This window comes from Acomys russatus, chromosome 5 (genome assembly GCF_903995435.1).
Source record: "Acomys russatus chromosome 5, mAcoRus1.1, whole genome shotgun sequence".
Taxonomy (NCBI): Eukaryota; Metazoa; Chordata; class Mammalia; order Rodentia; family Muridae; genus Acomys; species Acomys russatus.
In genome coordinates, this window is record NC_067141.1 from 41,219,383 (window position 1) to 41,362,043 (window position 142,661).

At 42.1% G+C, this 142,661-nt stretch overlaps 1 protein-coding gene and 2 pseudogenes across 1 annotated transcript; 2 read left to right on the forward strand and 1 right to left on the reverse strand.

The window, feature by feature from the left end:
- The first annotated feature begins 6,926 nt into the window (after nucleotides 1–6,926).
- Nucleotides 6,927–7,816, forward strand: LOC127189851 (cell division cycle-associated protein 4-like; annotated as a pseudogene).
- A 30,805-nt stretch (nucleotides 7,817–38,621) lies between these two features.
- Gda (guanine deaminase) lies at nucleotides 38,622–119,200 on the reverse strand. Its single transcript, XM_051146242.1, has 14 exons — nucleotides 119,007–119,200; nucleotides 83,078–83,166; nucleotides 77,135–77,306; nucleotides 74,174–74,261; nucleotides 72,117–72,222; nucleotides 66,769–66,796; nucleotides 64,368–64,475; nucleotides 60,463–60,570; nucleotides 57,462–57,559; nucleotides 54,502–54,569; nucleotides 44,599–44,745; nucleotides 41,198–41,328; nucleotides 39,835–39,862; nucleotides 38,622–39,038 (listed from the first exon to the last, which is right to left on the reverse strand). Exons 1-14 carry the CDS (start codon nucleotides 119,127–119,129, stop codon nucleotides 38,968–38,970), a joined length of 1,365 nt encoding a protein of 454 aa, XP_051002199.1. The 5' UTR covers nucleotides 119,130–119,200; the 3' UTR covers nucleotides 38,622–38,967.
- On the forward strand, nucleotides 49,634–49,754 carry LOC127190220 (uncharacterized; annotated as a pseudogene).
- Nucleotides 119,201–142,661: the final 23,461 nt, after the last annotated feature.

Here is a 142,661-nt window from a genome sequence, read left to right on the forward strand (position 1 = left end):
AGTCAGCAGATTTTATATAGATATTAAATGTATTTCTGTAGGCGGAGTGAGAACAAAGATGTATAGGAAGTGATATTTTCCTTCAAGACTTAGAAATGGGCTTCCAGTATATTGCTCAAGCCAGTCTTAGACTCTTGGATTAAAGTGGTCCCGCATCAGCCTCCTGAACAGCCAGGATTCCTCATCTAGCTTTTTCAAAAGATCTTGTAACTTCACTGAGAGAACTAGATGTACATATTTGAGAAAGGAAGCATAATAACAAGTCACCAAACACAAATAAACAATGGGAATGAAATTCACTGTGAGTTCCAGAGACGAAGAGGTACTGCTCATGGTGGGCTAGAGTCGTCAACGAAGGAAGGCGTCCCAGAGATGAGCATCATGCCTGAGGAGTAGGAGCTGTTCGTGTTTGAGTAGCAAATGTGTCCAGAGACTCACGTGCTACGGCATATATAGTGGCGCTGTCTGGGAAGTAAAACTATCATGAAGGGAAGTAGGTCACTGGTGGGAAGTCCTTGGAATTATCTTGTCCTGGCTCCTTCCAGTTTTCCTCTCTTTTTCTGTCCACAAGTTAGCAGTTGCTCCCTACACCGCCCCCCCCCCTTTGTTTCTACCAGTGCAATGTGACTCAAGCACATGAGATCAAATGACCTTAAACTGAAATTTTGAAATCATGAGTCAGTATAAATACCCTTCCTTGAAGATGTTCTCTCCAGCATTTGGGACAGCCACACAAAAGAAACAAACATAGGAGATTTATACATTTTGCATGGTTGAAAAGTTAGGCGTATATTAACATAGGAAGAAGTAGCAGGATGGTTCATATTAGTAATTTAAAATCACCCAAACACGTGTATTGGCAGATAGATTTAGAGCAAAGCCGTTTTGCAAAGCCCCACAATGCCTTTAACTTCAGGGCACGTTTGAATGCAGTAAGATGTTAATGGCAGCCCTGACTGAGCCAGGCCACATCAGCTGCCTGAGGGCTGACAGGAATCTTGACACACAGGCCAAAATTCTGTCCTAAACAGCTTAAAGAATAAGTCCCTGAGGAGGATAAAAATGCACTACTGTTTCTCAATGTGTTTTGCATAATTATAACCTGAAAGTGTCTAAAAATGACAAGCTGCATATTACTAAAACAACCAAAGGCGTGGTTGCAATTAATTTTACATTAACCCTATGACTAAGCAAGCCCAAAGGTTTCAAAGCGAGCCAAGGGAAGGAAAGCCAGTCATCATGGTTGAAAACAAGGCAAGACCTTAAAAACTCCACCAGAAATTTAAAGACAATAAAACGCAGCTTTATTGGGTGGCTTGCAGAATGCTAGGAATTGGGTTTCACTGAACGGATTCTTTTTCTGGACAGCCTGCCTATAACAATCAAGTTGGATGCCGGCACATCTCTTACCTTCCAAGGCTATTTAAAAACATGGCTTTCTGCATGATTAGGAACACTGAGTGGGTACCAGGGCACAGAAGGAAGGAAGAACCCTCCCCTGAGACTAATAATTTTATAGCTTCTGATTTGGGTCCCAAGACACATACCTCCCTATGGAGTTGATTGCCCCATCTGGAATTCAGGGATCCCCATACCTGTCTAGCACTGAGATTTTTGTTTAATAACCATGTCTTCTGGGAACAGCACTGTGCATCCATGCAAAATATCTTCATCAAAACATTATTATTAATTATTTATTATTATTATTATTATTATTATTATTATTATTATTATTATATTAAAAATGAAGTTATAAATAGTGGGTTTCTATGTAAATACATAACACTTTATAATACATTCTTACTTTGGTTAACCCACTTTCACCTGTCTGTCCTCTCTCCCACCCTCCCTCCCCTATCCTCACTTAAAGCTGTGTGGTTTGGAGTAGATGACTTCCTACTTCTAAACCTTTGTTGTTGTTGTTGTTGTTTTCTAGTTTCAGAATGAAAATAGTATAGATGAGGAGGGTTGCTGGACATTTTAAATAAGACTGCATTTAAGAAATTATTTTATGAGCCGAAAGCACCTTGTGAATTTCCTAGTTGATGCTTTTTGAAAGTCATTTGTTCTCAAGTCTCAATTAGATGGAGACAAAGAATTTTTAGGTAAAAAGAAAAAAGAAGACTTTGGGAAACTGTTGAGGATACAGTCTAGCAAAAATTAGGTGGACAAAATTCAGGATTATTTCCTACGGCATTTCTATATCCTATTAAATAAGAACTCAAAGTTCTCAGTAGCCATTGCTGTACACACAAAGGGAGACTCCAGCAGAGAGGAGACTTTCGCCTCTTTTATTCACAGCCGGCATCGAGGCAGATGCTCACTGTGGGTCCTGCTGAAGGAAATGAGTTAGTATGTTTACAGAGATTACCGCCATGACTTGCGAGCTAGTTCCCACAGTAAGTTTACTCACAAGTTCACTAAAACTTTCAATTCCAATGAAAAAGGTCTTTTGTTACTTTACAGTCTGGGCCTCAATGATTAATAGTATTTATTTACTTAGTTTTGCTTTGTAAACTAGAGTCTTGCTTCATAATCCAAACTGGCCTCAAATTTGTGATCCTCCTGGCTAGTTCCCTAATGCTTGGATTACCATGTCCAGTTGATAAGTCATTTTAATTTTTTAGATTTTTATTTAAGTCTGTCTCTATCTCTGTCTCTGTCTCTGTCTCTGTCTCTGTCTCTGTCTCTCTCTCTCTCTCTCTCTCTCTCTCTCTCTCTCTCTCTCTCTCTCTCTCTCTCTCTCTCTCTCTCTCTCTGTGTGTGTGTGTGTGTGTGTGTGTGCAGAAGAAAAAGGACAACTTTCCGAAATCAATTTTCTCCTTCCACCATAGTTTCTTACAACCCAATTCAAGTCAACAGATTTCACACTCTGGCGCAATAAGTGATTTTAAGATGGAAGACAAAAGTGAAACTCGAGGTACTGCGGCTCACACTGTGGCTTCTGAGCAGATTGTCTTTATATTAGATACTTTCCACTGTGAGCAAGACCCCAACAGAAACAACTCAAGCAAGAGATTTATTTTAGCATACAGTTTCAGATGTATCAGTCCAAGATGGTGGACAAACATGACAGAGCCAAACACTGCATATCATGGTGGCTGGGAAGCAAAAGAAAAACAATAGAGAAGCCCAGGCTAGATATAGTCCCCAAGGACAAACCCACAAGTAGCTACTTCCTTCATGTAGGCCTCACCTCCTTTCATCACTTCCTAGTAATGACATCATGTTCTGATTTCACCAAGGATCAGAGTCCTCATAATCTAATTGTCATTGAAACTGCATCACAGACTCTCTCAGATGTGTTTCACTAATCCCTTAGACATGCACTAATTCAATGATCTTGACAACCAAAGTAACCATCATAGGCCCTTACCTACAGGCAAGAGCACAGTTGCAAGATCAACTGCTTCTATTTTTTTTAAAGTAACTTACGTATACTTACAGCTTTATTATGATTTAAAGATTTATTTATTTTTATTTTATGTATATGATTATCTTGCCTGCATGTATGTCTATGCATAATGATGTAGTGGCCTTGGAGCTCAGAAGTGGGCATCAGATCCGCAGACAGTTGTTAGCCCTAATGTGGGTACTGGGGACCAAACCCAGGTCCCGTACAAGGACACTTGTAACTAAGTGCTCTCAGTTACTGAGTCATCTTTCCAACCTCACCTTAACTCTTTTAAAAAGTTAATTTGTATGCACCATCTTCTTTGATTAGACAACGGGTCCCGAGAAATAGGCAGATAACACTATTTGGATGCTTTGAGGAAACTAAGACCTGTTGAAAGAAAGTAACTGAAGATCAGTAAGAAGGGGGAAAGATTAAAAACTCAAAGGTGGGTCTCCTGAATCCTTACCTGATCTATGAACTCCACTGAGGTGAGCATCTGTCACCAAGACACGGCTTACTGGTTGCTTCTCTACCAAAAGACCTTTAAGTGTTAGAGCAAAAGCAAAGCCAAACACGAGAAACCCCAATGATTTGAATTAAGCCAAAGGCATTTTTAGTTAGTGTAATATTTCAAAAAAGAAAGATACTGTTTTTTGCTTGGGTTTTCTGTGTAACTGCCTTACCTTCATCCTATTGTTCATGCTTGAACAAAACCCCTGTTAGTGGCTCCTGATAGTTAACTGACTGTGGCTGCTCATTCTCACTCTGTTGGGAAGTGTTTCTTGAATTACTAATGACTTATGGATAAATCATTTATTTTCTTTCCTTCCGAACATTCCCTACATCCCAAACACATTATGGTAAGTACACTAAAAACTAAAGTCTATGAAAGAGAATGTTAACTCTCCTGAAGAAAAATAATCTAAAATTGTGTCCTCTACTGGAATGGCAGCATCATGACAATAGTGAGGAAGAGATTCAAAAGGAATGTGTGGTCTCTAATTAAGGGCCACTGGAAATCCACTTGCAAGACCTTATTGCTTTCAGTTCCTGGAAACTCACTACCATCCGCGTACGGCGATCACACACTGACTTTCACAGGTTATTCATGAGGTCACTAGAAAAGCATGTAAAAACTTTGCCTCTTAAAAAATTGAAATCAAAACTTATAAAAAGAAAACATACATCATATATATGTGTGTGTGTGTGTGTGTGTGTGTGTTATACATACATAATATATAAATTCTGCCCTTCCCTGCTATCTATAACTGAGAAACTCGGATTCAGCTCAAGTTTGTCTTTAAGCTTAGCCATACTCTCTTAAAGAGGATTGTTCACTTTCCTGTGCTTCAGAAAGTAGACTTTTTTGTGATCACGCGGTGTTTAACTAACCCGTGTATCTTTTGTCCCTAAATCATCTCAGAGACACTGAGTTGTGAAACAACATGTAAAATATTCTCTTAAAATCTGAGCTCCATATGATATTGTAGAGACTTGTAGTTTACGATGGCTGGAATGTGTCTCAGAGAGCAGGTGACACACCTCCTCACTGCACTTCATCACACAGATGGGGAAACAGAACCTGTCAAACACCACAGCGATGCAAGTTCCCACATGTAGGAGTGAGAAGAGTAAGAATCCGAGCTTTCTCTTTTGATTTTAATCAGTGGTTCTTCCCATTTCAGTTTACCCTTTACCTTTCCACAGGGAAGAGATAAGAGTGTAATCCTGTAATATGTACAACCACAATTTTCAGTGAGTCTGGTATCCTTAAGCCCCCTAAAACTTTGTGCAAAATTTTTATCTTCATATTTTAGAGCCTTTCTCTATGGAGAAGTCCTTTACTTCTAAAAACTCATTCATTTATATGCATATGTATTTGTTCAAAAATACATACCTATATATATATGTTCCTCAGCAAAAAATAAAAATAATTATATGTGGTGATTATGTGATTTCCATGAATGCTGGTTGGTTTAACATCTGAAAATCAATCATATAACACACTAAGTTGATAACATTAGCAAAAAAAGGATATGATCATCTCAATAGATACAGAAAGACAGCTGCGTGTAGTGGCACATGCTTATAATTTCAACACTTGGGAAGTGGAGGCAAGAGAAACAGGAGTTTCAAGGACAGCTTCAACTGCAAAGAAACAGGAGTTTCAAGGACACCCTCAACTGCATAGTAAATCTGAGGCCAGCTTGGGTTACATGAGACCAAATCTCAAAATAAACAAGCAGAACAAGGCAACGGTTTTGTTCTGCTTAAAGAAGAAAAGGAAAAAGCATGGAGAAAAATTAATTCTACTTCATGATAAAAATACTCAACCAACTAGAAATAGAGGACAGCCTTCAAAGCCTGACTTGAAACACCTACAGTCAATTTACAAGCCAATTCTGCTCAGTGTCGAGAGACTAGATCCTTCCTCCTCAGATCGTAAGACATGTACATTTAACACTCCTCTGTATCTTTGTACTTTAACATATTTTGGGTCACTATGCATTATTTTTCTGGAGTTATGTAAGAAGTAGAAACAAAGACCCACCCAGATTGGAAAGGTAGAAGTGAAAAGACTTCATCTACAGATATCATGATTCTGTATATAAGGGTTTCTAAGAAATATTATCATCTCAAACTGCTCACTTCAGTACATCACAAACCGCTAAAATCTAACCAGCTCAGCATGTTCCAGAATACAAAACTAATATCCAAAACACGGTTGCATTTCTATACATTAATATGGAAAATATGAAAGTAAAATTTAAAGAAACATTCTATTTGTCATAGCATCAAGTAGAATAAAATAGACAGAAATAAATTCAGCAGAGCAAGTGCAAGAATTATTGACAGAGGTGGAAGAAGAGATAAATAAATATAAGTGTATCCCATGTTCGCCCACCAGAAGGCTTAGTGTTAAAGTGGCAATGCCTTCCAGTGGATGTGGACTACAGGAAAGCTCGTCACACATTCATATGACTTTTGGTCAGAAAGCCTAAAATTGACATGGATGCTCAAGGAGTCAAAAATACTCAAAACAATCTGGAAAAGGAATAAATTCAGAGAACTCAGACATCATAGTATCTAAATTCACTGTAATTCAAAATCAAGACTGTGTGCTCCTAATATAAAAGCAGACCAAAAAAATATCAATGGAATAGCATGGAAACTGGCATTTAGGGCGAATTGATTCCTAGCAGGGGTGCCATACCATTCAATAGGTACAAGAAAATCTCTTAAGCAAATGGCAGACACGAGTGCAAAAGAATGAAGCTGAACTTCTACCTTATGCTCTTAAAGCAAAATTACTCAAAATGGATTGTATCCTAAAATGGTAGTGCTAACAGTATGACTCTCTCTCCAAAAGAAAACACAGAAGTAAATACTAGTGACCTTAAAACAGCAAAGTACAAATGATAAAAGAAAATAAAAAGACTGTATCTCAGTAAAATTAAGACTTTGGGGTTGAGGAGACGGTTCATCAGTAAAATTCGAATCGTCGCTTGCGCCACCATGCCAAGGGGCCATGGTGACTCTGTGGGTGCTGACTGGTCCCGGCGCCCGATGGAGTGGTGGGCCTGCCTTGCAGTGCAGGACAGGATGTTTGCTAGAGGACAGAAGAGGAAATATGGTGACCAGGAGGAAGGAGTCTGAGGGTTTTCCACTGTCCCTTCCTATAGCCTGCAGCGGCAGTCACGCCTGGATATGTCCCTGGTCAAGGTCCAACTCTACCACATGCTAGCGGAGCCCAACTTCTGCCGCCCAGTCCTCATCGCCAACACAGTCCTGCACATCCAGGAAGAAATGTGCCGGGATGGCGTGTGGCATGAGATGGCACCCAGAACGTAGAACCAGCACCAATTGACCTCCTAGTGTCCGCAGAGACCTGTGTCAGGAAGAGGAGCTGAGGGGAAGCACCCCACTTCTGAACTGGAAGACGGTCCCTTATAAAGCTCAGTTTCCAAGCTTCCCAGAATCAGCTCAGCACAGAGGCAAAGGAACCCTCAGAGCAGCCTACGGGAGATAGACGACCCACAACAAAACCCGGGAACCTTCCAGAAGTCACTGGACCAGATATTTGAGACCCTGAAGAGCAAACAACCCAGCTCAATGGAGGAGCTCTTCTCATATGTCGACAGTTCCTACTATGCCCCGACATGGACACGGTGCTAAGGGGAGTAAAGAGTAACAGCAAGCTCAGCCTCAGTCACGGACTTGGGGAGCTTTGCTGCAGCTGCTCCGCCTCCCAGCTCCACTTACAAGTCTGACCTGGCTGAGCTGGACCATGTGGGAGAGATTTTGGTGGAAACCCGAGAGGAGGCCCTAGTGGGCCAAGGACAAGGCCACACTCCCTATGGAGCTCACTTGTACTGTGACCCAGGGACAGACAAGCACTTGTCCCAAGAGGGGCCCTGACTCTTCAGCCAGGGCCCCATCTCTGTCTGACTGAAAATATTCTGGACAGGATCACTGTGGAGGGTGGTGTGCCACAACTGTGCCTAGTCCATTTTAAATTAGATAGGCGAACTTTCTAAAACTAAGTTTTAAATGTTTTGGGTAATATTTTGTCTTATGGTATATATATATATATATATTTAAACGTTTTATACTTTAGATTTTTTTCAGCTATTTTCATAAAAGAAAATTTAATTCTACTTCATGATAAAAATACTCAACCAACTAGAAATAGAGGGCAGCCTTCAAAGCCTGAGTTGAAACACCTACAGGCAACTTACAAGCCAGTTCTGCTCAGTGGCGAGAGACTAGATGGCTTCCTCCTCAGATCGTAAGACATGCACATTTACCACTCCTCTGTAACTTGGTACTTTAACATATTTCGGGTCACTATGCATTATTTTTTTTTCTACAAACATCCTCTGCTGCAACATCAGAAACATTTATAACCTAAATAATTACAAATGGTGTGTGTCATTTTTAAGATTTAAATAGAAAACTTTGGCGCGGGGGGGTAGGGTGGGGTGGGGTGGGGTGGTGGTGCTAATGAGTCTGTACACTCCTGAGGCGGCAGTAAATGTAGCCAGCCAGATGTTTACATGAGAGGCGTCTCCATTATGAACTACATTCTGTTAGAATATTTCAGGTAAGAACCGCTGTTCCTCACTGGGTCTGCTCTGCCTGCACTGTCTTCCTAGGCTTCAGGGTGCAGGATGGTTTTATTTATGCCTATTTATATGTAAATGCCACTGAAGGCTAAGGTCACATGTCTGGAAATAATACCAGCTCTTCAGAGATAGCTCTGTCAGTCAGTGCCTTAAGTAGAACTTGTCCTTGGCTATTACTGTCTGGTTCCTAGCACAGCACTGTGTGTGACAGGAGGACATGACATCTTGACAGCACCCAATACTGGAGTGTGTAAATGGAGGCTGCTAGGTACCAGCCATGTTTGTACTTGGAAAGGGTGTGTGTCCCCACCCGTGACCTCAGTAGGAAATATTTGTGCTTGCTTACTTTTAAAATGGCGCTCAAATACTTTAAGGTTAAAAACAATCTGACTCGGTATAATTTTAGGACCCCTCCATCCTGGGGTGGCCCCTATGCCGTCCGCTTGGATCTCAAGGCCCTGTTACCTGATCACATGTCAGACTCCTTGCCCCGGCCCCCCACCCCCCACCCCATGCATGACTTCTGTTTCTCATGTGCTCTCTTTGGACTTCCCCACCTGAGCCCAAGAGGTTTTATTTTATGTGTGTGTATATGACTATTCTTTAATACCAACAATGTAAACCTTACTTTATTAAAAGTATCCAGAAAAAAAAAAACCCCACAAAAACAAAAAACAAAACAAAACCAAATAAAAAATGAGAACATTCATTTGATCCCCTGCACTCGTGAAAAAAAATTGAGTGCCTTAATCCCAGCTCTTGGTAGGCAGAGACAAGAGGACTCCCCAGGCTTGCTGGTCATCCAGTCCAGCCTGAGCAGGGACCTTGGGGTCCATTGACAAAAGTCTGTCTCAAAACAAAAGGTGGACAGAGAAAGGTACCTGATCCCAGTCTCTGGCCTCCTCACACATAAGGACACATGTGAACATGTACACACACATACATACATACATACATACAAAACCTTTTATGCTTCAGAGAATACTATCAGAAGTAGGAGGACAACCCTATATTTGCAAATTACATATCTACTGCAGATCTGTATCCAACATATATTAAACCACTTAAAATTCACCCAGGAAAGAAATCATCAAGTATTTGTTATTGTTTGGAGACAGAATCCACTGTGCAGCCCAGGGTAACCTCAAACTCATGACTATCCTCCTGCCTTACTGTCTTCAGTATTGGGATTACAGGTGTAAGCCTGTAACAGACTTAGAAAACATTAATCTTTTAATTAGACAAAGGATTTGATTAGAAGTTTGTCCAAAAAGAAGATATGCAAATTCTCAATGAACATATGAAAGATGATCACTACTATTACCATTAAGGAAATAAGAGTCAAACACAAAATGATGCCAAATTCTAGCTGTAGGATGACTGGAGTTAGGAAGACCCCCCACGGTAAGTGTTAGTGAGGGTACTGAGAAATCAGGGTTCCCATGCAGGGTTCCCTTGTGAGCACTTTGGAGACAGTCTTGAGGTTTAGGGTTGAAGGATTTTGTTCACGGCTCTTTCTGAAAACAGCTTAAACTGGCCCAAGAGCTGAACTAACAGAGCTAACGTGAGCTTTTGGAGCTGGGGTGTAGGATTTGTTATCCCTAGTTTTAGACACAACACCTGACAGCAGTTTCTGGCTGGATGCTGAGACAGTAATAGAAAGGTGACGGAGCAGAATCCAGCGCAATAGCACACAGCAGCAGGGCAACGCAGTACAATATCCTCTCTTACCCCAGGTTTCCTAGGGCATATGTGGGCTTTGAGTTGCCCATTTCCATAGTAACCAATGTAAAGCGTTCTTCTGAAGGTTTGCAAGCCATGTGAATTTCTTGTTCTGAGAACATCTACTCAGACAATTGAACCATTTTTAATTTAATTACTTGATTTTTTTTTTTGTCATTTTTGAGTTCTTTGTATATTCTAGGTATCAGTCTGGTTAGCTTTGATCAGTCTGTACTTTATTCTTGTCTTGAACTATGATACACAGTTTCTATTTATACACAAATTAGCATATTTATGCATATATACATTAATTATATATTAATACACAATTTAAAAACATTCAGAGAACTTTAACTCTCTTCTTAGAACCCTGTCTGATATTACCTCACTCAGGTGCCTGAACTTGACCACAGCACCAGAATACCTCTTGGTATTGGAGTAAAGGACCTTGGGCTCTTATTGGAGCCCGATAGGAACAAGGGCATGGAGAGCAGAATGGAAGATGAGGAGAAACTTGAGGGTAAATGCTGTTAGAAAGGTGAAAATATGGAAGACTTATTACCTCATCCACGTGGGAGTCATCTGCTGCACAGCCTTCTACAGTAGCTGTTCTCAGAGTGTGAAGCAGGACTCAAGGGCAGTAGGGGTGGGGTCAGGGAGTCTAGAAAGTCAAAACTCTAAGAAATGTTTCATTTTTGACTCGCATCATCAGTGTACCAAGATTGCCAGAGACTACATGGCAAGTCAGATTCTGAATACGGGGACAGATACTGGGTACTATTTCTTTTTTTTTTTTCCTATAAATGTATTTTATTTACAGAATGTGGTATGTACAAGTTGGTCCTACTCATTTTCACTTCTTTTTTGTTGTTGTTGTTTTGTTTTGTTTGTTTTTTTTATTATTAATTTATTCTTGTTACATCTCAATGGTTATCCCATCCCTTGTGTCCTTCCATTCTTCCCTCCCTCCCCTTTTCCCCTTATTCCCCTCCCCTATGACTGTTCTTGAGGGGGATTACCTCCCCCTGTATATGCTCATAGGGTATCTATTTCTAACTCACACATCAAAGCAGCTAGTGAAATGTTGGTAGCTTTTCTTTTGAAAATATAGTGGGTTCTTTTGTTGTTGTTGTTCATTTGCTTTGTTTGTTTGTATCTATGTTTGGTCTTGAGACTTTAGAGGCTTCCTTGTTTAGTCCTGGATGTCCTGGAACTCGCTCTGTAAGCCAGGTTGGTCTCAAAGTCACAGAAATTCCCCCTACTTCTGCCTCCCAAGTGCTGGGATTAAAGATGTGTACCACTACAACCCATCTAAATATTTTTTAAGAAGATTTTGTTTTAAGGGTCTGAAAAATAGCTCATTAGTTAAGAGAAACTGTTGCTCTTGGAGAGGACCTACGTTAAATTCCCAGTACACACAAGGTAGCTCACAACTGCCTGTTACTCCAGACCCAGGCAATCTGGTGCCTTCTTCCAGCCTCCATAGATGTTGCATACATGTACATACAGGCTGGCAAAACATTCACAGATTTTTTTCTAAGATGTCCTTTAACATCCAATGGATTTATTTATGGTCTCAAATAATTAATAATTGAATGTTTTGTTTTCATCTCTAGTATAGTAACTATCTAGATATCATCTACCTAACTACAACTCTGGGTCCTAAATAATAGTTAAGCATGATAAGAAACCAAGATTTAAAAATTTGAAAACTCATCGCATTTAAACTTTGCTGTTCACTGGAGCCAACGTAGAAAGAATTTAAAAACCACTGTTCCAGTATTCCATGCCCATAGACCTTACATAAGTGGCCTGTTGTATAACTGGGAATATGCAGATTTATTCTTAAATCTTTCAGGTAATTCTAGTAGGCATCCAAAGCTGAGGATCACTGCTTTATTGGCTTACCTAAGGCTTTTATTGGTTATCTACTTAAACATGGCTTAAACTCTTCTGTTGATGTGATCAAACACCATGACCAAAACCAACTTACAGATGGAAGAGTTTATTTTGGCTGACAGTCATGGAGAGAGAAGCCATAAGGGAAGAGGATGCGTGGTAGCAGGTGGCCAGAGTGAGAGGCTGAGAGACCACATCTCAGTCATACACAGGGAGTGGAGAAAGCCAGCAGGAAGCGTATTGAAGCTATACACTCTTAAAACTTGACTTCAGTGACATATTTTCTCTAGCAAGCCATTACCTCATAAAGGTTCCACAAGCTCCCAAAATAGTAACCAACTGGGGCCGGGGGTCAAATGTTCAAATACATAAGCATACAGGGGACACTTCTCATTTAAACTACTACAGCAAGAAACAAGAATGTGAGTATAATCCTTCTGCAGCAAGTGGGAAGAGAAGTGGGATGAACAAAGAGCAGAGTCATCAACTTATTCCTAAGGTGCAACTGCATGCAAGGGATATGTTACAGCTCTTAAAGCTATACAAAGAAATTCTCTTTCGCCCATACTGTTGGGTTTATTAAGATACCACTGCATACATTAAAATGCTATGGCAAGGAGGATTGGAGTAGTTCTGTGGGCATCAAGTGATAGGAATCTATACACTTAGCTCCAAAGAACAGGAACTAACCCAAAGAATCAGCAGGATACTGGTGTGGCTCCAAAGGAACCAGGTAAGGGCCAGAGAAATGTGAGTGGCCAGTTCCTTTTGTCATTGATTCAACAAAACACCTGACGAACAACTGAATGAGAGGAAAGATATTTTGACTCACAGTTCAGAAGGACGGAGCAGCATACAGCAGTGGAGAAGCTCACAGGGAGGGTTGCTGAAGACCAAGAACCAGCATTTACCTTCCAGCCACATAAGTGAAAAAGGATGCTACTGCCCCAGCTAAGCCTATCTGGTCCACCCAGTGTTTTGGCAGCCACAACCATCTTTAACTCCAGTTACAGATGATTTGATGGTCTTTGATGATGACTAATAGGCACTGCACTCCATATATGTACAAACCCATACAGGCATGCATTCATATACACATAATTTAAAATAAAATAAAAACTCCATAGTGTTCACTAGGTTCACAATTTTATGTGCGGTCATATTCAAAGCCATTTTAGAGTGTTAATGGCTAATGGGAAGCAAAATGCCATAACCCTACCAAGATGACTACAACCTTAGCCCAGATTCAAACCCCTTCAAAGACTTTGAGCTAAAATGCCCGGCAAATCCTATCCCAGGTCCCGGGCCCACATAAGCCTCTTGCTGTATCTCCATCCTAACAGAATAGAGACTCTATTACCTATCTCAACAACATGGACAGTCATGGATTTCCCCCCCCTCCTTTGTCTCATAAGTCCCTCACTTTTGTTTCCTGGGATTACCTCCCAAATAAAGTTTCTACAGTCACATTCTTCTCTTAGGCTGCCACTTTAGGTACAATCCTAACAAACACAACATCGTGATAATTTTGGTTTGGTTTCACACATTCATAGCGCATTTTATTAAAAATAATTAAGCTGAGTTGGCCAGGCATGGTGAAACACAACTATAATCCCAGCACTTGGGAGACAGAGGCAGACGAAGCTCTGTGAGTTTGAGGCCAGCCTGGTCTACATAGTGAGATCCAGGACAGTCGGGCCCACATAGTGAGACTCTGTCTCAAACAGACAACCAAAGCAAAACCACACATGCAAAGAAAAACAAGCAATAGTGATGATGATGATGATGGTGGTGGTGGTGGTGGTGGTGGTAATAATTCAATAAGTCAAGTAAATTAGGTTGCACTTTATTGTTGGAGGAAGGTCCAACTGTGTTTTCAAATGCTGATTTCAGTGCCTTGAGACCTGGTTGCTCCCCTGCCATGGGCATTGTTGTGAATGTTGTACTATCCCTGTAACCATGTGATGATGGGGAATGTTCCCCAATTATCCCTGATTGGCTAAATAAAGATGTTGAAGCCTATGACAGGGTAGAAGAGAGGGAGGTAGAGTTTTAGGTGCCTGGGTTTGGGTTCAAGAAAGGGAAGGAGAGAAAAAAAAGCAGAAGAGGTAACAGGGGAGAGGAAGCCAGAGAGAGAGGAGTCAATATAAGGCAAGATGACAGTGAACAAGTGGCATTAAGGACAGACTGATGGAGCAGAGATGCCCAGGTGTCATCAGATTGGCAAGCCATTGGCTTTTATGTGGGTTTTTAAGGGAACTAGGATTGGAATAGCTCAGAATCTGCCCAGCACAGTGCTTACAGCTTAATAATAAATCATACCTCTCTGTGTCAGTCATTGAGGAACCAGCTGGTTAAAGAAAACTGCAGCTGTAATAATTTCCTGTATTGATTAATACAGGAAGAATAATTCTTTCTACACTTTACCTGAGTAAATTTAGTCCAGCCTTATAGGGTTTTACTGTTGCTATTGTTTTTATGTCTCTGAAATTCCAACAGAATAGAGTTAGGAATTCTTCAAGGCTTCACCAAAATCATAGACATTACTAAAAGGATTTTATGTTTGACCTCATGGGTGTTGGTCAGCTACTTTCAAGCCTGAACCTTTCCCACTCTCACAGCTGCCATTACAAGCCTATTTGAGATAACAGTTGCTCAGGACTTCAAGAGCAGATTCCCTGACAAGCTGACACTTGGCCAGCATGACTACCCTAGTCAGACTGTAGGACAGCCAGGACGAACCAATATTTGTTTTGTTTTGTTTGTTTAAAACTTAAAAAAAAAAAAAAAACCCAACAGGTTTTGTAGACATACTCTAGAGATTTCTTAGTTCTTTGATGGAGCCATAGTCACCTCCTCCTTTAGCCTTTGGTTAAGTCATGAACGGTACCCTGAGTTCGATCTTTGGAAAACCTGAAGAATGTAAAGGTTTTGGTGGGAGTTCTCAGTAAAGCACATTAATGTGTTCTATTAACTCTACTCTGAGCCAGGCTGTGCTGAATGAGGGCATGCATGTGTTTTCCAACAGGTTTTTCCCACATGTTCACCAATGGCATAGAATCAGGTGTTTGGCATGAAAAATGTATATTTCCCAGGGAAGCAGCTATTACTTTTCCTTTTTCCTTTCTTTCTTTCTTTCTCTCTTGACTTTTTGAGACAGAGTTTCTCTGTGTATCCTTGGCTATCCTAGACTCACTTTGTAGACCAGGCTGGCCTCGAACTCACAGCAGTCCTGCCTCTGCCTCCCGAGTACTGGGATTAAAGATGTGTGCCACCATGGCCAGCTCAGAAGCAGCTATTTCTAGGGGGTGATCAACTCCTAACATTAATAACCCATGCTCCAAACATCCCAGGCTTCAGAAAGTAAGACAGTTTGTCACACTAGATCAGTGGTTCTCAACCTGTGGCTTGGGACCCCTTTGACAATCCCCCATCTCCAAAACTATTTAAATTATGAGTCATAACAGTAGCAAAATTAAAGTTATGAAGTGGCAATGAAATAATTTTATAGTTGGGGGGTGGTCACCACAACATGAGGAACTATTTTAAACAGTCACAGCATTAGGAAGGTTGAGAACTACTGACCTAGATATTTCTCTTTCTAAGTTGATTCACAGGAGCCTAATAATCTTTGACATAGCTAGAAATTTACCCAGATCTCAGATAAATCCTAAATCATGGATAAGACAAGATTAGATACTACAGTGAGTTTGAGAATTTCTAAGCTGGCCAAGGAAAAGGCGAGATGGTAATATTTCACAGAGAACTCACTGAGGTAAGGATAACTAAGGAAAGAAATGTTTCATACCAGGATGCCGTCCAAGGACAGTACAGAAAACAGGACCATCACAGGAAAGGGAAAGAGATCAGGGGACCTTCAGGAGAGAGGAGAATTGGAGGGGTGGCCCTCATGTCTAGGCAGTGTCGCTCAAAAAGAAAAGTGTCTGCCTCAGAAAGTACCAATGGGCTGTGCTATATTGGACTGTGTGAGTGGAGGGAGTGTACTTACTGTGCTTTGCCCCTGCCAGCAAGCATGCCATCCCAGAGCTACACTCTCAGACCGTCTGCTAGGGGTTTAGAGTATCTTCCATAGGACTAGCAGATGTCAGGTGCAGTTCCGCAGGATATACAATGCAGGCAGGCTCTGGGTGGCCACACGTGTGCTTATTCTGGGGCATAATAAAGCAGCAGCTGGAAAGCATTTGTGTCTGGCACGGACAGGCTTCTCCCACCAATCGCAGCCTGCAGTGAAGAAGTCAACCGCACAGAAGGCAATACGCAGGGCCCACCTCTGGCCTGCTTATGTTACTGGCACATTCAGATTTCTGGCCATGGGGATCAGCGCATAGATTACTCCCTTTGCAAGCCTGAAAATGAGAGCACTCCTCTACAGATGGCCTCTTCTGCCTCACATCTTCCCTCTTCAAACGGCAGTGTGGTGAGCCTCTCAAGTGACCTGAGGAGAAATTTTAACTGAAAGGAGATGGCAGGAGTAGGTTGGGGAGCAGAGTTAGTGATGGACAGTGAATATTTAGATGAACTATTGGCATAAGCTAAGGCAGGAAGATAAACTGAGATAGGACCTTTTTTTTTTTTTTTTTTTTTAACAAAATTGTTGTTTTGAACTCAAGAGGAGCTATAGAAGAAAGCAGAAGCCAGAGCCTTCCCAAGACAGAGATGGCTATTGTAAAGTTTTTATTTTAACTCAGGCCCTATATCTAGTCCATCTGTCTTGTTTCTAGGAATTCTCCAATCTACATGGTGTCGGTAGGATGTGTTACCCAAGTCTTACTAAGGAAACTCAGGATAAAGTCCTCGTTCTTCACTTCCATTTCAGGCATGAAACCATGTGTTACTTCATTTAGCATCATAATAATAAAATGTATGAGGCTGGGGCTCTCTCCCTCATGAAAAGCAGTTTATTTAGCTTTTAGATCTGTAGGTTTCAGGCCCACATCTGCCAATGGTCTTGCTGGCAGAGTCCCAAGGTGTCTTAGAGCCATCTTGTATGGTATGTTGTATGCTTATGTTTCCATGTATGCTTGTATGTGTGTTCTGGGCCCTCTTCTTCTTCTTATAAAACTGCCAGTATTCAATCCTAGAGGCACCATAATCCATTTCCAATTCTAATCACCTCCTAAGTGCCTCAACTTGAAACACCACAGTGAGATTAATTCTATTTTCCTGATGCCTCACAGTGGATGGGAGTTAATTTTCTATTCCTAAAGCCTTGGGGATGCAACAAACCATACCCAGTCTATAATATGACCTATGACCTACACTGGCTAATGAGATGGGAGGCTAGGACAAGCTCCATGGAAGCACTGCATTCAGTGGCTCTGGTGCCCGTCACCGCCTGTGTTAAGCAGAGCTGTCGCCAGCAGGCCCAGCACTGACTGTTCTCAGTCTTGTTTTGACTGTGGTTGCCAACTGTCAGAGCACACTGGACCATGCCAGTATCTGGTTGCCACATTATTCAACATCTTAAGTGAGCCTAAACTGTTTGCAGTGAATACTCCTGATTAGGTTAAGCCCCTCCCCACATCGTGTCCAAAATTGTAAATGTCTACGTGTTTTCAGCAAATGCAGATCTGTCTTCAAAATCTTAAAACACAGGCAGATCTAGTGTTTGTTCCCCAAAGACAAATTCTTTCCAAGGACTATTAATACTCGAAATGTAATGGCAGTTCTTATTAGGATAATAGTGTGTTTGTCAAACTTTTCTTTCGGTGGACAGAAAGTAATCCATGAATTAGAAATGTAAAAACACTTTTATTGACATACTGATATACAGTAATGTAAGGAAAGCAAAGCACTTGACATTGTTTCCAATTATCGTCACAGCAAGATGCCTCTGAAATTCGTGAAATTGGGTTGAATGACACTGGTGATGAGTCTTCAGATACGGGCAGATCTGTCCCTGCACACTAAACTTTGCAGAAGCAAACCAATGTAACATGCTTTGTTTTCTTTCTGAGATTAGCGCTGGGTTCCAGCCCAATTAACCACTATGTTCAGCTGTGCTCTCATTTACATTTTTTTGCCTATGAAATACTTTCCAGTTCTGCCTGACTGTTAGCATCATTTAGAACTGTGGCTGTGTCAGTCACTTCTTAGGTGGGAGGATGCTCGTTGCCTTTGTACTAGATGAAAGATTTGACTCAAAAGGTGATAATAAATCACACTTGACCTAGAAAAGAGAACATCACATTTTTCAAAGGCAGTCTGCTTAGGATGGGCAAAAGGTGTCTCTCCTCAGCCTGTTATAGCTTTCCCCGAGAACATGATCTCAGGGGCACTACGGGACACGGTTTTTCATCCTCGCCACTGATGAGTGAGTGTGTATTGGTGATTGTGTATGCATCTGCCTTACCAATACTAATAGGATAGCAATTATTTGTTTATTGTCAATAACGAACAGTTTACAGTTTATATGTGATTATACAGAGCAAAACTGTGGGACTAGAGAGCTTGCTCGGCGGTGGAAAGCACTTGGAGCCACATCACACGGCTTACAACTGTCTCCAACTCCAGTTCCAAGGGATCTGATGCTTTGTCTGACCTCTGTGGGCACCTGCACTCGCATGCACATACTCAACATACAGATGTAATTAAAACTAAATATTGTTTTAATGTGTGCCTGTGTCAAAGTACAGAGAAGCCCTGCCATTTTGGATCAGTTTGAGCCTGCAACATAGTTACTCAGTGCAAGCAACTAGCCATTCAAACAGCAAGGAAAAGCAGAAATTTAAAACGCTCTGGACAACCTTGAGGGACATACTAAGTAAGATCTTGCAGAGGGTGGTGTGGTTTGGGTTCACACCCGGAGAAGTTCACTTGGTTGCCTGGGTCACAGCTGGTCCCCAGTCACCAGACAAACAATGCAAATTTCCAGGATATGGGTCCATTAAGAATAGTAGCAGCTACAGAGGGAAATGGTCACAAGGCTTAGACAGAGCTCATAGCATCACGTCATGAGTAAGGTGAGGCTGCTGTCTGCCCACCCAGAGGGAGTATGGTCCTAGTGAAGATGCTGTTGGGACCAGGAGCTAGACAGTCCTTTCCTGAGCACATCTTGGGCTGGGCCAGCCATAGGTTGATGGGTAGAACGAGGGTTGGAAGGTAGGCTCACTAGATTGGCAGGCCCCTAGAACTATTGATCTCATGAGAAGGCATGGGAGACAAAAATCCAGGCAGGTGTGTGGCTTCGCACCGGCGGAGGCCCTTGGTCATGCGACCACTGCTTTAATGAAGAAGCAGAGAACATACATAGCACACAACTGTGGAGAAATCGATGTCATGTCTACGTAGTGACAGACTAAGTCTAGAGCAGTTGTTCTCAGCCTTTCACGGGGCTGCATAGCAGATATCCGGCAAATCAGATATTTACATTATGATTTATAGCAGCAGACAGAATTACAGTTATGAAGTAGCAAAGATATAATTTTATGGTCAGGGCTCACCACAGCATGCAGAACTGTATTAAAGGGTCACAGCATTAGGGAGGTTGAGAAGCCCTGCTTTAGATGCAAATCGCTCTTCAGGAGCCTAGCTAAAGCACCAACCTCCCTCCCTGCCACACCCCTCCCTGAAGTTTTCCATCTTGGGGAGCAGCGTCTATCTGGAGTCCTGTACTGATAAACTTAGCTTTACTAGCTGTCAGTGGAAGGCTCGGTCAAGGGCTCCATCACATCTTCTCAGATCACACCAAACAAGGGCACATTTGAAGCCGAGGAGGCAGGATGCTCCCACCACTCTGTACTTAATGGATCCTCTGATGTCAGCTATCAGGCAGGGGAGAACTGCTCGGAAGGGAGTATCTTTCTTGTAAGCAGCAACCTTCCCGTGAGTCTTCAGGCCGATCGAGTTTAGCTGTGAGTACAGAGGCTCAACTGGGATAGTTGGGAGACTGTTTCGTACACGGCTTCTTGCAGAGATAATTGGAAGGCTGGGCAGGGTAGTGAAGTGCTCCCCTCTCCCTCTCCCCTCCCTCTCTGCCCTGTCTCCCTTCCCTCACTAACAATACTAAGAGTTACTCATCTCTACGTACCTTCTCATAGGTTCTGTCTACACAGCCTCATCAACAATAGGCCTCTCCATCTAGACTTCTTAAATCATGGCTTACGGCTTCCAAAAGCACTAAAGCACACATTTCCAGGCTTTCTCAAAGGCTTAGGCCCAGAGTCAGCACACCACTCCTGCTGAACTCTATTGGCTGAAGCGAACCCCAGGTGTGGCCCAGCTTCAGTGCCTTAGAGGAGCAGGCACGCACACTGCCTGCGCGTTGTCTTTGGCCATCTGTTTTCTATAAAATGAAATTACTATTGGTTGACTCGCAGTCATCACCATTTTCAAATAATAACCACTCCAAGTAGCAAATAAAAAAAATTTTTTTTTTGTATAAAGATTAAAAAAGACATGAGGAATGCCCCTCCCTCCCTTCCCTTCCCTCCCTAGCAACCCTTAGGGCGCTTGGGAGTTATGGGTGATTTTATTTCATGTGCTTCTATTCATGCTTTAGCCACTAGGTGGCACACTGGTTAAACATTATCTTCACCTCCATGGACTGAGCTGAAAAAATGCCAATTTTACACCTGGTAGCAAACATCAGTCATTCAATTTTAAATACTATTTTCCCCCAGCTCCTGGCCCACGTGTAATACTTTCTTTCAATTTAGTAAATTCTCTTCTGATAATGTATGTTGTTCTATAGTGAAATGAGTTAGATAAAATGAATTTCCCATGAGCGGAGGTGTGCAAGTGAAGTTTGCCATGGGAAAGTTGCTAAGAGAAAGCTATTTTAACCATTTTTATGTCTATTTTCTGAAAATGAAGGAATTATTTTTTGAATGTCTGAAGCACAACAGTTAATACTGTTATCTTACCCAGAGGTCAACAAACTGTGACCAGAGAGTGACGTCGTGACAGCCATCTCTTTCTGTAGAGCTCTTTAGCTAAGAATGAGTTTAGACAGTTAAGAACCATTTGGCATATGAAATTCAAATTTCAGTGGACTGCACTTGCCCATCATCTCCGTCTGCTTTTGTGCTGACATCGAGGAGCTGAGTGGCTGGCCAGGGGACCCTCTAAGGTTCTCACACGGATCAGAACCTACATCCACAGAACACAAAACATGACGTCTCTGGCTCTTTCCAGAGACACTTTTGAAGGTCTCTGAGCAAACCTCAACCAAACCTTGCTAACTGCCCTACCAATGCCCCTCCTTTGGTCTAGGACCCGACCCAGTTGCTTAGCTTCTATTGTCTGAGAAGTTGATATTCTTTTCCCTTATCTGTTTGTGAAGATGAAGTGAGTCGGGTCCAGAAATGTCTGTAATGATGCTCTGCACGGAGAATCAGCGTGCACTGTGCTAGCTACTGCTATTGCTCCAGTCCTGGTTTTATTTCCGTTTTAAAATACACCTATCTTATAATAAGCAATATGTACGATCACTACAGATTTTGGATACCGAAAAAGATGCAAAAGGAAAGGCTGTGAAACATAAATTGATTTCCCAATTCCTGCAGAGGTAACTGCTTCAGAAAACTGCCAGCAGCTCCAGGGGCTCATGCCCCGTGCACAGGCTTGCAGACTGTTGGCAATTACCACGGCAATTACAAAAACAGTTTTGTGTCTGTGTGTTTTAAAAACTGTTATTAATTTCTCCCTCTGAGTTTATTCCCATTGCTGTCTCAGTAGTAACAAACAAGCATACCTGTTTCATGGCAACATAAAATGGTGTGTGTGTGTGCGCGCGCGCGCACGTGTGTGTATGTGTGTGTGTGTATGTGTGTGTGTGTGTGTGTGTGTGTGTGTGTGTGTTGCTGGGGATTGAACCTGTAGCTTCACACATACTAGACAAGTGACTGATTACTGTGGTTATATTGCAAGGCCGCATGTGAAATTATTTCACGGGTTTGAGGACCTATAATTTAATTTCAACAGTTCTTATTATTAGCAAAGATGAACACCATTTCTTACGAAGATTCAACTGAGTTTCTTCTGTGAATGTACTGCTCCTATCCTTTGACTGATTTTAAAGAATAATTGAGCATTTTCTGATACTTATAGATTTGATGAATTGAGAAAATTACTCCTTTACAGGAGCTGTACTATTCTACTTCCCCAGATGATCAGATATTTGTTCATAATATTTGTGGTTTTGTTCTTTCAGATAGGATCACATTTTGTAGTTTAGGCCAGCCTGGAACTCACTATGTAGCCCAGGATGGCCTCAAACTTTTCATGATTCTCCTTCTGCCTCAGCCTTCTGAACACTGGGAGTATACTTGTGAATCATCATGCCTGGCCACTTACAATTTTTAAAAATCAGTTGAAATTTGACATAATGTTAATATTTTATGGATGTTTTCAAATTAGCATAAAACTCTTGGATTATTCTCTTGACTTTGTTTCCATTTTGGGAGGCAGGGTCCTCACAATTTGGTGTGTAATTTGCCTATCCAATTACACTGCACAGTGCCAGGTGTGGTAGTGCACGCCTTTAATCCTAGCACTAGGGAGGCAGAGGCAGAGGCAGAAGCAGAAGCAGAGGCAGAAGCAGAAGCAGAGGCAGAGGCAGAGGCAGAGGCAGAGGCAGAGGCAGAGGCAGGTGGATCGCTGTGAATTTGAGGCCAGTGTGGTCTACAAAGCAAGTTCAGGACAGCCAACGCTAACACAGAGAAACCCTGTCTTGAAAAAACAAAAACAAAACAAAGCAAAAAAACAATTACACTGCACATAACCCTGAGTGGTAAATCTCAACCCCCCCCCCTCTCTCTGTGTGTGTGTGTGTGTGTGTGTGTGTGTGTGTGTGTGTGTGTGTTTCTCTGTGTGTGTTGTTTCTGGAACTGAACATAGAACTTTGTGCATAGTAGGCAACCATTTTACTACGGTAATATTATATATATTATATTATATTATATTATATTATATTTTGTTTTGCCAGGAATGGTGGTGCATGTTAATCCTAATCCTAGCACTTGGGGAGAGGGAGACAGAGGCAGGCAGATCTCTATGAGATCAAGGCCAGCCTGGTCTATAAATTGAGTCCAGGACAGCCAAGGTTACATTGAGAATCCCTGTCTCAGAAAAACAAAATATTTTGTTTTATTTTTGTCAATACAGGGTCTTATTAAGACTAGCTGGGATCTTGTGGCCTCCTTGCTCTTGCCTCCCTAAGTTCTGGGACTACAGGAGTGTGCTCCCATGTCCACTATCAGAAAACATTTTGGCTAATATTTTCCTCCTTAAATATGTTGGCTCTTTGCTATAATGTTCAATGCCAGAATCTCCCAGAGAGACTCACAGGGACTAAGCATGCTTGAAGCAGACATATACCACATGAGCACCACATGAGCAGGACCTGCTGGCTGGGAAGACATTTGTATTTGTATTTGTATTTGTATTTGTATTTGTATTTGTATTTGTATTTTGGTGGTAGTTAGAAGGCCCTCCCTAGCTTCAAAGGAAGCTGCTGCTCTGTTCCCAGTTGTCAGGATCCCATGGACTACAGCCAACCATAATGAAGCCGTGGCTGTGCAGCCTTCCTGAAGGCTGCCTGGCCTCCACACCAAGGCAGCAGCAGGGTGTGAACCAGGTTCTACAGCACAGTGGCATCTAACTTTCCTTTAATCATTGTACAAGTAGAAAGTGCTTTGATTCATGTAGTGCATTTGGTACCTGGAAACATGGCTGGGTACAACAGGAGATGAGCCACACAGGAGCGCCGTTCCACCTTTGTCCCACATTGGCACTGTAGGGAAGGACAAAGCTATGCCACGAATAACAGGACCACTAGCTCCCAAATAATGGCATGGAGACCTTTTATTAATAATGAAAGCTTGGCCTTAGCGTAGGCCAACTAGCTCTTCTAACTTAAGTTTATCCCTGTACGCTAATCTACAGTCTGTCATGTGGCTTATTACCTCTCAGTCTTCTGGTCCTGGCTCCTGTTTCTTCCTCCAAGTCTGGCTGGTGAATCTCCTGTGCCTCACTCTTCCCCAGAGTTTTTATCTCTGCCCAGAAGTCCCATCTATCGTTTCTCTTCTTTGCTATTGGCTGTCCAGCTCTTTGTTGAACCAATCAGAAGGTATTGGAGGGGGTGTTTACAAAATACGATGCAGCCATAAGAATACCAATACCAAAGTTCTGTCTATACAGAAATCAACATTTGAATAATGTTGCACAAGAGATTATCCCGACAGCCGTGGCATCGTTCTCCTATAAGTATGTCAAGGCATGACTGTGAGGCACATTGCTGTGGAGGATCCCAGTAGCCACACCCTTGGGAGAGGCCCACTTTTCTGAGTCCATGTGTCCTTCTGAAACAGAGATGCTTTATTCTAGAGAGGTCCCCGGATACCCCTGCACTGGAAGATCCTCCACTTGTTGGTAATTTGTTAGCCTGGATGGAACATACCACTGAAGGGTCCCTAGAGGCATGCGCGCGCGCGCGCACACACACACACACACACACACACACACACACACACACACACACACACACACAGCCTTGGGTTTTAATACTATACTAGCAGTGTCTTAAGGGTCTGAATATTTCATGGATTGTCTTTGGGGCCAAATGTCCTCTTATCACTCATGTCTTTCTGGCTTGGGGAGAGTTCTCCAGTTGTAACTGAGGAACACAGACATTTAGTTGTCAGGGCTCTCTGTGTTTTCTTACAACTAGTCTTAAGTCTATGGAGTCATCTTCAAAAGGGTGCTTGCTTCTACAGAGGGAACTGGTCATTTCAGCTGCTGAATTTATCCTTACTATTTCTATAAGTGGCATCTGCTGATCTTTGTATCTCCCCACCCCCTCAGTTTTCTATCCTGAGTGACTAGTTCCTAGGATATTTACTATATGGAAGGAAGCTGGAGACCCCATCAATCAAAGCTTCTACGATACCCTGAAACACTAGGTTTGGGTGGCAGTTACCTTACACATATGGAGGACATTGGAAACAGCTAAGTTCCTGAAAGACCGCTCTTGTGTTGTGTAGTCTTCATTCATTTATTTTAAAAGGACATGGTTGCTTAAGAGATAATGTAGGGAGGAGAAAGAGGGAGACCTGAAGTGAAGAGAGGAAGACGGCCATGGGTTAGCTGGAGGAGAAGCACCTGGCCCGCAGCGTGGATGGAGAATCGGCCCAGATGAAGAGCATGAGCGCTGAGAGGAGGATGATCTTTGCCAGCTGCAGATAGTTTAATTCAGGAGACGCTAAGAAGAAATAACTGCCAGTGCCAGGAGAGAGACAGGGGCCTCTGAGGAGGAGGAAGGCTGCTGCGGCTCGCCCCTGCTGCTCCTGTGGTTTGATGGGAAGAAGAATTTGCAGCTATCCTGGAACGCGTGGGGATGAGGAATGGGGGGGGGGGGGTGAGCAGAGACAGAGCCCACGCAGACTCCTAGGAATCAGACTCCGGAGACCAGACTCAAGGCGCAGCTCTAACTTTATTGTGCAGTGTAAAAGCCAACCAGACCATCCCGTGCTGGCCTCAAGCACCGATAGCAACCAATCAGGTTGGTGTAGCTATAAGGAAATGTGGGGGTAGCGGGGCAAGGTTACCTCAGGGGGAAGCAGTCACCATCCTAGCATCGGATCCATTTTGAGACTTCGCTATTGCGCTAGGAACCCTTAGTAGATCAACACTGTGTGCAGTGGATCAGGATGGTTCGAGAAGTCTTAGGAGCCGCTGACGCTTTATTCTCCGTTCTCTGACGCTCCCCACAGGTTCCCCCTCTGTTCCAATTTTAAGGTTGAAAATCTCCAGTAGGAGAGCTTTGGTGCGCTGATTTTGGAGGCGTATATGATTTTTAACCCGTATCAGGAAAAATATCAATAAGTAAAATTATAATTGCCATGGCATAAACAAATTAACTACTGGGTAAAAATAAAATGGTGAGTTTGGAAGAAAAAAAAACCGAAGAGATAATGTAGGGACGATGAAGATTTTTATGGCTTTCTATGGGATGCTTTTCGCCCTATAGGCCAGAAGTTCTCCATCTATCTACTGCTGTGACCCTTTAATACAGTTCTTCATGTTGTAGTGATACCCCATTACCACCCTAAAATTAATTAATTGCTACTTCATAACTGTAATTTTCTACTGTTATTAATCATAATGTAATAATATCTGTGCTTTCTAATGGTCTTAAGTAACCCCTGTGAAAGGGTCATTTGATCCCCTCCCCAAAGAAGTTGTCACTTACAGGTTGAGAACCACTGATTTAGGCCAGAAAGAGGGGGGGAGGGGGAAGGGGAGAGGGGGGAGAAATCCATCCACAGGTAATTGTAGTATTGTCCTGGAGGGCATAAAACATAAACATCTATCACCATTAAACCAACTAGCGAAGCCCAGATATTATTGTATTCCATGCTCTGACTCACTGTCACAAGACTTTGCTTGGAGCCTATCCTGACACTGAATTCTGCTCATGACTCCAGTGGGGGAGTTTATGAATACATAAACCAGTCCAGAATACTCAAGTTGCCAAGTGCAATTCATCTTGCATAGCTCACGAGTCAGAAGACATGTTTACACTGAATTTTCTGAACCTCTCCCTTTATCCTCTAGAATGGCAAACTTTCCTCATCCCTTTAACCAGCCCATGTGCTTCAGTCAAGGTTTCAGAGCTTCTCACGCACAAACCCTGCACTTGCTCTCCAGCTCGTGTGGCTACACGAATGTGGCTGCTGAGTGTAAAAAAAACAAAGGCAGAAACAGAAAAGACCAAGGCTGTTTTAAGTCTCTCAGGCCCAAGAGTGGAAACTCAGAAATTAAGAAAGAAGTGAAGAATAAAACTCTTCCTTGGGTTGTTCATAAAAGGCTATGGTTTAATTTGACGGAGGAGGTCAATTTGAAGTCTGTCCAAGACTATTGTATCAGGGTGGGGCTCAGTTTTGCAGGGAGCACAAGCGCCAGGGTTCACCCGAGAGCACAGAACCTTCTTCAGCTCCAAGCCGCGGTGATTCCCGGGCCTGGCTTTCTCCTGCATCTGGCTTCAGAACCCACGACTTTGGCTCTCTTCTTAGAGACATGTTGTGCTGGCTTTGTCTCGGGACAGCCTGGCAGAATTGGGGCAAAAGGATATGAGCTGGATATCCTGCACATTTCCGTTTTTGAAAATTTTTTTTTTTTTTTTTTTTTTTGCTCTGGGGGGTAAAAGCATTTCTTTTCTGAGTTATCACTGGATGTATTTCCTAGCAAAGCTGTCATTTAACTGCCTGTCCTTATTCCCACTCTAACCAGATCCAACAATTACGGAAGCACAAAGCTATCAAAATGTATACAACAATGGTGTACATTAGGGACATGGTTAGAGAAAGAAATGGTGCCTGACTCCGTGGGAAAAATGAATTACTATTAAAAATGCCATTTTGTTCTTTTAAAGAATAGAGAATCCTTCCCCTTAATCCATATTTAAAATTTTGATACAACAGATTTTGATCACATTCTTTCCTCTTTCCTAACTTCTCTGAACCTCCCCACCTCCCTACCCACCCAACTTCATGTTCTTTCTCTCAAAAAGAAAAAAAAAACCAACAATAAGTACCAAAACACGTGGACTTAGACCTTCTGCTCAGATGTTGTAGACAGGCAGCACAGTCTCCTTGTAGGCCCCATAATATGGGAAGTAGCAGCTACTTCTATATGGACTCTGGTGTCCACACAGTGATCACTTCCCCCTGGCAGTACAGCCTTGCCAGGTCACAGAGGAAGAGGATACAGGAAGTTCAGATGAGACTTGATAGGCTGAGGTCAGATGTTAGGGGAGAAGGGCTCTCTTTTCTGAGGACTAGGGAAGGGAGGGAGAGGGAATGAGGGAGGAAGAGTGGGATAGGGAGACTGTGAGGGAGGGGACTATAATCGGGGTATAAAGTGAACAAATTAAAATAAAAATAAATTGAAAAAAAAGAAAAACAAAGTACAAAAACAAAATAAAAAGCCAACAACAAAAAAGTGGAGTTTGTTTGTTGTTAGCCAACTATTCCTGGCCTGGGGGCCTGACCTGGAGTCTATGTGATATACTCAGTGACACTCCATCCTAGAAAATGGATTTTCCATTGCCAGCAGATATCACTTAAAAATCACTTGTTGGATAGGGTGGGATCTGTGTCCACCTGCTCTTGTCTGTGCAAAGGTTTTGTCTGGTTTGAGCACGTGCAGGTCTTATGTGTGCCGTCACTGTCTCTGTAAGTTCGCGTGCCTCAGTCCTGTTATGTCTGGGTGATGCTGTTTCCTAGGTGCCGCCCACCACCACCGGCTTTTACTCTCTTTCTACCCTGTCTTCTGCATAGACCTCTGAGCATTGAGGGGAGAGGTTTGATAATGGCATCCAACTTAGGGCTGAGTGATCCAAAGTTTTCTACTTTCCATACATTGTCCATTTGTCTTAATTAGCATCTACTGCAAGACGCTTCTCTGATGAGGGTGGGTTAAGGTGCTGGTCTATGAGTACAGCCTTAGATCATTGCAAGTCATTTCATCGCTATGCTCCAACGGCTGAATGGTGGTGGTAGGCTTTCCTCGAGGGCCACTGAGCTGTCTAGTCTCAAGTTCTTGGCCACTTTAGCAGTGTCTGCTACGGATCTTATGAAGTGGACTCCTACAATTTGTACCACACCATACCAGTATATTTTGCAGGCAGCTTTCTGTTGTAGGCCCAGGCTTTGTAGAGACTAAATAGGGAGAACTAACACCAAAGGCCTTTTGAAAAGCCACATGGAAACTTACTACAATAAATATATTCACACACACATACATTTATTCCATAATATATTCATACATATATAAATTCTAAATATATGTGTATATTTATCCTAAAGTATATATATATATATATATACGCTTCCTAAAGTATGTATTTAAATAATATAAATATATACTTATTATATTATTATTGATAATTCATGTTCATGAAATTTTTATTCTGTATATTTTTGCCTCAGCTGCTCTATAAAAGAAAAAAGCCAGAGTTGGGTGTAGTTGTGCATACATGTAGCCTCAGCACTTAGGAGGTGGAGGTAAGGGCATGGCCAAGCTTAGATTCAGACACTGGAATGGTCCTGATGCTGACACAGGGGCCTTGGACCTGACACCCCATCAGGTGCTCTAGAAAACACCAAGTTTCTAGAAACCAAAAACTTACAGTGAAACACAAATATGGAATAAAATTTAGAAAACAAAATATAATAGTAAAAATATTCCAGGGCATCACAGATGAAGTATTATTTTATAAAATTATGCTTTAAATTTTCATGTCCATTTATGTGTATGAACGTATTTTTTAATTTCATACAAATAATAGTTTTATCTGACATTTTCTTACATGCATACAATGTATTTTGGCCATCCTCACCACTCCAAATTGTCCTCTCTCCTTTTGTTTCCCTCCCTCCCCCCTCCCTCCCTCTCTCCTTCTCTCCCCCTCTTTGTCTCTGTCTCTCTCTGTCTCTCTCTGTCTCTCTCTCTCTGAGACAGGGTTTCTCTGTGTTAGGCTTGGCTCTCCTGTACTCACTTTGTAGACCAGGCTGGTCTCGAACTCAGAGATCTGCCTGCCTCTGCCTCCTGTGTGCTGGAGTTAAAGGTGTGCACCACAACACCCGGCCCTCCCCTTCTCTTGATCCCTTCTTGAGTCCAATAGTCTTCCTTCCCCCTTTATGTCATTTTTGTCTTGTCTTAATTCCACAAATGAAAGAAGACATGAAACTGTCGTCTTCCTGGGTCTGGCTAATTTTCCATGCCATGATGATCTTAAATTCCATTCATTTTCCTACAAGTAACATTATTTTAATCTTTCCGTTTTTCTTCCTTAGTTTCTTTCGTTGTTTTATGACAGGATCTCACAATATGTCCCTGGCCAATCTAGAACTTGCTGTCTAGACAAGGTTAGCCTCGAACTCACAGAGATCTACCTACCTCTGCCTCCTGAGTGCTAGAACTGAAGATGAACAAAGCCACACTAGCATGACTTTCTCCTTTTTATGAATGAAGTTTTCCTGGCACTGCCTTATAAAGAGTTCAAATCCTTTCTTTCTTCATTCTGAAGATTTATTTGCCTTGTGTTTGAGTGCACACATATGTGGGTGTCTTCAGAAGTCTTCAGAGGAGTGTCAGATCCCTGGAGCTTAGGTTATAGGAGGTTGTGGGCTGCTCAGTGTGGGTGCTGGGAACCAAATTTCAGTCCTTGTTACAAAAGAGTGTCCCTGATCCATTTATCGAGCCCAGTGGCCATCTTGTTTCTAATGCATATTTCTGCCACCTCTGTCAAAATTCAGATGTGTGGGTTTGTCTTTGAGTACTCTCTTCTACCTCATTGGTCTACATATCTGTGGTGATTTGGTTAAGAATGGCCCCTCTGAGCATCATTTGAATGATGCGTAGTCATCAGGGAGTTGCACTACTTGAGAAAGATTAGGCGGTGTGACCTTGTTGGAGGAAGTGTGTCACTGGGAGTGGGCTCTGAGGTTTCAAAAGCTCAAGACAGACCCAGTGGCTCTGTGTTCCTGCTGCCTGTAGACTCTGATATAGAACTCTCGGCTACTTCGCCAGCACCATATCGGCCTGCATGCCACCATGCTTCCTGCCATGATGATAATGAACTAAAGCTCTGAAAAGGTAAGCAAGGCCCAATTTAAAAAATTTTTTTTCATAAGAGCTGCCATGGTCATGGTGTGCTGTAGGCATACTTTTTAATCTACTTATTGGGGTTTCTAATGCCTCTATCTCCCTTCTCCACCCCAATCCCTTCCAATACCCCAATTGTGGGAAGAAGCCATGCCAAATTCTGCCATGTCGGAAATCCTGTGCTTAGGCTGCATGCTGTGACCTTCGAGTTGCTGACCTTTGCCTCACGAGGTCTTGTGTTCTAGGCTATCTTTGGACTATTTACCTTTGAAAGAAGTAGAGAAGTCTCAACTTGGAACCACCCAGAGGATCTAGGACGTTCTTCAAGGAACTACTCAGAGAACTAGCAAGTTCTACAGGGAGTGATTTGGGCTATTGTATTCTTGCCCAGGGGGCTAGGGTGAGTGACATTAGAATAAATCCTATTGTCCTTGCTCTATATATGTCCCTGCTAGTTGGCAATAAAGTGAATCTTGATCAGAAATTCCTGACTTGTTATTTCTCATGTCTCTGTATCCTACTTTCAGTCCCCACTCCCTCTTTCAGGTGAACCCTGATTTGATTTTTCCCATGGGCTGGGACCCGACACCCAGTACCAGATAGGAGAGAAAGGTTAGTGGAGAGAGGAGTGTTGTTCTCCTTAGCTACTTCCGGCTGGTTAGAGTCGTCGCATTCAGTCTTCATAGTCAGAATATCCCCAGCTTCTTTCTCATCAAGGTACAACAATAGCAACCAGGAGCAGCAGGGGGAGCAGCAGCAGCCTCCTACTTCCTTGAAGCCCTGATCCCTCTCTGGGCTCTGTCAGTTACTCCCTCTCAAGAGTTTCCCAAATTAAACTATCTGCAGCTGGCAAAGATCATGTCCCTCTCCGCATGGGGCAAAGAGTTTGCTGTTGTGGACAATCGAAAATAGCCTCATATCCCACACCTTTTAATCCCAGCACTTGGGAGGCAGAGGCAGGTGGATGGCTGTGAGTTTGAGGCCAGGCTCATCTACAAAACAAGTCCAGGACAGCCAAGGCTACACAGGGAAACCCTGCCTCAAAAAAACAAAAACAAGCAAACAAACAAACCCAAAACATCTGGGCGTGGTGGCACACACCTTTAATCCCAGCACTCGGGAAGCAGAAGCAGGTGGATGGCTGCGAGTTCGACGCCAGCCTGGTCTACAAAGTGAGTCCAGGACAGCCAAGGCTAACACAGAGAGACCCTGTCTCGAACAAAACAAAAGAAAAAACAAACAAACAGACAAAAACAAAAACAAAAAAACCCAAAACCATGTTTACATAACTGAGTTAAAAAAAAAACTACCACTATTGTGACATCTGTCACGTTGCTTGTTCTTGCTCAAAACTGGGGTGTTTCATGTTCTGTATGGTGATATAGTCATTTTTATACTCTTTTAAAGAGAGATTTATTTTTATTTATGTGCATGATTGTTTTGCCTGCATATATGCAGTACTCTTTGTGTGTATACATGTGTGTCTGGAGTCTGAAGAGGCCAAAGAAGGTACCAGATGGAGCTATGGATGGTTGTGAGGCATCATGTAGGTGCTGGGAACCCAATCTTCTGCAAGAACCTCAAGTGCCCTTGAGTGCTCAGTTATCCCTCCAGCCCCTTAGGTTTAGAATTTAAAAAAATTTGCTAATCTGTGAACATAGGAAGTCTTTTCTTCTTTAGAGTCTTTTTTTACTTTCTTTGGTGTATTTGAGTTTTCATCATAAATGTTTTTAACCTTGATTAAGTTTATTGCCAGTGGGGTTTTTGTTGTTGTTTTGTTTGTTGGCTGTTGTGAATGGGATTGTTTTCCTGATTTCTTGGTCAATGACTTTGCTATTGTTTCTTTTTTAACTTATGATTTGGTATCCTGCTACTCTGCTAGAAGCATTTATTAGATCTAAGCGTCTTCTTTAAGGTCGACTCTGTAAGATATTTTAAGTATACGATCATATCATTTACAAATGGGGGAAATGGACTTCTCTTTTTCCTGTTTGTATATTTTATTTATTTTTCCTTATTTACTCTATGATTTCCAGTTACATATTTAGTAAAAGGGGTGAAATTAGCCATCCTATCTTGCTCCTGATTTTAGAGGCAATGCATTCTCGTGTCCACTTCAGTTAAATGTTGGTTATAGGTTAGTGATTGTGGCCTTTATTATGTTGGTGTATTATTTTTCTATTCATAATTTCTTCAATTATTAACATGGGGCAATGTTGAGCCTCATCTAGGGCTTTTTCTCTATTTATTGAGATGATCACATGGTTTTTGTTCTTGCTTCTGTCTGCCGGCTCTAGCATGTTTATGGATCAGCAGATGGGATGCTAAACCACTCTTGCTTCCCCAGGGTGAGACCAACTTAGTCATGGAGTTAGTGTGTTGTTGAGTTAAATTTGCAGTATTTTATTGAGCATTTTTGCATCTTTGTACATCAAATAAATTGGTATTTCTGTTGTTGTTATTGTTGTTGTTGTTATCTGGTCTTTGTATCAGTGAATCTTCCTTCATAAAATGAGGTTTTGTTTCTTCCATTTCTATTTTATAGGATAGTTTGCAGAGCACTATTGATAGTTCTTTAAATGTGTGGTCAAATTCACCTGTGAATGTTTCTGGCCCTGGGCTTTTATCTGATGAGATACTTCTTGCTCAATCTTGTTTTTAGCAACTGTTTGTTTACATTGAGTATGTATTCTTGGTTCAACTGGTAAGTATATGTGTTTAGAAATTTGTGTATTTCACCAGGTGCAGTGGCACATGGCTTTAATCTTAGCACTTGGGAGGCAGAGATAGCCAAATCTCTGTGAGTCCAGGGCAAGCATGGTCTACAAAGTGAGTCCAAGAAAGCGAAGTGCTATTATACAGAGAAATTTTGTCTTGAAAAACAAACAAACAAATAAACAAAGAACGGCTGGAGAGATGGCTCGGAGGTTAAGAGAACAGTCTGTTCAATTCCCAGCAACAACATGGTGGCTCATAACCATCTATGAGATTTGGTACCCTCTTTTCATGAGCAGGCACACATGCTGGAAGAACATTATATACATAATAAATAAATCCTTTGGGTGGAGGAAGAAATTTGTGTTTTTCTTCTAGATTCTTTTTCAGTTTGTGAGAATATATGTTTTCAGATAATCTTTAATGACCCTCTTGTTTTCCAGTGGTGTCTGCTGCAATATCTCAATTCCACCTCTAACTTTTATTTATTTAGCTTGTCTTCTTTTAGTTGGCTCGGCTAAGGGTTTGGCCTTTTCCTTTTCTCTCTCTTTTCTTTTTCAAAGAATCAAGTCTTTAACGGTTCCTCTTTATTGATCTGTTATTGTTGTTGCTAGCTCATTAACGTCAACTCCAATTTTTTTCCTTCTATGGTTTTAGATTTCCTTTTGTGCTTGCTTTTTCTAAGTAAGGCTTTACAATGTATTTGAGAGCTCCTGGATTTTTTTAAAGTGCAGGTACTGGTAGCTACAAGCTTCATCTTAGATGTGTCTTTCCTACATCCCAATGAACTGATTAATGGATGTGACATATATTTCTTGCTCTGGGTTATAACTTTAAAAACATGGGGGGGTGGGGGAAGGCTGGAGAGATGGCTCAGTAGCTGAGAACATTTACAGAGGACCTGGGTCTAGTTCCTAGAGCCCACATCAGGAAGCTCACAACCACCTGTATCTCCAACTCAAGTAGACATGGCATTTTCTTCTGGCCTTCACAAGCACCTACACACATATGATACACATAGCAGGCACTTGCACATACACATAAATGAAAAACAAATATGTTTTAAATAAAAAGAAAAGTCAACTACACTAAAACCAAAAGCATAGTGATCTGACTCTGAAGGGGTGAGAATGATGGTAGCTATGTTAGTGAAATAAACAATTTAATACAGGACTGGCTTATTTTCCTCATAGTCCCAGAGGTTTCAATCCATTTTACATCACGGCAGACAAGAAGCTGAGTGGAACAGTGACAGAAAGACACCAAGGCAAGAACTGATCCCCAATAACATGTCTCTAGTAATCTACATCCACCCACCAAGCCACTCCTGCAATAGTTCCACCTGATACTCTAGCTGCATTTTGAATCCATTAGTACATTAGACTGTTCACTAGGTTGAAGCCTGCATGATCTAATCATCTCTCGCACTTCCTCACAGACACAACTAGAACATGTTTGTACCAATCCCCTAATCAACCCAAACAAGCTGACAGTCTAGAAGAACCATCACACTGGTGTCATTTCCAAAGCCATGTACAGTAAGTATAATATGATGGAAGGTGTATGTTGACCTACAGCTAAATATTATAGTCAGTTTTTTAATCCATTATGAAAAAAGAAAAATGTGTTATTGGATTCATTCTTCCTTGTCATACTGATAGACTTTGGAAGAAAAGCAAACAGCAAAAACAACGGACACCAAGGTAAGCACAGAGTCTCATTTAGTTTTATTCCTGATGCACAAGGAACTCACTCAGTACATTAACAATAAGCAAATCATACAGTTATCCAAGGGAAGGATGTCCCTTGACTACATACACATATATGTATCTATTCTTAAAAACAGCAATCAAGAGGTTAACGATAACATAAGGAATGAATGCTCTCTGCTGGGCTCTTTGGGTAAGAAATAGACAGATAAGTCACTGCCAAATAACAGAAGTTAATGATGATCCATTACTCAAGTAACCTCATAAATGCCTGCTTGGAACTTACATTTAATGTCATCATTGACTCATTTGGCTTTTGCATTTCACTAAATTTGGACTTTTCACCTGTCCGCTTCTTCCCAGGTCTTTAGAAATGTTTTCATGCCTTCCCTGGAGACATTATAAAGTGTGATGTGCAAAGTCGTACCTGCAGCAGCTGGTAGGTTAGAAATTACAAACATCTCCTTTTGGTCTTTAAAAAAAAAAATCATAAAAAATCATAGAGTCCCTGTAATTTAAAACTTATTTCAAATCATTGCCCGTGATATTCTTCTCATTCTACCTGCTAACAGTTAAGATCTTTACAGACATCTGAATATCCTAGCAACAGCAAGTTTAAAAGATGTCCACCAGGCTACACACACACACACACACACACACAGTGAAACTGATACAATGTGCTTTCCAGCATGCCTTGAAGACTTTCTGTATGTCTGCTTCTGAAGCGAAAAAGCTTAAAAATAGGAACAATCTGCTAGAGAGTGAAGATTCCAGACACATTGCTATATCTTACAACCATTATGTTTTCCCTGTAAGATGTCAGAGCGTTTGCCAACAGGGATATTCAAGGGCATGCTTCAAAGTCAGCTAAGCAAAGAAGGGGTTTCCTTCCATTTCCTTCCATTTCCTTTTCTTCACCCTGAAAATTTCTCACTGAGGAAGAGATTCAACGTTCACAGAACTAACTTGGAAAGGCCTCTTCCTGGCATGAAGGTGGATACCTTGTTGGATTCTAAAGTCATTGACAGTGCAACTAAAGAACTAGCTAAGATAATACAAGAGGAGTCCAGCCTCTTTGGTCCAGTAGATTAGGACTACCTGTCAGGGCCTAACCTCTTATTTTCAATGCCTACCCCCTAAATTTTGAAAATAAAATTCACCTTGATTAGTCTACGATTGTGTTTTGGTTGCAAGAATATTTTGTAAATATAATGTGCACAATAATTTTTTTAAATGCTTTTTAACCTTTTACAATGAAGTCCATCAAAAATTCTAGAGAAATGAGACAAATGGTATAGAGTAGAAGAAGAAAGGGATAATGTTTTAATCCCGCTCCCCCTCCCCCGCACTGTTTCTCTCCTCCTTTCTTCTAAAGAGAGCAAACCATAAACATAAAGTGACAACTGGACATGCTTGGAGTAGTGCCTGTCTGTAATTAGGAAAGTCAACCTACATTAGGCAAAGGTAACATTTCAAAGTGCAAGACATCTGGCCCTATGTGTGGGGCACTCTAACAAGCATTAGTAATACTCACGAACACTTCACTTGGGGAACTAAAACATGTAAGTTATAAGGAATGCAGGGAGATCAAAGTACATGTCAACCCTCCAACACATTGTTTTTATCAGATGTTATTCTGCTCACGGCACACTATGAGGACTGCTCTGGATGCTTGACAGGATGGTGTTATATGACCCTCATTCTTGCTTCCAGGATTTACATTACTGTGTGTGAAGGTTAAGTTTAAATAAAAGCCAATGCTCAACATCAAAATGCACACCCATAAGGAAGACTAGTGTAGCATCTGCAAAGGCTAACAGCAGCTGCTGGCTGGCAGAGCGCTCTCTACCACTCACAGAAGATCCTCAGCTGCCTCCCTCAGGTTGGATGCCTTCTAACTAAATTCCTCTGACAAGAGTCAGGAGATAACAGCAGAAAACACTTGCCCACCTCAGAGGGGACTGGGGGATCATTTTGACGTGGCTGGTGTGCTAGAAACACTAAATATCCAGACTGTGGTTGGAAGTTGAATTTATTCACTCCGATCCCACAAAACAAACTCTGTCTTTAAAAAAAAAAAAAATAAAGCTAAGTAAGAACAAAAATGTGTGCCATCTTTAGATGTAATGTATACACAAGCAGACCTAAAAGTGCTTCTAGCAGGAGAATGGATCCGGACACATACTGCAGAGTTAGCATGGTATGTGAAACGGATGTTCCCAGGACAGTAGGGGACCTGTGTATTCTTGATTTGAAAACATGAAATTCACTATTGCCTAAGGTTTTTCTGTTGTAAGATAATATGGAAACATCTAAACTCTGGAAATGAAATGATATGCTTGCTCCCTGTTTTTGTTTATAGGGACATGGAACAAAGTAAGAAAAATATAGTATTTAAGTAGAATTCACACCAATGTTTCCTAAGGATTTGTCATGTAGTTATAATCTGTTTTTAATTCTAAGAAGGGGCACTATATTAGGAAAGCTAAAATACCTTCTTTTGTTTAATATCCCTCCATGTCCAGCACAGGTAGGTAAGCCTTACTAATATAAACATTAAATGGAATTTCTATATCATTTTCATTATCCTAAGATTTTAATGCCAGAAAAATCTTAAGGAATTAAAGTGACAACGTGATAAATTAGAAAAACAGAGTGCTTTCAATACACAGGCCTTACAGAGCCTTATCCATAGCTCTTTAAGGGACTTAAACTTGGCTTTGAAATTCTAGCACATTGATGGGAGAATGAACTTTACTGTAATAATGACACATTGTACTGGGTCGATCCGGCACCAAAAAGAGCCCTCTCCTGTTGGTATTAACAGTTTTGGGGAGTAGATTACTTCCTGGACTTGTGAAGACTCCAGGGTACACAGCAGTGTACATGGGGCTTGTTTCTCATCTAATACAATAGAAGCAATTGTAACACCACAGAGCAAGGAATCAAGGTGACTTTGAAGAGTACAAAAAAAAAAAACCCCAAAAAACAAAAAACAAAAAACAAAAACCACCACTACTTATGCCATGTAGCTATATGAATATTATCCCTAAGAGACTTTATATCTTTAATACTCAACTTCCGTCAAGCATTTTGAAGCGCAGAGCTATATTTGAAAAGCATGTGGCACTCGGGTTCCAACATTCATCCCTAAAGAACGCAAAGCATAACAACAGGACTCTGAAATGCAAATCCATGAAGTGCAAATTTCCATAGACAAAGTCAACCTAGAAGCACATTTTCAAATCCAGTATATTCTTGTTTTACAAGGGCGTTCTCAGCATTTCATCTCCAAGCACAGTCAATGATTTCCCAACATCTTTTCACAGTCTAGCTTGTGCCCTCTCCTAAAAATCTGTTCATTGGTCCATACTGAGTTTCCTAATTTTCACGGTTGTTAGCTCAGAACCTCTAACCACACAGGGTTCTCTCTTCCCTCTGTATTTCCCTATGGAAAGGTTTCACTTCAGTATTAGAAGCACAGCGCCAGCTGCTAACAAGGCCTTCTGTGTGAGCTTAACACAAATCTAAACAGCCCACAAGGAGGCACTGTCATGAAATTATAAATGCTCCGGACCAGAGTCGAGCAGCAGTGCACTTCCTTTGCACAATTTACCAAGTGAGCACTGGAAGTAGACACGGGAACAGAAGTCATCCAAGGAACACGGTACTTTTTTTTTTTTAAACATACTTTCTAACCAGCACCTGGGCACAAGGAAGATTGCAGAACCATGTCATCCCAGGAGAACATCATGGATGTCCAAGGGTCTTACACTGAACTGGAGAACGGAACCACCTGCTTTCCACCCACATAAACCTCCTCAATATTTCGATCATCTCCTGAAAGGAAAAAAAAAAAAAAAAACCACAATGAATCATTTGTACCGTGCTTTTGGGTCAATAACTGCCTTGGTTTCTTTTGAAAAAGATTTTAAGCAACGCACTTTTAAAAGAAGAAAGTCAAGCAAAAAAGTGTTTTTCTTCCAGATTATTTGTAATCTTTTGGGGATGACTTGATCAGAGAAAACAACATAGCTCATCGAGGATGGGGGGGGGGGTGTCTCCATTCTGTTTCTGAGGAGGAAATCACATGAAGATCAATAAACCCCCATCTCCATCCACCCTTTCTGCTGAAGGGGCTGGCTGACATTTCCAGTCCTAGGTGGAAAAGCATAGCTATCTTTACTCCCAGAACCATGCTCAGCACATTGCGGTGAGCTGTCTGCAGAATGTGCCCTCTTGAAGCTCAACTTCATCCAGCCCTGAGCTCACACAATGGGAAGCGAGGCGGAGTAGACTCTCCTTATCCAATTACCATAGGTCTCCAGGAATTGAACTCCTAATGCGAGTTTATTCCTGTTCCAGGATAAGGAGGTTGTGAGGCACAGAAGGAGCATCAGAGGACTTAACATGAAGCTCCCTTCCGCTCTACTCCCTAGCTCGAGATTTAAATGTGCTTGGAATCATTAGGCATTGTGCCATAGTATGCAAGCTCAGTGCTGAGAACTGTTCTTTTTTTTTTTTTTTAATGAATTAACAAATTAACATGCATAAGAGTTTAATGTAGTGTACCACGGACAGAGAGTCTTGACCAAGAAAATGACTGTATTGATCCGGGAAACACAAATCTACCTACCTAGATAGAGGAACTTCTGGATAACAGCCTAAAATGAAAAACAAAGGTGGTAAGAAATAGTACTTTGTATGTTTAGAAATGAAATTTATGGGGGAAATGCTGTTAGCAAAGTCCAGAAATTGAAATTTATTTCTTCATGACAAAATTTGCATTTTAATAAAGACGAGTCTTTTCAAAAACAAATGAAATAATGAATAATGAAAACCTAAGTCCAAAGCAAACAAACAGAAATCACAGTCTAATAGCTACTAAGAAGTGATTACCCATTACTGGAACTTCCTTCCTTTCTTCCTTTCTTCCCTCCCTCCCTCCTTCTTTCCTTCCTTACTTCCTTCCTTCTTTTCTTCCTTGGTTTTGGGACAAGGTCTCTCTACACAGTCCTGAAACTTGCTATGTGGAGCATGCTGGTCTCGAACTTAAGGAAATCTGCCTGCCTTTGCATCCTCACTTCTAGGATTAAAGACATGCACTACCACACCCTGGAATATTCTTGACAGACAGCCTTGAAACTGTTAGAAGCAAACTAGTACATAAATCAAAGAATCAATACAAAAACTATGCAAATAAGTCAAAAGGTATACTGCAGAGGAAAAATGACTAAATGAAAGAGACAAAGCCTATTTCTCAGAATGTCACTCTAATAACAAAGAGCAAAAGAATGAACAAATAGGAAAGCAATGACAATATAGGACACACTCCCCTAAAACCAAGAGCAGGAAGGACATTCTGACACTTTCCTTCTCTCCCAAGGCAGGTCATAAAACTTAGGGAGACCTTCTGGCCTTTCCTCAGATCAAAGCCTATGGTGCTCCTCTGGCTCATGGGACCACGTGGATGAGAAACCTCCCTGTCCAGGATTATTCTTTGTCTTACACTTGAGCAAACAGGTCTTGCCAAGGCCTCCGATTTAATATCCTTTTATCAGGCCCAGTTCCCCACAGCTCTCCTTTCTCCATCACACCCAGCAGAGGAGCACTCAGGTTTATTGGAATCTTGCTTCCTTTATGACTTCTTGTATCATAGAAAACTTAGATCTGTATGCTTTGTTCTGGTTAATAAAACTTATAGGGATTCTCAGTTTTGAACCTGACAGGAATACGTTGCTTCCCCCTGAAATAACAAATGGGACAAACTTCAAATAATCTGGTCACATAGTCAGACCTTGTCTAAAAACCAAAACCAAGAACAAAAAATCCTAAGCCAAAAAGATTTAAAAACAACAGCAACAACAAGACAAACAATAACAACAAAGGCCCCCCAAAGGATTCATATCTCACAAAACAAATAAATACATCTTACTAACTGGTTCAAAATCTGCTCCCCCACTTTACAAAGGCATTGTATTTAACTATTTTTTACTTACCTCAGAAATATCACCAATAAATTCCCCATAAAACAGATCTATGGGGGAGTCCGAAGCTTTGGGATTGATCAAGAGGGCATCAAACTCCTTGCCAACTTCAAAGTTTCCAATCTCACCATCCAGCCCCAAGGCTACAAATGGAAGCGAGTGAAAAGCAGTCAGAAAGGCTTCACATCATTCTGATAGCCTTGTTTGCAAGGACAGACTCTGCCAACATATAACTAAAGCCTCCAAAATTAGTGTTTTAACAGTGGAGCAGAAACGTCCTCCCATTCCAACAGATCACGAGACCTATATCTAGAAAGTGGAGAATAAAAATGCAGACAGCTCTACCCATCACTTCTGTCATAATTCTGGTGATGCCCTGACTTCAGCTGTTAGTGCACACCACCAAACCCTCCCTCAAAGCAGCACACTTGACACAACCTACCTCATCCTTCCCCTTCACCCTCAACACTCCTAGCTTTGCCTTTTTTGTTCCATGAAAGAGTTGGTGATATTTATTTTCATTGCAGTGAATGGAACCTCAAATTAAAAAAAAAAAAAAAAACCTGCAAAGTTTTCATTGCAGGCATATCTATCATTAATTATTTAGTTTAAATCCTTTGAATAGATAAAGGAAAGTCCCTTTTGAAAGTCCAGAGATTCTGTAACTCAAAAGAGTCCCAGTGATTTTGACAAGAAGTCACTCTGTAACTTCAAAGGTTTTCTGGTTGCCCAAGAAAAATGGATCCCTGAAATAGGGCACAGGCCAATAATGTCTACTTACTTCTCCCATCTTACACCTGTAACTCATGTCTCTGGTCACGGGGTGCTACAGAAGAACGTGTCTCATTTGTATAATTTATTAAAGAATTGCAGGTACAGGGTTTTGTTGCCAATGATACTGTTTGATTGGCAGCCCCTTAAAGCCTGTATTCAGAGTAAACATGCACTGAGGTCATAGTTCACGTCTGTATTGTCTATTCCAGCATTTACTCATATTGTGCATCCTGTCACTGCCAGGGTATTTTATGCTGTGGAAATATTGGATATTTTTCTTTTCTGGTGTAGAACAGTATCTGACATGTGATATTTCTGTGCACAGACATCCTGATAACTTGGGAATTTTCATAACATGAAAGTAGAAATCATACTCGTTCTTGAGACATTACTTAAATGGCAACTCTTTTTCACTCTCAGAAAAGAAAAGGCTTTTTAACCTAAAGACATCTTATTGCCAGAGAGAAGTGGGAAAATAATAACTGTTAAAAGCAGCCAGCTGACTTCTGGGAGATCCTGGTGTGAGCCAAAACACTGGTACTTTGCTCCTTTACCACTTACATGCTCCTTTTTGTCCTTGACAAAGGAGCACCACGCCGTGAGCTTTCTTGTTTTGTTTTTTTGAGATAGGGTTTCTCTGTGTAGCCTTGGCTGTCCTGGAACTCAATTTTTAGACCAGACTGGCCTCAAACTCCAAGATCCACCTGCCTTTGCCTCCTGAGGGCTGGGATAAAAGGTGTGCACCAGCACTGCCCAGCTTATACTGTGAGTTTTTAATGATGCATTCAACATGAAAGCGTGCGCTTAGTAGGCCAGAGCAGCTGACACAGGTAGGAGGTCCTGGAGAGTCTGTTGGAATAGCTAAACTATTCATCAATATATGTAAGCTTCAGAAATGAGCTAACGAAGATTCAGTGAACTTGCAAATAGATTTAGACCACCATCTTTCCATAGATCCAACCATGCTGGTCAGCAATTCAAATGGTTTCAAGAAACGCACTCGTTACTTTTGGAATGGAATGCTGGCTGTGTGTAGATGGCTAACAGGAAGTGGATGTAGAGGTTGTGGCAGAACTGGGAAGTGTGACACTTTCGTGTGTGTGTGTGTGTGTGTGTGTGTGTGTGTGTGTGTGTTTTATTAATTCATTCATTTTACATCTCAATAGTTATCCCATCCCTTGTATCCTCCCATTCCTCTCTCCCTCCCGCTTTCCCCTACTCCCCTCCCCTATGACTGTGACTGAGGGGTGTCTCCTCCCCTTGTATATGCTCATAGGGTATCAAGTCTCTTCTTGGTAGCCTGCTATCTTTCCTCTGAGTGTCACCAGGCCTCCCCATCCAGGGGACGTGGTCAAATATGGGGCACCAGGGTTCGTGATGTCACACTTCCAACAGGGATGTCTTCGGCCTGTTTCACTCAGGCTATACCACAGACATAACCAAGGAGAGGAAACTTCCTTAAAGTAGCCAGTGGCCCAACAACATTGATTTAGAAGCTAACTCCCAGGTGGGATAACTTGGCAAGTTCCCACAGCAGCTTGATCAGAAACAGCAACTTGATCAGAAACAGGAGGAAAACCCAGAGTCCAGGATGGAAAACACCATTTCTGCTCAACCTGTTTTCATTGATGAGTGGGTATCAGATTACTAAGCTGAAGTATATAAGATATATAATGGCACTGTGTGGGAGGGGCCGTACTTAAGAAATTCAGAAATGAAATAGAAGGCTTAGGAACGTACGAAGGATGTAACTATGATTTCTTTCCCTTGAAATGTTCTTTTGCTGTACATCATATTCTAGAACATGCAAAGATGATATTGCTGGCTTTCCATGTCTGACTTGTGGCATCATCATACACCCACATAGATCAGTATGTGTATATTTTAATTGCCCTGGAGCTGTGAGTGATTCAAAGCTATTTTCATTACACCATACTTCTAGAACAAACCCAAAGTGATGATTTCTGTCATGGTCACACATGAGAACTAGGGAGAGATGATGAACAACATTCATCTGTCAATCAACTACACTGTTCCATCTTTCTCCATTTAAAGAAGTTTGCATAACCAGTGCCTGGTTTAGGCAGGGATTTATGTGGAGGACAGCCTAATGAGGTTAGAGTCTTCACTCTGCATTAGTGCTCTCTGGATTCACAACATGGCACACTGCATCCTGGCAGCCGTGTGTTACCCAGGTTCCTTTTCTGTAAAGTAAAATTAGCAACAACGGTTGGGAGGAGTGAATGGTAGCGCACACCCAGGGGCATTCACCATGCTGCCCCCTGGAAAGAATTCAACTACCTTGGCAATCACTTCTGATAACATTATCATTTAAGAAAAGAAAGCACTTGACAGCATGGAAGAATGAATTATCTTAACTCATGCATATGGCTAGGGTAAATATTTATTAAAATAATTAAGATGACAGTAGTGTATTCAACATTATCCACCAAAGAGTGAATTCATTGAAAGAATGGCTGCTTCACCACATAGCTGTGCTTTGGGTGTATTATATGACACATATCAGTCATGACTATGGGATTTGCCTCAGCTCACTACGGTGCGCCTTTGTGTTGTAGTCAAAGACACAGACTGGCATGGCGGTACATGGTATGAGAGAGGAAGAAACCAGTCATTACCTTGGCTTCCTCCAAGAGTGGCTAGTCTGAAGACTTCTTTGAGGGTGAGGCTTTTTTCATTCACCTTATTAATTAAGAGGACATTGGAAACCATCACTGCTCTTCTGATGGCATCAAGCATGGAATAGGAGTAGCCACCAGCCACATCTATGGTAGGAAAGACAAAGCAAAAACAGTGACTTTTATGAAGATGGATGGTTTAACAGGTATATAAGCCACCACTACCCCCTCGGGTTTTAATGACAAACGTTCTATCTTTCAGTTTCTAAAAAGTTCTCATCTGTAATAACCAACATTTAAATGAATCAAAAATTTATCATTGGCATAAAAGCAGAAGGGGAAAGGAATGGGATAAATAAAAAAGGGTCACGAGAAAGGGGCACAAATGAGAACAAGTAAACGGCAAAATACATATTAAAATGCTCTAACAAAACTCATTACATTGCATGATCATTTGTAAAGAACACATGTCATTCACATCATATGTATTCCAGAATTAGCTCTGTGACTGCTCAAATCATCACAGGTCTTGTAACTTTTAACACAGCAGAAATGTCTTCTCTCACAGTTAATTTTGGAGGTCAGAAGTCTAAAATCTAAAAGTTGGCAGGCCTGGCAGGGAGTGTCACACTGTGGCAGAATGTGTGTGGATGGTACAAGGCCAGGGCTTGTACAAGCCTGCCACACCCCAGCACCACTAAGGATGTTGGCAAGGATCCAGGCCTTCAGAAGGTCCAGGAAGAATCTTGGTTTATTTCTTATAGCTTCTCACACCTCGTGGAGATCTTGGGTCAGGGCAGTAACTCCCATCTCTGTTCCATGGTCTCATAGCCTGCTTCCCTTGGGTCTTTGTGGCTTTTCTTTTCTGTCCCGTGTAGGCATTGATCCTTAGGAGCCACTTGCTTCATAATGAGTTCATCTTGCAGCCTTACCTTAATTCTACAAAAACCTTCAGTCCTGATAAGGCCATAGTTATAGGTTTTAGCAAACATCTTTTGGAGTTCACAACTCAACCCATTATAATGTCCACATGGCTAATAGAGAAATATATATATTTCTTGAACATTTACAGAACTTGTTCATATATGTCTGAATAACTGTGAAATGCTTATAATATGATTTAACATAAACTCACACTTGCATCCACTAAAAAATGTCTTAGAGTTATTACAATTCAGAAGACGTTTTTAGAAAAATTAAAAAGCCATTTTTAAACAATAGTTCTTTGGGAAGCTTTAGAATGAATATATATTTTGGAAGCTTTGTATGACAAATAACCAAAACTGTATAGGCAGCTTTCCATTCTTGTTGGCATAACGTTCTTGTTGACTGTGTACAGTTTACACTTCTTCACTCAAATGCTGGTTTCTTCACCCCACTCTCTGGATCAGTCCATCTCCAGTCTCAAGTTTGGTGTAAACATGTCACCATTTGTTCTCTGTGTTGTCAATAAAAACAAACTAGCCAATGCTGAGCAATAACAAAGAATAGGGTGGGACATCCTGATCCAGTGAGGGGAGGAGCAAGAGGAGAAAGGAGAGGATGGAACCACCAGGAAAGGACTGGAAAACATGAAGAGAAATGAACCGGGCCTAGGGGATGATTTAAAAGGAATTATAAAGTAGGAAATCAGAATGAGAAGAAACTATACTAGCATGGAGGTTTAGGATGGAGTAATTATTGTATAGCATTGTGCTATAGGCTAATTAAATAGATCCTGGTCTCTCTGTGTCATTATTTGGGTACAAAGCTGGGTAAGGAGTAACTGTTGATTTTACTAAAATAATAATTTGATATTAAATATTAAATAATCTTTCAACACATTCTAGTTGGCATCAATGAATGAGAAATGAGAGTTTTAGTGACTCTGATTAATCCTCTATAATTATCTGAAACACTGCCTTTGGCAGAAACAAATGCATGTTATTAAATAAGTTGATGCAATGTCAAGTAAGATAGCATATTTTATCAGAGAATACATTTTATAGCTAAGCAAATAATCACCATAGCTTTAAATATTCCTATCATTTCTGGTACACATGTATGGTTATTAGTGCCTATAAATATTACAAAGATCAAAAGTAATTGGTTACTTAGTAGCAATTCTGGATTGCAGCTCAATTTCTTTGTTCATCTGTCCTGTATGTCCTTAGGTAAACTTGTATGGAGTTTTTATTTTTTTTAATAAAGCAATTTTCTTTATCTAGAACAGGCTAGTTAGAGGATCATTTGGTTCCCTGAAAAGTTTTATTACAGCTACTTAAGTTATTAGTCTGTATTAGTAAGAAATAATCAGGACTGTGGAGACAGCTCAGCTCAGCCGGGAAAGTGCTTGCCACGCAAGCATGAGGTCATGAGTTTGATTCCCAAGACCTATGTAAAAAGCTGGGTGTGTTGGCACACTGGGAAGGCAGGGACACACAGATCCCCACTCTGCACACTCAGGTAGCCTAAGTGGCAAGCACCAGGTCCTATTCAAAGGCTCCGTCACAGTGCCTAAGGAATGATACCTCAGGTTGACTTCTGGTCTCTGTATGCACATGTGAACACATGCATGTAGACTGACTCACACATATATACACACGAGCATACATATACAAACACACACTCATACACACACACACCTCACATATACACCAACATGTAGACACACACAAATAAATAATAAGCACTCAGTCAGCCTTTTTGTGTGCAATTATTTCCTGTTAATTAAAATGAAGCAAATAAATTAACATACCAAGAATCATTACAATAACAACACAACATTGGCTCAATTGATCCTCAATACACACATGTAAGGAATCTGCTATTATCAACTCCATTTTAGAGGCAAAACCATCAAGGTCATGGACAAAAAAACTTGCTTTTTTACCCAAGGTGCCATGCCACAGCAGCTAGTGGTAATGTGGTAATTCATAGAACCTCTAACAGCAGAGGCTCTCAAACATGAGTTTTTGTTAAAATTTATTTTGGAGACTTTTGTTAAAACAGACTTTGTGAAGTTGCTTTGTGAGAATCAGGGAAGGGGTAAGTTCAAGAATCTGTCTTTTAAAATTATCTTTCAAGTTCATGGTTAAAAATGAATACATGGAGCTGGGAAGACAATTCAGTGTTTAATGACACTGGGCGTTCTTCTAGAGGACCTAGGTTCCGATCCCAGCACCCACAGAATGGCTCCCAATATCTGTAATTCCAGTTCCAGGAAATCAATACCATCTTCTGGCCTAAATAGGCACCAGGCACACACATGATGTACAGACATACATGCAATCAAAACACCCACACACATAAAAAAAATTGTATGCACCTTATGAATACAGTGCATACACAGTATGACATTGGTGTTTTGTTTTGTTTCAGGGCTATGGTTGGAACTCAGGGCCTCAGCTATGCTACGCCAACATTCTGCCATCTTAGCCCTTCCTAGGCCATTTTGATGTTTGGATGCATCACGGTGTAGCTCAATCAGGCTGCTTAACATATACATACACATTATGTCCCCCACTACCCAGTGAGACCACTTAAAATGTCCTCTTAGCACTTTTTGAATACACAGTATGTTATTGGTTGTATTTTCCAGAATATACAATAGAACTCCTGGACTTCTCTTGTCTAACTGAAATTTTGAAGTCTTTTACCAGTTGATTAAACTGTATCAAAAGAACACAAGCTAATTTTAACACAGTCCATTTTGTAAAGTACTTCCTTTAAAGATCAATTGTAAAGCTCAAAGTACCATTCACAATTTATGTTAAAGCACCATTTACTCAGATAGCTTCTCTTGAAGATAGCTGAGCTGCCTACCCACAGCATGTGTTACATTGTTTGAGGACACTGAAGCATTGTTGTTTGTTGTTGTTGTTTACTCCTTTAGTTTTAGTTCTTCATTTTCTAATCCCTGTATGAGCGTCCCTCACTTGGCATGATCAGTGCTCCAGACAACACAGACCTGAGTTTGAACACTCGTGGTGCTACACTCTTAGCTACAGACTGACTGGCAAGCCAGCAGCCTCACTGAGTCTTAGATGACTCATCAGTAAAACAGAGGAAATTCTTTAAATTGGGAGATTAAATAAAATGATAGCTGTCAAGTAAAAAAAAAAATAATAATAATAATAATAATAACATCAGCTATGTTTACTAAAGTAGTGAACTAAGAATACAATAATTTGGGAAGAATGCACATTAAGTGTTCAACTATTTTGTCCTGTACGTCCATCTTTATAGTTACAGTAAAGATGCTAAATGTAAGGGTAGAATGAAACTCTATTACTGTTTGGTCTGAAAGCATGCAAAGACTAAATATCTTCCATTCTATGGAGATAGGGACTTAAGGTGAACGTAGGATAAGAAAGCATGGAGTGGTGTGGACATAGATCTAAGTAATAACAGTTAGCTAAAATACTTATAAATATTTTATAAACTATTATAGAAATGGGCCAGCTGTTGTGGAGTACACCTTTAACACCAGCAGTGGCAAAAGCAGCCAGATCTCTCTGAGTTTGGGGCTAGCCTGGTCTACATGTGAGATGATACTGGGAATCACACAGTGAAACATGCTGTTGGCCTTTTAAATTCTGAATCCTCAGGAAGAGTAACAGATACAGAGAGCAAAATGACTATATTTTTGTCATCCTTTCAGGAAGTGAAAAATTATTAGAAGGGCCCAGGATGGACTAGATACCTATTAAGTCTAGTATTTCAGCCAGAAACAATGGCAGCATATGGCTTGTGGTAGAGACCAGTGTGGAAAACAAAGTGGATTCAGATAGTAGGAAGGTGACACAAGGCTAGACACTGTTCTGGCTTGGACATGAGGGAGGAGGATGAAGATGCTCAGGAAATAATATCTTGGTGTCTATGTGAAGAGCTGCATTCCCTGACAAGGAGACTTCTTACCAGAGTTAAGCCTAAATATGATTTGGGGGTGATAGTGGAATTTGAAGTTCCCAAGAGGAGGGAGAGTGCCCGCAACTGAAAATTCAGGCTTGGATTTCAAAGGAGGAGTTGGAATGCACATAAAAACTGAGAGGCTCCTGCCCCTGGAGGTGTTGCAGGTGTGGCAGTTGCATCAGTAGGTGACAGAGAGGGGAGAAGCTATGTCTACACTCAGTGTTCAATCCTGTGGACACTTGAATGATTAGTAGCCTAACATTCCCTGAAAAGAGTGAGCCTGAGATGACCACCAGTCCAGGGCTAGGGTGTCTGTCTGCACAGGGAGCTAGCCTGAGATGACCACCAGTCCAGGGCCAGGGTGTCTGCACAGGGAGTTAGCCTGAGATGACCACCAGTCCAGGTCCGGGGTGTCTGCACAGGGAGCAAAGCCTGAGATGGCCACCAGTTTAGCACTGTGCAGGCCTGAGGGAGCAGACCACACTTGAGATGACCCTTGCTGATTGCCATAATGCAAAAGCAGGGGCATAGCATTCCGGAGATGACCCCAGACATTTGGAGACGTCAGGCACCATTAAGAGGAGCAAGTAAGTGGTGAAAAAAAGGAAAGAGAAAGAGAAACAGAAGGATGTGGTCACAAGAAAGAGAAGCAGAACTGGAGACCTAGAGGCAATGAGGAATAGCCTGATTAAGTAGCTGGTGATGCCACCTGGGACCGTGGATCCTGGCCAGTGTTGCCACCAAGGGCCACATCTGGGTCTGTGGCCCTACAGCAGCAGAGGTCTGTTACCACCAAAGGTCAGGCAGATTTTCCCTGGTCTGGGCTCTTGCCTAGGGACATGTTATGTCTGAAGGCTGTACAGAACTGGCCCCACCCATCACCTGGGCATCCTGGGGGAATGAGAGCAGGAGAGCTGACCCTTCCACTCGCCAGATGAAGAATGTGGGAGAGCTACCCTATACATTGCGGGAGTTGTGGGTGAGCCAGCTCTGAAGATACAAACATGGAAGATCTGGCTCTACCACTTGTCTCCCTTGTAATAGTGTGGATGGAGAGACATCCTCCATCCCTCCTGCCCCTTACCACCTGTGGCAGCTAGGAGTCATGAGAGCAGGGGAGCTGTCCCTGCTCCCTCACCAGCTACAGCACTTCAGAGAGCAGGCCCTGCACCTCACCTGGGCAACATAGTAGAGATGACCCTGGTGGCAGGGGTGCTGTTGAGCCAGCTCTGAGAGCATGAATGTAAGAGATCTGGCCCTGCCACTTGTCTACCTTGTGGTGAGGTGGGTGAGGAAGAGATGACAACCCCCCTCTCACCCCTTCCCACTTACAGGAGTCAGGAGAGCTGGCCCTGAGGTCATCAGAGCAAAAGAGCTGTCCCTGTCCCTCTCCTGCTACAACACTTAGGAGACCAGGCCCTGTGCCTTGCCTGGGCAGCACAGTAGAGCTAGCCCAGAATGTGCAGGCTGTGGGTGAGACAACCTGAGGGCAAGAGTGTGGGAGCCCTTCCCTCCTTTTTGCTCTCTCCACTGGCAACAGGTGAGAGAACTGGCCACTATGGGGTCAGAAGAGCAGGAGAGTTGGCCCTCTCCTTCACCAACTATAGCACTAGAGTGAGTGGGCCCTGCACCTCACCTGGGTAACAGAGTAGAGCTAGCCCTGGTTTCAGAGCTTGCTGTTGAGCCTGCCCTTAGGGCATGAGTAGCAGAGCTGATGGGCTGACCAGCTCAGATACCTCACAGGCCCAGCTCCAGGGCTTTGAATTGGCCTACCCAAATATCTACCCCATCAATGAACTGCTGGAGTGCAGATCCAAAACTACAGGATCTCCACGACACAGGGCAGCAACAGGATATCTGAAAGGAGTCTCAGTGAGATTCCAGTATTTACAGTGTAGCAGAAGCCAGAGGTCTCATATAAGACCAACAAGTCATTGCAATGAACATTTGCAAACAAAGAAGTGTGGACAAAAAGGTATACTGTGGGATACACTGTGACACACTACAGATTCCATGATGAGATTTTTTTTTTGGGGGCGGGCTACCGCAGGGAAAGTTGCAAGGATGGAGGGTTGCTATGAGGGGAGGGAGGGATGAGTGGGATTGGGGTGCATGATGTAAAACTCACAAAGAACCAGTAACTTTCTTTTGTTTTTGTTTTGTTTTGTTTTGAATGAGAGGCATGTCTGGAGTGGAAGACAAAAACTCCTCAGGGGGGAAAATGTGAAGTTCCAAAAAAAGATTGACTTGCTGAGCTTTGAAAGCAGCTTGTCTGAGTATCAAGGAAAAGGAGAACAAGACTTCAGAGAAGAAAAAAATGGCCAGCCACAGGGGAAGATTTTTTAAAAAAAGACTCAGCTTTTCTGACTCCCGTATAAGCTATTGAGACCAGGAGAAGTGTCAACTACAGCAGACCACAGAGGCATCCAGAGCCATGACAAAATGTCATCTTTTCAGAGGCAGCAAAGAGATCATAGCTGTAGACAGTCACAGAAAAAAAAAAAAAAAAAAATCAAGATGGCTTCCTTGATGGCTGGGCAAGAAGGGTGGAGGGGGAAGAGCTTGCTTAGTTTTCTTTCCTATATAATCCTAGACCACCTGCCCAGGGTGGCACCACCCACATTGGCCTGGGCCCTCCCACATCAATCATTAATTTAAAAGAAATGTCCCACAGACTTCTCTATAAGCCAATCTCATGAATCCAATTTCTCAGTTGCAGCTCCCTTGTCCCTAATTACTTTAGCTTGTGCCAAATCATAGGGAATGGTGGCACTGCCAGATTAGGGTAGAGAACAGTCCCAGGGAAGTGGGACAGTGGCTCCATGTACACTGTTTTAATGAGTTTGTACATCTTGCTATATGTATTTGTTTTATACATTTAAGCTTTCCCATCTGGTCACTGTTTGGGCCTTACCCACTGTTGATTGTGCCCTTTTCTTTATATTTTAGAGCCTACAGACCCTATTTTAATAATTCCTTAAGTAGTTTTCTTCATCCAGAGTAAGCATTCTAGATCCAAAATTCTGAACTCTCAAATTCAAGTTACAACACACTAGAAAATTCCACATTTGATGTCATGTGTCATACTCATGTGAATAAAAAATAAAATTACCCCAGTCTATGTGTATGAACTATATATGAAACATAACAAATGTCAAATGAAGACCTGTGTCCATTCTTCCAAATATTTCTTCCTTACACAGCATCCATCACTTAAAATTTGTATAATAACATGTTAAAAATATACAAATAATATAAGGACTATAAAACCAAAACTCAAGGAAGGATCTGATGCTCAGTTTCAAAATAAATTATCATGTGTTTCCACCAAAGGAAAGTCTTCTTGACTTACCATGACTTAAAAAAACAAAAAAACAAAAACAACAACAACAAAAAAAACAGATATACTTTTAACACCATTAACATGGTCTCTTTATAATTTCTAACATAATTTATCCAAGAAACTTTAATCATTTCTACAGTAGTCTTCAAACAAATTCACTTCTCTGAATTCCCTGATGCTGTCACTGTTCTCAATTTGAACCTTAGAAGAAGTGTGTCACCTGCTCTGGTTACCCCTTCTTTTGTTATTATTAACACACATTAATTGTACAAATGAATAGATTTTGCTGTGGCAATTCAATACATGGATGTATCTTATCAATCTTTGGTCATGTCTATTTTCTCTTCTTTTACCATCTTCCCCATCCTCATGACCCCTTTCCCAGATACAGTCCATTTTCTACACTTAGGAAACCTTTGTGGGTTTTGTTTTGTTTTGTTTGTTTGTTTGTTTTTTAGTTTTTTGAGACAGGGTTTCTCTGTGTAGCCTTGGCTGTCCTGGACTCACTTTGTAGACCAGACTGGCCTCGAACTCACAGCAATCTGCCTGCCTCTGCCTCCTAAGTGCTGGGATTAAAAGCATGCACCACCACACTCGGCCTCACCTTTGTGTTTTTGTTGGTTGGTTGGTTTGTTAGTTTCTACTTGTGGGAAGGCATTATGAACTTGTGTCCCTGTAACTTGGTGCTTGGCTGGTGACAGTTTCCCGTGACTTCCCTGTGTGTACTCACATTCCTATATAAAGACCCTTCCTTTTGACTCATCACTAATGATAGAGACTTTCAAGTAATTACTTTCAAAGGGATCATAAGGGGAATATTTTACAAGACTTTATATACCTGAGAAGTTTGCTGCTTTTACACAAGAAGGAGAGATGACCAGATATATGAATAGTATTTTTGATTAATAATCCATTTGCCTTCAAACTCTTTGCTATTATTTGTACCACAACAAAAACAACAGTCTAAAAGGAGGCTGGCTTTTAACATTTTATTCCCTGATTCAATGATTTGGGAAATAAAATATTTTGCCACAAGATGTTCAGTTATGACTTGGCACATGGGGTATAAGTTCTCTCAACACTTTTCTTTCTCAAGCTCTGACTGCGACTTAGTATGTCTATCCCAGTTCCTTATCAACAAGAAACACCTGTCTGCATACTATGCCTTAACCTCCTGACCCATGATCATTGATCAGTTCTGGCCGCCCCCCCCCACCCCCACCCACCCACACACTATCCTGTGACACTAAGGTGCTCTTGCTCAGTTTTAGTCTCTACATCACTGTCTAAATTTTCAGCAAGAGTAATTTAATTCCTTTTTTAGGAACTTATTTTATTTTTTAAATTTTGTTTCCACGTGTGAGTTTGTACATGTGAGTGCAAGTGCTCACTTAGCCAGAAGAAGGTGTTATATCCTCTGGAGCTGGAACAGACCATTGTGAACTCTTGGGCATGGATGTCCAGTTTGTAAATAACAAGCAGGGGTAATGGCTTTGGGTGGGAAAAGGTTTCAAAAATTCTCCATATTTGATTGATGCTTATTATTGGCACCCATCCATCCCTAGCAGCTAACAAAGCTCACATGCTTTAAGCACAGACCCAAGACCTGCAAATCCGTTATATCAGAACAGAATTCACCAATTCAGCTCCAGATGGAGGCTGCTTACCTGTCCCCAGCCCTATCTTCACTTTATGCTTTAGGACGTCAAGCACGTTCAGTAAACCGCTGCTCAGCCTGGGGAGAAAGAAGATGCAAGAACAAGACGGTTCACGTGATTTGAGAGCATAAGGACACTGCCAACGGAGAGGGCAATGTCACTGAAACCTGTGATTCTTATTCTTATTAGCCCTAAGGTTAACAGTCAGCCAGACCAGGTCAGGAAAGTGTAGAGAAGACCACAAAAAAGCTGCTTCCTGGCCTGAGGTCACTCCAGGGAGGTACAAAGGAGCAAGGACCAGGGGGAAAGAAGAAGAAGAAGAAGAAGAAGAAGAAGAAGAAGAAGAAGAAGAAGAAGAAGAAGAAGAAGAAGAAGAAGAAGAAGAAGAAGAAGAGGAAAATCTACATGGAAAATGGTGAAGAATTAAGTCTTTTAGTTAGTCTGCAAGTCTAATAGAGTTAAAGGCTTTCTAGCCAACTTCTTCTACAATAGGAAATAGAAGTTACAAAACATCGCCTTCCCTAGGCGTCTAGAACAACATATTATCCTAATGAGAAGCAGTTTGTGTTAGGGCAGAAAAATAATACCCTGGTGTATGATGCTTTTGCCTCAGAAGCAGCCTCAGCCTCAAAAGTGAGAGTATCTGTCTGACCTCCTTTTCTCCTGTGTCCATACCGTGGAAGTCGGAATTTCTCAGGCTGTGGTATAGCTCGGAGAAGCGCTTGTTTAGGATGCATGTGGCCCTAGGTTGATCCCCAATAATAACAACAAACCAACTAAAATTTCTATTGTTTTCCCCTAAGTATTGCCATAATCTTCCATCCTTATGTCTTATGCTGGGCAGTGGCTCTTGGACATACTTAGTCTTAAAGACAGTCATAGCCTCCATTTTGGAAGAGGTCCTGCCCCCTTCACAGAGGGCAAACAATATGACACCAGGACCTAGAAGAGGTGAAAATGCCTTCTCCAGTATCCCAACTTGATAACTTGGCACTAGATCGAAATTTCTTTGTCCAGTTACACTTCTGTGTGGTTTTCATAGAGAGTTCTTTATATCTGCTGGTCTTCATTTAATGGTTCTATGCACATAAAACTTGGAGTAAGCATATTTCCTACGAGTTTCTCTCATTAACCAGCGCTATTTTAGAAGATTGGTGATGGCCTTGTGATAGATGTGAAAAGGTAATCTTATCCCATGTTTTTCTTCCCCTGTGATTACAGGGTCAAAGATGGTACAACCAAAGAGGCGGAAGCCAGTGGATTGTGATCTGGAAGTGCAAATATGCTGCTTCATATAGTAGCAATTAGGAAAGAGAGTTCCTGGCCTGAACTTTGAACCTCATCACCTTCATCCGGTTACATCAATAAAAAGATAAAGGAAGCTAAATCATGTCATATGTAGGAGTTAAGACGTTTTTAGGCCTGATAAATGTTTTAAGTTGATAGAGATTAGCTGTGATAGATATTGATTTACATTAAAAACTGTAGGCTCACCAAGATAGAGAAGATGTTTTCTTCTAGGTTGCCAAATACAAATAGTCAAAACACTATGAATACAACATTTATGTAATTCCTGATTGTTTTGTGTTCTTCTTATTGTATGCAGTTTATTGTATATATGTGTAATAACATAAATATATATGTAAAAATTAATTAATTAAAAATAAAAGAAGTCTAAGAACATAGGTGGTAAAATGGCTCGGCTCAAGAATACACTGCACTATAATTTCCAAAGCACCAGTGTACACAAGGAAAACCCAAAACTCTCCAAGATCAGCATTTATTTGAAAAGCTGCATCATGCTTTAGGAGAGTATTTTACAGTTCACCCAAGGGTTGTTAAATTCTTGTTTCTAGGTTGTATTTAAAGTGACTGGGTCATGAGCATTTACTTTGTTTGAAAACTCAGGGTCTTCTCAGGCCTTCAAATTAACTAGAAAAAAATGCCTCATGCCCTTACTACATTACACATACACACACACACACACACACACACACACACACACACACACACACACACTTTATTCACAAAGTCCCTAAGCTTGCTAAGACCTCCAGTTGTTTGATGAGGCACTCTCCTCCCCATGCACAAGGCTCTTCTGTTCTTGTTGGGGAAAGCTCAGAAGTTCCAGGGAAATGGTGGCCCTCCACAGTCACCCAGTCCTCTGCCACTGCTGAGTGTTTGCTGCTGCCCCCCAGTCCTCCCTTCCTGAGATGGACAACTGACAGCTATCTCAGCTCCCTAGAAGACTTAGACTCCAGGATCCCACCGTGATAACCGCCTTGATGCCATTGACTTCTTCGCTGTGTGTTAGACTTCACAACAGCACTAAGATCACCTGCCCCCATACACTCCTTGTACAGCTTTAAGTTCGTAATCCAGCATACATGGATGAGAATCATTATCCACAAGCTCCCTAAAGTTATATCTATGGGCTTGTTTTGCTGGAGATATAAGCCATAAGTTTCAGCTGACTCACTGATGAATAACCTTGAAGAAGGTTAAGGATGTGTTACAAATAAACCTTTCATATTCTGGGGAATATGAAACATCCTGGGCTGTCCTGTGGGAGCTACATCTCATCGCACACAGCAACATGACAAAGTTCTGTACGCTTGTAATTCTAATCTAGACTTTGGAGCAGACCATCTCCTGGAGACATGCATTCTTTCAATCTGTTCTTAGCTGTAAAACATGAATGATATTGATTTTAAGATCTGTTGATTCAACTTCCTATTGCTGCACACAATGACAAGATTTCCAAAGATGTAGTGCTCTTTAAATGGATACACTACAAAAATGCCCTATTTGAAATGCCTTCTTTTTTCATCTTAGTATGCATCCACTTGGTTCCTTTCTCACTCAAACCAACTACAGAAACTAGATACTAGAAGGAATGATCAAGAAAACAAAAAATACCAATGTACACTACACATTAATAATCTACCAAATAGTTATTGTCTACTTACGACAAGTTAGAGTTGGGACAATGTGCAATGGATGCTCCTCGTTCACTGAAGATGTTAAGCTCTTCTTCAGAAAGGTAGCAGCCATGTGCCATCACCGTCTAGAAAGAAGAATATTCTGCATGAAGTTTACCATTAAAAATGCTTGCACTGTAGAAGAGTGGATAAAGAAACTGTGGTACATATACACTATGGAATACTACTCAGCTATTAAAAACAAGGAATTCCCGAAATTTGTGGATAAATGGATTGAGCTAGAAATGATCATAATGAGTGAGTTAACCCAGAAGCAGAAAGAATCAAATGGTATATACTCACTTATATCTGCATACTAGCCCAAGGGGCATGTCCCACAAAAGCCTTCACTTACCAGGAAACTGGGACAGAGGGGAAGGCATCCTATTGGGACTCTAAATGAGAGAAGCATGGGAGAACAGCGAAATAAAAGGATACAGAGGGTCCTAGAAATCTACAAGTAGAACAATATGATAGGCAGATTTGGGCCCAGGGGTCCCACTCAAACTAAGGCACCAGCCAAGGACAATACAGGAGGTAAACTTTAAACCCCTTCCCAGATCTAGCCAATGGTCAGAATATTCTCCACAGTTGAGTGGAGAGTGTGATACAACTTTCTCACGTACTCTGGTGCCTCACATTTGACCATGTCCCCTGGAGGGGGAGACCTGGTGGCACTCAGAGGAAGGACAGCAAGTAGCCAAGAAGAGACTTGAAACCCTATGAGAATATATAGGGGGGCGTAATCCCCCTCAGGAACAGTCATACGGGAGGGGAATAATGGGAAAAAGGCGGGGGGGGGGGGGAGGAATGGGAGGATACAAGGGATGGGATAAACATTGAGATGTAACAAGAATAAATTAATAAAAAAAAAATGCTTGCACTAGTACTCATGGCTAAATACTGCAAGAAGACACAGAAGCATTGGCCTCTATGAGCACAGTTGCCATTATTTGAAAGGACAAAAATCCCTACATTAAAATATATATTACAAAAGTCTCAACAAATTTGCATATTTTTACTATCTATCTATCTATCTATCTATCTATCTATCTACCTATCATCTGTCTGTCTGTCTGTTTATATATCCATCTATTCATCTATTTATTTATCTAATGATTGATTGGTTGTAGTGCTGGCGATCAAACCCAGTACTCTACCACTGAACTCCATCCTAGACCTCACTCTTGCTTTTGATTCTTTCAGTTGATTTACACACCAGTAAAGGGTCAGCCAGCTCATTTGTGGCATAGAAAATCCAGCCAGATTAAACACATTATGATTTTATCATCTCTCTTGTAGAAAATTTTCAAGCTGCTTTCTTTTCTAAATCCAATAGATGTGCTTGTTGTAGGCTAATACTTAGTTATATTTGAATCAGAACTTTCTAAAAGTGCATGCAACTGTAAATATGATTTTGTACTATGGGTTAATTATTGTAGATGGTATATTTTGGAGTCAGAGTCTTTCTATATAGCTAAGGCTGGCCTTGAAGTCACTATGGATACCGAGCTGACCTCACACTCGTAATCTTCCTGCCTCAGCTTGTGAGATGCTGGGATTGCTGGCATGAGCCATCATATCAGAGAGAATTGTTTTTTATTTCTGTTATTAGTTTCACTATAGGTGCCTGGACCATTAGTACATAAAAATCAGGATATGTCATATCATAACAGCTTTTAGCTAAGGAGCTAAAACTTATTTAAGAAAGCAGGTGCCACACATGCCTGAGACCTCTCTAAACTTGCATCTTTGCAAGATTTGTGGGTTTTCAAGTAACATTTAATTCCCTAAAAGTTTGTTTTACACTTTAATGTAAAGTTTATATCCAATTGCTTTCTCCTTTGGAAGGAATAATTCAATAAAGCATTCTCAGGCTCTGTGCTAATAAGATTAACATGTAAATGTAAGATTAATTTATAAATCATATGGTAATATATGTAAAGGAGAATGACACTTTCGATGTAAATTTACATTATTTATGCAAATTACTAACCTTTTAAATCATTTGCATTCATATCTCCTTTTGTGTAGTCACCAAGAAATTACTTGCTGCAGTAGACTCTCAAGGCATTGTGTTCATTTCATGGAAGGCCAAGGCCAAAGGACATAATGCTCTAATGAGGTCTCTTGCCACTTGCATTAATTTTAATTAATTATAAAAGTAATACATACTCATTTTTCTAAGCCTCATTTTAAGAAATTACACTCCCCATGTATCTCTGGACAGTTTCTATGTGTGAAAACATACTAACACGTAATGTGCATCCAAATACGTTGAGCATTCTTCCATGGAAGTATGCATGCTTTGCTCTTTGTGAATGCTGGATGGAATTCTAATTATGTATATTCTATGACTTAGCCAATTCCTTGAGGATAGTCATATTCAAACTTTCCTGTGTTATCAACACACCTACTTTTTATACTCTTTAAAGAATTAACCCTTAGAAATGGATCCGCTGCCTCAAAGGCAAACACACTGATGTACTAACTATGAAAGCATTAGACAAAGGTCATTCTCACCATCCAATAAAAAGCTTAGAATTCATGATAGGGATGAGATTTCAGGCCCATATTAGATACACACACACACACACACACACACACACACACACAAAACCAAAACCCTGCACTATGCATACATATATAGAGACACATATATAGAGAGTGACACATACCGTGAACACACATATATAGATATGCACATACATAAACAGGTATGTAGGTAGGTAGATGATAGATACATACATACATACACACATACATACATACATAGGTAGATACATAGATACATAGATACATAGACACATAGACACAGACACACACATTATGAACACACACACACACACTCACATATATCTATAGACACACACTGGGTTTACTCTAGTTTAGAAAATGCATGTGTGCTGCAGAAGTGATAATTCTGAGATGTTAAAACTTTAAGAGTGCAACCTACTTTACATGGGTCATACCATGATCCTGAACTTACCTTGTTTGTCAGAAGATTGTTTTTATCGTAGACATCTGTGTAGTTTTTGTAACCAGGGTATAAGCTTTTCACAACTTCAACTTCTTCACGATTTTCACTTATATGGCTCTGCAAACAAAGAAATGCTTTCATTTTCTCCTATAAAATATTTGACATTATATCTCCCATGTCAACATGCTACTGCTGGCTTCTGTTTACTGATCTTGTTGATGTAATAGGCTATGGGTGGAAACATGAATGTATGTATTTGGGTCTCATTTTAAATTGCTATACACATTGTTTATGACTATATACACAATGAAGAAACTGAATATCCTGAACATAGCCCTCCTCTCTCTCTCTCTCTCTCTCTCTCTCTCTCTCTCTCTCTCTCTCTCTCTCTCTCTCTCTCTCTCTCATCTCTCTCTCTCCTCCTCTCCTCTCTCCTCTCTGTGTGTGTGTGTGTGTGTGTGTGTGTGTGTTGTGTGGTGTGAGAGAGAGAGAGAGAGAGAGAGAGAGAGAGAGAGAGAGAGAGAGAGAGAGAGAGAGAGAGAGAGAGACCTCAAGACAAATAATCTTTCCCTTAGGTCTTAAAACTTTAGTCTATAGGAAAAACAAACAGATTATCTTTAAAGTGCCTTGCTTGTAGCCACCTGCCTATAAAAATTCAGTGGCTATCAGAGGATAAGTCTATAGTTTATTCAGAATAAAACTAAAATTTGAATGAAGAGAGCTAAAGACTAAAGACTAAGCTTGGTTATATGTCTTACAGCAAGTGAGTTCTTTTCTTTAAGCTTCCATTTCTCATCACTCAATAGAAGTTTAGGGCTAGTTTAGTGATTCTGCCCCATCCTCCTCCACCCCCCCCCCCCAGGCTTTTCAGGACAGAGTTTCTCTGTGTAGCCCTGGCTGTCCTGGAACTCACTCTGTAGACCAAGCTGGCCTTGAACTCAGAGATCCACCTGCCTCTGCTTCCCAAGTGCTAGGATTAAAGGCATGTGCCAACACTTCCCAGCAATTTTCCATCTCTTAGCTGCAGATGTGTTAGTCATATTTTGTGTGTGAAATTTTATAGAACTCAGTGCATTGGCGGGGTGAAGGAAGACAGGGCTCAGGGCCTGTCTTCAATCTGCCTCTTTTCTTAGCCTTCTGAATGATGTTCTTGATGAAAAAAAAAAAAAAAGTGAAAATGACAGAGCTGGACAGCCCTGCCTTCAACAGGAAGGAGCTTATGGGAACTCTCACGCAAACTGAGTATGTCTGAGGCAGCCACACCAACCATTCATGAGGGCACCTGAAATCTGAGGAGACACAAAGTGTCTTGCACTGGAGTAGCTAACCCAGTCTCTAAAAAACACATTTCATACTAATGGGCAATGAGAATAATAGACCATGTAAACAGTTCACAAGCCAACAAACACTTCTAAGACAATTCTGCTTTGCCTCCTTTTTCTGTACTACGAAAAGACACAGCAAGATGAATAGGAGGAAAAAGTGAGCAACGATTCTAATACGTGCTTCTCCTAGATTGACCTCTATCCACTGTCAGGAGTAAACCCCAGTCCATCAGTGAAATGCATAGACATAACACAAGAGGAAAAACAACCAGGTGATTTGATTGGATAATACAAGTAAATGCATCTCATCCCTCCCTCTAATTTGTAGCCAAGGATAACCCTGTGTTTCTGATTCCTCACCTTCTGAGTGCTGTGCCACCAGGCCCAGGTCATGCAATGCTGAGGTTTAGCTTCAGGGGTTCATGTGAGTATTCTATCACCTGTACTACGTCTCTAGCCTAAGAAGAGACTTTTTACGTGTTTTTCATTTTATTTTTGTATGCATTTTCCTCTTCTCCTTCTCCTTCTCCTTTTCCTTCTCCTCCTCCTCTCCTTCTCCTTCTCCTTCTCCTTCTCCTTCTTCTTCTTCTTCTTCTTCTTCTTCTTCTTCTTCTTCTTCTTCAAATAAAGGTATTCTGTTTCTAATGTGGAAATACTATCTGAATTCTGCAGTACTCAGGGCACTAGGCCTTGCACAGTGGAGCTGGCCCTGTTGGTGGGCATGGGTGACCTGGCCCAGGTGACATGAGTGTGAGAGTGGTGGCCCCACGACTCTTCTGCTGTGAGGTGATACATGCAGAGGTCATTCCTCCCCTCCTCCTCACTCTTTGTCCCCTGCCAGCAGTCTGGATAACTGAGCCAGTCATAAGAGCAGGAGAGCTAGCACTGCTCCTCACTGGTTGTAGCATTCAGGAGAGCAGACCCTGCCCCTCACTTGGGCAGAACAGTGGAGTTGGCCTTGATGACAAAGGCACCAGTGAACCAGCCCCAATGGTATGAGAGTGGGAGAGCTGGCCTAGCCCTTCACACACTGCAGCACATAGAAAAGTGAGCCTCTTGCCTCAACTGGGCAGCAGAGTGGAGCTGGCTCTGGAAGTATGGGTTCAGGTGAGCCGGTCCCCACAAGGGCATGAGAGCCTTCTGCAGATGGTGGCATTGGGTAGGTCAGCGGGGGGGGGGGGGGGGGGGGGGGGGGGGGGGTGGTGGTGTGAATGTGGGAGAGCTGGTGCACAGGCCAGTTCAGCTACTATCCAGGACCAGATCCAGGCCTTTGAGTTGGCCTACCCCAAATCTACATCAACTGTGAACTCTTGGGGCACATGAAAGAACCCAGTCCTGCTGATGCAAAGCGACAGGATCTCCATGAAAAAAAGAAACAGCAGGATAACTGGGAGGAGTCCCAGTGAGGTGTCACGGAAGCCAGAGACCTGGAACATTTGCAAGAGAAGATGTGTGGACAAAGCAGTATACTGTGCAACTTCCATAACAAGATTTTTTTTTTCATGCTTTGCTTTGTTTGTTTTTTATTTTCTTGAGAGAAAGGTTGCAAGGGTGGAAGGCAGATACAAGGGGACAAGAAGATATGTGGGACTGGGATATACAATGTGAAACTCACAAAGATTCAATAAAAAGTAAAAAAAAAAGAAAAAAGAAAAAGAAAAAGAAAAAAAAGCATTATTTTTCCAATTTGGAAATACTATCTGAATGTGGAATTTTATTACCTCATCATAATTATTCAGGACAGAATCCAAAGTTCAAACATCAGAAACCACAAACAGTAATCATGGGGAAGGTGTGTTAATGGGTCTTATGAACATATATTATAAAAAATAAGTAAATAAAAAGTAAGAAATCAATATGCTGCCTTCACTCCAGCTTTCCCTTCCCTCTAAGAATGTCAGCTTTGAAAGAGGGGACATTTTAGTGCAGTGTGTAATTAAGTTTGAATGGGGGAAGGGAGCTCCTAATTTTAGCCCAGCTGTGAGATTTTTAAAAGCATTTTATTGCTAAATTGCAACAACTTAATGATAAAGGAAGATATACTTTTTGTTCCAGGTTTTAAATTAAGAAACTCAGAACAAAAGGATTTTAAATGCATTTCTGTAAGGTAGAAATTAAGTTCTTTTTACTTTTCAAATAATAAATGGTTCCTCCACAAATGAAGGTTCTAGAACAGCAGGAAAGTGTCAAATAAAAGTAGGAAGGAAAAGTACTAAATGCATTTTACCAAGAAAGGGTAGTCTGACATTGACCTTGCTATTCTTTATAATGCTGTCTTGGCCTATCTAAGATGGATCCGAGATTATTGAGGATGAAAGCAACTTCAGGCTTCTGAACCTGCAAAACTGACTAACTGGATTAGGTGACATTAGTCAGGGCACTTCCTGATGACATCAATCAGTCATGTCACCTCCTCATGACATCAGTCACTCACCCCACCTCCTGGTGGGTGGTATCATGTCAGGACACCTGTCCTGAAATTCTTTGATTGTAGCAGATCACAGGTATAAATTATTATAGATGACCTAAGGGTACCAAAAGATATTGTACATATAGCCTGAGGCACAAACCAAAGGGGGAAATGCCTACCTGAATGTACAGGTCATTGGTCTTGGCGATGTTGCCAAGTTCACTCATCAGAGTCTCCGTGCAAGACAGGGAAAAGCGCGGGGTCACTATGGGTTTCACCCTTAAATACTTGAAATGATGAAAGAAATTGGTGAGAGAAATTTGGAGTGTATGAACACGTAACACATTCCACAACAACACATTTGTACAGTTTTGATACAGATGAAAATCTCCACTTTCTAGTCCACAGAGATTCTGGGTTCCAAAAAAAACAGTTTATGTCTGAGAACAGCACATTCTTCAGCATCAAGTTTACAGAAGAAAGTTTTCTCTCTAATTATCGGCCCTCCCTCACCATTACCTCAGATGAGTGCTCGGGTGGGGACACCACATGTGCAGTGGCAGTTTATTGCTCTGCCTACATCTTGAGGAGGCATGCTGGCTGCACCCTCCCTCAGCACTCTTTGGTAATACCTCAGTGGCTGGCTGGCAGGATAGGATGACTCCTAGGATAGTGTCTAATAGGGTCTACTCACCTGGAACATTCCTATGGTTTCTAATGCAACACTGAAGAGCCATAAGGGAAGGAAGGACTAGGCCTACTAGCCTATAAATCTGTCCTTGGAGTCATACACCAATTCTCATACTGTGCTTGGAAGCAAGAAAGAGCACTGTCTTCACAGGCCCTGCAATGCCAGGGCAAAGATGATGCCTGGCTGCCTCTCCATGGTCCTGTGATGTGCCATTGAGTCTGAGCATAGCCTGATTTTCAATCCACACTGGAGACTAGCAGTGGGCAGAACCAATGAGGAAGAAGCCACCAAACAGGTCCCCAATACCCACATGCCACCTATCTCCTCGGATCATGAAACCCTCCCTCTACAGAGACCAATGTTACACAATCAAAGGCCCCTAGACCAGGAAGAGGAAATGCAGCGGGAATGGGAGGGCTGAGTTGAGAGGGTGACTCTTGAGGACTCTGACTGAATTACCATACCTTAAATGATGATTTGTACCTTAAATGTCCCTCAAACTCACAGGAGGGGAAGGTTTTCAGCTGATAGTACTATTGAGAGATGACAAAAGCTTTGGGAGGAAGTAAATTGTGGCTTCCTGGAAGCCATGAAGAAAGCAGCCTCCCTCTGCCTAGAATTTTGACCATCGTGTTCTGCCTCACTGTAGCACTGAAAGCCATGAGACCATGTGGTCATAGACTAAAATTGTTTGAAACCAGAGTTAAAACAAATCTTCCTTTCTTATAAATTGCTTGCCTCAGATATTCTGTCATTGTGACAGACAGCTGACCCACACACCTTAGACTAACTAAAAGCTTAGCGAACTTGGGATGGAGTTCACATACTTGACTAAACTTTGGTTCACTGTTGCAAGTAGACAAAGGGTAAGGGAACCAAAAATAGGACCAAACAATATCCCAGAAGCCGTAAACAAATTTAACAAACATAAAGCTTGCAGTGCATTTTAATAGTAAATAATCAAATCCACTAAAGTCAGGTGACCGTTCCCAACTACAAAACTGTGCTTCAAAAAACCCAGAGAGGTCTAAATATAGTGTCCTATGAGTTGTCCCTGGAAAGCAAAAGCCGGAAACTTCCATGAATTTGACCTTTTCAGATTACACATACAAATGAGAGCACACGGTATTTCTCTTCTGAATGTTGTTTGTTTCATTTGACATAATATACTCCAGATTCATCAATGCTGTCTCAAATAGCAATATCTTTTTTTTAAAAAACAAATAAATAGTATTCCAGTATACATGCACATGTGTATATATACATATACAAACATAGGACATGGAAGACATTTAAATTGTATACTATTCCACTTGTGAATATATGTGTGTGTGTGTGTGTGTGTGTACATATAAACATATATTCATATTGTTTTTATCTATTTAGCCATAGACTCCTAGGTTGCTTCCATAGTTGGGCTATGGTGAATAAAACTGCAGTAAACATAGGCACAGATGTCTCTCCAAGATAGCAATTTTTATCTTGGTAGATAACCAGAAATAGGGTTTCTTGATCATATGAGATACTGACCAAAGGGCACACGTTATCAGTCATAAAATGAACCAATTCCCAAGGCTTCTGTGCAGCCTTGTCATCACACGTGTGAATTGATCCGACTGAGGTCACCATTTGATATGGCATATGGGTGACAAACCATAACTCTGTACACCTCAATACTCATGGTCTTTGTCAGATGATTTCAATTTTAGAAATCTGACCTCTCTGATCTGAGCCATTGGGTAAACAGTGTCAATAATTGACGTTTCTAGAAAAACACCTCTTAGGCATCGACTAAGCCATAGGTACACAGACTAATCTATCAAACAATTTAACAAATCCTACAGCTAACAGAGCGGCGCTCTGGCTGAACACTGAACAGATTCACTTACATTCCTTTGAAGCATCTCCGACACAAATCTGAAATGAAGTGACAAATGCAAAGTTAGAAAAGTTAATTATTTTCAAATAAATGTTTCTAACAGCACGAGTTTCACCACCACTAATTAGAGATTAACAAGCAATAATTACTCAGCATTTTCACTGATAGCAAAGAGGGTGAGGAAAATCACTGGGAATATTAACCTGTGGCATCTTGTGAGCCATTCTGAGCCTCCACACAGGTCCCAGACTATGCTGGTGGCTCCAAACCTGTGTGGTGGAGTCTCAGAGCACTGTGTTCTGTGGATGATAGGGCCATGGACTCCCAGGCACACACAGGCACGTAGGAGCCTCAGACAGTGTACTTCTAATCCCCTCTTGTGTAGAGGCTACTTGTGCACACGGTATCATCGTCAGTCTCCAAGGGCAGAGTCCGGCAGTGGGTATATAATGGCGGAAGGTGAAGGAAGGTGACAGAGGTGGCTGTGAAATGTGGAGGAGATGGGACAAGTGGTGAATCTGCACTTCTGCCTGCTTGAAATGGCTAGTTCTGCCCTGGCCAGAAAACAGTGTCAGTTTTCTTCCTTCTGCTATGCTTTCAGACTAAAATGTGAATTGAGATCCTGGGGACATAGATCTGCAATAGACACTTGCCAGGCATGAACAATACCCTTGGCTTCATCTTTACCCCATGAAAAACAAACTATGAATTAAGGTACAGTGATCACAGCAGTGGACTGTTAAGCACAAGGCTAGTGTTGAAGGCAGAGATGCTGCCACCATCCCATGATGGTGCAGCAGCTGCTCACTGTGGCACTCCAATGTTGGGGGATGCTCTGATGTATTTTGATGCTAATTACTGTTTACTGCCTGTATGACCCAGCTTTTGTTTAATAAAAAGCCATCCCACCTGGGCAGGGTAGAGGAGATAGGTGGGGCTAGGAGAGAGAATAATTCTGGGGGAAAAAAAAAAAGACTGCCACGAGGAGAAAAGGAAAGAGACCTAAAGAAGAGAGGAAGGCTGCTATGGGTTAGATGGAGGAAAAGCACGTGACCAGCGTGGATGGAGAATCCAGCCCAGATAAAGAACATGAGCAAGTATATGGGATTATGGATGAGAAATAGCTTGATAGAAGTTATTACAAGCAGGTGGCATGGGATTGATACAGGGATCCCATGCCTGCCCCACTATGGGAGGTAATTTAGAGGATTGATATCTGCCCTGCCCCAGGTTAACTAAGGCTATTTTAAAATATAACAAGTGTCTGTGTCTTGATTGACTGCTACTGGGCCTATACATAATACATGTAATTTAGAAACAATACTCCAAATGGAATGTGCTTGAAGTGAGAAAGCCCGGAAAACAGAAGCAAAACTGATCTAAATTTATGCCCAGAAAAATAAACCTAAAGAAATTTCTTCCGTGTATCTATTGACATGGAATACAATGCAGTGGAATTCCCTGTTAAATAGTCAAGGTACCATGAAAAAGCCATCAAAGATCACATAAGAAAAGTACTTAATGATCAATAAAGTCCCCAACGTTATGTGAAATGGAACAAAATGAAAACTCATGAAATCATGTAACATACAACCAAAAGCAATTGAGATGGTTGTGGATATGACCTGAGTATCTAATATGTACCTATAAAAGCGTCACAGTGAAAGCTATTACTTTGTGCAACTATTTTTTTTTAAAGTAATTTAATGAGCTGGGCACCATGCTTAACAAATCTGGTCTTGTGGAGGAGTCCTGGCCTAATACAGGATACTATGAGGGTGATTTTTTTAAAATGAAGAATCCTTCATTTGTGGAGCGGAGGGGCTGGTGCAATGGGTAGGGGCACTTGCTATGCAAGCATGCATACTTGAATTTAAATACCCAGTGCCAATGTTTAAAAGAGAAAGAGTTGGGCAAGCTGGCCATGCCACTAACCCCACAGCTCTGGGTCAGAGACAGGTGGATGCTGGGAACTAAAAACTTGCAGTTCAGTGAGAAACTCTATCTCAACGGAGAGTGGCAGAGCAGGACACCGGACATCCGCCTCTGGCCTCCACGGGTTTGTAAACTAGTGCATGCACTTGCACAGGACACATACACAAACATGAACAAATGTACATTTTTTAAAAAAAGAAACCCTAATTTTGTAAACTGGCCTAATCCATGCAGTGACGGTGGCATACTAGAAGAAGGACGTAATGTGTTTTTCAACATTAATGCTACATCTTGAGAAAAATCTAGAGCATGCCTCTGCATCTCAAAGTTCTCGGACTTTAAAGGATATTATTGCTTCAGTTGTGAAGGGGCAAAGTGGGAGGACGGGTACCAGAGCAGACGAGAGAAACGCTGTAGTACAGTATGAGAAAGGGATAAATTCCACTCTGTTCTTACAATGTCTTTATCAAGAATCACTTTATTGTGAATTTTAAAGCAACCCTTTAAAAATATACACTTAAAATTCTGACCTTTCCTACTCAACTCTTTAAAGAGATTATGCACTGGAACATACTTCCATTTTTCAAAATCACTTTTGGTGAAGCATAATTTACATATCATAAAGTTCACCCATTTTAAGTGCTCTATTCAATAATTTCAGCAAATTTACTGGGTTGCCGAGCTTTTGTAATAATACAGTCTTTGAATTCTCATCATCAGAGTGAGGTCCTCTGGGTCTGCAGGCAGGAGAGACAGTGCTTCCCCGACATCCACAAGCCTTTCCTGCTTTCTGTCTCATGCATGGACTTGCATCTTCTTTATATTCAATATATATAAATGAAAGTTTATAAAGTGTGCCCTTTAGCATTCTGTTTGTTTTTCTTAGAATAATAATTCCAAAATTCATTATGTTGTGGCCACTTTGCTTTTTCTCATAGCTGATCAATTTTATTGTATACCACACTTTCGGCTTCCACACACCACTCTGTAGCTCTGTCAGGTGTGTGGCAAGTCCTCTGATAGCCTTGGTGACATGGCCTTCTGCCTCTTTCCTGCGACTCCCGTGATTAACTGAAAAGGGGCTGCAACTCTGACATCGGAAGATTGAAGGGATCAGCCTTGGCTCATCCTGGCTCCTCCCAGAACAGGATACCTTGTGGTTCTTTTCTTAGTTTTATTACATGTGTGTATTTGTCTGCATGTATGAGTGCACCCTGCATGTGGTACCTGTGGAGATCAAAGGAGGCCATTGGATCCCCTGGAACTACAGATGTGTCAACAGCCATGTGTATACTCAGAACCACAGCCAAGTCCTGCACTGCTGAGTCATCTCGCTGCTAGCCCAGTCCTGCAATTCTTTAACTCGGTGTGCCAAATCTCCACCTGGAATAAGACCTCTGCTGGGATGTGCTGTTAGGGCTCCTCACTGTGGTGCAGTGTGGGGTCTGAAGAGATAGATGAGTCTCCAGTCATCCTGGGCAGCTCTGCTGAGCCTTTCAAACCAGCCTGCCTGGGGTCCTAGGCTTTTATTCTCCCTCGTTCCCTATCTGTGAGTCACTGATAGGTTTGCTGCATTGAACTTGTAGATTGATTGAAGTCCTGATCTGGGACTGATCCTGATATATCTAGGACACCTGCTTTGTATGTGGCATCTGTAAGTGGTGACTTGAAGACCAGTCACATTAGAGTCTTCATGGGGACCTGTTGTGTTGTCTCTGTTCACCCCATGTGCTGTCTGCACATGATGCTCTTTCCTCTCTTTAGAGGTACAGATCACTCCAAAACAGGCTGTCCACATCCTCTGGTGAACTCAGTCTATGCCTAGAGGCTCTAGGGCAGGCTTTGGTCTCTACCTTCAGTGCCTCTCTTGCCTGTGTGCCACAATGGAATGTGTCTAGATCTTTTATTGTAAGGGCTCTACTTCCTACGGGTCCACAGATGTGGGATAAGGTCCTGTAAGGATACAGCCTTGTTGTGTGTCTGTGCTCCACTGACGGATCATGTAACAGTTTCATGCGCATGGTGCGGTCATTCCAGCATGCATCATGCATACGATTTTTTTCTTCTTCCATAACAAGATAAATAAATGCTCATGATAGGTGGCTCTAACACATTTGAAACCAGACTGAAAAAAAGGATACACAGTGAAGATTGCACACTGGTGTCTTTGGGTGACTTAGCTAGAGAAAATATATCTGCTTTGTACCTCTTTGTGCTTTCCTGTGCTTTATGCTAGGAAAACACATATTCTTTTGTTTATTTATATATATTAAAAAAAAATCAACAACTTTGTTTTGGTTTTGAGAGAGGGTCTCACTATGTGGCAGAGGCTGGCTTACATAGCATGATCCTTCCTTCTTAGTCTCCCACATACTTAATCCAGGTAATCTGCAAGCCTGTACTACAATGCCTGACTGAGCTATTTTTTGCTGAGATGTCTGCCATTCATCTATAAGTGAAGCGTTTTTCCAAAACTTCTCATATGTCTTCTGTGCCTCCTCACGCTATTACTCTTGAACATGTGCACACAAAGGGAATGCTTGCACATGCCTCTCTTTTTCACATTAAGCATGATATGAGAAACATGTCAGGCGAAAAGAAACTCTACATTTAAAGTCATAGAGACTCAGTCTACTCAACTCTGGCTCTGAGACTTTAATCTACACTACTTACATAGTTTGGATGAATGCCTCCCAACGGCTCATGTGCCAAAGCTTGGTTCCCAGGTTGGTGTTACTGGGAAATCTTTAGGACATCAGGCACATGGCCCTGAGAGGTGTTTTGGAATTCTGGTCAGTCTTCTCTCTCTCTCTCTCTCTCTCTCTCTCTCTCTCTCTCTCTCTCTCTCTCTCTCTCTCTCTCTCTCTCTCTCTCCTCTCTCTCTCCTCTCTCTCTCTCTCTCTCTCTCTCATTATCTTTCCCAGCTCATGAGGTAAGCAGTGTATCCTACCATTAACTCCTGCCTCATCAAAGGCACGAAGCCGCTATATCATGTACTGAAACCTCTAGGACAGTACACCCCCCCCCCAAAAAAAAACACCCTTTCTCTTTATAAGACGATTATCTCTGACTACTATCAGAGTAATGGTAAATAGACTACTCCACTGGCTGTGGACAAGTCAGTCAGGCTATGTCAGGCTCAGTTTTCTTATCATAAAAACAAGCAAGCAAGCAAGCAAAGAAAAACCAGACACCTTGTGGAGTTTCCTATGAGGACTGAGAATGATAAGCAAAGGAAAGCACTGTGAGCCAATGACCGCTGTCACCTGCTGGAGCCCTGTGTACTAACGAGATCCTGCGACAGTCGGGATAGCCTGCCACTGTGCTCAGATCCTGGTGTCTACTTTTCTCTCTTCATTTCAAACCACCAAAAGAGTAGATGACTCATCCAAAATATGGATCAGAAGCCCCAGGCACACCTACCTCTCTGTCTCCTGGACGGATTCCTCCGTGGTCTCCTTGTATTCTGGAACAGTGTCGTTCAAATCCATGCATACTTTGCCCACATATGCTCGCTGCCCAAATTTATCTGTGAAGCATACAAAGAGAGTCTGAAGATGAAATTCTTTTTCAGTGTGTATTTTTTTTTTGAGGATTCAAAAACACTTTTAAATTAAAATTATTCTTTAAAAAAGTGGGAATGTTCAGAATCTTCTGTCTTCACACTATGACAATAACAAAGCCACTAAATTCGATGAGTGCTAAATAGGCATCCACTCATCCCGCACCCTGTTCCCAGCAATGCCAGAAAAAAACTGGGTGTTTTACACTTCTTATTTAGCTTCTCTTATTGATTATACAGTTTGTCTATATCTCTACTAATGTCATAACTATCTTGACACTCATCTTCACTCAAGGTAAAATTATTAATATTCTGTGATCTATCAGTTTTTCTCTTTCCCCCCTCATTTATTTCTCTCCCATTTGTTGCTCTCCTGTCATCGGGAGACGGAGTTCCTCTCCATGCATGCTGTGTCCCTTTTCTAGGTAAGACACAGCATATGACATGTTAAGAACACAGGTGTTGGCTGATCGACGTGCATTGGATTTCTTCCCCTGTGATTACTCCAAGATAGCAGCTTTTATCTGAGATCTAGACTCTGGTGTCCCAGAGTCCTCTGCAGTGTGCAGGACTGTGAGGAATAAACACAGAAAGATGCACGAGGCTCATGGTCCTTGGATGCTTTGTTATTGCTCTCCCTAACTGTAGCAACATAGATATTGGTATGGTTGACGGAAGGCCTGGCGGCTGCTAGCAATCAAAGAACCTTCATCAGATATGCGGGAGGAACTCTTGTGTCAGTTGAGCTACACAGGGGGGGTTGTTTTCCAATGTCTCCTTCCTGTCCTAAGACTTTCAAAGGCATTCTGCCACTCTCACCCCTGGGAGTTATTTTAATATCTAGTTATCAGATGAATTCTTTAACATGCCATGCTTATCAGACCACTCACCTGGCCTGAAACCTTCTTTTGAGTCTCTAATGCACAGTCAAGACCCTCTGTGGTCTAAGCCTGTCCATCCCCTCTCCCTCCCCCTTCCTCTGAACCATGCTGTTTCCTGTCTCCATCACTAACATCCTTCCCCCACTTCTCCATCCATCTCATTTCCTCCGTTTAGCCTTCCCTGTGTTGTCTTCAATGCAGTTAAAGGCCATTTCCATGGAGTCTTCCCAGACAAGCTGACTTTGTCTTTTCTGAGAACTTTCATTATTGTTTTTAGTGCCAGCAGTTAGGCCTTTGGCATGAACTACCTCGGAAACCAACAGCATGGTAAACACATCACCAGCTAACCGTGCTTGTCAAGCACCTGCTATATGCCAGGCGCTGTACTGGGAATGTGTGGAGTCATCCACCTAAATCCAGTCTCAGTTCTGCTTCCCAGCTATGGGGACACGCGACCATCTTTGGACATCAGTTAATCTATCTGTGCTATAAGGGCATCAACAGATGTCAGACTGCTGTTTAGGGCTAAGTGTTCTATACAATGTTTGGTACCTAGAACAGAATCACAAGTGTTACTAAAATTATTAATCAATGTGTTAACTATCCTTTTTGGATCTTTAAGGACAAAGATTATCTCCTATTTCTCTGTGTTCCTAGCACCTCTCAAAATGCCCTGAATGTAGTTAACCATCAAGACCTGTTTGTTGATTACAATGTAACAAACTGTGGCCACAGGTACATTGATAAATGTGCTCTAAAAAAGCCCCAAGTCAATATATAAAACTCAGACCTGTAACCATTATCCATGGAATCAGAATCCAGGAAAATAACTAAATCATTTAAACAACAAAAATCCACTCCAGGGTCAAGGACATCCACAGTCACTCAGTTACTTGCAAGAAGTACAAAGGGCAAAGTGCAAACACCCAAATTCCAGGACCCAAAGGCACAGCTTGCCACCGAAGATAAACTATCACCGAGCATGCTCCAGTTGTCGTTGCTCAGTATGCCCACACATCCTGCTTTCAGCTGCTCACCTGTAATTTCCGCCAGGAGCAGGGATGAGTCAGTGTGAATTGTTCCAAAGTAGCAAGCCGTGGTCGTCCCATTCTTCAGTGTCCTCCTCTAAAAATAAACCACAAAAATCCTGAATCGCATGTGCTCAGAAAAGTCACATGGCACACACAGATGAAAATACAAGTCTGGTTTCTAATTTTAAAGTGTGTTTATTTAAAGGTATGCCATCTTGATGTGGAAGAGACCTAAGTAAATGGCAAAAGTATTTATACTCTAAAAGTGGGAGCTCAAGGAAAGGATGGTGTTTTTGATTTCCTAGATTCATGTGGTTGTGTGTGTGTTCTCAGAGGTCACAAAATAAGATGCCAATTAACTCCTTGTTCCTTAGGATGTTTGAGGCTATTCAGATTTTATTGATCTGCAAGTATGCAAGTGAGATTTTTCTGTGTACAACCAAGTAAAATTATTCAGCCAGACTTATGCTTCAACCTGGCAGAACAAAGATCATTATGCCTCTTATTGCCTTAGCAAATTGCCACCTCCACAACAATACCTGAGAATAACATGGATCAGCTCCCAAGAAAAAGACAAGAGGAAAGAGGAAAAAAGACAGAGAAGACCCCGGAAACCTTGGGAAGAGGGTGGACACATGAGCAGCCAGCCGGACACTGGCTGGAGTCTGCGCAGTCGCTTCCTCCCTATACAAGCCAACCCTTCCTAACCTGCTGTGTAGGGAGTCACTTCTGTAGAAACTGGCAAGTGTGGAAAGGGTACAGATCTAAAAAAAAAAAAAAACAAGATGAAGAAAGGGTTTAAGTGAAGATCTAGCTGATGTCCAGGGTCCTCAGTCACTTTCCCCTGAACACCATGTCGAGGTTGAAGAATTCCTTCCAGGAGAAAATGAGTGGCTAGAAGACACGCTTTCTCAGTGACACTGGGGGCTGTGTGCTCCCTCTGAAGTTCATCCTGTACTGAGGTTTGTCACTCAGTGATGACGTGAGTGTGAGGAAAGCCTTCCAACCTCCAGCCATGAAGAAAAGCTTGAACTGGGTGAGAAGCTACAGTTTCAAATTGGACTAAAAAGAACTAAAGCCACTAAAAAAAAAAAAAAAAAAAAAAAAAATGCAGAAATCTATGCAAAGTGCAGCCAAGTGACCAGATGGGGAGGACACAAGAGGAGGAGTGGGGGGAGGTGGGGAGAGGGAAAGGGAAGGAGGAATGCCCAATTCTCCTCAGCAGAGGTCCCCTCCACACTAATCTCTTCAGCATGTGTAGGCCTGCTCAGAACCAGAACCAAAAGTCATGTTCACCTGGTAAATAAATACTTCTCAGGAATAGACCAGTTTAGAACTCACTGACTTTAAATATCTTCATTTCTGATGAAGAAATATATATGGATATTGTCTGAAAGCCATATGTCCTCCCTAAGTCCTTGATGCTCTATCTCAAGTGTAAGCATCTGATATAGTTGGATCTCCCCCGTCTCTTATGTCTCCTTTCCTTCAACCATCCTTTACAAATGTGTTTTGACAGCAATAATATTTATCCATATTAAGCAATGCCAGAATTATTTTTATAACTCCAATATAAAGAATAGATATACTTTTATCCTCCCCCCTGCCCCCCCAAAAAAAAAAAAAAAAAAGTGGCTCTGAAAACCACACACACAGTGTTGATTTTCACTTCTAATTTCTCTGTCTATATCATGTGCTGGAAACATAGAGCCAAATTTGTGACAGACTCTACCAAGAGTGTGCCTTGACTTTGGGGTTTTATTTCTCCTTTTTCCTTTGCTGTGATTTGATGAGTCACTTCCTTTTGTTTCACACTATGCAATTTAAAGCAACTTCAACCCCTTTTTAGGACAATGTGAAGTATAAATACATTTTAAAGATAAAGAGTTGCTGTGGTTAACACAATTCATTAAGACCATGTGCTAGCCAATTCATAACCAGCTTTTAGCCTGAAAAGTTTTTCTAGTGTCGCGTGGATGCAGGCTAAAATGTAAGCCCCACAATTATAAGTAAGCAAGACAATTGAATGAATGTAAGTGCCCATTTCTATTCTTTAAGGCTGGAATGATGCAAGCCAAGAAGCTGACAGGAAGACTAGGGCAGCCCCTGCAGAAGGTATATGGCCAGTACTATAGAACAACCGGTAAGCCCAGCAAGAATCCAAGACCGCAGTCCCAAGTGTTCACTGCAGGAGGCAGAGGCCAGATGAAAAGTGTTTGCAGTCTACCATCTTTACAGCAGATGCTCTTACTCTGGAGCTAGTCTTTGTAAAGGAGGAGAAGGTGGGGGCACTTTTCAAGCCACCAGCATGCAGTGGACACACACTGCAGCCACTGTTCAGGGACTGAACTGGCTCCAGTGTTCCCACCAATGTTGTCAGTGCTCACATTGCACTCCCACCTGTTCTGCAATGTGGGACCGTATCTTCCTTCTTGCAAACCTCTTGAAACAATGGATATCTTCCCAAAAGTAATTTGAACTTTATTTTCCATGAGCATTAAAAACTAACGAAATAAACGCAGCTCTTACCAGCTAAGCACTATTTTAAGGACCCCACAAATATTAACTCAGTGAATTATCATGACAATTCCAGGAAGTAGGTAGTATTGCTATCTCCGAGTTTACAGATGGGGACAGTGAGTCACAGAGCCTGCTAAAGGTCACACAGATATTCCATATGGTCCTCAGAACAGCATTACAGGTTGGCTGCAGTGAGAGAACACACCCAGAAGACAAGAACAAGAGAATGCCGTAGAATCCACCAGGCTGAGACTAGGACCCTTAGACTCAAATTCAGCCCTTGCTACTGTGAGAGTCGCATGCTCAGCCGATTATGAAAAGACGTAAAAGTGCTGCAGTGCGTGCTGACCATAACTCCTTCTATGTTATGATTGAAGTCTGGTCCTAGACCAGAATGTTTGCGTAGATAATCGGACACTGGACAGCACCCACGCACAGGATACTCACAACAACTCTGGTGTAGACTTCTTCAGCCACATCAGTGTTCCGGAACCTCTGTTCTGTAGGAAACGTGTACCTGCTCAGCCACTCCAAAAGTGGCAGGTCTACGTTGCTTCCAGCAAAGGCGTACTGGGGGGCATGGATATGCGTATCAACAAGGCCCGGCATGAAGAACTCACTGAGAAGTAAGGGGAAAAGAAATTCATTTAATGGCATCTTTAGGCAAGGGCTTCATTTATCTAACCAAATTACAACTACAAGTTTTCTTATTTTGAAGAGACCAGAAAACAAGAATAAATTTCTACTAAGGGGGTGGGGGGGCGGAGACCTAAATTGCAATGTGTGCAGTTCTAGGCAGAGATGATGGAGGAAAGGAAACCATAGAAGTCCACAGAAGCCAAGCTGCCACAGCAGAAGTAAAGAGAGGAGCCACGGACACTACTTTTGCCTAGAGCAACTGGAAACTCACCCAGGGAACTTTAACTCAATTCTTTTTTTTTTTTTATTAATTTATTCTTGTTACATCTCAATGGTTATCCCATCCCTTGTATCCTCCCATTCTTCCCTCCCTCCCATTTTCCCATTATTCCCCTCCCCTATGACTGTTCCTGAGGGGGATTACCTCCCCCTATATATTCTCATAGGGTATCAAGTCTCTTCTTGGCTACCTGCTGTCCTTCCTCTGAGTGCCACTAGGTCTCCCCCTCCAGGGGACATGGTCAAATGTGAGGCACCAGAGTACGTGAGAAAGTCATATCCCACTCTCCACTCAACTGTGGAGAATGTTCTGACCATTGGCTAGATGTGGGTAGGGGTTTAAAGTTTACCACCTGTATTGTCCTTGGCTGGTGCCTTAGTTTGAGTGGGCCCCCTGGGCCCAAATCTGCCTATCATAATGTTCTACTTGTAGGTTTCTAGGACCCTCTGGATCCTTCTACTTTGCTATTCTCCCATGCTTCTCTCATTTAGAGTCCCAATAGGCTGTCCTCCCCTCTGTCCCAGTTTCCTGGTAAGTGATTTAACTCAATTCTTGACACGACAAACAAACAAACAAACAAAAAACCCTTAGCCAGCAAATAAAATATATCCATACAGCCCCCAGATGTAAGATGCAGCCATGAGTAGCTTTAAAATGCTTTATTTTATTTTCGAGACAGGGTTTCTCTGTTGTAGCCTTGGTTGCTGTGGAGTCAATTTGTAAGCCAGGCTGGCCTTGAGCTCACAGCAATCTGCCTGCCTCTGCCTCCCCGAGAGAGCTGGGATTAAAGGTGTGTACCACCATGCCTGTCTAAATATGCCCTATTTTAAAAAGACAACTAGAAACGGCAATGTGGCTACAGTTAAATCAGCTAACACTGAATGTCTGTGTGCACTAGAGTTGAATGCAGCTGGACTCTGTGGCACTTGTGGTAGGCAGCTTGCTACAGCAGTTATATATATGCATTCTAGTTCAGACTGCCTGAGTAAGGACCCACCATTATCCAGAAGTGGGATATGTGTCATGTGATCTAGTCTCTCTGTATCTCATTTTCACCTTATGAAAAAATAAGGAAACCATTATGACCATAGAGTTGTGAGGAGGACTGAATTACTGCATGCAAGAGTGGCGCCTAGGAAATAAACACATAAATACATGTCACTGCTGGCATGGAAATATAATGTTGTCAACATGTAGAGCAGGCGAGGGGCACCTTCATTGTATAACAATAAACGTGAGCTCGGGAAATATCCTTAGATTGAAAAAGCTAACCATTAGCTTGTGAGCCTTGGAGGGGAGCCTCGACCTTGACAGCTCCCCCTGTAGGCTCAGCATTCTTGTTCACTATACCCCATGTGTCAAAGAATGGTGACTAAGACGGGCATCTACAATGTGAAATGTGACTGCAATGTGAAATGTGACTACAGTGTGAAACGCGTCAGTCACTGTCCTCTTTGGGGCTCTAACTCTCTCTACCACCACAAAGTGAACCGTGCAGGTGGGTGCTAATCAGTGATGTTTAGGAAACTCAGCTAAGACTTGCAGTGAGTCATCTACAAAGAAATAAGGCATCTTCTTCTCTTCAGAGCCTTTATAATCATTCAAGATATTAGGGGAGTGTGTGTATGGGGAGGGTGGTGGAGGGGGTGGGAGAGAGAGATCTTGGTGAGTAATTTCACTGTCTACTCAAGAGAAATAAAGCATAATTTTATAAAAACAGATTGTGCAAGAATGTTTGCAGCAGTTTTGTTCATATTGTAGCCTCAAGTTGGAAACAATATAAATAACTTTCATGGGAAAATATGCATAAACAAACTGTGGCCCAATGGAATACTATTCAACTGGAAAATAAAAGGCAACTACTCTAGCATTATGAATCACTTCCAGAACATAATGTTGATGGGCCAGACAGATTGCTCAGTGGATAAAGGCTTTCCTGGACAAGCAAAAGAAACAAAGCTCAAATGTCTCATACCCACATAAAAATCAGGTGGGTGTGGTGCTCACCTTTAATCCTAGAACAGGGGAGGCAGTGACAAAGGCCCCCAGAACAGGGGAGGCAGTGACAAAGCCCCCAGAACAGGGGAGGCAGTATCGAAGGCCCCCAGAACAGGGGAGGCAGTGACAAAGGCTCCCAGAACAGGGGAGGCAGTGGCAAAGGGCTCCCAGAACAGGGGGAGCAGTGACAAAGGGCTCCCAGAACAAGCTAGCTGAGTAGATTAGCTGAGTTGGTAAGTTCTGGATTTCAAGAAAGAAACCCTACCTTAACTAACAAGGTGGAGAATGGCTGAGGAAGATACTCAGCATCAAACTCTGGCTTCTACATGTGTGCATGTATGTGCACATGATATATCCCTATACAGACACACACAGAGGGCAAACATACAAGGAGACTCCTGCAATCTTCCATGCACAAAGTTTCTGAATAAAGATTACAGTGATGGGATGAGGAAAGCAAACAGTGGCACACGACTGTAATCCCAGCACTTGGGAAGTAGAGGCAGGCGGACCGCTGTGAGCTCAAGGCCAGCCTGGTCTACATAGTGAGTCCAGGGCAGCCAGAGCTACACAAAGAAACCCTGTATCAAGCAAGCAAACAAAAACAAGAACCAAAAAAAAAAAAAAAAAAAAAAAAGAAAGAAAGAAAGAAAAGTAAATGATAAATATGAGAGGAAGAATTTAACATTTGATCAGTAGCTAGAAGCAAAGGAAGTAAGTCAGAGAGATAAAGTTTTAGGTATACAAGGGGGAACACACAAAGGAAAAGTACAAAGTCAGGTGTGCAGGGTCACATGATGTCAGCCTAAGCCAAATGTCAAAGTGTGATGCAGTCCTCTGTCTCACGTTTCTGCAACAAACTACCGAAGGGTGGATACCTCACTTTTAAAATAAACTTATTTAGCTCACACCTCTAAAAATGTACACACACGATCTAGGCAAGGGCACGCTTTCTTGCATTGCAACACACATATAGACTATAAAAATAGCCACCTGCATACAGAATAAGCCAACGGTACGAAATAGCATCCCTTTAATACAACCCACTCTCACAAGAACTCCTTCTCCTAGCAAGGTCACCATCAACCATCTTCAACCAGGTCCCACCTCTCAAAAGTCCTACCACCTCTCACCATCTGTACCCTGGGTCCACCGTCCAGCATATGAACCTTTGAAGGACACACTCAAACCATATATCTAGTGCCTAGCTTGTGACCTCTAGGTGTGCAATAAGCTACTGATGATGTGGGATACGTGGTCACACATGTTAAGGGCAGGATTCAGGGCTGAGAAGCTTCTCTACATGCTGCTAATGCTAATACATTTTTGTAGAAACAAACCAACGAAGCTAAGTATTGAGCAGCAGTGTCCTCTTAAGGATAGAGGAAGAGAAGACAATGCTCGACATTGGCAGGACTGTTGTCAAGAAAGTAGAGGGGATCCAGGACACATATGTCAGAGAGAGTAACAGGAGGCAGGGGGAGTGACCAGTGATGAAAGTCTGAAGGCAAGGGATATGAAGCCTCAGAGAGACTCTAGGGCCTCTAATGCAATGAACCCATGGCATTGGACTTCAAACGAATTCACTCAGTGAGGCTCAGACTGACTTGGTTCTGTCCAAGGTACTGAGGCGGGATAGGCTCTATACGTGAGTGATAGAGAAAGAGCTGGGCATGTTTCATTGCAAAAGTCAGTACAGGAAGAGTCCCTCTTCTTCTTCTTCTTCTTCTTCTTCTTCTTCTTCTTCTTCTTCTTCTTCTTCTTCTTCTTCTTCTCCTCCTCCTCCTCCTCCTCCTCCTCCTCCTCCTCTCCTTCTCCTCCTTCTCCTCCTCCTCCTCCTCCTCCTCTCTCCCTCTGCTTCTCCCTCTCTCCTCCTCCTCCTTATTCTTCTCCTCCTCCCTCTCCCTCTCCTCCTTGTCCTCCTCCTCCTCCTCCTCCTCCTCCTCCTCCTCCTCCTCTTCCTCCTCCCTGTCCTCCTCATCCTATGCAAGAGAAACCTGTGTGTGCCTATCAGGAACAAAGGCTCAAGGGAAAGGGAGGCGCTTGAGGGTGCAGTCTTCAAGAACAGAAGTGGTCTAGGAAGGACTTTCTGTGGCCTGAGTGTGGCTTTAACCCAACACCAGAAGCTATGGAATGTGACCTCAGTGGAATACACATACTCAAGGGTGAGTATGCAGTTTGCTGAGATAAAGACAAGCATGTGGGGTGCTGGGGTGCACCCCACCTTTTATAGAGAGAAGATGCAGCTCAGAGATGGTTACAGGCTTGTAACCTGTCAATGCCCCAGCCAAGGTTAGATGTCAGTTCACCATTCATAAAGTGACTTGGAGGTGGAAGGTAGCTATTAAGAGCCAACTTCGGGTGGAGCAGAGAGATGGCTGTACCAGAAGGAGGTGGGGTAGCTCTCCTTCTCTCTTTACTTCTCAGCTTTCCACTTCTGGCATTACTTATAGTCATCTTAATTCCCTTACAACATCAGTTTCACGTTTGCAACCTGAAGTGGTAGCCTAGCCTTATAAAAATAGAGAAAAAGAACAATATACAACCCTATCTACAGTAACCGGAACCCCTATCCATCTTTTATATCTCTTTATTTTTATTTAACTTTACTTTTGCACTGCTGGGAATTAAACTCAAGGACCTCATATATAATAAGCATGTGTTCTATCACTAATCTACGTCCTCAGTTCCATGCCCCACCCCTACCCCAGACTGCTTCTCATTTCCTTTTTGAGGGGCGCCTCAGTATGTAATCTAGACTAGCCTTGAACTTGCACTTCTCCTGGCCTAGCCTCCCAGTGCAGGGACTACAGGCATGTGGTGGCACTCCCCACCCTTCCACTCCTGCTAAACAGATGACAAACACTGAGAGAAGCTGTACAATCAGAGCAGTCGACTGAGGGCCCCGGCCTGTGCCACCCAGCCTGTTGGAACAGCATCACTAGTTCAATGGCCTACCAGCCACATTACTCTAAAGTCTCTTTCCAGGTTTTAAACGCATTTTCAGAATAAAAATTGTGGTGTCACCTTTATTGGGTTTTAAAACACAGTCTTCTGAACTTAGATAAAATATTTGAGCTTAAGACAAGTGTTCTCATTTGTATAAAGCAAATGAACTGGGCTATGGAGACAGTGAGCCCTCCACAGGAATCACATTTTATATAGATAGCAAAAACCATAAAAATTTCAACTGCAATGCACTTTGAACACAGGTCTTCCCTGAAGACTTGTTAAGTTTCTTACACTGCACTCAAAATAATGACCTGATATTTGCTGAAGAAATAAAGGAACCAGCCAGCCTCTGCTCCACAAAGCTTCTAACCTTGAGAATGCTTTCCTCTCACTTGCTATCCCAGTTATGGCCAACTGGTTAACTAGAAGGCCCACCCACCCCCTCTCTCAATGTACACTTCTTTTCATTTGAACCTCGATACTGGCTCCCAACCAAAGGGAAGATGTTGGCAGAGACTTACTGGGGACTCAGCTCTCGGATCTCACAAGGTTTGAAGCACCATTCTTTGGCCAGCTTTTCTTGCTGAGATGATTCTTCTAGAAACACTATCTTTAAGAGAAAGAAAGAAAAAAATCAGATAGTAATAAAAATAGCCACTTGTTGACACTAAACACACACATGTTTTCAAAAGAGAGGGATGTTGAATTAATTTTAAGAGATATTTGGTACCAGATGGGATTAATTTTGGAGTTAAAAAAATATGACAGTTTTTGCATTTGGTTATCCACAGAAGTAAAGTGCACACAACTTCTCTTCTGCAAATGCAGACCTGAGACTCCAGACATGATCCTCTGAAGTTTCACACTGATGGAGACAAGGGGCATCATTTATCCTTTATTGAAGCAATTAAAGGAAACACTATTGTGGAAAGACACCCAACTTCAACCTAGTAAGAGACTGCTTTTAGGCTGTTATAGGAAACACTAGGTCATGTTTTATAAGGCTACCATGAAGAGCATATATGATAATTCTGGTGATGAAATTAGCATATGCCTAGAACATGATCAAGCATGTCTATGTCAGTTTTGCATAGTGTGGCTGCTTTGTCTATCGAGTAGATTGTTCAGCAACGAAAGGTAAGAAGTCAAGAAGTTAGAACGCACGATACGTCCCTAGTCAGTTCTTCGTTTCTTTGCTTGCTTTGTTTTGTTGGGGATATAAGGATGCCATGGCAGGCAAGCACTCTACCACCAAGCCACATCCCAAGGCCTTCCTGTTTTAGTTTTAGATGCAGCATTATGAGAAAAAAGTATTTCACTGAAAATTAAAATTTGAACAAAACCTTTAGAAAATAAAAACTGTCTACCTAGTGGAGAAGTAGGGCAATATACCTCAGGACAAAATAATTTGTGGAAATGAAAAGAAAACATTGTTAAAAACAAAACAAAAAATTGGTTTGTTTGTTCATTGGTACATATCTTCTAAAAATTATTATACTGATTAGAAGTAATTCCTAAATTAAAGTAATTAGATGTTTATAAAGGTATATTTGGATCAATAAACATTTAAAGATGAAAAATCAGCACTCATCAAAGTCTATATATAATTATTTATAAGCCATAAAATGAAAACTTATCAGCATTTTTTCAAAAGTGACCTACTATAAATTTCATAAGTAAGTAGTATGATAAAAACTTATGTGTGCATATTTGAAATCTATTAGGAATAAATGTTTTTAAGCAAAATAAAAACAAGTGGAGAGTGTGATACGACTTTCTCACGTACTCTGGTGCCTCACATTTGACCATGTCCCCTGGAGGGGGAGACCTGGTGGCACTCAGAGGAAGGACAGCAAGTAGCCAAGAAGAGACTTGATACCCTATGAGAATATATAGGGGGAGGTAATCCCCCTCAGGAACAGTCATAGGGGAGGGGAATAATGGGAAAATGGGGGGGGGGAGGAATGGGAGGATACAAGGGATGGGATAAACATTGAGATGTAACAAGAATAAATTAATAAAAAAAAAAAACAAGTTTCTTCTGGAGAGCTATAAACCAAATGGAGAAACTGAGGCAGTTTTGCTACTCCTGCAGGAAGCTCATGGTCAACAGTAGCTCTCTATGATAAACAGACCTTTCACAGAATCAAACCTTTAGGTGGTAATATTTTATGTAATACAAAGTCCTTACTCCTGGCACCCTGTGACATTACTCAAGCACTGTGGCCTTTGCTATCAACAAAACCAATGGATTGGCAAATGAACTAAATGTTTAACACCCAATAGAACATTAAAGATAACTTTGAGAATTAAGATATATTTTAATCAAATAATTTAAAAGTTCAAGGAATCAATGTTGTCATAATAAGTTTTTCCTATCCCAATTCTTTTGATTTGTTTTAAATTGGTTTTCATCATCAATAGCCATGAAAATGGAAAATAAGAAAAATTATGCTGCCCTATTTTATGTCCCCAACCAGTAATAACCACTGACTTATTATGTAACTGCAGGAGATATCTTTCTATTTACATGTAACAAATTACCTTTCAATACATACAATAGATATTTTAAAACTACTTCATGTTCCTGGGAAATTTTAAACATTTCAATTTATGCCTGTGAATGTTATAACAATAGCTTTTCAATGAGACTTCTAAGAAGAAAATATAGTGTATAAGATTAAAACTGCATATAGATTGGACCACAATTCATAACTTAGTAGGGAAGGGGGCACTGTATAGCATTTCAGACCCTTAAAAAGGAGAAAGTCTATACTTGAGTGTCACCATGTCACTCTGTCAGGTCCAGAATTGCATTGATGACCCCTTGGCCTTGAACTCATAGAGATTTGCCTGCCTCTGCCTCCCAAGTGCTGAGATTAAAGGCACATATTACCAAATCACCTCTTCCACCACCCAGAACATTTTAAAGATTAATATCATGTTTTCATTTGAATGAATATATTTTAAATGCTAGAAATAATGCATTTTAGATATTTACATTCAACATGTCATATATACCACAGTGCTTAAAAGTTTAAAGCCTTATACTATTTTTCAAAATTCTTTTAGGAAGATATGAGGTTTTGTTTTAAGAGTGAAGTATATTTCTCCAGGCAATTCATAATGTTGGTATTCACGATGCTGATTTAATAGCTACCCTCATTTTATCTATCCTCAATGTACACACAACACACAGTGAAAAGTAATGATTAAAATAATGAAGACATACTTACCAAATGGAAAAGTACCCTTTACATAATGCTAAAGTGTCTTTAAAAAAAATCTAGGTTACTAGATACCCCGCATTTATAATGAAGTTTTTGATAGTATTATGGTATGGCTGTGGGTATCGTGCCCATGTGAACATGTATATTGAAGAACTGTGTATATTAACAGTGGCTGTCGCTGTACAGAAAAGAAAAACAGATGGTGATTTCACTTTCTTCTCACCATAAAGCTAATTCTACTTATAATGCATAGGAAAAATGTAAAACACAAATCCCAGAAATACGAAAGACTAGTCTCTACACTCAGAGCCTATGGCTGGGGGCAGGGGGAGGGTTAAAATACAAACAGAGAGGTGAGGAACAAGATGGACATGGAGGGGCTGGATAGATGGCTCAGTGGTTAAGAACACTGGCTGCTCTTCCTAAGGACCTGGGTTCAATTCCCAGCATCCACATGGCAGCTCACAACTGTCTATAACTCCAGTTCAGTTCCAGGGGATCCAACACCCTCATAGCAATCACATAAAATAAAATTAAATAAATTTAAAAAGAAAAGATGGACATGGAGAGGAAGGGAGCACGGTGAGGCCATTCTCCCACTACATCAGAGGGAGCAAAGGTCTCGAAGAAAGGTCAGAATCTGGCAGGGATGGAAGGGGTAGTGACAGGAACAGTGGTGAGGAATCGAAAAGCAATGAGGCTCTGCAGATAAAGGCATACTGTCCATGCTGTTGCAGCAGTGGATTGGGAGAACTTTAACTCGCAGTCCATTTTTTTTTCTTGCTCTAATTTGCATATTTGTCCATCCAGTACTGTTTGTGGACTTGTTGAACAGCATTATCACAGGGATGGGGGCAATGAATTCATAGTGACTATAACCCATACGGCATTTTCAGTAGGAAATATTGTAATGGAGAATGAATGATGAATGTGGTAAATAACATATGCAACGCTCTCTCGGCGAGAGGCTACTTAGGCAGAGGTTTTCACGAAGGTGGAGGTAACTTTAATATTCTGAGAGCATCAAAAGGTCAACATGGGATGAGTTTGGTGTGTTCAGAAAACCCCAAACATACCAGTGGAGACCCAGCACGGATACTCGGGGGGGAAAAGAGCAGAAAGAATCCAGACCAAAGATAATCAGAAGCTGTAAGTCATGTTCAGCCTTCAAATTTATTTTTAGTAAATCTCCAAAAATCTGCTTGAAAATATGCCTGACACATTCCTCATGGTTCAGTGGCCTCCTTACCCTGGCCCCACGGTGCCATTCACTCGCTTTTTTGTTCAAGTGCCTGGCATGCCCCTCAGGCCTTCCTCCTTACAGGCCAGGGTCTCAGTCTAGGCAAGCTGTCAGTCTCATCCACCAATCATGAAAAACAAGGCTCCTGAAACCGCAGAGCGTTCTAGCTGGCAGGGGCTTTCTCAGCCAAGGCCTTAGTTTTCCAGATGAGGAGCTCAAGTCCCTTCTGTTAAGCAAACAAGTCCATGTGCCATGTGAAATAAGGGCTATTTAGGATGAGCAATAACAATAATGTCAGAAATACTAAAGCCAAAGGCAGATGAATAAGGACTATCAGCTTATGACACAAATCCCCGCAAGAAACAGGCTTCAAACACCAGATGGAAAATTTGGGCAAAAGGCTTGTTGCCATGGCACAGTGTAAACTTCTGGACAATTGTGAGCTAGCTCAACTACACAACAAAAGGAGGTAGCCTGCATCCATATGCATTGTAGAAACCTACTCAAGTCAGGGTGATAGGAGGTAAGACAAAGATACTACACTTCAGAGATTGCTGAGGCCCTTGGCAAAGACATACATTGGTGTATTAGTGCAATTCATGTCAAACTGACTAATGGAAAAGTGAGATTGGCTTGAAAAACAAAAGTCAGCCTATCAAGGCACAGTGAAGTGAAAATTACCACAAAGTTACCAAAAAAATGTCACGAAAGGCTTTGATTTTCTGATCTAATATTCTTTTTGTGAATAAGAGTGCAGGTTGGGTCATGTGATCATGCCAGGTGCAGAGTGAACAGGAGTATTTGTGGGGCCATATCATCTGCCTAGAGGTTGTTCCAGACAGCTGATTGCTTGTTGATAATATAAACTAGAGGTGATAAAAAGCTTTCCCCAGAGTCTCAGATACTAAATATTTTAAGCATAGACACAACCATGTATTCATCAGTAGAAAATCAATAAAATATGGAGAAATTAATTGAAAAATAAGCAATTTAAATCCATTATAAAGATAAATGATTCAGAGCCAGCTGTAGTGGTGCACATCTTTAATGCTAGCACTTGCAAAGGCAGAGGCAAGAGGATCTCTGAGTCCAAGGCCAGCCTGGTCTACAAAGTGAGTCCAGGACAGCCAAGGCTACACAGAAACTTTGTCTTGAAAAACAAAACAAAACAAAACAAAATCATGAAAATGTTAAAACCTGTATCTGAAATTTGGTTGAACAACAGGATATTTAATTATCAAAATATCTTTCCACAAAATTTATTCTACAAAGAAAGTAGCAGCTTCATAATGAAGAAACATGGCAAAGACCAGCCACATTGCTAACATCCCCATCCCTATAACAAGACATGCCTCCACCTTGTGGCACGACTCACTGAGATCATCTTGTCACTTCTGACATTCCTACTCACACGCCTAACCTGACACTCATCACAAGAAAACATGTGAACCCAAACCGAGGGCCAATCTAAGAGTTCTGCATCCTTGAAAATTACCTGGCACATAAAATATGAAGAAAGACAAAGACTTGCCCCCAGGTGCAAGGCCAACTAAAGAAATGTGACGCACAAATGGGACTTGTGATTTTGGAGCTGATGCTGCACCAGAGGGAGAAAGGGACGTTGAGGAACATTACTGGAGCCATGAAAAAGGTTTGGCAGGGGCTAAGGGCTGTGTGGTAGAATTACACCTACATTAATTTCCTAATCTAGGTGGTTATGATTGTGTAAGCAAGCCCTCATTCTCAGTTTCTATAAAGGATACAATGAAATATTAAGACTGGAATGGTGTCTTAGTTTCTTGTCCCTGTGATAAAACACTCTGACAAGGTTAACTTGAGAGAAGTCAACTGACTTAGAGCATAAACCAAACTGACAGTTCGTTTTACTTTGCTGCATTAAGACACTGACCAAAACCAACCAGGAAAGAAAGAGTTTATTTGGGTTATACACTCTGGTCATAGTCCACCACTGATGGAAGTCAAGGCAGGACCAAGAAGCAAGAAGCTAGACAAAACAAAACAAAACAAACAAACAAACAAAACAGGAACAAAGATTGCAGCGGAATGCTGCTTGCTAGCTTGTTTTCCAAGCTTTGCTCAGCCCATTTTCTTGTAAAACTCAGAACCACCTGCCCAGGGGTGGTCCTTCTTACACTGAGCTGAGCCTTCTCAAAACAGTCATTCATCAAGAAAATATCCCCCTAGCCTGGCCTATGGGCTAATCTGATGGAAACATTTTCTCAATTGAGGTTCCCTTTTCCCAGATGACTCTATATTGTGTCAAGTTGATTAAAAACAAAAACAAAAACTAACCAGCACATAGACAGTCCACCACAGTGGGAAGTCACAGCAGTGGGAACCTGGGGGAGATGGTTACCTCTTATCTACCACCAGGAACAGAACAAAGAATACAAACACGCCTGCTTGCACTCACCTCACTTTCTCCACTGGAGCACATTTCAGGATCGTACCCCCCCCCCCCAATCTGGGAATGGGATCACCCACAGTGAGTGTGTCTTCCCATCTCAATGAATGTAATCCAGACAGTCCCCCGAACACAGGCTAACTTAATCTAGACAATCCTTCATTGGGAGTCTCTTCCGAAGATACTCTAGATGTGTCAAGTTGGTACAACTAAAAGCCATAACTCTACCCCATACCAACTTGACACACAGACATATCACTTTGAGGTATAACCCCCTCATGGCTTTACTCTTGCTCTCTCTTCTTACTCTTCCTGTCTCTCTCTCTCTCTCTCTCTGCGGTACCTCTCCCCTCTTCTCTTCTCCCCCACCCCACCCCATGCTCATTTAGTAAACTCCTCTCCAACATAAAAAAAAAAAAGTCCCCATGGTCTTAAAACTTCCATCTTTAAAAATCCAAAGTCTCTTAACTATGAGCACCTATAAAACAAAACCACGTTTTAGATTTCCAACATAATAATGGTACAAAATAAACATCTCCATTTCGTAAAGCAAGGACTGGAACAGAGCAAAGAGGGATCAAACCAAAACACCAAATCCCACAGCTCTGTGTCCTCATCTTGTAGTGGAGTTGGCTGGGCCCCACATACTGTGGCGGCCTTGCTACCTCGGCTTTGCCACCTGCCGCAGAAGCAGCTTCTCAGGCTAGATCCACTCCAAACCTGCTGTTCTTCTTTGTATATCTCCCATGGTCCTGGCATCTCCAATATCCTGGAGTCTCAACTGCGATTGAGTCTGCATCATCACAGCTTCACTTAATGGCCTCTCAGGGTCTTGCCACGGGGTTTCAAACCCTGGCGCACAGAGCTTTAGCTGCTGTCCATGACCCCTCAACTGTGTATCTTTCATGTCTTCAAAACAAGTACCATATGGATGATATTTATTGCCAAGTTCTTCTGCCAGCTCAAGGCCCCCACGGACCACAGCTGCATCAATTTCTGTGTGATGAGATGACTAGGGAACCCTCCCAGGCAGCTGCTTCTGAGATGCAGAAAACACCTTTAACTTAGGGGATCGAGTTTTGCCTTCAGGATACTTGGCATTCTCCCTGTGTAGTGTGGCTTTTCTAATCCAAAATTCACTCCACACAACAGTTCCAAAAGCCTAAAAGCCCGGTGTTTAATTTATCACAGCAATACCCACTTCTCAGTACCAACTTTTATCTCAATGTCTTTTCCTATTGCTGTGATAAAATATCCCAACAAACAAACAAATAAAACCCACACACACACACACAAAACAAATAAGCAAACAAAAAACAACTTAAAAGAGAAGAGGTGTTTGGGGCTCACAATTCCAGGTTAGAGCCCATCACTGTGGAAAGTCAAGAGAGCAGAAACTTGAAGCATCTCCACATGACGTCAGTGGTTGAGAATGAAGACCAAGTAATTAACGAAAGCATATTAGTGCTGGGCTTGCTTTCTCTACTCTTATGCTTCTTGATTTCCAGCCCAGGTAAGGTACTTACAGGCAAATGGTATGTCTATCTATAATTTACGCTTAGCTCAAAATTGCATAACTTGTGTGTATGTGAACATTTGTCAAGAGCAGAAGTTCTCAACCTGTGGGTCGTGCCCCCCCCCCCGGGGCTGTATATCAGATGTTTACATTAAGATTCATAACAGTAGCAGAATTATATTTATGAAGCAGTAACAAAATAATTGTATAGTTAGGGACTACCACAACATGAGGAACTTATTAAAGAGTCACTGCATTGGGAAGATTGAGAACCACTGGTTTAGAGACAGTGGAGGAAATAAAATAAAGCTGGCAAAATGTTAACCCTAGGGGACAATTTGAGAGTTACTTGTACTATTCTGACAAAATTTTTTTTTATCAATTTGCAATAGTCTTAAGATTTTTGTTTTAATTTCAAACTAAACATTATGTGACTTAGAAGCATAACTCTGTAAAGTGAATGTATGAGGACAGCTAAGACCAAGAACACCTCAGAAACAAACAGGACAGGAGTGATGGGGATACGAACAAAGATGGAGGGAGCATTGAGGGTATCCCAGATGATGAAGGACTGCTTCTGTCTTTAGTCACTTCACCTAACACCAAGAAAGTGCTCTTTCTTCTCTTTAAATGAGTTAACAGAAGACTCACTTAGAAATAGAATAAATTTACCGATATTATAAATATATGAACACAAGCAAATTCTCTATTATTTAACAGAATACTATTTTATTTTATTTTTTAAAAAAAAAACAGGATTTGTTTCTTATGATATATACACATTGGCCATCTATGGAATACCCATATGACCAGAAAGAAACACCACAGGAGGAATACACACAATGGCAAAACAGAGTGACAGCGCGAAGGAACATTTACAGCATCCCGGCACCAGCCATCGGAAGTCAGGTCCCCGTTCTGACCCCTTGGCTTTCCAAGCAGGTGGGACTATGCTGAACACTTGGATGCACCTCACATGCTGCGTGTACAAAATGTTACACCCTCATGTTTGCTGCCTGCACTTGGAAACCCCTTTATGCCTTAACCAACTATGGAGGAAAGAAACTGCTCAGATGGCATCAAATTAGCACTAAGCATTGAGTGAAATTCCCCACAAATGTCAGACAAAGTTAAATGATGCATTTGAGTCCTGAAATCATTAAACAAGTAAGTAAATCCAACAGCTGCCTCAAAAAAAAAAAAAAAAAGTCTTCAGAGACTGTATTCAGCAAGTTGGAACTGAGAAAGAATTAGAAAGTACTGACTCTATCTTTCAAAACTAAATAGCCAACTGACCACAGTGATAGACCACAACAAACACAGTGATCTCTGTAGGAAACTGGGGGTTGGATAAAAGAGCTTCTTACATAACTTCTCTTATGGTCATTTGTTCAGACATAAAATCTACCTTATAACTCTGTAATAGGTTGAATTGGATGCCCTTTTTCCAGATCTTATGTGGAAGCCCTAAGCCCCCAGTAAGTGATGGGACCTGGTTTAACAATAAAGTCTTTACAATGATAATCAAGTTAAAATGAGGTCACACATGACTGGTGTTCTTTTGGATAGAGAGACACAGAGAAACAAGATGACACTGAAAGATACTGAAAGAAACTAGTCATCTCTGAGCAAGGAGAAAGCTTGGAGCGCATCCTTTTCTGTTCTCAGAAGAAATGGCCCCAGCTGCTGACTCCTTCATCTTGGACTCCCTTACTCTAGAGGTCAACTGCTTTCTGTTACTTGAGCCACTAGCTTGTGGTACTTCATCACAGCTACTTTGAAACTAATACATGCCCTACAGGAAGGTAAATCCTAATATTGGTCTTGACGAATGACTCAGCAATAGAAAAATACTGCAGCCACTCCTTTTTTACTTCCCTGTAAGAACCTCATCTGAGAGTCCAAATTTACGTGATAATCAAGGTTCTGTTGTTTACTGGCTCTGTTAACATAAGCAACCTCTCAAATTTTCTAATTTACTATTCATTAGATTTGGTAATAAGCTAGAACCTCCAACCACAAACAGTGTCATTTCTACTCAAGATGAGACAAGAGAAGCATGGCCAAAGACTCTTGCAGCATCCGAGGAACACATCACCACACCACGTTCTTGATAATGGCTTAGATGGAAAAGGAGTAACAGTCAGGAAAGGGTGGTTGCTCCATAGACAGCCTAATGTAGCTTTTAAGACAGCTAGATGCTACACCTAAGAAGAGGACCTTTAGCCAAACGTAAATAAAACTCTACTTTGGCGTTTTATAAAACACAGATCTACAGGTCAATGATACAAGAAACTTGCTATGAACTTGGGACCTGGGGAGACAGTTCATTTGGTAAAGTGTGTGCAAGAGCTGAATTTAATTCCCCCTGCCCCATCTCCCAAAGCCAGGAGTGATGGCACAAATCTGTAACTCCAACACCGGGAAGATAGAAGCAGGCAGACAGTTCTGTGAGGCTTTCTGGCCAAACAACCTATCCTGCTTTGTGAGTTACAGGCCCCAGGAGGACCCTGTCTGAACAAACAAGAAGGTGGCCAATACCTAATGAATAATACCTAAAATGATTGTTTTCTGGCTTCCACAAGCATGTGCTTGCACATGAAAAGACACACACACACACACACACACACACACCACCACCACCACCACCACCTCCTCAGAGAACTTTCAGAAAACTATTTTGGAGATATTTTATAGCTATCTTAGAAATATCTCAAGAAATATTGAAACTCATAGGTTATGATGCTGGGAGGCCATCCTCATTTCTAAAGCAGGATGCCAAGTTGCTAAGACGATGCATAGATGCTCACTCTGGAAGTTACACAGCGAGAAGGTGATAGCGAGCACTGTTTAAACTATTCTTGGAACTTTTGGTTTATTTCTGCAAAAGAAATTTTAATTTTCAATGCTTCAAATATTTTAAGTTATAGAGTACCAAATGAGTACTAGTTTAACACTTTCGTACTTCAGTTGGAAACGTGTGTGTCTGGGTCTGTGCGTGTGTGTGGGTGTGGATGTGTGTGCGCGTGCGCTTGTGCAGGATCTCACCGCACAGCTACCTGGAACTCACTATGTAAGACCAAGCTAGCCCTGAACTCACAGATATCCACTTGTCTTTGCCTCCTGAGTGCTTGGGTTTAAAGTGTGTGGCAACCACTGCCATCCCAGCTTTAATCTTGTAACAGAAAATAGTAAAGGTCACAGAATTATCTTTGTCACCAATTATTAAGATTCTTTATGATCTCCATGTTCACAGTTGCACTTCCTGGCCCTTCATTCCCTGTGCAATGAAGATGGTCTTACTTGAGGCAGAGCTCATAATACATTTTCAGGTTCAAAGGAATAAAATGCATTGGAATATTTTTAGCAGGAAGTGACCAGAGCAACAACAGCAACAAAAATAAAATAAAAGTCCTGCATGGACCAGACAATATTTTGTCTGGAGAAGAAAGAAGTCAAAATTATCATAGTTATAGTTTCTAGAAAAAGAAATCCCATAAAACTGAGCCAGCTCCAATAGTGAAAGATCCAGCAACAGTGTTAAAATTCATGAATAGAGGCTTCTAACAATTATAATGGGATCAAAATGAAACCCACTGACTCATACACATCACGAGGCTGAACGGGCATCTGCTGGCATGCTAGAAGCAACATTCAGACTCCTTTGGAGGAGAGGGAAGGTCCCACCCACAATTTAGACCCCAAACCATGCCCCCAAGCTGTCTGACATGCTCTTTTCAAAAACTGGAGCCTAGCGCCCTCCCTGACCCTGAGAAATGTCAAATGTATTGACTTGCTCAAAATGAGGTGTTGAGCACACGGTGGGGTTTCCCAGGATTCCTGACACGGCATGTCAACGTACAACGTGTGAGTGAACTTAACTGAGAGTTAAGTTATAGTGTGCCCTGCAACCCCAGTCAACCCTCCAAACACCTACAGGCTCATGGCCTTCCTGAGCCCTTGACCTGCAGTTCTCTAGAACCCCTGGCCCATAAAAGTTGTAAGGGTCATGGCGTTTATCATTGTCTTAGGCCCAGCAATTTGGAGCATGATTTGCTGTACAGCCAATAAATGCGATGCCTGACCTGAGGGCTGAGGTTACATTTGAATCTTAGGAAGCTGCTTACCGAGAGTTTCCATTTAATAGATTCAGACAGCAACTTCCAAAACTAGCTCCTATTGATGAAAGACCGATAATTACCCATCCAGTGGCATTCAGTGAGAAATCGCTAATGAATTCCTCCCACTCTGCCTTCACATCGCCTTCACATCTTCTACAAAAAAAAAAATTAAAGCAGGCCTCACAAACAGGATCTAAAATTCCTTTCATCAAGAGAGACATATTCCACATGCTCATCTTCCAGTTGTCAAAAGCCAGCAAAACAAGGGCTGGGCTCCATTACCCTACACGTTAAAGTGCCGTTTCATTTAGCATGGCACCATCTATCACACTTGGACTTAAAAGGTCACCACAGGTTTGGGGTCTAGAGAGATGTTGCCGCAGTTCAGCCAACAGTAACTCCAAGTCCTTGTTGAGAAATGGTGAAAGGTAAGATGTGGGGCCGAGATGGGGACAGGACCTGTCTGTCTTTCCCTGACCCTTTTCTATATCCCTCTTTTCTGCTTCTTATGTATCAAGAAGACAAATAAGAGCATCGCTTCCATGACATTCTGTTCAAGAACCATACACTAACCTCTCTGAAACCATGAACCAAATCTATCTTCCCTCCCCTGTTTGTGCAAGGTACTGGCCACAGCAAAAGCCATCCATGCAGCACCCTAGTCAGTGTGTCCAAAGCCAACACCTAAAGGTTGGTTTTCTACTAAAGCTGATCCATTTTCAGAGCTCCTGAGCTAGAAAACAAACCCACAGTCCACTCAGGGCACCATCCAAAGATCTGTAATACAGTCGTCTCTTATTCCCAGCATAAAATTTCAGAGACTTATCATTTTGTTTAGGATAAAGAAAAATGTCCAAAACATGGATTATTGGCCAGAGATGGCTTGACTCTTACCTGTCTCTCCAGCCTAAATTTGCCTAAGCTCACACCTTGCTCTGTCACTCAGTGTCACTTAATGGTGCCATATCTAACTCTCCTTCTCACCTACTCCCCACTGAAGGCTCCCACAGCACTAGACATTTCTCAGTGTATCACAATGTATGCGAGGCATGCATACAAGTGTGAGGAAGTGTGAGGGTGCATTCACACTGGTACACTCAAGGCCAGGCTATCGTGGTAGTGTGTTTGTCTATTACTTTCTTTCTTTCTTTCTTTCTTTTTCTTTTTCTTTTTCTTTTCTTTTTTTTTTTTTTTTTTTTTTTTTTTTTTTTTTTTTTGTCTAGGATAGTTGACTAGTGAGCTCTGGGGATCTTCCTGTCTCCTCCCACAATCCTGGAGTTACAGGTATAAACAACCATGACTAACTTTTTAGGTGTTAGAATTCGATCCCAAGACCACATATTTGTAGAGCAAGGGTTCATATTGACTGAGTCATCTCCCAAGACCATCTTTGCCTGTTTTCTTATCTAGAAACTACAATACTTGTGAACACACAGAATGAAATGAGATTGCACATGTAAAGTTCTTAGGGCAGCTCATGCATAGCCAACATCACATAACTCAGAACTGTCATTTTTTATATGCAATTTCATTATTTCACATACATTTTATCCATATATGCCTTTTCCATTAGGTGGAACATTTCATTAATATAAAATGCTTCTTTCCAGTCATGTCACACTCCCAGGGCCCAATGCAGTTTCAACGGGCGAGAAATAAATACTAAAAGGCTTCAGCTATGGAAGACTGAAATGTAACCCTAAAGTGCCTAGAATTTATTCTCTACTTGCCATTACCAACTTATTGCCTACAGGCTTTGTGCATTTCAGGATAGCTATGAGTATGGTCTTATACAAAATCATTTTAGAGGTGTTTATTTTGTTATTTTGTGTGTGTGAATGTTTTACCACACACATGCAGTGCTCACAGAGACCAAAAAAAAAAAAAAAAAAAAAAAAAAAAAAAAAATGGTGGATTCCCTGGAACTAGAGTTACAGATAGTTGTGAGCTGCCATGTTGGTGCTGGGAATTGAACCCTGGTTCTCTACACAAGCAACCAGTACTCTTACAAAAACTTTAAAATTTTTTTATTATAATTTATTCAGATTTCATCCTGATTTTTATATCCCCTCGACTTTGTCTTCCTGTTTCCACCCTCCTTCCCTCTCTGCCCTACTCCCCTCCCTTTGACCTCTGCCTCTGACAGAAGGGGACCTCCTCCCCACCCCACCTTATGACCACAGCCTATCAGGTCTTATCCTCTGTGTGCCTGCTGGGCCTTCCCACCACAGGGAAGTGATCAAATTAGGAGCATCAGAGTTCATGTCAGAGGCAGTCTTCACTCCTGCCACAACCATGGAGAATGAGCTATCTATTGGCTATATGTGAACAGGGGATCTAGGTTTACTGCATGCATTGTCCTTGCTTGGTGCAATAGTTTACACAGGCACCCCTGGGTCCAGATCCACCAGCCTTAAAGGTTTCCTTGTGGGGCTCCTAAACCCTTTGGGCCCTCCCCCCCCCTCCATTTTTCCATACCACTCACAGCGCTCCACCAGGAATACAGCAGTGAGTCCCAGCATCTGTCCCAATCCCCTGCTGGGTGGAGTCTCTCAGAGGACATCTATGTTGGGCTAATATCTACTTATAAGTGACCATGCGGGTCTTTCTGGGTCTGAGTTACCTCACACAGAATGACCGTTTCTAGTTCCATCCATTTGCCTGCAAATTTCAATATTTCCTTGTTTTTAATAGCTGAGTAGTATTCATTCCATTGTGTAAATGCACCTCAGTTTCTTCATCCATTCTTCAGTGGAGGGACATCTAGATTGTTTCCAGATTCTGGCTACTAGAAAGTATTCTAAACTGTTGGACCAATTTTCCACATTTAAACACAAAATCGTAAGCATACTTGTAAGTTTTAACATTGTGAGATGTTGTAAAGGAGTTTTGTGTGTGTGTGTGTGGCTTGATTACATGGTTCTCAAGACTCAACTTTGTAGATGACAGCATTGTGAGACAGAGTCCAAAAGATGGACACATTTCTTAGGTAGTTTCAAACAAGCATCACATATGAAAAGGAATGGTTGAAAAGTAGGTTAAGTGGGAAGTTTAGGAGCAGCCCTTTGTCAATCTTTTGAGTGTCAGATGCAACAGTATAGAGAAAAGGAAGAGAAAGAAGAAAGAGATGTTTGAACGAAAACAAAGACAAAAATGTCAGACCCACAGAAGGCAAAGAAAGTGGGCTTTGGGCGTGTGGGGCAGAGCTAGGCAGCAAGTGTGGCGGAACAGAGCTTGCAGCTCCTAGCCCAGCCAGGTCTTGGAGACAGGAGTCATCTGTGCAGAAGTGAATGTGAGCTGTAAGCAAGATGCAACACATCTGGGGAAAGGCAAAGTAACACTTCAGACTTGGGGCTGATTTACAGTTTAGAGGAGTGAAGGGAGGCAGAAAGAAACAAGAAGGTTCAGTGAGAACAGAGAGTCACCAGCTCAATCCGTATCTAACCAAAGTCACAGAGGAAAAAGAAAATCGAGGAAGGCCATGTCAGGAGAGAAAATGGCCTAGTTTGTCAGAACTAATGTAGAATAGCAAAAGGAGGCCACAGGCGTGGAGTATCCACTGAGCAGAGTGATCAGCACAAAGGAAGACACAGAACAGACACATAGTCTCAAAGCAACAATAGAAGTCTGAGAACAATTGACAATGATTTTCAAAATGCTCAGAGGAGAGTAATTGTCCTCTTAGATTTTTCCATCTCCAGCAGAACTGTGTTTCAAGGACAAGGGCATAATAAAGACAATTTTTGGCGCTTAAAAGCTGAGGGAGACACATATGGGGTAAGTGAGTGGCAAGTGCCTGTTGCTTCAGCACTCAAGAGACACTGACAGGAAGATCATGAATTCAAGGCCATTTGGGCTAGATAGTGAGTTTCTAGCCAAGACCTTGCCTGAGCAAAACTAATTAAATAAATACCAAATAAAATTTTGAGACCAGCAAGCCTACACATTAAAGGAATTCTGGAATATAGATTTCAAACTATCCCCACAAAGTTGGACACTATGGGAAGAACACTAGAATGCGAGGCAAAGAATGCTTAGAGACTCAAAACTGTTAGAAGATTGATGCATGAACATTATAAATGTTCTCACCTAAACTACTAATGAATTAAAAAAGAGGCCAAGAACTGGCATGAATGAAGGCCACAGAAGAGTAACAAGGCTCAGCCGCATTTGCAGGCTTTCACAAGCCCTGGCCTTCCCTTCCGTTTTGCCATCTGGCCACTCGTCCTTCCAGGTGTAGACCGCCATCGCTTCAGCTCTTTGCTGGTGCTCTCTCTGCCTTAGGATGCCATTTCCAGCCTACTAAACTTTGGTCGTGTTGCAAGCCCTAATTCAGAAGTCACCTCATCTGTGTAGTTAGATCAAAGTAACCCTGTCAGGTCTAGCTTTCTCTACTCTGGATTCCCAGGCATCTGCTCTGTTCTTAGTGGATCACCTCTGTCTGCCATATGATAACTGTATTGGCCAGCTTTCCATCACTGTAACAAAACACCTAAAACAATCAGTTTATAAGGAAGAAAGGTTTATTTTGGGTCCCTGGCTCAGTTCCTGCATATGCGGGCCTATAGCTATGCAGTACTTTGTGGGAATTGGTGTGTGGTAGAGAAGCCCTGCTGGCCTCATAGTGGCCAAGAGTCAAAGAGAAAGGGAAGAAAAGACTGCGGTCCCAATATCCTTTTCAAGGCCATGTTCTGATTCCGCCCCCCACCACTAGACCCCAATTTCTAAAGCTTCCACCACCTTCCAGTACCACCACAGGCTACAGAACAAGTTCAGGGGAGACACAGGGTCATACAATGATTTCCCATTACTAGTAGTAATCATTTCTAACCCGTTCCACAGATGTTTGAAGAGCACGTTCTAAGGCCCTGGTTACACGCCGCAGCTGTAGAGCAGGATGTACTCAACGCATACTCTCAGTATCTATAGACCACGGCAGTCGCAACACCCAGAAAAAGAAACTGTTTTTATAAGACTGCATCTTTCTTTTTCATAAATTGTCTAAAAAAAAATGTTGCGTTTCATTAAATGTTAAGCTTTGCTTGTTTTTCAACTGCTTTTTCTTCCCTTGATCTTAGCCAAAAGGCTAAGAAGTGAACCAACTGCTTTTTCTGTGTGTGGGTGGGGGTGGGGGGGTGTGGGTGTGGGTGGGGGGGTGGGCGGGGAGAGGGAAAAGGGAAGAGGGGTGCTGCACACATCGCAAGTGCCCTCAGAAGCCAGATAGTGCATCGAATCCCTTAACTATGGATTTACAGGTGGTAGCAAGTACCTGGTGTAGGTACTGTGACCTGAACCCAAGTCCTCTGGAAAAGCATCACATGAGGCATCATCTCTCCGGCCCTTTCAACAGTCTCTGGAGTGTTATCACATACATGCCAGGATAAGGTTACAGAAAGATGATTCAGCTACACAGCTAATAAAAGGACAACAATCAACAGACACAGGCAAACATTGTCTTCCAGGCTGACCATTGAAAAGGCTACACCTTGTGTATGACAGAGTGCCTGACAATCAAATCATTGCATCTAGAGCCTGGGAGCAGAAATAGCAAGACTGGACACAAAGATGACTAACATGTTCTTTTATTTGTTTGTTTTGTTGGTTGGTTGGTTGGTTGGTTGGTTTGTCGAGACAGGGTTTCTCTGTGTAGCCCTGGCTGTCCTGGACTTCCTTTGTAGACCAGGCTGGCCTTGAACTCATGGAGATCTGTCTGCCTCTGCCTCCTGAGTGCTGGCATTAAAGGCATGCGCCACCACTACCCAGTGACTAACATGTTCTTGAAGGAGTTTTTGCTATGCCCAGAAAGGCAGCAAATCAAAGAATCAAGTATTACTTGTGTCATATGCCCATCAAATTGCTAAAAGTTCAGGCAAATGTACAAGAAATCATCTTGAGGGTTTGTTTTTCTGGCTGAGGAAATGAAATTCTCATGAACATCTGAAATTGAGACTGATACATGGTGGCACATTTGTAAGCATGAGATTGGCATCATGGGCTGAGTTGTGAGAGCTCTAAGAAAGGACAGTGTGTGTTTCTGGGAGATGAGTGAGTAGAGAGAAAGGCGAGAAAGAACACTGAGGACTGTCGGAACATGGTCAAAGGAATGATGCACGGTGGACAAAGCCTCAGGGGAGCTGTGAGAGAGGCTCTAGGAAAAAAGACAGAGGGCCCTTTACCTCAGGTGCATCTTTTCCCTGGATTGTTCTGGGATGTGATTTCATGCCTACTGCAAGAAACATTTGCATTTAATTTATAAGACATGTTTATTCGTGTTGGATGTTTGGAGCATAGCTATAAAAGCCCAGCCTGTGAAAGCTACTGTGTGCTGTCCTCAGTATACCCGGAATCTGGATTTGGCCTTCTGCCTTGCTTTCATGCCTTCCCAGATATAATCTCTAGTACGTGCCAGGCTGTTGTGATTAAATTGTCTGTCCAGAGAAAGTTCTGGGTAAGGGCTGCTCTTTTAATGTGTTTGCTGGCGCTCATTTACATGCTTTTCCATTTTTTCCTAAACTCAAACGATCTTCCTTGGATCATTGCTTTCATTGTCACATTCGTGTATAAAAGTACAATGAAACTGAAGTAAAAGTCTCTACAGGATTAGAGTAGTCTGTCCCATTCATTAAGGCCTTCAAATCCCAGGTCTCACAGACAGATCTGCACAGACTGGGGAAATCAACAGGGGGCATTGACCAAAATACAGGAAGTTCAAAGTTATGAAAAAAAAAAAAAAAAAACTAAGTTGGTACAGAGTTTGTTTTGCCTGGCTTGTTGCATTATTTCCCCACCTCTCTTGTTCTCTCTCTCTCTCTCTCTCTCTCTCTCTCTCTCTCTCTCTCTCTCTCTCTCTCTCTCTCTCTCTCTCTCTTCCTCTCTCTCTCTCCCCACTCCTTCCCTTCCCTCTTTCCTCCCTCTTGTGTTCTCTCTCTCTCTCTCTCCCTCCCTCTCTTACTCACTCACTCACTCACTCACTCACTCACTCTTTCCCTCCCTAGCCACATGCCACTTTTGAAGCTCCTAAATCTGGTCTGGGTTGCGAGATAGTTTTCCTTATTCTCAATCTCCATAAATCTAGCACAGATCCTGTGTTCCTTCTTCCCACTTGACTGTTTGGACAGATGGGGATTAGAGTGAGTGTAGAAGCCTCCATTCATGCAGCCAAAGGTTGTGATTTCCTTCTTAATATGAGTCATTGGTGTGTTGTTTTGCTCATCTGGATTAAATCATTTTCCAAGTGCAGTCAGCACTCAGGAGGGAGGTGGGGAGAGGCTAGGAAGGGTGGTTTTGTTTTGATGAACTGTTTGTTCTCAGAGCTAAGGGCTGAAAATAGGGCTTGGCACACACTAGGCAAGTCCTCTGTTATTGAACCACAGCACCAGCTCTGCAACTCTAAATAATGGAAACATCTAATTCTATCATTTTACTTGGTTTTATTTGTTTATTTTATTTTTAAAACAATCTCAGTACAGAGGGGAGGGCATCCTATTGGGACTCTAAATGAGAGACACATGGGAGAATAGCAAAATAAAAGGATCCAGAGGGTCCTAGAAATCTACAAGTAGAACAATATGATAGGCAGATTTGGGCTCGGGGGTCCCGCTCAAACTAAGGCACCAGCCAAGGACAATACAGGAGGTAAACTTTAAACCCCTTCCCAGATCTAGCCAACGGCCAGAATATTCTCCACAGTTGAGTGGAGAGTGTGATATGACTTTCTCATGTACTCTGGTGCCTCACATTTGACCATGTCCCCTGGAGAGGGAGACCTGGTGGCACTCAGAGGAAGGACAGCAGGTTACCAAGAAGAGACTTGATACCCTATGAGCATATACAGGGGGAGGTAATCCCACTCAGGAACAGTCATAGGGGAGGGGAATAATGGGAAAATTGGGGGGGGAGGAATGGGAGGATACAAGGGATGGGATAACCATTGAGATGTAACAAGAATAAATTAATAAAAAAAATCTGAAAAAAATAAAAATAAAAAATAAAACAATTTCAATTTTACAGAAAAGCATGCCTGTTTGACCTTCAGAGGTGAATAAAACTTTACTACTGGCATACTATTGTTTGAAACAAAGAGGCTGAGTGTTTCTAGCATTCCAGTGACACAGGGGTACCAAATTCTACTTCTGAGGAAAAAATAATACTTTTAATTGTATGTTTATCAGTGTTTGACTGTGTTTATGCACATGAACCATATGCATGCAGCATATGAAAGCCAGAAGGTGGTGTCAGATCCAGAGAAACAGAAGTTATGGATGGGTATGAGTGTAGGTCTGTGTCAGGGGATCTCGTAATCCGTGATTTGAGCACATACATGTGTGTCACTTGAAATGAAAAGGTCCATAAAACATTATCAGACTGAAGTCTCCAGGGCAGGGAGGTGGGTACTGTAACCCCAAAACAGCACCACACAAATATTTGTGTAAAGGTCCCCTGATAAGCATTGAGACAGAGAGGCTCACCTTATCTCTCTGGCCCCATTTCTAGACTTTCTTTCTTTATATTTTACTAAAAGTTCCTGGTTCCTCTTCCCACTAGGTCTTCGCTATGGGCCTTTCCAATCTCTCTCTCTCTCTCTCTCTCTCTCTCTCTCTCTCTCTCTCTCTCTCTCTCTCTCTCTCTTTCTAATTAATACCTACATAACCTTCAATCAAGCTTAAATGTATCTTCTTGAAACACCTCCTCAAAGGCTGAGTCTTCTGGACTCAAATCTACACAGCAGTCAGCATCTCCCACCTGGTAGATACTATATGCCAATTCACATGCATTTGATTGTGGTGAGTCAGAGTCCTAGTGCTGTGAAGAGACACCATGGCCACTACAACTCTTAAAAAAGAAAGCATTTAATCCGCGGCTGGCTTACAGTTTTGGAGCATGGCAGGGAGCATGGAGACATGCAGGCAGCCACTGAACGGTAACTGGTAACTGAGAGCGACATTCTGATCCGTGGGCAGAGAGAACGAGCCTGGGCCTGGCATGGGCATCTGGAACTCAAAGCTCACCCCCAGTGATATACCTCTTCCAACAAGGCCACACCTCCTGATCCTTCTCAAACAGTGCCAATCCCTGGTGATTAAGCATTCAAATACATGAGTCTATGGGGGCCATTCTTATTCAAACCACTATGCTGAGTTAAAAGGGGGGGGGAGTGCTGCTTCCTTTTTTTAAAAAATTATTTATTTAATTTTTAATTTATGAGCCTTGGTGTAGGGGTGTCAGATCTTGGAGTTACAGACAGTTGTGAGCTGCCATGTGAGTGCTGGGAATTGAACCCGGGTCCTTTGGAAGAGCAGGCAGTGTTCTTAACAACTGAGCCATCTCTCCAGCCCCTGCCCTTTTTGCTTATCATTTTCTCCTATCATCTTGGCATCCTGGCTTTTCGTCGTCTACTGTCAGCTCTCAAGAACTCAGAGTATGACGGCTCCGCAGGCTCTGCAGGGACATAAAGTATAAATGGATCTACTGAGCTGGGCACCCAAAATAACTTCCATTAGAAAAAAAAGTGGTTCAGGCTCTGAAGCAACCACTCTCCACGTGCACCTGCTCCCCACATGCAGAAAGAAAACAATTGCTGGGTTAAATAGTACAAGACAGAAATATCTGCCTTGCTGTGTAGAAGGCGCTAATGATGCTACTTCCTAGGGTTAAGCACACTGGTCACAGTCCAGCCAAGACTAGTAACTATTCTTTAACTACTCTATACTCAGAATCGCACTCCATTCTATCCATTCTTCTATTCCAAAGCACCCATTGGATGCCAGTTTTTGTTGTTGTTGTTGTTTTCTTTCGAAAGCACTGTCAAATACTGTGAAGAACGGGAGATGGCTAATAAGAGCTCTTATTTGTAGAGGGTGTACCATGTTCCAGGGCCATAAATTGTTAAGCAACTGGAGTTTGCAAGCAGCACTCCAAGTTAATTGCCCTTTCATGAAGAATGAAAGCCTCCACCACAATACAGAACTAAAGGAGTAAGCAGGCCTTTGTGATTTACTTTTTGCCTTTCAAGTAAAAGGCGTTGAGAACTGTGATGTTTCAGGGTCTAATTAAAACCTGCTTTAACCAAGGATCTTAACTATGTACCAGGACATGAGACTAGCGAAAGCTCTCCTTTGCCAAAAGACACTGTTATTGAGTATCTAGATTGTAAAAGCCCAGGGTTCTCATTCTAATCATTTGGAAGATAGTTTTCGCCACTGTATGCTTGACTTGTGTCTAAAGTCAACTTTTCCATTCAAGTTATAATCCATGGTGAAAAAAAATCTAACCATAGTTTACTCAACACATACTCATCTAAATGTCTACCTGATTTGGGTACTGCCTACATTAAAGTGTTAAAGACAAGAAAGGACCTATATTCAAGGTTAGGCTATGGGGGATATTCCTGAACTCAAAGAAGGCAGAGAAAAAAAAAGTTGTAAGCAGAAAGGGATTGGGGGGTAGGGAGTGGACTCAAAGAAGCCAGGGGCCAGCCCTGCTGTGACCTGAAGGTCAGGAATGCTATCAGCAATGGTCTCATTAAGGAAATAACACTTAAATGAGCAGATTTTGTTTTGGTTAGTTTGAGATAGGGTCCCATGTAGCCCAGGCTAGTTAGTCTCTAACCTACTATGTAGTTGAGCTTGAGGCTGGCTTTGAATTCCTCCTGGACCTCCCACCTCCATCTTCTGAATGCTGGGATAATAGGTGTATATAATTAGGCTCAACTCAAGTTGAGCCCTCAAAGGTACAGTCTCATAGCAGGTGGAAGGTAAAAGAGTATGGACAAAGACAGAAGATATGGGAAGCTGGGAAAGAAGAGAGGTCAGATGTACCCCATGATGAGGCAATTGGGAGCCATAAAATAGTGTTTTCTAAAGCATATTGGTTTTCAGAAATTGTCCATAAAATGTTCATAGAGACAATGTTGACAATAACCAAAGGGTGTAAACATACCAAATGTCCTTCAGCTGAAGAACAGATTCTTTTAAAATGTGATATAACCAATGAAATGGTATTGATCTATAAAAAGGAATAGGTTTCGGAACACGCCATGACACACTTGAAACTGGGCTAAGTGGAAAAAAAAAATCCCTACACAAAAAGTTATTCATTATAGTGTTCATTTGTTAACAAAACCCAGCGTATCCAAGGAAGCAGGTGAGTGACTCTAGTGGAATGAGGGAAGTTAGTTTGGTTAGTTTTGGGGATAGGCAATTCCAGAACTAAACACTGGTGATGGTGGTGATAAATGTCTAAGGTTTTTAATGTAAGGAGAGAAACTGAATCATAGTCTTTAAACTGTGCATATATTTTACCACAATTTAAAAAAACACAAAGTTTAAAGTAAAAGCTCAGCAGTTCAATAAACTAACAACACAAAGGGTTAAAATTACTCACGATATGACTGACTTTTCAGTCCTACATTACAAAATAAAGTGTTATTTTGGTTTTGCTTTAATATTTTTCCAGAATTTTTTTGAGTGTAAAATATATTGTTGTGGGTGGCATGGGTATATGGCCAAATGATACACTTCTTTCCATAGAAATTGTTAGAAAAATTGGGGTCTTAAAATATTTATTTTATTATACATAAGCCTTGAGGAACTCATTTTAAATTAGAACCACCTTGGTAAAAAAAAAAAAACTGAGTTTTATGTATTTAGGGCTTTAGTATGGAGCTGGATGATGAACGTTTATCAAAATATTTTTAAAATCTAGTAATGGATAGAAAACAGAAAGGGCAGTGTGGCCACAGGTGCAGGTTCTATGGTGATTCCAGTGAGAGACAGAGAAGATGGCATGGGAGGTGTTGATGGAGAAAGAGGCTCTGGTCATGATGCATGAGGAACAATTTCTGAAGAGTAAAGGAACTCTTCACAAGCAGAGACCTCAACTTCAACAGTCAAAAAAGTTTTGAAAAGCAAATTAATTAAAAGTTAAGAATAATATAATTTATCATCTCATATTAGTAAGTGAATGTGATTAAAGCAACTAAAGAATATTTCCAAAGAAGAAAGGGGAGAGAAAGGTCTTCGGAAGGCGGGACATAAGGTCAAAACCACACAGAAAGCAGTTCTTCTGAAAGGTGTTTACACATGTTGCTCAACCTTAGAAAGTATATCAGAAGAAATGGATCTGTATTTGGAATTAAGTATAGGAAGCATATGTCCTTCTATTACTTGGCCATATCAAACCAAAGAAAACACTGAATAGTTATCACAAAAGTAAGGTCAGTATTCTAAGCTTATGTCCTTTTTTTTTGTTTTTTAATAGAAGAAGAAAGACATCATTTCCTCCCCAGATAGTGGCCATGGGGACTCCTGAGATACACATGGAAAACATTAGTGACTAGCCCAGAATACCAGAACATCATGTGTGTTCAGGAACATTCATGTATTATTGCTGCTAGCGCCATCACTACCGTCACCAGTCTGGTTTGTACCCATGAGTTTGTTACTCAGTGTCATAAAACAAAAGCTACTGTGAAATGCTTGAGGCTGATGTGTGCATGGAATTTGTTACTTTCCAACCATGTAACTTAATACACAATTATCCAAGATAAGAGACGTGTTACTAATATCTTAATTGATCAGTTTCTTAAATTTTATCTTAAATATAAAGATTACCATTGTGGTCAATCATCAAATGAGAATTTACCTTGTATTTTTGTTTTTAGTGTCTTAAGTGAACCAGGAAAAGATGAAATACCGTTCTGCTTTCTAGAAGGGAAGCTAAACAGGAAGATCACATGACCATGTAGGAGGATATGGAGTGGCCACAGAATGGGTGTGACCATGAGGAAAAGGGCAGCAGTAACTATCGTGGGCTCGGAAGGAAGGGGCTGTTCTCACTTAAGAACCGAGTGGCTGGAAAACCTTTGTTCAAAGGTGAAGAAAAGCTCCCTGGCAGCAGCAGCTCCTCCCAGTTCAGAGCTGCAGCCCTAAAACAAAAGCAATGCCCTAAACATAGAGATTCTGTCACTTCCTGGTTTTGAATGAATGAATACTTAAATTATAAAATTCCCCAGGAAGAAAAGGAAGCAAGGTTCCAAATCAAGTGACATTCATTCTCCAATAATTGCAATTGGGTAGGAACTCAAATTTATTTTCATAAACTTTGGGAAATGTTTAAAAAGTAGAAGGATTGGTACACTTCTAGTAAGTTGTTCAAGTTTGCTGTATGTTGCTGTGGTAAAAAGCAAGTAGGAGAAGAAAGGGCTTATTTGGCTTACAGGTCACAGTCCACCATCGAGGGCAGGAACCAGAAGCAGAGATCATGAAGGAACCCTGCTCACTGGTTTGCTTCCCTTGTCTTAACTACCTTTGCTAGATAGTCCAGGCCTACTTGCACAGGAATGGCACTGTCTACAGTGGGCTGCGCCCTCCCCCATCAACCAGCAATCAAGAAAATGCTTCTTGGGCATGTCCACTAGCCAATCTGATCTGAGCAGTTCTTCCGTTGAAGTGCTTTCTTCCCAGTGACTCTAGGTTTGTCAGTTGACAGCTGAAGCTAATTATGGCATATATCAAAACCAAAATACTGAATAATGGCTGGACTGGGACACTGAATGAGTTAAGTGGCTTCACATGGGGTTCAACACTAACCTAGAAACTATAGTCATTTTATGTCACTCTTTGAAGAGTTGGTGATCAAGTTCGTGGAAAAATACACATGGTAACAATGGAACAATGGTGGGCCAGGAGTAGCAGACAGAGGAGAAATAGAGACGAATAGGTTTTAAAAGCAAGAAGAAGCTGTATCTGCCTTTTGACTCACTTTGAATCTAGCTGAATTCATCTATTTAAAAATTCTGTTAGGCTGGGCAGTGGTGGTGGTGGCAGCACACGCCTTTAAACCCAGCACTTGGGAGGCAGAGGCAAGCAGGTCTCTGTGAGTTCGAGGCCAGCCTGGTCTACAAAGAGAGTGCAGGACAGTCAAGGCTACACAGACAAATTCTGTCTCGAAAAACAACAACAACAAAACAAAAAACAAAAAAACAAAAAAATCTCTTATTAACTTTTTATAAAACATATAAACACACACATACACACACACACACATGCGTCTCTTTCTTAATCAATTACACAATGCAATTAGTAGTTTAATTACTTCAGTTGTTGCTATGACAAACCTGGTAAAAGGAACTGAAGGACATGTTTGAGGATTTGATGGTTAGTTTTAATTTGCCATCGTAACACAATCTAGAATCAACTGAGAAGATTCTCCATGAAGGACCATCAGGACTTTCATCAGCCTGTGGACATGACTGTGGGAGGTTGTCTGGACTACACAGTTAGTTAGTATGAGAAGACCCAGTCCACTGTAGGCAGCATCATTTCCCATGCTTGGGTCTGGGACTCTGTAAGAGGCGGGGAAATGAGCTGAGTAGTGGGATCATGGGTGATTGGCTGCTTCAAGTTCCTGCTCTGATGGTTCCACAGTGATGGACTATAACTTGGAATTGTGAGATAAACAACTCCTTTCTTCCCTAAATTGCTTGTTTTGGGGGCTATTTTATCATAGCAGTGAAAATGAAAGTAGGACAGAGAGTGTCCTCCGTGTTGATGGAAAGTCATAACGGGTAGCTGTCACACGGTACCCACAGTCAAGCAGCAGAGAGAGGTGAAAATGCTTCTTGGCTCAGCTTTCTTTTATTCAGCCCAGGACTCCAACCCAGGGCATGCCCATGTTTGTTTGTTTGTTTGTTTGTTTGTTAGTTGTTTGAGATAGGGTTTCTCTGTGTAGCTTTTGCTGTCCTAGACTCACTTTGTAGACCAGGCTGGCCTCAAACTCACAGCAATCCAATTGCTTCTGGCTCGCCAGTGCTGGGATTAAAGGCACATGCCACCAAACCCAGCCCTTGGATTTGTCTTCTGTACTCAGTTAAACCTCTCTGGAAACCCCTTGAAGGACATGCCTAGAGGTGTATCTTCTTGGAGACTTTCAATAGAGACTGTCATGGGTAGATTAGTCTAAGGCTACTAATTCTACATTCATGGTTTGGAGAAGGCTGTGGACTTTTGGATATAGCCAGGTGTTGCTTAGATCTGTTGGGTTCTGGGAACTGATAGACAACCAAAGGAAACAATATGGAAGGAAAAGACCAAGAAAGAGGTATCACAGTTCCAAGGAGAACGAACCAAGAGGGGAATGACACAACAGAGATCTTAGACACCACTGCAGAATAAAGGATGGATCTCTCTGTATGGAATTAAAGGTATGTGAATAAAGGACAGAAAGAGAAAGTTAATGTTTCAGTGGCTTAAATATACTCAGGGCCGTGTGTGTGTGTGTGTGTGTGTGTGTGTGTGTGTGTGTGTGTGTGTGTGTGTACGTGTGCGCGCGCATGCGCGCGTGCATGTGTGTGCATGTGTGTTCGTGTTTATGAGTGAGTATGTGTACATATGCCATGATACAGGGAGGGTTGTAGAGGTCAAAAGATGACCCAATGTATCCTTGCCTTCAGCCTTATTTGATAGAGGGCCTCTTGTTTTTCTGCTGCTTCCAGTAGACTCCCAAGGCCAATATCCAATCTCCTGGTAGGGACTTAGTGGGATTACAGACACTTGTCCTACTTTTTCTTGCTTTACTCAATTCTGGGACCCAGAGCCCATGTCACCAGGCTTGTGAATCACGTGCTTTAAGTACTGAGCCATCCTGCAGTCCTACTGGGAGGGGTTATCTTTTAATCAGATCCAGAGAGATAGGAATGCTGAAGAGGAAACAGATTTTAGATTCAAATCCCAAGTTTATTTTGTATCCCACTAGGAAAGTCACACCCCTCTGAGCTTTATGTTACTTGCCATTATACCCAATGATGTCATTAAGTTTGAAGTCTAACTTTCATTAATGAAAAGGGTAAGGCTTCTGCCTGAGTTTTAATGGAAAATCTATATTGCACTAAAGTTGAAATGTGTTGCTTCTGAGGCATTAGAATCTAGGTTTTTTTTGTTTTAGGTTTTGGGGTTTTGGCTTTTTTGTTTGTTTGTTTGTTTGTTTTGTTTTTTGGTACACCAAGCATGTAGCATACAGCAGGCACACATTATCTGTAGAATAAATTGTTAAAAGTAGGATATATTATAGGTGGTGGAATCAAGAAAAGTAATTTCCAATTCTTGTGTTTTGCCATAAAACAAAAACCCCTTAAAAAAATAACATAATTTCCAAAGCAGAATGGATTTAATCATCATCATAGCTTCTGAACATTTATATTTGTTCAATAAAAATCACTCCTGAGACCATACTAAATTACATCCGATGTTGTTCTTACAAAGGCACGCGAACAAGAGAAATTGTATAGCGGTTGGTGCAATTTTTTAGAACACTGAATAAATATTTACTGAATACCTATACTATTTGAAATAGCCTGTGTTTCCCAGAAAGCACTGAATATTTTCTGCTTTTTACAAGATCAACATGAAGAGACATTTACAGTTTGAATGAGAATGTACACAAATCAGCTACAGCAAATGTGTATGTGTTTTCTATAACAAAAACAGATGACAAAGGACATCAATGGAGGAAGAAGTAATTTTTAAAAACACTAAGATTTATGATGCTGTTTAGTTGAACCTTAAGCAATGGCTTGAGCACAAGCAGAAGGGAAACAAAGAGCTTGGAGCTGGCACACCTTCGATCTCAGTCCATTTCTGCTGCTGGGTAGTTATTTAAAAAAAAAAAAAAAGGATTGGCATAGTCCTGAGGTAGTGCAGAGAACCCCAAAGAGAGACAGGGTGTGTGTGTGTGTGTGTGTGTGTGTGTGTGTGTGTGTGTGTGTGTGTGTGTGTGTGTGTGTTCTGGTCTCTCACTTATAAGGACATCAGTTTTAGAATAGGAACTGAACTCTAAGGACCTTATCTAATCTGAGTCATATATATCAAAGACGCCACCTTCCAAACCTCATCCTCAAATCAAGTGTCTACCCTCTTAGCATCTCACAGTTGACATTAAACTTCAAAACATTAACCCTTAGCTGTGGAGGCTTAGACACATAAGAACATTTGTTTTGGGTAAAGGAAAGAGCTGGGAGTTGAATTTATGGTCTGGCTTTAGAAGTCGTCTCTTAATTACAAAGAAAACACTTATTCAAAGTATATAAAAATTGCATGGTCTGAGGAAGACTATTTTATCTAATTGGGAAATGGTGGCCAGAGAAGCTTTGGAGAAACCAAAGCCGAGCTTTAAAAGCATAGGATTTCAACTTGACACAGGCGGAATGGAAAATGGGATGTAGACTGAGAGATTGGCACACAAAACATGGAGATATAAAAGGGCTTGGTGTGCTAGGGAACCATGGGAAATTTATCTGATCATTCCTTAGCTTGTGTCTGCATCGTGGTGAGAGTGAGTCATAACCATCCTATTCCATTTGACAGAGAGCTGACATTAGAAAGACTATTAGAAAGAACGCCACGCTGAGAATTCCTCCTAAGACATTTGGACCTTACTGTCCACAGTAAGCCATGGGCGGCTGCAGAAGAACTACCCATAATCCAAGGGAATAGCAGTCAGTCGTATGGAGAAAACACTAGAACAGGGAGAAAGCCAAGATGCTCCAATAGTGTTTTACTCAAGAGACAAGGGAGGGTTGGAAGTACAGAAGCAGAAATGAGAACATCCCCAGAAAATGTGGTTGGGCATGACGGGGTGTGAGTGCCTGGTTAATTGGAACCAGTCAGAAGACTGTGGGGGAAAGCAGCTAGTGATCCTTTAAAAATAATGAAATAGCATCCTTAGCAGAATTACTCTTGCCTCCCTTTACTAACCTGTAACAGCATTCAGTTGTGACTGGCATTCTAAATACTAGAGATGTGAATGTTCTAGAAGTGGGATTTCTTTAGACTCCATCCTCAATTTAACCTTTAACAGCTCCCCTCTTTTGCCTGTCACTCTAAACCGGTGGAGAGGCTGCTCCTAGGCAGTTAAGACATTAGTTACTGAATGACCTACCTCTAACCCTAAGGACAACCAGCGAGCCCTGAAATGCCTCTCTGGGTAGAGATCTGACATTCAAAACTGGCCCCATGTAGTCGGACATTACTCTTGACTGTCTTCTCCCTTAAGAGATTAACCAAACTGAGCCTGGTAATTACCTGCATGGGAAACCACCCCGATGACCTACAAAAGAAAAGTGAGGACTAGTTGGTGAGATAACATCCTTCCTCATTCAAGAGTCCCTCACTCGATGCCATTGCTTATAGATCACTGTTAAGCCTGCCAATTTCTGGGTTCAGACTCAAAAGGCATAACTTCCTCCTTTCTCCTTCTGTCTATCTTAACACAAGCCCAAATCCTAAGCACACATGCCCTGACACATAAGATGTTCTCACTCTTTGTCTGGAGACTGTCACCCCTACTTGAGTGCAGTTGCTTGCAGATTGCCATTGCTGGGTCTGCCAGCTGTCCTGGACCCTAATTCAAAAGGCACCATTCTCTCTTCTTCTCCCAGCTGCTGCTGAGACTTACAGCTTGGCTAGTCTAATTCTCTCAATGTTTAATAAAATGATCCTTGAGCTCTCTCTAGAATCCATTGTTTTAATTTTGTCACTGAGACAATGAAACCACACACACACACACACACACACACACACACACACACACACACACACACACAAATGCCCCTTCCACGGTAACAGACTTTCTATGGCTGGCTACTACCATGGTGTATCCACAAGCCAAGCAAGCACATTAGAGACTGATCACATTCGGGATATATTAATTAAAAAGAAGCCATGGCTCTTGAATAAGCAACCAAACATTTGTGTGTGTGTGTGCATGTGCATAGTGTATGGTATGTGGTATGCATGAATGTGTGAGTACACGTGTGTGTGTATGTATGTGTGTGTGCTGCATGCAAGTGTGTGGGAGCATGTGCACAAAGAGAGGCTAGAAGGGCTTGTGTCTTCCTTGATCACTTTCCATTGTACTGCTTGAGACACGGCCTCTCTCTGAGCTGGAAGCTCACTCTTGGGGTTAGTCTAGGTTCCAGGATCAGGCTGTCTCCACCTCCTTCCCAATGTTGAGGTTACAGGTGTATGCCGCCATGCCACATTTCTATGTGGGTGCTGGGGGTTTGAACTTGCGCAAACACTCTTACCCACTAATCATCCTTCCAATCCCTGCCATGAATATTTTGGAGGGGGAAATCAGATTTTAAGACTAGAGGAAATCACAGGATAATCCTGTAACACTTGGTTATGAATACATCATTTTATGAAATCCATGTCCCTACTCCAGAAGTTTCCTGAGGGGTGGTTGGGTCCAATTTCTCTTTTCAGGGCTAGGACAATATTTTGAGTTTGTGAGCTTGGCAGGAAGGTGAACTTTCACCCTCCCAAGCAGGAGGAATGGATGACTCAGAGGCAGAGATTTGTAAATCAGGCTGAGAACTCTAGCAAGGCAAGATGACAAAGCAGTGTCAGATGACGAAAGACTTCCTCGTCCTGCCAATGTGGGGAACCGAAGAACCCTTTGCCAGAGCGACTGAGTCTTTCTCTGCATGTTCAAGTCCTATCTTTTCTTTGAGGTCCAGCTCAACAATTGCTTCCCTCACAAAGACTTTTCTATCACTGGGTAGATGCCACTTCCTGTTTTATATACACATATCTGCATATTCTTGGAAAACAGGTATGTGCTACCTACATGCATTTATAGACACTGCTTTGGTCTCCAGAAGTTAGAACTAACACTATGTGCCCAAGCCATCATCCAAACCAGCTGGCTTGATCTTAATAGCTGCAATTCTGTCCGTGCTCATGCTTCTCCATGGATGACAGTGACTGCTGGTGTATATTGGCCCTGGACAACTGGTCAGGCATTATTCTACCTTATTTACACTTACAAAATAATTGAATATTTCCCACCATGTTATGAGGTAACAATTGGGATTACTTTATATAGAAGAGAACCTAGAAATTAAAACATTGACTTGACCAGATTCATATAAGAGTAGGTGACGAAGGCAGTGTTAGGAGTTCATGAAAGCTTCTGCTTCAGCTAAGCCACTCTAGTGATCTCTGTCCCCTCCTGGCCTATGCACACCCCTGTCTCTGTGCATTCTTTATCTTGAAGAAGCCTTGTCGACTCTACATGGCCTCCATCGTCCTGCGCTGTCATATATTGTGGCAATCTTCTCCTCAACTTTTGGTTTCCAATTACCTTTGCTTTTCATCCTTTCTAACCCTAGGACATTTTCATGGGCTATTTCCTCCATATAAAACATTATTTATCTTCTCCAAATCCAGCCTTCCTACATATGTCTATTTACCCCGTGGATCATTATTTAAATGGCATGGTGTGTTCAACTGAAGATATACTCAAACCAGTTCAAGTCTGACAGGACACAGAAGATCTGGTTAATCCCTTACTGGATTACAGGCCCCACTAAGGCCATTTTCATACTTCATGCATTTGTTTATCTTCAGAGATGAGCCCAGTTTTTGATTCGAGATTCATTACACTTTTATTATCACAAGTTTAGTTTCTTGGCTAAAATGGTGTGTGTATGTGTGTGTGTGTGTGTGTGTGTGTGTGTGTGTGTGTGTGTGTGTGTGTGTGTGCACGCAATTGGTGTAGGTACCCTTGAATGCCAGAAGAGGGCAACATCTGGTCCCCTAGAACTTGATGATACAGATGGTTATGACCAGCCATGTGAGTGTCTAGAGGTCTCAAATCTGAGACTTCTAGAAGAGCAGCCAAGCATTTAATCCCTGAAGTGTAAGCTTTAAATCCGAGGACTGTCCCTAGGGGGATAGAATATGGTCTTTGGTCCATGTTTCAAAAGCAGACTATACTATTACATCTATTAGTTTCTCTAACCAGCTTCTTCATTGTAGTGGGAACAACACTGTGAAGATTCAGAAATCTGGCAATATCATTCTAGTGGCCTAGCAGCACAGAACCCTGAGATCTTTCCCAGGTACAGCATTGTGTCATGATGCATGAGTGGCTGACACAACCACAAAACAAAACAAAACAAAAGCAAATAATCAACAACAACAAAAACCACACAGCCAAGGCCCAGCAACTGTGCCTCTTCCCACAAGGTTTGCCCAGGGCCTCAGCTTCCTTCTCCACCACTTAGCTGCACAGGTGACACCACGTGGAAAGACACAAAAGTGCTGTGATGAGCAAGAGGCTCAGGGTTTACTAGGGGTAGAGGAAAGGAGGGGGCCAGAATCCTGACAGTATCTAAGTGCAGACATTTTTACACCTTAGTTCAATCTGTGTCTGCTTTAACTCTGACTCTACAAAGGAGGAAGCTGAGGCTTGGACAGGCTCAGGGTCTCTGTTCATAATCTCAAAGCAGTAACAAGTGACCACTCCTACCCAGGGCTTCATTCTTACACAGATTTTGCTTCTAACACCCAGAGCTCCATCTCCAGTTTCTAATGTCTGTCTAAGTGTGCACTGCGAGTTCCAAGCCTGACGATTCTTTAGGGTCATCTTGACCCTGTTATATGGGGGAAGAACTAGGTTACAGGAATATTTGAGCACACTTTGTTTCAAGATTAATGAAACATTTGAAATGTTATACATTTTGGAGTCTTTATTTTAAAAAAGGCTGCATGCTGCTTGAATGGAAAAATTAACTCTGAATTCTAAGTAATACCAAAATGTTGGCTACAGAGGGCTTTTTGTTTTGTTTTGCTTTGTTGTTGTTGCTGTTAACTCATTTTTTAAAATGTGCTGTACTTGAATGAATTAGAAGTAGAGTCATTGCCATTCTTTAATCCTAAATCAAGTGACAGAAATAAGGTGGTTAGATCTAGAAAAAAGACAGGGAATACTGTCCCTTCCCTGAGATGCAGCCTCACTCTAGGTCTGAGTGAGATGGGGTTTAGACATTTCCCACAAGGGATCCACCAGGACCTTTCAGAACATGATTTACGCACTGCCTCAGCTGAGTCTCCAGAGATGCCCAGCCCAGGCTTATACTTTTGGGTTTTCTGAGGATGCTGCGTGGGAGCCAGGATTTTCACAACTGCTTCTAGATAGCCCCAGTCCAGCCCACGCTATGTCCTGACACTAGCTTTCAAGAGCTCAGTAAAAATCAGAGGCAACGAATGATCCCAAATACTAACTTGTTCACTTCAAGGACATAGTAGTTTTCATGTACCTTCAAATGTTTAAATAATAAGTGTGTAAATAAGCAGTTTATCTTAGCAATCCTAAATGCGAGGCATTCCCTACTTCAACATGGGAGAAATCAAATACTGAAATACAACATCTTCTCCCTTTAGGCCCAGGGAAGGAGTAACTTACTGTCTGGTACCCATGAAGAGAACAATAGTTAACAAGCCACTGTGGGGTGGGGCGACGGGCTCACCTCTGTGGCCAATTCCTAGTTAATTTTGTTTCCTGTGGGAATGGCACACTCTGCAAACTGAGAGTCTCAGCACTCAAGAGGCACAGGGGCTCTGACTCAGCCACTAATTACATGTTCATGCCACCTCTTCTGTACAAACTCAAAGAAAGATCGATTTTTCTGATAGCTTACTTCCGTTTCTTACTTATTTCCATCATGTCCCCAAACATACTGTCGCATCAGTTTCCCTATCTATTGGAATTGAGGGAATAGGAGATTATTTCCTAAAGGAAAACTATGAACTGGAAAGCTTCTGTGGCCAAACCAGCATCTCCTCTCTGTCACGAGTCTCTGAGTGTCTTGGTTTGTTGGGACTTATACCAAGTCGGAGTTCACCAAAGTGGAGGGTTATACCCACAAGTGGGTGGAGTGGATGTACAGGTCCCCAGGCTTATTGGAGTTTCTTCTTAAGATGAGCTCTGAGACTTTCATCACCTTGGAAACATAACATCATGCATTCCAATGTAAAAAAATAAAAATCAAGTACCACAAGAAAACAAGGTTTTGGAAGCCTGTGTGGTGGCTTTGCAAGTAAAGGTGCTTGCCACAAAGCCTGAGGAACTGAGTTCAGTCCCTGGAATTCACATGGAGAAAGGAGAAATTCAACCCTCACAGGTTCTGCTCTCTGACCACACATGCTACTTGGCATATGTGTGTACATGTACACACACACACACACACATGTTTTTCTTAAATCTTTAAGAATATCAGGAGGTTTGGTTATTCCCAAATATGCCATAATTCCACAGTGTCAGTTACTCAGTGGTACCTGTACACAATAACAGTGTCTTCAACTTGGCAGACCACCATCTGGTATACTTTGAGAAAGAATTAAAAATTCCATTCTTGCCCAAAATGAAATGACCGGCCAGGCTGTTGCTAATGTAAGTAGTAACCATCTGTATGGACAAAGAAGTAAGCATCAGATATCAAATGACACTTGTGGAAATCTAATTCGGGGGGAGGGTATAAAATCTATAATCATAGAGGTATTTTGAACCTTAAAATGAAACAGCTTGTTTTGATGCAAATGGCTGTGTGTGTGTGCGCGCGTGTATTTGTGTGTCTCTGTGGGGGGGGGCGGGGGAGAGAGAGAGAAAGAGAGAGAGAGAGAGAGAGAGAGAGAGAGAGAGAGAGAGAGAGAGAGAGAGAGAGAGAGAGAAGGGAGAGAGAGCGATTTTCCAGTTATATCCCTTCCAGCATTAAACTTGTGTAGCCTGTAGCATTAAGGCATTATTCTACCTGATGAATTCAGTAAACAACACTAATCAAATAATGCCCCACCCCAACCCAGTCAGCTCTGTAGCAAAAAATTCAACCACATTTTCCAGGGGTGCCTACAGTATGGTGTCAGTAGGCTACATCTCCCCGCTTCTGGGGTGTCAGTCAGCTCTAGCTAGGCTACAACCCTAGAGACCAGGCTGTATGCCTTCCCTAAGGAGCCAAACGCTCAAGTTCAACTCCGGAGCCACAGTGCTCGCTCTGCAGGAGACAACCCCGAACGCGCAGTGCCTCGCCAGGGTCCCCTCCACCTGTCCGCGGTGCGCGGGACCCCGCGCCCACTCACTTTGCCGCTGTCGCTCACGCCGAGGAGGTGATCGCGAAGCACCTCCATGGGGCAGGTCCAGGTGGAGTGGACGAAAGTCCCTCGGAAGATGAGCGCCAGTTGCGGCGTCCGGGCCGCACACATGGTAGCAGCGGGGCAGCGCGAGTCTACGGGCCCGAGGAAGGTGCACCGGGCGGGCGCAGAGCGGTCCCTGCGGTTGCCGAGCGAGAGCTGTTGGGGCTCAGGGCTCGTCTTACCCCCGCTTCCCCGGGCGATCGCCTGCCCCCTACAGGCCGCGCCCAGGGGCTGGCTCCCTGCCTCCTGGATGCCAATAGGATTTTTCTCCCTGGAGGAGGCTCCAGCCCCGTGGGGTGTGGTTTTCCTCCCCACCCCTGCGTGGGTTTTGGATGTGTTAACTCCTTGAGTTATCGAAATCAAACCGTTCTACAGTGCTTTCATTGTACACTTAGACTGTCTTCTCTGAGCTGTCTATACTCTTAGGACCATTCATTGCCTCAACTTAAACCCCATCTGAACTTGCACAAACTCAGGGACAGATGAAAGGTCAGTTGGAGCTGTACAACTTGTGGCCAGTTTCCTTTCCCGAGTCTGCTTGACTTACAGAACCTTACAGTGAACTCCATCACCAAGGGTTAATCTGGATCTCAAAGTCCCTCTCTTCCACTAAGGTCAATATTTCAGCCCTTGTGCCCACCCACATACAATATCCAAACCAACTTTCCTTGTGTCTAAGGTTGGTTTTATTCATTTGAACAAGAGGAGAGAATGAGGTTCTCCGCAGCTGTGAGCCGAAGTACAAGCGTAGGAATGTAGACACCATCAGCGAGTTATGCCCATGAGGTCCTCGACTCCCCTTTCCGTGGAAACAGAATCTGGGCCAGACTACGGCAAAGCCTGTCCAGGGTCCCCTCCCCAGACAACGGCCCCAGGACCCCTGTAGTAAGTCCTGCAGGTAGGACCTTGTGGTTGCAGTCAGAGTGTGGATCCCAGCTTCTCTCTGCTGCTCCCACAGCAATGGGCTTCCTGCAAGTCTGAATGGGGCCGCTCTCTTGTCATTGCTCGGCCTCAAATGGTAACTTCATGTAGTGACCATCCCTGCCCAAGAGTTAGCCTGCCCCTACCAGAAGTTCCCGTTCCAGGAACCCATGCTTTTCCCACCTCTTCGCTGGTCATATCCATCCTTATGAACGCCCTATTGTTTCCCACTTGCTTGTTAATATTTTATTTCTTTGAGAATTTCATACAATGTATTTTGATTATATTGACCCACTACCTCACTCTTCCCCCCCCCAACTCCTCCCAGATCCACCCACACCCTCTTTTCTTCTCTTTTGTTTAATTACTCTTGCTGCACGTAGACACATACATAAAAGTGTTAAGTATGACTTGTTAAGTCCATTTAGTGTCACTCATATGTATATGGTTTTAGGAGTGGCCATTTGGTGCCAGAGAACTAATTACAGGGCCCATCCCTGAACAAGACTGCCTCTCCCCCTTAGCACCCATTCATTAATTGCCTGTAGCTCTTTATCTAGAGGAGAGGCCTTGTGGAATTTCCCCCCCCACCCCACTCCAAGCTTGCTTCTTAACGGATGTTATTGTTCAGGTCTCATGTAGACAGCTATACTGTTGAGACTCACAGGTGCAGATTTCCTGCAACGTAGACGACACAGTCTTGAAGCAGACATCTTGCTTCTTTTGGCTCTTAAAAATCTTTCCACCCCACCCCCCCCCCCCCCCCGCGCCCTCTCCCTCATTTTCCCGAGCCATCGGTGTAAGAGCTGTGTCGTAGACATATCTGCTGGAGCCGGACACTCACAGTCAGTAGTTCTTTGCTTTATAGCCGGTTGTAGAACTTTGTGATGGTCCCTATCTGCTACAAGAAGAAGCTGTATTGACAAGAGGTGAGAGCTACTACGCTTATTTGTGGATCTGAAGGTAAGGGCTTAGAATGTAGTTCAGATTTTTACTGGCTTGGTAAAACGGCAATATCAGATCCTCCTCTACGGTACGCGACCTCCCCAGCAGTCGGAATTTGACCAGTATTCACAGTATCAAGCACGAATTTCCTCCCACTGAGTTGTCCCTAAGTACAACTAGAAAGCTGTTGGTTACCTCCAAAATCTAAGTGCCACTATTGCACACCTTGAGTCATAGCCTGTCACGCTGGTCATTGTTGTAGTGTATAGGCATTGCATCTGGACACAACTGTTGATTGAATTCTCTCCCTTGGCAGCTTGCACAGCACCTTCTGGGAATATGGAAGCCAGTCCTTAAAGAGGCTTCCCAGTCAAGCCCAGCTTGATTCTTACAACTCCTGTGACCAAACTGTGTCGTGTCCTTAGCAACAGGGACATAACTTCATATCTGGGAGGCAGCCAGGAACAATGCAATAACCTCTACTGTTTCTGTTTTTATGGGGGGTCTCCTGGATTCCCCTGAACAACTTGAAAAGAGATTTCTCATGCCTCTTGGTAATTTATTTCCACCTCTACCGTCCATATGCATGTGTACTGGTGCATTTAACAGAAAAGCTGGAAGAGCCAAGGAGTTGCCCGATGATTGAGCTGATATTCCCCGCATATTTGTTAAATGACTGGGTGTGCTTTCTTTTTCCTGTAAGCAGAGCATGAATATATCCTTTGACTCCCAAATAAAGGGTGAGACCTCATTGCAGCACGGAAGCTGATTTCCTCCGGAAGGGAGGCTTTTATGACACAACCACGGCTTACATTTAAATGATTCATTCATTCCTTTCTCAAGTCCCTTAACTTCCTCTTCGTAAATTGCTCTGAAACTCCCTGGTTTCAACACATAAGGTCTCAAGATTCGAGAAAGCCCAGTCCCAGGCACAGAGAGATGGCTGCACCCTGCCACAGAGCTCTCCAGGCTGCACTCTTTAGGCATAACTTCTTAGAGACTTCAGCCATGTCACCATTACTTTCTCTTGACCCTGCAAGCCAGCTCCCCTCCTTGTGTCTCTTTATGCAGTATACTGGAAACACTACGTTATCCTAAGTGTGTGTAAACACACACCTCAAGTGGAAAGATGTGGAGAATGTCTGCATTTAGTATGGGAAAGGGTAAAGGTTTCCAGGGGGTGCACTCGTACCTTAAAATAGATACAGTTAATCAGGTTTTCAATGAAAGCACCCTCAGTTACAACAGAGGAGACTAGATTCTTGAGTTACCATATAGTATACACTGTAGCTGGCCACAAGGACACAAGCCCGAAACCCCAGCTCCTAGGAAGCCAAGGTGGGAGGATGCCTTGAACTCCTCACCTCAAGACCAATCTAAGCACAGTGTATTGTGCAGTTATTAAAATAACCCGATAAATATGGAACATGTGTGAAGCATAGTTCCACATTAAGTTTATAAAATGCTACCCGTGCTATAATTCAAGTCATGAAAGGCCATGGGCATGTAGAATTAAGGAACACCAGAAAAATGGAAATTGTTTTGCTGAGATAATAGAATCAGCATAGAACTTTGTTTTGATGCTTATTCCTATGATTGTCGCGTGCTTAATAGGATGAATGTTTATTAATGGGTAGCTTTATATTGAGTGACTTTTAATCAGAGAAATGGCATGGGCTCCCTGTGTGACATGAGTTAGCATTCTACAAAAAGAGTCAAGTGTTCGTTCCTTTGAGCAATGCACGGTTCCGTTCTATTCCCAGGCAGGTTGTTGGCACACAGGCTCAGGCTTCAGAAACCCAAGAGCCAGCCTAGAAGTCGTGATCTTCCCACTCATTTCTGACTCCCCACCCCCAGACTTGGGGGCTCCCTGCAATTTTGGATCTCATCCCAGTGTCCCTGAAGAAAAAATTCTCCAGGATGCCGAGGCTTTGGAGGAAGAGAGGAGTACAAAAATATCCTACTTGCCTTCAGAGCACAGTCTTAGCATCTCCAGGGGCTGAGCCCCTAGGCCAGCTGCTTTTACATTAATTTTGACACAGGCTAGCATCATTTGGAATACAGGAGCCCCAGCTGAGGAAAATGCCCTCACCAAATTGGCCTGTGGGGAAAGCCTAGTTGGCACTTTTTAAGATTAATGATTGATGTGGGAGGGACCAACCCAATATGAGTGATGCCCTGGCCACTTGGGACATATAAGAAAGCAAACTGAGCAAGCCATGAAGAGCAAGCCAGTAAGCAAATCCCTCCGTGGTTTCTGCTTCAGTTCCTGGCGTCAGGTTCCTGCCCTGACTTTCTTTAATAATGGACTGCGATGTGGAATCATAAACTGAAATAAACCCTTTACCCAAATTGCTTTTTGTCATGGTGTTTCATCACAGCAATAGAAACCAAACAGTCCAAATTTTGCTTTTCTTTCAGGACTAAAAGACCTCTGCATTGGCAGGGAATGTTTCTGAGGTTAGCCACTGGTCACTCCTTCAGACTCATTTCCCTTCCTTCTCCCACAGGGCATGGGTCGGCCCTGCTCATACCTCCCCTATCTATTGCACCTTTTTACCGGTCAGTATCACACCTGCATCTCTCCTGACTCCCCACCTCTAAAGATCTCAACTGACTCTTCCACTCCATCCTACCCTCATCCAGGGCAGCTATATACCTCTGTTCTCTTGGGTGTTAAGTGTTCCTCTGGGATGCTGTGTTTCTTTACTCGCTATCTTCGTAAGGTTGCATTTACCAAGGACTGTAGCTCTTCCCTTTCTTCGTTTCCACGGATCTCCTTCAAATAGTGCCTGATTGATGTGGCGTGCTCAGAAGGTTATGCATGGGGAAGCTGGGCTCCTAAAGAAGGCTCCATTGGCCATACTGTGGTGAGTAAATGTGAACAGGCAAAGTAGTGAGTTCAGGCTAATGGTGAGTGACTGCCACTTAAGACACACCTGGATCTCGTTCATTCTTTTTTTTTTTTTCATAATTAAAAAATTCAAACACAGAAACTGAAATGCATCATTACTCAAGATCACAATTCTCCTCAATGTACATGGAGCCAGAAGTGCCCCCCCACACACACACACACACAAATCTCTCTCCCCAACAAATCCTCAAATACTAGTTGGGTTAAGTGTGTTCTAAGCCTTCAAATTGGGAAGGCAGAGCACTACATTGCATCATGATCAGCTGGGACCTCTGGCTATCCGATTGTCCCTGCAGCTCCCGCCTGCTAGCTAGAGCCTGACGTGCGAAAAGGCTTGCCTTCTGCCATCCCACTCTGGTCTCACAACAATCCTGGGAAACAACAAACATGTTGTAAACATTTTACAGAGGAGCCTGAGTGTCCCTGTCCAGTTAGCACAGAATGGACTGAGGCCACGGCTCTGACTTTCCTCCCACACAGACTTGCTGTGGCTGACTGCGGGACTGCACTGTAGGTTCAACAGAAGGTCCCTTGGTCACTGTTGAGCGTTGTATCCTCTGTAGGTTTCACACACAACCACATTTCTAACAGTTACTGGTGACACACAGCTAGATAGCTGGAAGTGAACGCAATGTGTGAATAGCAAGTCTTGAGCAGAACAACAGTCCAGTCATCACGGTTCAGTAGAAGGGTCCAGTAAGAATAATTCCTGTTTTCAGAAGGCACAGATTGAGCAGGGCGAGCAGGTTAAATGCCAGCTGCTTCTCCCCTCCCATCTAGGAGAGTTGTCAGGGCACAGTCAAGTAAATGCCTGCCTATTTTATTTATTCTTTTAGTGTAGCTAAATCTATCAGTTTCCATGGAGCCCGGTGTTCACCATGGAAACTCTGACAAGCTCGTTATGCTTTAAGGGGAAAAGAGCCACCAAAAAATTTGAGATGGGATAAATGGAGTCCTTTTAAAACAGTATTCTTCTGAGTGGGAAGCTTTGATGAGGAGCAAATCATAACTCTCTCAATTTTTGAGTTCTAAAGTGAGAGCACAGGTTTACCTAGCCATTTAAAAGGTACCCGGGAACCCTTCCCCCACTGCTTTATCTGATGGAAGATACACCTGTATCTCACATATTCACAGACTACTAGTAGAGAAGTGGCCTAATCTTCCCCTTGCTGGTTTTTGTGAGACAATAGTGCAAATAGCTAAATATTTTGTCCAGGAAGCCTTTGTTGTGCCTCCCTACCCTGGAGGCCATGCTAAGGGCTATGGTTACACCCTGTGTGCCCCCAGATACTGTCCTGTCCATGTTGAATGTCCACTAGCCTCCCTTCCGTGTGACAGCGTCACAAGGAGAATGAATGGCTTTCTTGGTGTCACCATAGCATAGCACACCTGGTGAATAGTGTAATATCAGAAATGTCACATACCAAATTCTAAATGACATGAACACAATGAACATAGCAGCACAGACTAGTGCCGAAGTGACATATGGGCAACAATGCAGGCATGTACTTTAAAAAAAAAAAAAAAACATTTTAAAGAAGCCTGATGTTTTAAGAAGCTACTTTGTTACTTTTGTCAAAATGGAGTATGCTCATTTAAAGAAAAGTTGAGCATAAAATTAAAAAAAAAAAAGTAAATAAAAACACCTACCACCTCACCACCCAGATGTCCCATCTCCATTGTCACCCTCATCAGTTTCTGAGTTTTCTTTTGATAAGACAGCATAGTCTAAGTTCATGAAAGAGAAAACTAAACTACGGAAAAAGCCACCTCTAGTTTGGAGGAGAACAGCTGAATGCATAAAATGGCTACATTTTACCTGAGTTTTAATAAAGGAAGGGAAATTTCTCAATGAAGGGGTTGAGTTGTGATTTGAGCTTTATGCCACTTTAAGAAGAGGGGATTTTCCCCCCTAGGTTGGAGGGCTTTAAGAACTCAGTAAACACAGGTCTTCTGCCCAAGTCATTGTCGGTGAGGCTCAGGAGAACAGCTCAGCTAAGTGCTGGTTTTGCCTCTCTCAATGGGACAGCGAGTTTGAGGTAGATGCCACAGCTCTGGATCCCTTTGGGCATATTTGCTCTCCAACAAAGAGATGTTTCTACTATGAAGGGACAAACAACACACGGTACCATTGGATGCCCACTCCAGCTCAGCTATTGGCTGGTGCTACTCAGAAACGTCAGTCCATGTGCTAGGCAGATGGACTCTGGACCTGGAGGCCACACACTGCCACTGGCCCCGCACACTTCTTCCCTCCCAGAAACCCTCACTCTCCTTTTGCTGGCACAGACGTTATGTTTCAAGAATATGGTGCCTATCCAAGTGGGTAACATAAAAGAGATAAAATAGACATTCACCACCTTAGCTAAGCACGTGAATATTCCCAGTCAGAGCTTCTGGCCAGCATAAACTGTCCAGCGCTGTGTTGAGTTCAGCCAATCAATTGATACAAAAAGCAGAGCCAATATTTTATTTGACTTTTGCAATCTATCTCTGGTTGGAAGATTTTATCAAAGCTGTGTGAAATGTTAGAACTGCCTTAGGGAATGCCTGAATTTATTGGATAATCCTCAGCAGCATCCTGGACACTATTCCACAAGCATTGGAGTAGACTGGGGAAGCCAATAACATGGCTTCTCACATTTTTTGGGGAGGGGGAAATCTAGTTGTGAATCTTTATGCCTTAAAATAGAAGAATGCATACACTCCCACTGTGTCGCCTTAACTACTAGACTCTTCGGGGTGGCATAAATACTATCAGTTGCTAAGTTTTGAGACAGGAGAGAGAGAGAGAGAGAGAGAGAGAGAGAGAGAGAGAGAGAGATCAGTTAGACTCAAGCACTGACCAGCTAAACCACATAGGTCAACCAATTCAAGACAACAGCCCCTCTGCAGCAGGAAGGTGCTCAGCCCGCTGACGAGCTGTGACATGCTGAGTTGCTTCGTGTGTGCATCTCAACTTCACATTCTCGGAAACCACACTGCATTTGGCCTCCAGCCAATCAAAAAGCCAGACACTGCTGTCACAATAGAAGCTGCACCTCTGGTGCCCCTTCTGCATAGGAAGATAGGAAATTGATAAGGAACATGAAGACCAATGAGCACGTGGTGGTTTTGTTAAAGAAAACAAAACAAAACAAAAGGACTGGAAGGATCCTAGCAATACTACCTAATAAAAAGAAAATTAAACAAACTTGGATGACTATAAATGGATTTCAAGACTTCTGTTGAGGATACTTCTACAGGTTTGGTTTTTAATATAATTTATAGATAGCTCTTCCGTGTAAAACTTAACAGTCATTAATTGTCTTAATCTATCCTTAATGGAAAGGAGAGACCGTTTCTGAAAGAAAAATTTTAGCTGTTGCTCTTTTAAAGTTCAGTGTGTGTGCTCAGAAACGCTGTGGAGTGACACGCAGTAGGGGGAAAGCTCTGTAAATCGTAGGTGAGTTAGTATGATGTAAGCTACACTGAAACTCCAAATCGGCGGGGGGGGGGGGGTCACTTTCCCTCTGGAACATTTAAATAGTCATAGCGCACGTGCTACAACAATATGCTGGTAAAGCAGGAGTTTGTCATTGTGCCGGGTGGTGGGGAGGTGCACATAAACTGCAAATCTCAGAAAATGAGGCCAAAGTCTGAAGGCCACAGGAGTTGGTAACATACACCCATGTGTGAGGTGACTCCCACAGCCAGTGCTTCCAGTCACTGCATGCCAGCCTCCCAGTTCTGGTATAGCTTCCACCTGTATCTGCAGCTCTCTGCACCTGTCTTTGACTCTCTCTCTCTCTCTCTCTCTCTCTCCTTGTCTCCCTCTCTGTCCCCCCCCCTCCTGATCCCTCTCCCTGTCCATGTGTCTCTCCCTTTGCTTCTTTTCTCTTGTTTCATCTCTTCCAATTCTCCTCCACCAAGATTTCATTTCCTGACCTCTTTTTTTCTCTCACAGATTCAAAATGGCACCCTCAGTGCCAGACTTTATATTCTGTTCAATTCAAGTACAGGAATAAAATGTAGCAACTGACTTCTGAGAGTTCCAAGGGTTTGTGTGTATGGAGTTTATACATGTGTATGTGAATATGCCTGTGTGTGTTTCCTGTGTGTAGGGGGGCACATATGTGCATGTGCACATATATGTATGTTTCTTCACGTGTATCTTTATTTTAGCCATGACACTACTTGCCTCAATTGGACTACATACTCAGTCCAGAAAAATAAAATAAATCTTTGATCAGCAGGGCAATGTGAATGTGAATGGTGATACTGTGACCTGATTATATGTCTCAGCTCTCAGTGGAGGTTGGGATACTGGAACTTGAAGAAAGAAGAGAGTGTTTCCCCAGACAAACAGGGATACTGTGTTCTGAAGGTATATAGATGCTGGGTCCCAAGACCCGCCCATATTTACTAGGGTATGATGGGTGTAGGTTTCTTTGCTCAGTGTTGTTGGCTTAACTAATTGTACACAATAAGGAAGAAAATAAGCATAAGCATTAATGAAGTAAGATGGAACACTTCAAGCACACAAAATAATTTGAGGCCTTCTTTTTATCCATCAATAAACCAGATTTTCTACCTACAAAGCATAATGCAACATGCTATGTTTTGCAAATTCAAATGACCATGAAGGAGTCCGTGCAGAAGAATCAAATGCACTGAGTGAAATGACTCCTACAGTTTGTTCAGAGATTTCCCTCACTTTACATCTCAGACATAAATGCAGGGATTTGGTTCAAAGACTTGTTCACAGTGCTTAGATGCAGACAGACCCTGATTTTTTTGTGTCATAAGAAATTTCTCTTTCATTTTGCCATGTGCTGCCTTTTGGTGAATTAAAATACTTCTGTGTACAGAAACTTTAATGTGATTATTTTTTTTTTCTGTGCTTTGTTTTTATATTTTTAATTCACTCTTTGAAATTTTTCCTATATGTATGTAATGGGTCTTGATGATACCTATCGCCATACCTTTCCTCCAAGTCTTCCTATGATCCCCTTCCACAATTCACTCACAACTTTGTCTTCCTTTTCTGGAATTTTTAAATTAGTTTGATATTGTGCAGGTAGACGTAGCTGCTGTGGATTCATATGTGCAACCATCATGTTATGTTCAGAAGTCAGCATTTCACAGCCTTCCTCCCATCCCCTGGTTTTTACATTCTTTCCACCTCCTCTTCCATGATGTTTCTAAGTTTTGGGGGAAGCAGGTGATATAGATGACCCACTTGTAGCACTCAAATTCTTGTTTATTCTCAGTCCTTTGGATAGCAATGAGTTTCCGCATTAATCACCATCTACTTTTACAGTAAATTGTATCGGTTTGGCCTACAAAGCCAATAAGTGTCACAGTGTTACTTTAAAGCTGTTAGCACTATGTGCAGGGCACAATCTAAACTGATACAAATCTACTCATAAACTAAACAAACTACTCTAAACCTCATTACATATATCCCAAGCACTTGCCACTATGAACCTTGGGCTGTTTCTCTCCCAGTCCTTGTCAATTGTAAACCGGCTTCTCCCTCCCTCTCAACTGTCAAACTTGGCTCCGCCCCCTCTCCAGGAAGTCCCACTTTCCACTTCCTGTCCTTCTGCCCAGCTTACTGGCTAAACAGCGCTTTATTGACAGTTGTTACATCCAGTCAAGATATTCTTCCACAATCTATTTAAATAAGAACTGTCTCTGAGCAACATTGAGAACAGTACAAGTTTACAGATATAAACACTAATATTTCAGGCAGTTTGAGATGACCATTCAGAAAAACAACATCAATGGTTTCTCCCCTAGGGCTTAATGATTTTTCTTGGGCATAGGTTTGGAGCATGTGTATCGTACCAGGCACAAATTCTGTCTAGTGAAGGGCATAGTCCTCATCCAATCAAGTGAGCGTTTGAGACTTGCCATTATTAAACTAGCTGGCACAACTTGACTGGGATATTAGACTTATAGCATGCAGCATCCATCCCTGAGTAAGACCATTATTGTATATTCTCCCCCAGTAGCCTGCATAGTACCTTCCAGCAGAAAATGGGCAGGCACATGGACAACTGCAAGGAACTGTGTGGGAGATTTGCTTCTTCCCCACTTCCCAGCAGTTCCTCACCCCTATCCCAGAGTCCACCATACTTGTCTGGCCTTTTCTCCTTTGACAACGGAACTTAATGCAACGCTTGGCAGGCATAGACACTCAGTAACTCTTTTTAAGACTCACCAAGCACAGTAATGAGGTTGTGATGCTTACAATATAAATATTTAATAAACTCCTTATTGATGTTTTTATCTTAAGAGAGTGGTTGCGTAGACAGAGATAGATCTGAAGTAGTGACTTCAATCAAGAGTGGTTCTGCTCCCGGAGGAATCTTGACTGTGTCTGGAGGTATTTTTGATTTTCACAAGTGGGAGATGTGGTTAGCATCTGGTGGACAGGCCAAGGATACTGCTGAGCATGCTCTGAAGTGAGAGACAGGCCTGCCATGGGCAGTTGTCCATATGCTGATACTAAGGAAGCATTGTCAAGTAGCTGACCCTCAGCTATGGACTAGTCATAGTTTAATGATCTTTGAGCTATGAAAAGGACTGTACGATAGAGGACCATATGATAGAGTTGAAAACAATCATAACATTATAAAGGATTTTAAATTAGACTCCAGCCCTCAACCATTATCGTCCATTCTCTCATATTCTTAGAAAATAGCCTGCTATCAGTCTTCCATGGCAGAGAACTCTGTTCTTCAAGGGATGGCCATTTATTTTCTAAGTTTTAATTTCATTTTGTATCGTATATTGAGCTAAAAATTGCATTTCAAAACTACATTCCAGAGCCAGGTGTGGTGGCACAGGCCTTTAATCTAGTACTTGAGAGGCAGAGGCAGGCAGATCACTGTGAGTTCGAGGCCATCTTGGTCTACAAAGCAAGTCCAGAACAGCCAAGATAACACAGAGAAACCCTGTCTTGAAAAACTAAAACAAAACACAAACAAACGAAACTGCATTCCATGTTGTACCAGTTTGGGTGTTGAGTGACTTGCGGAATATAAGGTGAATTTGAGCAGTTGTGGATGCCATAGGTGAGACATAAAGTATCCAACCAAAATACTTGTTTGCTGAAGGCTTGGTCCTCAGCTGGTGAGGCTAGTGAGATATGACTGGATCATGAGGGTGTTCAGTGGGGGAGACTAATCCACTGATAAACTCATAACTGGTTGGGAGTCACTGAGGTATGTCTTTGTGGAAAATCAATTTCCCACTCTCCCTCCCTCCCTCCTTCACTCCTTCCTTTCCTTTTCCCACCCCATCTTCTCAATTTCTATGAGATGGGCTTTTTGATTCCATACAATCTTTCCTCCATGGTGTTCTAGAGGAGCAGTTCACAACCTGTGGCTTGTAACCCTTTTGGCAAACCTCTGTCCCCCAAAATATTTACATTCTGGTTCATAACAGTAGCAAAATTACAGTTATGAAGTAGAAATGATAATAATTTCATAGTTGGGGGGTCACTATAACATAAGGAACTGTATTAAAGGGCCATAGCATTGGGAAAGGTGAGAAACACTGCTGTAGAGAAGAAGTGTGTATGCTTATCCTAACCTAGTAATAGGAATAGGAACGCCCAAAGCTCAGTGAGTTTCTTGAGAGTTTTCAGAATTATACGTTTAGGTCTCATGATTGCCAAGGGGTCAGACATAGTACCTTGCCTGCCATGGATAAAGGAATTGGGGTCAATATTGTTATGTCCAAAGTCACAATATTAATTCTCTTAGACCGTGAGCCTTTGACTAGTAGTTTAAGGCCATTTAAAAAAAAAACACTCTTGGCTTTTTCTGTGGCCAGTGCTTCAGCACCAAAAGGCATCTGTCCATGTTGACTGAGTGCCTTGCCTTTCCGTGGTCCCTTCCTTGGCCTCTCACTCAAGATCTTCCTGCCCCTTGTTAGCCAGTGACCTCCACGCTTTTTGATGCAAGAGAGTCTGATGGTTCTCACACACTAAAAAGGAAAGGGACAAAGTTAAGTTTGTAACACTAAACCAGGCTACTTAACACTGAAATCTGATGCTAGCGCATTGCTCTGAGAGCACAAATCCTCTTAGAGTAGGATTATAAACTGACCTCAGTTCTCACAGCAGGCTCTAGCACACACACACCCTGAACCCTGCATTAACGCAACACTTCATCATACAGAGCGGCTACTTTGGACCCATTCACAGAGTTCCAGGAGTGTTTTATTGATGTAGAACATGTGGCATCATTTGTGATATTGCTAAGGAGCTCGTTTGTGTAATGAGGATGCTTTGCGGGTTGTCCTTCTGTCGTAACTAGAGTAAGCATCTATTACGCCCAGGAGAAACGAGGATGCAGGACTGCCTTAGAGTTTAAAAACAAACGATTGGAGGATAAGTGCTCTATGTCTTGAGGCCACACAGACACTCTATGAACAAGCATATTCAGATAATCCCAAGAGCAAGGCCACACAGATAAGAGAGGTCCACATCATATCAAAATTGTTCAGCTGACCTTTGGAATGGGAATTTGTGCAAGGACATAGTAGATGTGCTGGAACCTGTAAATCAATATATGATCCAGACCGAGCCAGCAACAGGGAGCGCTCTGGTTGCTTCCTAAGCAAAAATTGCTTCTTGTTATCAGAGAGATATGGTCCTCCTGAAATTGACAGTCAGCATGAGACACTTTCTCGCCCTGCTGCACTTTGTCCTTGCAGATGATAAGCCCGATCGCCTGGTCGGGTGCAGACATCATGCCGCATCGCCAGGTCTCAAAACTGAAACCAAACTTGGGACACGTCAGCCAGGTATATGTTGGAGCTGGAGTATTGAAGGATGAGGTAACAAAGAACTGTTACTACCCAAAGCCCAGAACACCAGAACACCCTCAGTGGGCTGGGAGTCTCCCTCTGGGTTCTGTAGCCATATTCAGTTGACTTGCTGGAAGTCTTCAGAATGGTATAACAGCAAGTCCAGGGTAAGACTACTGCACTTGTCACTCACTGTCAAAATAGGTAAGGTTAAACAGATTCGTCCTTGTGTCTACTGCACGATGCTACCTGTCAACAATCCATTTTTTTTCCACCCCACTTAGTATGAACACACCATTTTCCATGCCTGTAATAGCCTTTCTACAGCATACTCAGACCTCTCTCAAGTTCCTGTCAGGGCATTATTACAGCCTGTGTCATGGGGGAGTATACTAATTTGGGCACTCTTTCTTATCCAAATTCGTCTTTCACTCACCTTGGTTGGTTCCCTTGGAACTCAGCCCTAGACATATTCTCCATCACCTAGTCTTGAAATAGGGCTAGAGGGAATGCAATTTTTTCCTTTCTTACCAGCCCCAGTATATTTTTGGAAGAAATTATTTTTATTATCTACCTGCCATTTCTCAGCCTGGTGGTTGGAAAAGGAGAGAGCTCTGCACATTTTCCTCGGATCACCTGTGAAACAGAACAGCAGCAGCCTGTTCCACTGTCCTTTTGATTTGTATAGCTCCCCTTTCTCAAATGTCTGACCTGCTGCACTTCCCTCCATGAACATACATCCCAAGACAACACTGGTGACAACAGTAACAATTGCATAGCTGCCTGGGTAGCCCTAGAACACCTATGAGTTCTGAGGTGTCACTCAGTGTCTGCACTCACAGACTAATCTTGGTGCCTCCTGTCACAGGTGGGGGTCACTGTACATGCCCCTGAGAAGGAACTTGGTGTTCAGAATGCTTACCTGGGAGTGTACTTGGCATTCAGTCTTGTTGGGGATAGGGTTGGGGGGTATTGAGGAAGAGACAGAAGAGACTCAGGGAAAGCCTGGGTTGCCATAACCACAGGAAGCCAAGATGGTAAAGATGTCTCTTCAGAACTGATCTACATAGAGGGCTAGGGAGCCCAGTCTTTTCACACACACCCAAGTTACTCAGTCAGGAGTGGAAGAACCCAGGAAGAGTCATGAACTTTGGTGAGACTCTCTATCAGCATGGCAGAAGGCCAACAGCTAAGCATTACCTTTTGACAACTGAGGAAATAAGAATAATCAAGGTAACACATCAGAGCATCCGCCAAGCACAGTGGACCTTGCTAGTCACTTTAAGACATGTTGCAAATAATCACAATGGGACTACTGAAAAAAAAAAAACTAGAGCACATAGGGTTAAATACCATTATCTCAAGAACACATAACTTGGGAGACCAGAACATCTCTGAAATTCCTCTCTTGGCTTTGAATACAACCGTAGCTGATACTTAAATGAACGAGGATGCTGTGTTCCAGTAAGACTTGACCTTTTAAAATGTGGCAGCCAGAATTGACTTGCAGACATACACTTTCCTGACCCTTGCCTTGAAGGATGTGACTGTAGATAAATCTCTAAGGGTAAGTATGTTTTGTGGCAGAGCTAGAGGAAGGCCATTTCCACAAGTGGGAAGACATGTATAAACTCAAAATGACTAGATCTGAACAGCAAGGTTAGCGTGGTGACCCAAGAACAGTTTGGGATGTCAGGGGCACTGCAAATTACTAAGGGGGCGATGGTTGAAAATAGGCTAGGAGATGAGAAAGATTGCAGCTAGAACTATCAGGAATATCTGCTTGTCCAGTCTCTTTCTTCAGCTGGACTCTTTCCCCCTCACATTACCTATTTAGTTAACTCCATAGTTAACCTTACAACTCAATTCATACAACAATGCACTTGGCCCTAAAACCCTCCTTCTGATCCTATGTCCCTCCTTGTTATTCCCAAGGCACTTTTAGTGACACTTATCACATAATGCCACCCCTAAGCATCTACTAACATATGCTTGGTTCACTCTACAAGTAGTTTTTATCACTCTTCCCAATGTTGGCATTGTCTAGGCAGGGTGATTTTGTGACTCAGTACCTGGCATGGTCACCTTTTAGCTCTCCAGATGGCTCTGAACTACTACTCAGTTCACTGCGCTGTGCTGTGACTCCTCCGGATAAGCAGATACTGTAACTCGCCTTCTACTACTCAGAGCAGCACATTGTAGGTGCTCAGCAAATGGAAATGCAACTCTGGATGAATAAACGGATGCTCGTGAATATCATGATGAGAATCAGTGGGTGGAGATGATTTTTTTTAGAAAAACGCTTATCTAGATAATGCTGCTCACAGCAGCTGCCTGTGCATCTTCTTCCATCTTTAAAATGTGTGTGTATGTAAGCACATGTGCACGCAGGTGCTTTCAGGGGCAAGAAGAAGAAGCTGTGGGAGCCTCTGGAGCTGCGGTTACTAGCAGTTGTGAGCTGCACAATTTGGTGCTGGGAACTGGGCTTAGGTCTTCTGCAGGAGGGGCAAGCACTCTAATTCCTGAGCCATCTCTCCACTTCCTTCTTCACTTTCTTCTTTTAATTCAGGCTCTCCAGTTCCTCTAGCTCAGGAAACATCTTTTCTGTAAACCATTTCTTGCTAGTCCAGTAGGATTATGCTCTCCTCTGTATTTCATCACTGCATTTTAAACATGGCCGAACCGTGGATTAGAGTATTCAGTATTGTAATTGTATGATTAAAGCCTCCTGCATTGGACCAAGTTCTTGAAAGCACAGACCATGTCATTCATCTCTGTTTCCTCTGGCTAGGCATGCTGCATATCTCATTGACAGTTCAATGAGTATGGTATGAATTCACTCATTTCCCAAAGGGATGAATTAACCGGAGTCTCCAGGCCTTCTTTTCCATCCTGCTTTTCTCTCATGGATCAAAGATGATAAAACTAAGAGTGTTTACAAGCCAACATGATTGAAGTAGCAAACCAAAGAGAGCATAACTTGAAAGCTGCCAGCCAGATCTATGAGGGTTGCAGAAATGGAAATTTGCAGTGTAGTCCTCTTTGTACCTCTGGGCTTGCCCTCTGGGATTCCTGTGGGTTTTGGTTCATTTGTCCCTACTGATATCTCAGTCTCAAACAGATTCCCTTCTCTCCCATCTTTCACAAGCCAGAGAACCCTCCTATTATTAGATAAATGTCAACAAGATGATAGGAGAGTCGCCTGCAGAGAGAAAGGAGCATTAAGAAAGAAGAGCAAGCACAGAGTTTGCATCTGCTTCTAGCCAGTTGTGTGGGCTTCTTATGTAATGTTCTAAATGATCAGGTTCTGTAAATCAAGCATTAGATCTGACTAAAAACTGATTCACTTAAGTGCACTAAGTTATAAGGATTAGGTGGGCTTAGCTTCAATGACAGTATCAATTTGGTAAGAAACAGACAAAAAAAGAACACACACACACACTCAATGAGTCCACTGTGGTGCCATACACTTGTAATCTCAGGACTTGGAGGCAAAGGCAGGAGGATTGCAAGCAAGAGCCTGTCTAAAAACAAAACAAAACAAAAAAGTTAAACAAAATAAACAAAGACAGCAATAAACAATCTCTTATTCACTCAACTAAGGCATAAAATGACATCAAAGCCTGTCAGTTTGGAAGTCTTCTTCTCCTTTCCACACCTTTTTCTTTATCACCATAACATCAACTGAAGTCCTTTACAAATAACAAAGGAAAATCACAGCGTTGTATTCCAGAAACATGACCACTCCCTACTGTGGATGCTGTTAATGTAAAGGCAGCTGGTGACTCTGGGCTGTGTCTGTTGTTCAGTGTCTGTTCAGTGTCCTATGGTGGGGGAGATAGAAACCAGAGAGTAATGTCAGCATGTGGCCAACCTAGTCCATTAAGCACACATGATCACAAACAGAACAGGAAATTCCCAGAGGAGCAATGCCCTAGCTTAAATCGTCACCTGATCCCTTCCTGTGGCAAAGATGAGAGGCCTGGCCCTAGTCTCATGTAACCTGTCCCTTAACCATTCAGTTCTTTCTGCTTCACCTCTCTCACCCTCTTGCCTGGCTTTCTTGCTTACTAGGAAACCCTCTAACCAACGTTTGGTTTATCATATAGATTTACTAGCAGAGAGAGAGTCATTGGTTGGGGGCATTTACATTCCTTATGATCAATCAAATGTCCAGCAGTTTGAATCTTCTGTAGAAGGCATTGTAAGATAAACAAGCATTTATCAGTGATCTTGGATACTCTGGAGCCCTAATAATACCGTCTATATGAGACTGAGTCCATAACATGTCATGTAGAAAACATACTGCCACAGACAACATGAGCTGGGTAGATCTCCTCCCATAGCTTTTCCTCAATGACTCCTGTGTATGATTCAACACTAATATGTTCTGACTTGGTCTGGAACCAGCAGGATGCCAATCATCTCAGAGGTGTGGGGGACCAAGGGTCTAGGTATAGAGTATGGGTGACACATGCGGCTGGCCAGGAGGGTCCAGGCTCAGTCACTGCAGGTCATGGCCATGCATTATTATTCTCAGCCTTGCTTGAGACTTGTTCAGCCGAAAGCAATAATTTCCTCACAAAACATTGGAACAATTTCTCCTCATCTCTCATTGCCAGCTAACAGCTTATTTCAGACACATTTAAAAGGCACAGCAGTGAGACCCCGCTCAGTGTCTGAAGCATCTTCAAATAGGTTTGATTGTATTGACTTTTCACAGTATTGTTTTTAGCGCCTTGTGGCATAATCTGAAAATAAGCTAAAGTCATAGGCCGAAATGTGAGTCGGGCTCAACTCCTGCCTATGTAAAGATGTTGTCCGCCAGCCTGTCCCACAGGACTCCTACTAGAGGTCAGAGCCCTGGCTTGAAAACTGGTAAAGAATATACTCAACTGTGGTTCACTGTGATTGTGTTGCTTTGTGATGTTGTTAAGTTTGTATGAGGGTACTCTAGCTATGGTGGTGCATGTCTTTAATACTGGGAGGCAGAGGCGGGCAGATCTCTCCGAGTTCAAAGTCAGCCTGGTCTACATAATGTGTTCCAGGCCGGCTAAGACTATGTAGGGAGAGCCTGATTTTTAAAATGATTCTGAGAGAGAAGGATGGCATGGGATTGGGTGGATAAGGAGGCAGGGAGGTCTTGGAGGAGCTGGGGAAGGGAAACCATGACCAGAATATATTGTATGAAAAATTATTTTCAATAAAAAAATAATTATAACCTCCTCCCAAAAGGAAAAAAATTGGTAAAGAATGCACTCAAGGTGGTTTCAAAATATTAAGGAAAGTAATTAATCCACACTAATTCTATTACCATTATATATTTAGCATATTATATAACAACACTGGAAAAATGAATATTATTATCTGGCTTCCATAACTGCTGTGAAGGTAATGGACACAAAATGCCTAAGTATGTGGGAGGAACACAAAAATAACAATGGCTGTTTCAAAAACCAGTGTCATTATTGCTACTAAAGGAGTATCAAGATGCTTCTGGAAAAAAATGGCAAGAGATTTCTCCAGAGGGCTCCAGCCACCACCACTTGCTTCTCCCACTGCAGTATTTGAGCCACTAGTGTGGAAGCCGGAGAAGAGCAGAAGAGAGCACAGAATGTAAGTTAACCACATTCACCCCTTTCCATCCGTTACGAAGTAGGGACGGCTTCATAAACACATCAGAGGTAATGCGGTCATAATAGGCCCAGAAGCAGGCACGAAATTGCATTTAATCTGTTTATTTCTTTACCATTTGCGTTCATGTCATACTGATGTGTAATAATTTCCTACCTATCATAGGTCCATTTTCTCTGGGGGATGTGGGTCACGGATAACCAAACCAATAAACAATGAAACCTGGAGCTCAAATGAAACCGCCAGGCGCAGCAGTGGTGAGATAGGATTCAAAGTCCCCTAATAAATGACTTAACATCTCCCACAGATAAGAAGTAGAACACAGAGGCCAAATGTAAGAGATAAAGAGGATAATAAAAGTTAGCCGGGAGACCCATCCTGTGTCTTTCAGAACAAATCAGAGCTGGCTTGTCAGCTCTCCATGGCAGTGGAGCCTGTCCTGCCTGCTCTCAGTGTCTCTTCCTCACCCAGCAGTGTGCTTCCTATGGCAGAGGAGCGCTAAAACTTTCGACATCTGGCAGGTCCCAAGGAAGACTTCCCTTCCATTCTTTTTCTCAGTTCTGTTTTTATTCCTTCTAACTTGTTCTTTTCTGAAAAGAGTGGTTTTCTCATTAGCTAATTTAAATTTTAAAACTGGTTTCAATCCAACCTCATTCAAATGTTTATTTGAAAAAAAAAATCTACTCTATTCCATGTGCTCATTCCATGATTCCATGTAGAAAGTATCACAATATTGACAGGAAGGATCCTTATTTACCAAGTATTGGTCGGCCTAGATGCAACACGTTAGTAAGTACTAATTTATATAAAATTCTGTGATAATCAGGATTTCTTTTCTTTATTGTTTTTGGCCCAATCATTTTCTGTATATTCTCCTCTCCTCTCCTCTCTCTCCTCTCCTCTCCTCTCCTCTCCTCTTCTCTCCTCTCCTCTCCTCTCTCTCCTCTCTCTCCTCTATATTTTTGACAGTCTTATTATATACAGGTTGTCTTAGACCTTATTATATAAGCCCAAACTGGCCTTTGACATATCCATGCCACCGTCCTGTCTCTGCCTCCCAAGTGTTAGCAGCTTTCTTCTTTTTAGCTCTAGGTCTGTAATAAATAAGGTACCAGGACACTAAAATACAATAGTTAGGTAACATCATAGGCCAATCTGATAGAAGAGCAGGTACCCTCAATAATATCGCTACATATAAACTCACAGTCGTACTCAATGTGGCCCCCTGGCAGGAATGGGCGTATTATCAAGAGGCTGGTGACCTCCTCCTTTTGCCTCTTATACTAGTAGCATAAAGGATCCAAGAACTGAAATTTCTCCAGGAATCTTTTTCTGAGAGAAGGAAAACACCGAGGCCTGGGGTCAGCCAGAGCAGGGACTTGTCTCTTCAAAGGAGAAGTTACACTGTGCCGACAGCTTCTTAGACCGTCATGGGGAAGAGACCAGAGCAGAGTGTGCCGAGGGCTGCTTAGACCTGCACACCTCTTGCCTTGCACTTACACCTAGGCCCATGTCAGCAGTTGGAAATGGACATAGGGGTTCACCGAGCTTGTTAGTTCCTCTTTTTAGTGCAGCCACATTGAATATAATGTGTTGTCTGCTGTTAACTATTAAAACGAATTAAGAGGATGAGTGACTGACATTGGTTTGTTAGGGCTGGCAAGGCCCAGGCTCTGACCCTAATGAATGCATGCATTCAAGTGACTACTACTAGGTTCATGGAACCTTCTAACATCAATATGGTGGATACTACTGCCCTGTCTTAGGGGCAGAGGTAATTTGCAGCATCCTGTTAGAAAGAACAAAGACAGGAATGCATATTGAGCTGCTCCTTGGTGCCAGGCAATTTCCACAAGCTTATCTCTTCAAATGTTCCCAAAACAGTTAGGCATCTCCATCCTCAGTTTAAAAAAAAAAAAAAAAAAAAAGGTGATCGGCAGCATCAGTGCCTTACACTGTAGCAATTTTTCTTTCTTTCATAGTGGCACAAACGAAAGGTACATTTACAATTCACAGATTCTTGCAGTTTATAAAATGTGATGTCACAAAAAGCTACTCTGCTATTTGAAATTGTGTTCTTCCTTGATGGTGCTGTCAGTAGCTCTTGAGCCTACAAACAACAGTCAAAAAGAATTTCAGGGCGTTGACGGGCTCCCCCACCACAGCTTGCAGAGACACCCTCACCATGGTTAACTCTAACATTCAATCCTGTGGATGAGTGTCAGCATTTTGAGCATGTCATAGTAAATCTTGCCCATGCTTTCTTCTCCTTGATAACTGGTATGCTGCAGCACAGATGTTCTGCCCATCCAACATTAACATGACTTTAGATTTTTAGATCTGTCCTGGCAAGCTTTGCACTGTGCCTGGCTGTTATTCTGCCTAAGTGGAGTCCTTTGAGCACAAGGCAATTGTCTGATACTCTCACTATATTTACTCTGGAAGTGTGCAATGTCTAAAAGGAGGAAACCAATGGGATGCACTCTTTAAAGTGGAGAAATAAGAAAGATAACTGGCTTGGGGAAAGGGAAATAATTGCAGAACAGAATAGAGCATTTAAAAAAATCTGTAAGTGGTGTTTTGATAACATCTGAGAAGGTGTCTTAAAGTAAAGACAATGTCACAGATGCATGGACAATCATAATCAGAAGATACATTCTAGAATTTAAAAATTATAGAGGGATTTTAACAGGTTAAGGAAGCTTTCCAAATGTAAAGTGCATCCTTCTCCTCACCATCTGATAGGAGGAGAGCACCTTTAGTGCGAGTGAGCAAGCTTGTGGAAAGGCGTTGGTCACTATGAAAATGGGAGAGAGTAGAAAGGCTGAGTCTCTTGAACCCATGTGGCTGGAGGTGTAGGCTTCAACCTCCAGCATCAATGAGAGTCTTGACAAGATAATGAAGGCACTGACATCAATGGTGAAATAAAACTAAATTATAAAATGACTATGTTTTTTAAAAGGCCACCGTGCTCCCTTACTGACAGTCTAGAGTCTCATGGCTTATGTTAGCCATGTTCAACTCTGCTCTAAAAATATTAAATGGAAATCCATAAATAAACAATAACATTTGTAATTATGTGTCTTTCTCAGTAGTATGAAACTCATCCCACATGGGATGCAAGTCACCCAAGTCCTAGGTGCCCACACTGCGCTTTCTTATTCTTTCTTTTTTTTCTTTTTTTTTTTTTGTAGTTTTTTTATTGATAATATTCATATTACATCTCAATTGTTATCCCATCCCATGTATCTTCCCATTCCTCCCTCCCTCCTGCTTTCACCCTATTTCCCTCCCCTATGACTGTTACTGAGGGAGACCTCCTCCCCTTGTATATAATCCTAGGGTATCAAGTCTCTCCTTGGTAGCCTGCTGTCCTTCCTCTGAGTGCCACCGGGCCTCCCCATCAAGGGAATGCCACACTGCATTTTCTTTAATCAATTTAGAGCTCTCTCTCTCTCTCATCAAATGACGCTGCTTGGTTCAAGCATCCTTATTTTACTTCCTAATGCCCCCAAAGCATAAGCACGGTAATTTTGGCATTGCCAATAAGCCAGTGAGAAGCTGGAAAGAATTCCTTTGAGGAGAAAATGCAATAGGGGCCTTGGAGTCAGGGAGTACCTTCCTACAACCTTCACTAGGATGTAAGTCATGATTAATCTGTTGGTTGATTATTTAGTCTTGGTGATATTTTGTTGTGCCAAATCAATTAATAAGATTAATAATAGAAAAAAAGAAAGAAAAGATTAATAACAGGCATGTTGGGTATACTGCAATTCCTAAAGAGCTTGTCTAGGGATCAAGCCAAGCTATGGAATCATCAACCACTCTGGGGCTTGGGGTGTATTGCCTGTGGATCAGGGGAACTATTGTACAAGTTCATTTGCTTCTTTGAGGGTGTGTGTGTGTGTGTGTGTGTGTGTGTGTGTGTGTGTGTATTTGTGGATATATGGATATAAGGTGAGAAAGTGAGAGATCCCTGAGGAAAGCAAACCACAGAGCTGGCCCACAAATGTGTTTGATGACACATTTTAGGGTCCATTTCATAGAGTCACAATTCTCTTAGTCCCAATAGGCTAGGTGATTTCCATGGGAGAGACACTTTCCATAGGAAAGTACTTTCCACATATCTTTTCATTTAATATTTAGGCTACCCCTATCAGATAATAATGAATATGTTCTCCAATTTATGTGTGAGGAAAAGAAAAGCCCAGAAAGGGGCATGCTTAGAGAAATAAGGCTCCACATGCCTAAGAGCCATGTAAAGTCAAAAGTCCTACAAGCCGCAGGCATTCAAATCTAAAGGTCAGGCTACAGTCAGGCTAGAGCCAGAGTGGGCTTTAGCAGCTGTGAAAATGAAACCCTGGGAGTAAATGAGAGCTCCA

Bases quoted from the DNA above. Each gene is read 5' to 3' on its own strand.
- Gda (XM_051146242.1), bottom strand. From the start codon at position 119,129: ATGTGTGCGGCCCGGACGCCGCAACTGGCGCTCATCTTCCGAGGGACT. The intron at 77,307-83,077 runs GTAAGTCTCTGC...CTTACTTCTCAG, and splicing joins ATCCGAGAGCTGAGTCCCCA to TGAGTTCTTCATGCCGGGCC. The intron at 44,746-54,501 runs GTAAGCAGCCTC...TTCCTACCATAG, and splicing joins GAAGATAGGGCTGGGGACAG to ATGTGGCTGGTGGCTACTCC.